Source organism: Melanerpes formicivorus, unplaced genomic scaffold (assembly GCF_026170545.1).
Source record: "Melanerpes formicivorus ecotype bairdi unplaced genomic scaffold, bMelFor1.0.p_v2 SCAF_207, whole genome shotgun sequence".
In the NCBI taxonomy this organism is placed as follows: domain Eukaryota; kingdom Metazoa; phylum Chordata; class Aves; order Piciformes; family Picidae; genus Melanerpes; species Melanerpes formicivorus.
In genome coordinates, this window is record NW_027142559.1 from 185,329 (window position 1) to 286,801 (window position 101,473).

At 44.1% G+C, this 101,473-nt stretch overlaps 1 protein-coding gene across 1 annotated transcript; it reads right to left on the reverse strand.

Annotated features, from left to right (window-relative positions):
- Positions 1–36,078: 36,078 nt before the first annotated feature.
- Positions 36,079–82,517, reverse strand: SNX10 (sorting nexin 10). The gene is made up of 7 exons (XM_068169647.1): positions 82,462–82,517; positions 63,141–63,197; positions 54,083–54,169; positions 50,051–50,151; positions 49,191–49,289; positions 39,191–39,406; positions 36,079–38,704 (listed from the first exon to the last, which is right to left on the reverse strand). Exons 2-7 carry the CDS (start codon positions 63,162–63,164, stop codon positions 38,626–38,628), a joined length of 606 nt encoding a protein of 201 aa, XP_068025748.1. The 5' UTR covers positions 63,165–63,197; positions 82,462–82,517; the 3' UTR covers positions 36,079–38,625.
- Positions 82,518–101,473: the final 18,956 nt, after the last annotated feature.

Sequence of the window (101,473 nt, forward strand, 5' to 3'; positions counted from 1 at the left end):
GAGAGAAGCCATCCCAGCACCAGCATGGCTCAGTGGACATCTTATACCAGGGTTGAGTGGCAGCCCCAAACACATAACTGGGAAGGATATAATTCTACTGGAGCTTGGGAGCAGGGGCACCTGCTCAAATTAAGCTGACTGAAGTGCTGCCAATTTAGCTGAGAGGGACTGAAGCTGGCACTTAGCACTGTATGGCATTCATACATTCACAAGACAGAGGTCAAGCATGCTGGATGCTGAGGAGGAGGCAGCAATGTGTAACCTCATGCCCATGCCAGAAGTGGCCACAGGTTGCATCAGGCTAGTGGGCAGTGAGTTCCTGTGTTCACCTTCAGAGCATGCATTGTGTGTGGATTCACAATAATATCAAGTGGAATCACATCATTGATAGAAAGGTATTGCTTCCGGATTTCTTCATATACAAACAGGCCAGCTTTCCATTCACTGGGCTCAAAATGCTGAAGAGACAATCTTCAGGTAGCCTATTTTGTTAGAAAAACATCTTAGCCTGGATTTAACATGCCAGTCATAGAGAAATGGCCCCAAATCCTGGTAAATCACTTTAATGTTCAGTTACTCTCTATGTAAACACTTCAGTGTTTACTTGATGAAAGGGAGCTTTTGTCATCGACTTTAACTTGTACCCATTTCCTCCTACTTCCTACTTCACTTCTTTGTGTTTTCTGCTTCCTCATCTCATTTTGCTGTGAGCTATTGTTTGCCTTCTTTCCCCTCAGCCTTGCTTTTTACAAATCTTCTATTGTTTCTGTCTTCTCAGTCTTTTTCCCTGTTCCACTCCTTCTCCCTCACCATTTCCTCTTGCAACATCCGCTGCCTTCTGAATTTATCTGCTCTGCAGAATTTCACCGAGTCCAAATGCAGCCGCTGCACAAAGACAGCTGTGATTCAGTCACCAACAATCTGTCGCTTAGCCATAATGAAACTCTGTCACAACCCCCCAAAAAAATATTCCCTCATAGGAGAAGAATTTCTGGTATGGAAATCATACTTCTGGACAAGAAGGGCATTTCTCCTGCAGCAACTCCCCCATCCCCAACACTCCAATCTACGGAGAGCCCAAAATGGCACTTACTTCAGTAGAAGAGAATGCCAAACGGGGGCTTCTGGGGAGGGAAGAAGGAGTGCAAACTACTGATAATCAAGATAAATCAAGCCATGACGTAGAACATAAGCACTATGCTCCATTCAATTCAGCCAGGGAGCTCAACTTGTTCAGCACTGTGGGTTATTTTCCATCTGTAATTAGAGCAACAAAGAAACAGCCTTTCCCTGTTCTGCTCCATCAGCACAGTCCCAGCAAACATCCTCATTTTCAATAACTCTTCCCCTTTATCTCACTCTGCCTGATGCCTAATAAGCTGATTGCTATTTACTTTGGACCAACAGCTAATCTGTTAATGATTGATTTTAAATTTTTACAGCCATTTGTCTTTGGCAGGACTTGAGAATGTGAGCAGCAGTCTCTCCTACCTGATGAATTGGCTTTTCTTTAAAGAGAAAAAAAAAGAAAGATTTAAGTCAAAAGTCTTCACTGTTATGTTTTGCTGACAAACAGCTGACACACGGCGAGTAGAGCTTGGACAAAAGGGTAAATCCTCACCCAAAAATTCATCAGCCTTCAAAACCACCAGCAAATAATAGGTGGACATTATGCTAATAGTTGTAGAGGGGTAAAGACCTACTTATGGAGTAAAACGTAATTGTGTCATAAATTCACGGGGTTTAAAATTCTTAATTAACAAAATTGATGCTTGGAACGACGGCTAGGTAAGAGAATAAGCCCTAATACAGCTACTGTGCTCCAAAATGATATAAATTGTATACCATATGATATATGTATTGCCGTGATATATGCCTCAAAGTGGGTTTCATTTCCCATTAAAGGGCTGCCAAATAGACAGTAGTTATTTTAATTGGTACAACACAGCAGTGCGGTGCAATTTAATCGCGGGTTCTAAAAATGGAGTAAGTGAATAATAACAGCTTAGCCTGGGTGTTCTGAGAAGAATAGGAAAAATTCGGTACCAAGAAGCCATGCATATTTATAAATGTTGTTTCTTCAATGAGCCACTTAGGGATAGGCCCTGCAAGGAAATAAATCATGCTTAGAATGCCTACACTGTGTCACGACTACAGATCTCCAAGCACTTTACAAAGCCAGGAAAGTTGTGTGATTGTTCTTTTACGAAGGCAAGAGGCCAAATATCAAAAAGCCAATTTCCCTAACATTCAGAAGGATTCAGATCCAGAGTTTGATTCAGAACTCATGCTGGAAAATCATCCCAGACCAAGAAACCAGTGAAGTCACAGTATCAGAGTATCACAGTATAACTTAGGTTGGAAAGTACCTCGAGGATCATCGAGTCCAACCTATGAACACAGACCCCATGACTAGACCATGGCACCATGTGCCACGTCCAATCTCCTCTTGAACGCCTCCAGGGATGGTGACTCCACCACCTCCCTGGGCAGCACATTCCAATGACGAATGACTCGCTCGGTGAAGAACTTCCTCCTCACCTCGAGTCTAAACCTCCCCTGGCGCAGCTTGAGACTGTGTCCCCTTGTTCTGGTGCTGGTTGCCTGGGAGAAGAGACCAACCCCTTCCTGGCCACAACCACCCCTCAGGTAGTTGTAGAGGGCAATGAGGTCACCACTATGTTCTAAGCTAAACCAGCAGGAGGTTCTAACAATAAATGCCTTTTAATCAGTCAATGGCTGATCTCTATATATATATTTCAATATTTAAAGCCATATATGTGTGCATCCAGGAACACAATAAAGCCTTATCTGATGGAAACAGGCAGGTAACCTAAATGCTCTGTCCCCATCGCTTGCAATGAAGCAGCAGGGTAGGAGGAAGATGTTTGATCTTCTTCAGTCTTACATCACAGCTGTGGTACCACAGAATACAGAATAAATCAGGTTGGAAAAGACCTTTGAGATCATCAAGTCCAACCTATCACCCAACACCATCTAGTCAACTAAACCATGGCACTAAGTGCCTCATCCAATCTCTTTTTAAACATTTTAAACACCCACTTTAAACACTTTAAACACTGTTGGTGACTCCACTACCTCCCTGGGCAGCCCATTCCAATGGCATATCACTCCTGTGAAGAATTTCTTCCTAACATCCAGCCTAAACCTCCCCTGGTGCAGCTTGAGACTGTGTCCTCTTGTTCTGTTACAGGTTGCCTGGGAGAAGAGAGCAACCTCCAACTGGCTACAGCCACCCTTCAGGTAGTTGTAGATGGCAATAAAGTCTCCCCTGAGCCTCCTCTTCTCCAGACTAAACACCCCCAGCTCCCTCAGCTGCTCCTCACAGGGCTTGTGCTCCAAACCCCTCACCAGCCTTGTTGCCCTTCTCTGGACATATTCCAGCAACTCAACATCTTTCTTAAACTGAGGGGTCCAGAACTGGACACAGTACTCAAGGTGTGGCCTTCTGATAGGCTTGAGTTAAGAAAGACTGAGAACTATTCCCAAGTAGCCCCAAAAGCAGGGTAGTGTATACAGAAGCTGCGAGCCACCATTCCTCTATACAGATTTTGCATAATTTGGCCAAGACTGATGAGCTGCAACCAGACTGAGTTATCCAAAGCTTTGTGTCTTCCTGGGCCATGAGGTTGAGCAGAGCACTGGAGCACCACTCCAATGAGGACAGACTGAGTGAGCTGGGACTGTTCAGTCTGAAGAAGAGAAGGCTCCAAGGAGACCTTATTGTGGCCTTCCAGTGTCTGAAGGGGGCCTACAAGAAAGCTGGGGAGGGACTTTTTAGGGTGTCAGGTAATGATAGGATGAGGGGAAATGGATGAAAAACTAGAAATGGGTAGATTCAGATTGGATGTTAGGAAGAAGTTCTTCACCATGAGGGTGGTGAGACACTGCAACAGGTTGTCCAGGGAGGTGGTAGAAGCCTCATCCCTGGAGGTTTTTAAGGCCAGGCTGGATGTGGCTTTGAGCAAGCTGATGTAGTGTGAGGTGTCCCTGCCCATGGCAGGGGGGTTGGAACTAGATGCTCCTTGAGATCCCTTCCAACCCTGACACTTCTATGGTTCTAAGTGGCCTTTTGAACATTTTATACAGAAATGTTTCCTCACACAGAGTAAGACTCTCATACCAAAATATTGTCACCGAGAGGGTGAGTCTCAAACTGAGGACAAGTCATCCTTGAGATCCCTTCCAACCCTAACAATTCTATGATTCCTCAAAAATGTTGAGCATGTTACTATCTTAAAATGCAAAGAGGAACTTTCTTGAATTCCATGAGCACCAGTGTAATTAATGCAACCTTTTGGCAATACCAGCACAGGGCAACAACCATTGCTGCAGAGGTTTCGCGTTCTGCTGGCTAGCTGCATAATTACAAAGCACCAAAAAGGAAGCCCTGAGCTGTTTGAAGGATGGAAGCTCTAATCTCATTAATATTTTAGATGCCACAAGACGAGGAAGCGCCATCTGCCATCAGCAATATTGTGGAGAGAATCCAGGCGAGTTGGGAACAGGACTCATGGGCCTCCACAATGGTCTATTGACCTTCTGGTGAAGCAGATACCGTGTGACAGAGATTGCCTATCTCAGCAGACAGGATGGAAGCAGGAGAAAGTGTTAAATATAACCAGGTAGACAGTGATGAATTGACACGCTGAAAAATCGAACGCTTCAGTAATCAGCCTAAGGATCTGATATCAACAACATTTTTCAGTTTTGTCCGAATTCATTGAAAGGTGTAGTTTAGCAAGCTCACTTCTTGTTGCTAAGACCTTTCATCTTTATGCAGGTTTTCTGATTGGATTCCCAGACGTCATCACTGGGCTCTCTGTCATTGCTGCTCTGTACACAGAAAACAGACAAAAAACATTTGCATGAGAGCAAAGTGGCCTGAGCGAATCCAGAGCTGGAGGAATGGCTTGACTCAGAGCATGCTTTAAAAAGTATTACCTTTCCCTGCTTCCAGGGAGAGGTTAGGGCCAAATTCAGTCCCAACATCTACAGACATGGCTTTGCAAGGCCTTCAGGTTGTTTCCAAAGTGTTTCTGCAGTCCTGATCTGACATCTGAGAAACATCAGACTGGGATATAAGGGATCTGTCTTCAGTCTTCATCACAAGCTGGAGATGACGTTTATTTGAGGTGCCCAAAGAAAAGATCTTGGCAGGCTGCAGGTGGCCTGGTCTCCATAAACACAATTTCATTGGTTATTTGCCCAGATTGAGAGGAGGTGACACTCAGGACCCTCTTGCCAGGCTGGAGGTGAATTCCACCCTTACAGCTCTGAGTTCTTCCCCTGGATGAAAGCTGTTTACTGAAAACTCGAAACCGTTAAATATTGCAGGTGTATTAAGCACTCTGAAGCTTTTGTAACTATAATTCTAATTACAGAAGTCTAATGACTGCCTTTATGGCTTCATTAAATCTTTGGGATATTTATATTATCCCAAGAAATAATCTCCATCCATTAAGTGTGCATAAATCCTGAAGCAGAACTTTAAAAATCGCTATGGTTGTGCTTATTTCATTGCAAAACACATATAAAGAATTTAAAGAAATCCATTAATAGGATTATATGCCTGCCTTCTAAAATATATTTGTAACATAATACTTTATTGCAGAGGTCTGACTGCTAGCAAAAGAAATGCAGGAGAAGACATTCTAAAGTAATTACTCAGACAGTTCAAGTGGACAAAAATTATTCAATGAATGTTTGAAAGATCTTTCATAAGGGAAAAGTTTAGTGTAGTTTTCATCTGTGCAAAGAAATCAAGTTCCTTTCATCTGAAAAATTAAATGCTGGAGGTACAGATGTCAAAATCTGGAAGCTTAAAAAGGAAAAGAAGGATATTTTTTCCCAGGGTGTATTTATCTCAGGCATGTGCATAGGAATTAAAGGTTCTTGGAACAGTCATAAATTGCACATGCAGAGCTCGAGTTTTGCAACAAGATGTGCATTTTTTATGGGATTGATTCTGTTACCCAAGTAAGGGAGCTGATGCCATCTGACATGCCCTTGGGAAGCTGTGCAAGCCTCAACTGCCACTCCAGATGGGCACAGGTCTCCCACAGGTCCTCTGCCACCCCAAACAGCTGGAACAGATCCCTCAAGTGGCCAAGGACACTTCCAATGGAAAAAGACAAGATAACTGAGTTTCATCTCATACAAATCTCATGCAACTTTAGCCCAGAAGGTATCATGTACCTTGGTCCCAGGGAAGTTGTCTTCTCCAGACACCCATAGAAAGATGGATCTAACCACCTGAGGGAAAAAAAATACACTTCTAAAGTACAGATTTATTTCCTGCATTCTTTCCTTGGCCCCCAACCACATCCCTTTCTCCTTCCTCACTTCTGAAGGACTGAGCCTCAGATCCTTCTCCAACCCAAGCCTCTCAGATCAATTTAGGTCCTGACTGCCAAACTGAAATCAACAGAGAACTTTTCCTTTCCCTTTTCTCTTCATTTCTCCGTCTAGTTCCTACTTGGATTTTCCATTCCTTTGTCTTATACCAGGACTGTGGCCATATTCTGTAACAGATTCCTGGCTCTAATTTGCAGCATGATTTTGCGCACAGTAATAACAGGCATTGGCTAGGTTTCTCAAGAAGCTGAAAGAATATGATTCTTCCTCTTTCTGCCTTTCAATTCCTGCATGGGCTGCATCAGATCTGTGTTAGGTTTTGCACAATTACATAAGTTCTCATTTATATTGCAAAAAATAAGAAGCATTCTCCTCAAATTGACTAAAATGTGCAGTACAGTTAGGAGCATTCTCAGCAGAAAACAGAGTGGCTGATCCTGATGTGTCCCTCAGTTACTGATGAGGACAGATTCAGGCCAGTTCAGACAATAAGAGGTGCTACTGAAAGCATCCCAGCCTCCCTGCAGGGACCTGCTTCAGAAAATGTGTGTGTGTGTGTATTCATAGATTTCTTACTGAGAATAAACTCTGGATTATGGCAGATGGCTAAAGCCATGGCAGATTGATGTGGGCAGCAAGTAGATGCTAGGAGTGCCATAATCCAGAGGGGTTTGCTTGTGTGCCATGCACTCAGAGATGCAGAGCAACTGATTTGTGGGGATTGGTTTTCTTTCTTTCTGGGCAGTAACAGCTTTGAGCTGTGATAAGCAATACAGACTACACACACTAGTCTAAGCTAGGATCATGGAGCTTGTGCTGAGACTCAGCTGAAATAGAGCTGTGTGATGCAGAAATAATTTATGTCAGTGTTTGAGGTTGTAGCAAGGCCCCACTTAGGAATCAGTACAAAACCAAAAGCAAAACTCTCTTGGCTGTGCCCATATACTTCATATTGGTTCATGTTGCAGAACAGTCTTGAAGTAAAACAGAATATAAGCTCCAGGAGTGCACTTGATACACTCCAGCTGCTAATAGGTGTTTAGTCCTGGAGGTCAGGCTAGAGTTCATCTTAAGTAAAGCCCCAAAGAGCATAAAGCATGTGTGTCAGGTCCTCAGCACTGACTTATTTCATCCTGCACATCTACTCCTCTTGGGCAGCACCACTTGCTCAGGTAGACATAGCACAGATAACCATCCACAGCTAAGAAAAAAAACCTTTAAAATTCAGATGCCTGGAGAGAAAATAGAAATTGAGAACTGTTTCTTCCTGCTACCTACACTTTTCATCTTTCTTAACAGAAACAAGCACCATTTGTTGTGTTTTATCCCAGCCTCAAATAACTTAACAACAGTGACTCTATGAATTTCAGTCAGCTTGGATGAGATCTTTAGTACATTTCTATAGGCACTAGGGACTAGCAAAAATGCCACAGAGCAAGACATGTAAGAAGCTGATTCTGGTTACCTTATCAAAACAGTCATACAATTACTTTCTAAGTAGTAAATAGGGTGGGCAGTGTAGAAGTTCTTGTCTCTTTATTTCTTCAAAACAAGCCTCGGTGTCTTTCTGGAGGATGTGTTTTAACCAACTGTGACTTACACTTTAGGATATTTCCCTTCCTTTTACCACTGGTGAAAGACAGAGAAGCTTTGTGGTGGTTTTTTGTTTGTTTGTTTCCTTGTATGTGTTTGGGTTTCTCTTTTTGCTGTTTCATTTTCATGATGAATTTTTATGAGGGAAGAAACAGGCTGGCTAAAAATTAAAATCAGCTAAAAATGGAACTCAGGTTCATGGAAGGAAAGTTCCTGAGCAGAAAAAGCCTTTAAAATTGTCAAGATGGTGGAATTCACAGTATATTCACAGCATAGAGAGTGTGCTAGGAATGTTTGCATTAGTAATAAAGGAACACGGGCTTTATTCCATTTGGAAACAGATTCAGTGATTTGTCCCTAAATACAACATCACTCCATTACTTGGGAACTCTGAAAGGCAGCCTAATCATCAACAGTCAGCTGAGATGGATGCTTATGCAACTGCATGGAAGTATATAGTGAAGTTCAAGAGAGACAGAGAACTGCTGGAGAAAATCCAACAGAAAGCCATGCAGATGACTAGGGGACTTGAGCATCTCCCCTATGAATAGAGACTGAAATCCCTGAGGCTGTTTAGTCTTGAGAAGACTGACAGGGGTGGAGAGGGCCAAGCTCTTTTTGGTGGTGCACAGCAATAAGACAAGGAACAACATGTTCAAGCTTGAACATAGAAGATTTCACCTCAACATGAGGAGAAACTTCTTTACAGTGAGGGTGACAGAGCACTGGAACAGGCTGCCCAGAGAGGTTGTGGAGTCTCCTTCTCTGGAAACTTTTAAAACCCATCTGGACGCATTCCTGTGCAGACTACCCAAAGTGATCCTACCCTGTTCTTCTGTATTCTTCTGTATTCCCAGTACTTTAGGAAGTGTCTCCTTTACTGCTGCCTTCTGCAAACTGTGTTGAGTGCCAGCCTGCAGCCCAAAAAATGAATCATAGAATAGAATCATAGAATCAACAAGGTTGGAAAAGACCTCAGAGATCATCAAGTCCAACCTGTCACCCAACACCTCATGACTACTAGACCATGGCACCAAGTGCCACATCCAATCCTTTCTTGAACACCTCCAGGGATGGTGACTCCACCACCTCCCTGGGCAGCACATTCCAATGGCTAACAACTCTCTCAGTGAAGAACTTTCTCCTCACCTCAAGCCTAAACCTTCCCTGGTGCAGCTTGATGCTGTGTCCTCTTGTTCTGGTGCTGGTTGCCTGGGAGAAGAGACAACCCCTTCCTGGCTACAACCACCCTTCATGTAGTTGTAGACAACACACAATAGCCCAGTTTCCTACTGTGACTGCGCTTTATTGTCCAAGCAGAAGCTAATGGGGTTGTGACTACCTTAGCACTAAAAACCTACCATCAATTACATTACTCTCTGTGGCAGAGGGAGTTGGTTGAATAACTGCTAACAATTTTTTTTTTGTTTCATGTTTCTTGGAACGAATCAATAACATCCTGAATATTTACCATCATTTCTGTTTGTCAAAATCTCCACGCTTGTCAGCAAAAATTGTCAGCCCTTCGTGAAAAGACCTTCATCTTCTAGTAACAGAGAAAATGGGAGTCACTCACTCCTGAAAACCACCTAGCAAAATCCTGGGAAGGGAGAATTTACCTCACACATTAAGAAATATGGCAGCTGATCATTTTGACTGTTATCAAAGTAGAGGCATGTGTGCTATAAATAAAGTGGTACCTCCCAATAAAATGGCAAATGTCATTGATTTTGTCATTCCAGGAATATAAACAGAAAATGCTCCTTTGGATTTAAGTTACACAGTATCACGGTATCACAGTATAACTTAGGTTGGAAAGGACCTCGAGGATCATCGAGTCCAACCTATCAACACAGACCCCATGACTAGACCATGGCACCAAGTGCCACGTCCAATCTCCCCTTGAACGCCTCCAGGGTCGATGACTCAACCACCTCCCTGGGCAACCTGTTCCAATGACGAATGACTCGCTTGGTGAAGAACTTCCTCCTCACGTCGAGTCTAAACCTCCCCTGGCGCAGCTTGAGACTGTGCCCTCTTGTTCTGGTGCTGGTTGCCTGGGAGAAGAGGCCAACCCCTTCCTGGCTACAACCACCCTTCAGGTAGTTGTAGAGGGCAATGAGGTCACCCCTGAGCCTCCTCTTCTCCAGGCTAAACAATCCCAGCTCCCTCAGCCTCTCCTCATAGGGCTTGTGTTCAAGGCCTCTCACCAGCCTTGTTGCCCTTCTCTGGACACGCTCAAGTTGTCAGATTATCAGTGATGATCTCTGGACCTTTCTCAGGTTTGTTTTTGTTTGGGTCCCAGTAGTATGTATTTTACTTCTGGAGATAAAATGAGGTCAGACTTCTCTTTCTGTGAAGGTAAAATTGTGCAGAAGATGAAAATACTCTTAATATTCTTATGCACCTTTCCTCTTGACTGTCAAGAATGAAGGAATTTAAACATCTCAGAAAATGGTATATAATAATAGAACTTTTTATAATGAATGCCAGTGGACCTGAGAAACCAATGTCACATTATCACAGTATCACAGTATCACTAAGGTTGGAAGAGACCTCAAGGATCATCGAGTCCAACCTGTCACCACAGACCTCATGACTAGACCATGGCACCAAGTGCCACTTCCAAATATATTGCAACTTGAAGCAGCCTGTCAGTAAAAGGTTCAGTTGTCCATGTATAATGTATTCATTTAAATTGTAATCACAGTCAAAGACTTTCTCTCCTTTTCAATTAAATTCATTCAGGGTATTATGAGTTTCTTCTGAGTGAGCTCTGCGGAGGTTGATGAGGCTCCAATTTTTAATTGTATCTTTCAAGTGTTGTATTTTCTTTTTCAAACATTTCCTGGAACCTTCAATATCATCTTTATTTCATCAAAAAAAATCAAGCTCTCCAACTTATTTTCCAACTCTAAAGACAAAAGATTTGTCTTATTTTACAACTCTAAAGGCAAATCTACCCACAAATGATTAAAACAAAAAAATAATACCTGGCCCACTCTAAGTGCATTAATTGCTCTGCACTTGGCAATTGGTCTTCCAGTGAAAGTTTCCACAGGCCTTTCTCTTGACACAGGGAAAGAAGTGTGAATGACTAGAGTCTGAAAAAAGAGATGAATTTGCACACATGCAGATAATGTCCTTTGGCAGCAGTTGTCTTAGGCTCAGCTGCAGAAATGTGCTGTAGAGCCTGTAGCATCTTCTAGAGACTTGAGGTGGAGCTACGGTCAGACTCACTGAAACATAAATTAGCTTCATCCAAAAGTTGTGGGTTTAGAGGTAGAGGACACAGTCTTAAGCTGCACCAGGGGAAGATTAGGCTCAAGGTGAGGAGAAAATTCTTCACAGAGAGAGTTGTTAGCCATTGGAATGTGCTGCCCAGGGAAGTGGTGGAGTCACCACTTCCCTGGAGGTATTCAAGAGGGGATTGGATGTGGCACTTAGTGCCATGGTTTAGTAGTCATGAGGTGTTGGGTGACAGGTTGGACTTGATGATCTTTGAGGTCTCTTCCAACCTTATTGATTCCATGAACACAAATTTCTATGATTCTATGACATGCAGTGAATGGTAGTTTGAAGATCCCTCAAGTCTTATTACTCCAGACAAACACAAGTTGTGCTTAGCTTTCCTTCCATAAAACACCCCCATGACATTCTGTGTAAACAGCACACTGGTGTGGTCACTCTAACCCTAGATGAATTTTTTATGTTTATAATCCTGTCCCATGCCAACTTCATCCCATTTAAGAAGGATTATACAAACCAGAAATAATGTCCCACTGTGACATAAACAGTGTCTGTGTCTCAGCTTGCTAAAGCTGCTTCTGCGTGCTGAAATCGTGCCCAAGTTTCTTTCTACAAAACCAGCAGTCACTGCCTCAGTGGCAGCTGCCCTTTTCTGGACTTGCTCCTTTTCCTTCTTCTCCTCACTCTCCCATCACATGCACAGTGTTAGTCCTCACCTGTGTCATTCCTTTGTCTGGAGACGAAACAACTCCAAGATTTAAAATGCAAAGTCAGCTTAGAAATCTCCCTTGAAATCTTTGCTTTATCAAATTCAGAAGGGAAATTCCCGACACAAAGTGTACCTTAGGCATCACACTCATTTCACCTGCATGGCCAGGGGTTCTGCTGTTTAGATGAGATCGGGTGGAATCAGCCATGTGGAGTAGATAGATAATCATGGCCCTGAGACAACCTTTTTCTATCTTCAGTCTATTGCATTTTTACTTTGCCTCTCCTGGAATTGCGTCTGCAACCGGAGTTTTTTGTCATGATAACTTTTCCTCTGTTCTAGTAATTTGAAAGCTCAGGTGGTTGCAGGTGACCCAGGATGCTGCAAATGACAGACAATTCCTAGAGGATAAACACTCTCTAACACTCTCTTTTTACTTTGAAGGCATTACAATCTTCTTCTCTTGTAGAGTCTTCATGGATATAGCAGAGGACTGCCTAGTTTCTCAAACCCATTGCTGCTGGGTTTGAGACATACTAGAAAAGACTCTGTTGTGGTCTACCAAATCACTTAAACTCACCACAACTCAGTTTTGCCACCTGTTCAAGGAGAGGTTTACAGCTGTTGGAGAGGGTTTGTTTTGGTTTGGTTTTTTTGCTAGACAAGTCACAGAATAGATGGGCATTATTATAGTTTGGATCTTCATTTCTCCTTCCCATCCTGCTCAGTACTAGAGAGCTTTTCTCTTTCACATAGGAAGTAAGTCTGTATCTAGAATGACTTGTCCTCAGTTTGAGCCTTACTCCCTCAGTGACAATACTTTGGTATGAGAGTCTTGCTCTGTGTGAGGAAACATTTATGTATAAAATGTACAAAAGGCCACTTAGAGTCATAGAATTGTCAGGGCTGGAAGGCACCTCAAGGAGCATCTAGTTCCAACGCCCCCGCCATGGGCAGGTACACCTCACACTAGATCAGGTTGCTCAGAGCCACATCCAGCCTGGCCTTAAAAACCTCCAGGGATGAGGTTTCCACCACCTCCCTGGGCAACCTGTTGCAGTGTCTCACCACCCTCATGGTGAAGAACTTCCTAACATCCAGTCTGAATCTACCCACTTCACTTGTCCACAGTTTTTTTTTATATAAACTTGTATATGGATGCACACACACAAACAAAAGCCACCCAGACTACAGAACTGCGCTCCTGAAGACATTCCTCAGTTGATAGGAAGGATGAGAATATTGTCCATGTTCCTACAGCACCCAAAAAAAAGTCAATATGAATTATGTGGCTCTTCTACTAGGAACCACAAAACTGGTCTCAGTGGATCTACACAAGACACTATCATTATCCCTGGATCATTGACACAATAGACCAAAACAGCTCCAGTCTATCGTGTCAATGGGCACTTAGGGAGTCCTTAATCCATGGATCATTGGCATGCAATGCTGTAAAATCTCTGTAGGAGATGTTATGGTGTAGCGAGTCAATGCACACTTAGGGACTCCTGCATTAGAGAAGCATTTACAGTGCATTGTGCCAATTTATACTTGGGGAGCCTTTAATCTGCAGGTTGGTGCATTTAGAGTAGCCCTGCACACTGGAAATACTCAAAGACTAACTGTGGTGAACACAAAGATCACTTTCTCAAATGAATTCCAGTTTGCTCAAGAAGGAGCTCCTGAAGGCATACAGAATCATAGAATTGTTAGGGTTGGAAGGGACATCAAAGATCATTTACTTCTAACCCCTCTGCCATGGGTAGGGACACCTCACAGTAGAATCATAGAATCAATAAGGTTGGAAGAGACCTCAAAAATCATCAAGTCCAACCTGTCACCTAACACCTCATGACCACTAAACCATGGCACCAAGTGGCACGTCCAATCCCCTCTTGAACACCTCCAGGGATGGTGACTCCACCACTAGATCAGGTTGCTCAGTGTGACCGTTTGAGGCTGTCCCCTTAAGAAAGGGAATATTGTAGTCTGATGTTTGTAAACGAAAAGACGGATCTAAACTAATTTCATTGGTAGATTGGGAGGAAGCACCTTCTGAACTGGGAGTGCAGCAGAGTATCCTGGGCATTCCTGCACTTTTCTGGTCAGTCTTACTTTTCCCCCTTTGCAGCCTGCAGCTCCTGGGCTTTCGACCAAGCCTGACCTTGAAACTGATAAACTGCAAGGCCTGTATTAACCTCTAGCCACATCCAGCTTGGCCTTAAAACCTCCAGGGATGAGGCTTCTACCACCTCCCTGGGCAAACTCTTTCAGTGTTTCACCATGGAGACAAACTTCTTCCTAACAACCAATCTGAATCTACCCATTTCTGTTTTGTTTTTTTCCATTTCCCCTAGTCCTATCATTACCTGACACCCTAAAAAAAATCTCTCCCTAGCTTTCTTGTAGGCCCCCTGATGAAATTACATGAAATTCCATTGCCATGAAAATTCATTGCCATGAAAATTCATAGCTTGCTGGCATTCTAGGGAATCTTTCAAAATCCCATCGTAAGAACAAAGGCCAAAAAAAAACCCACCCCAACCCAAACCAAACTAAACCCCCCCCAGCAGCTGCTGGAACCTGTGTGGGTTTGACCCTCCTGGAAGTTTTTTGGTGTTTTTTTTTTTTAAAAAATGCTTGAACTGGTCTTTTAAACATGCTGCTTACAAAATAAATTAATCCCACGGGCCTCCTGTGCTAAAGGATCGTTGATCATTTTCTTAAGAACACAGAGAGTATTCTTTTCTGCAAATAACAAATGAGTTGCTGATCCAAACCCGAGACTACTCAGGCAGCTAAATATTTACCAGAGTGAAGATTTCTTCTCTTTCCTTTTTTTTTTAAATTTTTTTTTTTTTTTTCAAGTGACCTCCAGTTCCTTGATGCATATTTGACAACCTGCAGATGCCTATCTACCTCGTGACGGCTGCTTGTCGAGCCCGAAAGCTATCGTTCGTTCCTGCAGGGTGGTAACCACAAGTGAGTCCAGTTACCGAGAGCAGAGGAAAGACAGCCCTCCTTTTAAGCATCCATTCCCCTAGTCTTCATCCCAGTATAAATCACTGTCACTCCGCTGACTTCAGTGGGTTTATGCCAATTAACACCAGCTGACAGCCTAGCCCCATATTTAGTAAAAGCTAGTTTCCAAGGCTAATGGGGTTGATTCAGACCTTTTGCTTACCAGGCAGCTTTGCCACAGGGAATTTTAGCTGTTGGGTTTTTTTTTTCTCCCCAAAATGCACTTTAAAATTACCAAAGGCCAGTTCTGACTGCCTTGTTATTTATGACCCCGTGGTTTCTTTTGTGAGGACAAGGTAAGTCTGCAATGCCCTTTGCCACCACCCCCTTGACACTGGTAAACAGGAGGGCTGAGGACGACGTGGCTGCTGCCTCTCTTCCAGCTGCTCACATGGTTTGCACTGTGCCCTGCCATTCCTCAGCAAGAGGGCATGGTAGGCATGCATGTGGTAGTTTCAGGCTGTGCCCAGAAAAATATGCCCACAGATTTTGAAAAGAAAGTGGCAGAATGTAAATAAATCACCACTGGGTGTAAAAAGAAAAATAATGATAAGTTCTAAGCAATCCCATTGGATAGACTATCAACAAAGTTGGTCTGTATAGACTAACATTCTCTCTTGTCAGCTTCCTCGCTCTGGCTGGTGCTCCTGCTGGCTCTTTGCTGACCTTGGCTGCATTGCTTTGTCTTGGCTAAGTACTGACAAACAACTCTCTGCTCTTTCTCTTGTCCTGTGTACAGGAGTTACGGAGGGAAGCAGGGAAGGGGAAGCTCTTAGCAGCTCCCCTGCTTGTCCAGGGGGGGTTCTTGTGCTGTTTATAAATTGTAAATAGCTATAAATGTTGTATATTTTGTATATATTCATTGCATTTCATTTTAGATTGTAGTTTTGCTCGTAAATACAGCTTCATTTGCTTCCAACTGAGCTGGTCTGGCAATTTAATGTAGGGGGGAATTTTCAACCCAGACAATGCAAAACACAAACCATGCAATTTTCACCTCCACCTTGATTACAACATCTACCTAGATTTGAAGCCTTCCTCTTCCACTTGCTTACAAACAAAAATTCCAATGGCATCCTGGCCAGTGTTAGGATTAGTGCGGCCAGCAGGAGCAGGGAAGTCATTCTGCCATGTACTCAGCACTGGTTAGGCCACACCTTGAGTACTGTGTCCAGTTCTAGGCCTCTCCGTTTAAAAAAGATGTTGAGTTGCTGGAATGTGTCCAGGGAAGGGCAACAAAGCTGGTGAGGGGCCTGGAGCACAAGCCCTATGAGGAGAGTCTGAGGGAGCTGGGGGTGTTTAGTCTGGAGAAGATGAGGCTCAAGGGAGACCTTATTGCCATCTACAACTACCTGAAGGGTGGCTGTAGCCAGTTGGGGGTTGGTCTCTTCTCCCAGGCAGCCTGTGACAGAAGAGGACACAGTCTCCAGCTGCACCAGGGGAGGTTTAGGCTGGATGTTAGGAAGAAATTCTTCCCAGAAAGAGTGATTGGCCCTTGGAATGGGCTGCCCAGGGAGGTGGTGGAGTCACCATCACTGGACGTGTTTAAGAGACTGGATGAGGCACTTGGTGCCATGGTTTAGCTGATTAGATGGTGTTGGGTGAGAGGTTGGACTTGATGATCTCGAAGGTCTTTTCCAGCCTCGTTAATTCTGTATTCTGTATTGCACTGGGGATTAACATGGTGCCTTGGCAACGCTCTCTCTGCAAATTCTGGAAGGGCCAGTGTTGCAGCCCGGCTGCAGGCAAGGCCACGGCTTGACCATTCAGGGCACTCACCACTCAACAGCAGGCAGCCAGCCCACGGCACCTTGTGTGTGCAGGCGGCACAGCCGCACGTGGGGCAGTGCAGGAGCACAGGCAGCAGCAGGAGCGCAGGAAGCCGCAGCTGCCTGTTCCCTGACTTGGAAACAAAAGCGCTTGACGGGGGCAAGAGTGCAAGAGCAGCCAGAGCCGGGGAGCCAGCGAAGCAGTAATCCAGGGAGTCAGTAGATCAGCTGTGGGGATGGGGAGGGGGCGCAGGGAGCGGGAGGCGCAGGGCTGCAGAGAGGAGGCGGGGGGGTGGGGGAGAGAGCTGGCAGGTCTATTTGAATATCAGGCTCTGCCACACTCGGGGCTCCGCTGACAACTTCATTACCTCCACATATAAAAATGACTGCCGGGTAATGCAAATGGCTTTTGCGTCGTACACTCGCCCGCGTTCTGCCTGCCGACCGCAGGCCGAGGAGCCCCGGCGAGGCAGCCTGGAGGCAGACGAGCTTTTGTCGAATTTAATAGGATATCTCTTCAAGGCACAATCCTCCCTTTCTACTCCCCATGCATTATGGAGTCCGGTGACCTGGCTCTTCAGTCACGGGGAAGGAGGGGGATCTGTCTCCAGCTTGACCTCATCTGTCAATCACAAGAGAAAGAAAGCAGAGGGGAGAAGGAGGGAGGGGTTGCCTATCTATCTGTAAGAAATTTCTAATGAATGTTAAGCAAATTTCCTACAGCCTGACACGGCGATCTAATTAATATTATAGAAATGTCGACGGAATATCATTCTGCAGATAGGATTTATCACCTTGAACTGCCGCATAACTGATGGTGAAGGAATGGACACCCCCACTCCCCCTGATGCTGATTAAATTAGACATAAGCATCAATATGTTACTTATTGGAGACTAGAATTTCATGCTATTACTCTTCAGTTAATCAGAGAACTGTATCTTTTTTTTAAAAGATATCAGACTCCCAGTTCTGCCTGTCTGATGAAACAGATGAAGGGTTTGACTATACGACACTCACTGTGTGGGACAGAAATTCAAGATGGAATCCTACCTAAGGCAGGCTGAAAGGTCCCGCAGTGACCTTGGGAAAGCTGATCCTGAACGTACACGAAGGAAAATTCAGGGCGGTGTTGATTCAGATGAAAGGAGCAGCAACAGAATATTATTTCCCCTTTACTGGGCATAAAAAGACAGCTGGGGAGAAGGTCTGCCATTCATTTGTACAAGATGCTGGGAGGCAAGTCTCTTCCTGCTATACAAGCCTTATTCCATAGAGCATGAGCACCTGAGAGTACTTGGGCTGCAGCACAAGGCTGCTGCCTCTTGCCTGAACCAGCCGTAACTCACTGGGCTGTGTCATGCTAAAACCTAGAAGTAAGCCTTAGGCTTTTCTTGTGAGGAATTTCACACTAATTCCTCATTATTAGGGATGTTTCTGTGTGAGAAGCAAATTCCTTTTACCACAGTTGTACATAACAGCTCAAGTTGTTGTTTGGTTGGTTGGCTGGTTGTTTGTTTTTTTTTCCCTTAGACCTCCCTTTTATCAGCCTTCTTTCATCCTTAAAGGATGTGCAAAGAAATTAGTTCCTCCTGGAGAAGCTTTGTTGGATGCTGAATGATCAGGGCACATCAGCACCAGAACACCACCACTAATGATACCAGTGGTTGAAATAACTGGCTTTTCATTTGTGTGTTCACTGCCTAGCAGGAATCATTGCATAGATAGATAGATAGATAGATAGATAGATAGATAGATAGATAGATAGATAGATAGATAGATAGGTGCATATATATATCTAGAGAGAGAGAGAGAGAGAGTGCTAGCTTTTATTATATTTTGCAACAACAACGTGGCTATGAAAGAAGGTTGAGCTTTTCAAGAACATGTAACTAGGTAAAATGGGATGAGTCTAAGCATAGGAAAATTGTGACAGAATATCAGGAAACATTTCCTCACAGAGAGGCCTTCAATTGTGTAATGGTCACCCCAGGGAAGTGATAGAAGTCTTGGCACTTGAGTAATTTAAAATTAGAGTGGGTAAAGCACAGGGGAATATCCTGTTGGGAGCAATCCTGTATTGATAGTTGAATAGGCAGAGTCACCTAATTGGTCTTTTCAGGCAGAAGTGGGAGTCTGTGATGACTGATCTGTCCCTTAGGCATTAGGCTGCAGAATGACCATTTTGCATCACTAAATGCCTGTTCCTGATTTTCTGGTTGGGCAGTTCAATGCATTTCTAAGCTTGACTAGCAGAGATGAATATTGTTGCATCCTATATGGGGCATAAAAACGTTAAGCTTGAAAGAAGCTCTCACTGCAGATAAGAGGATTTGTGATTCTGATCCAAAACGTTGTGATTAAAATCTAACAGCGTGATGCACAATTTAATGAATGGCTGTCAGCCTCCTTTTGCTCAGAGTTTGATTTCACAATCCGTTTAATTTCGCACTGCTAGCAGCAGCAGCAGCCCTCCCATCTCACAACACTGGCAACCTCTGCCTTCCCAGCTTCTCCTTTGTGCCAGCACCAGTGACCGTGGGGCTGCGTGGTCAGCTAGATCTCTAAAAATGAAAAGTTACCCTGTGACACCCCCCAAAGACTACTGCTCAGCCAAATCAGCTCTCAAAGCAGCTTCCTGCTGTGCTGTGTGGATGCTGAGGCCAGCAGAAGTGAGGAATACAGATATGCAGCTTCAGGTTGGGGGCTTTCAGTGACAGCCCAGACTTAGGTCAGCTTCTGCTGATCAGCACATCCAGTCCTCCTTATTTTAATGCTTTGAAAAAATAAGGCACAGCCGGCATAAGCACTTTGCCGTGGCTGTGTGGTTAATCTCTGATGGCTTTAGCTACAGTAGGGTCGTTGCGTGATGGCCTCCCAACTAAACACGCCAGTGGAAGTCATAGTCAGAGCAGATGCATAGGGTGGGATTCAGCTTATTCCATTTAGCAGCCTAAAAGTTAGGCTTCCAGACTGAGCTTTCTGCAGCCCAGGAAGAGAGAGTGTCCTGAGAGAGTGATTCACCTTCTGCATCTTGGGCTTAGACTCAGCCTCAGCCTCAAAAAGCCAGTTTCAGGCTGGGATGAATCTCAATGACTGTGGAGGGAGCCCAGATGACTAATTCAGACTAGAATTTTAATTTTCCCAGCAAAAGTGAGCTGGGGTGAATGCCTATGCTTTGAGAGGGGGAATTAGCCCATGAAGTGCTCGTGCTAATGATGAGCTTCAAAATTATACTGAAATATTGTTTTAAATATAGATTTAGCAATCAAATCTTCTTTCGGGGAGGGAACTCTGAAGAATACCTCTTGGGATGGTGAAATGTTCTTTGCAGTCCCACAGTAACAGTTCTTTGTCTCAAACAGGTGTTTCATCTCTCGTACACATTTTTGTCAGACCCCAAGAGGCATAAACTCACAGATTAATTTTGTTGTGTTTTCTTATTAGCTAGAAACACTTTTTCCTTCACATGCAAAAACCGGAAACAACTTGATGACACCCTGAGGTGAAGGAGTACTGAGAGTGACATGGGCCATAGCTTTGCTGTTAAAGTCAATTAGTTTTGCTCGTACACTCCTGGGTGCAGACACAGCCATGCATCTCCTTGCTCAGGTCACCCACCCATGGCAGGACATTAAGGTCTGTGATTGTATGGACTCTTCAGTTCATGCATGACCCAAGAAATACCCTGATGCACCACTCAAAATAGATGTTATCATGATTGCTACACTTGGCTACTAACTTGGACCTCTAAATAATGAGCTTTTATGCTACATGGATGTTACAGGAAGACAAACATGTGAAGACTGTGGATGTATGATCTACTCTAGCACAGGAGATGGCACCCAACACAAGAGAACACACACCCTGACACCCACCATTGTGTATTGGCTATGTCCTATCCTCTTGACAAATGTCCAGGCACACTTTCTCTTGTGTACAAGCATTCATCCATCACCTTCAGCTCTAAACTACCAGGAGATAAACACAGTGCACTTCTTCCCTTTTAGATCTGCAGCAGGTCTGGAGGAGGGCCGCAAAGATGATCAGAGGGCTGGAGCACCTCCTCTGTGGGGATAGACTGAGAGAGTTGGGGCTGTTCAGCCTGGAGAAAAGAAGGCTCCAGGGAGACTTCATAGCAGCCTTCCAGTAACTGAAAGTTGGGAAGGAACTTTTTACAAGGACTTGCAGTGATAGGATGAGAGGAAATGGATTTAAGCCGGGGGACGGTAGATTTCAACTAGATATATGAGGAAGAAATTCTTTGCAGTGAGAGTGGTGAGACACTGGAACAGGTTGTCCAGGGAGGTCATGAATGCCCCCCTCCCTGGAGATGTTCAGGGCCAGGTTGGATGAGGTCTGGAGCAACCTGGTCTAGTGGACGGTATCCCTGCCTATGGCAGGGGTGTTGGAACTAGATGATCTTTAAGGTCTCTTCCAACCTAAACCACTCTGTGAATCTATGAATCCATAGGAACTCCTGCATCCTATGGAAAACAAGACAGAGGTATAACACTGGCATCAAACTACTCGAAGCTGAAGAAAACCTCTACTTTGATAGCAGTCTAAGCACACCTTAGCACAACCTAAAGCCTGCTCTTACTACAGATTTAAAGCAGAGATGAGGGAAATGTATGGAGATTTACTAACGTTCTTAAATGATGAAGTACAGTAAGGGGGAAGGATAACTCTCCTTTTCAGCAACTGCTCTAACCTACACTAATGAGTAGACTGCTAGGGATTTTCTTCACTTAGCATTTCTCATTATTAATAAATTTTGCACTGACGACCATAAAGTGAACACTTTGGATTTATGCACCTAACCTAATTACATATGCTGCATGTACGCATTTCATTATTTACTTGACAGATTCATTCCTTGATACCATAAATAATTAAAGAAGGATCAAATATTAACTATCAGCTACATGTTAATTCCCCCCAAATCTGGGGAAACAAACACATTTTATTTTCTGTTCAATAAAACCAGAATAAAATGCAGTTCTTTACGAGGGTTTAAAAAAAAAAACCCAACCCCAAACCCCACCAGGTAAAGTTCTTTGAGTGTCATTTTTGTTTTGCATAGAGGGGAAATGAAAATGTCCCTCTGCTCTCCAGCCCCTTTACAGGAAAGCATACCACGATTTTAATAAGTACAAAAGGTTAGTCATTCCTTTTTGACAGTTTCTAAATGAAACATTTGGGTTTCGTGTTTGTCAGGCAATCTCAGAGGGAGGTGACTTCAAATAGAAAGTCTGATCCTGTCCCCATGAATGCCAAGAACAAATTCCTACTGACTTCAGGTAGGGCAGCAGCCATCCCATTATTTCCTATACATTATTGATTCCTGTTTTTTTCCAGCCTAAAGTCCCACACTTGCTCTCTTCCAGCGAGCACTGTCAGCTGAGCAAGGGGCTGATCCTGCCTGCTGGTGAGTGCTGGCACTGCATGCACTGCATACACGGCACCTCCAGGGTTGAACTCTGCTGTGAGTAAGAGGTGAATTCTGCTCGGGCCCCTTTCTGCCGCTGTGTTACATCCTCTCTGCGAGCATCCTCCTCTGGCTTTAGTAGGGTTTTCTGTAGAGAGCGTTGCACGTCAGGAACCAGGCAAGGCAACCCCCTCTAGCCTAGGTGGCTGCCAGGTCTGTGTGGCCCCTCCTGTGCCGGCGGTGGCTGAGGCCAAGAGCTGCCTACCAGCCCAACGGGCCACTCAGAGCCTCTAGAGCTGTGTCTCTTCTCAGAAGAGCTACTCCTGAAGCTTTGAGTTGTAATTAAATCTTCAGGCGAATTATTTGTGACGGAAAGCTGCTCCCAGTCACAAACCTGCCCAAACTGTCTCGCCTGCTGTGCAAGTCAAATTGATGTTTAAATATTCTTGTACACGTTATTCAATCTCTCCATTTGAGCAAAAATATTCTCCAATTGGAACAAATTTACTTTTGGATATCACATCTCACAATTTTATCATTTTAAAGGTGTTAAAAATTCATAGATGGCCACATTATTCATCATGCAAGATTAATGTCAGCCTGACAGGTTTTGCAAAGATCTGTGATTTTGTTACACATTTTTTTCCCCCCTCCAAGTGCATATACCATATCTGTATGAGATGCACCTTAGTTGTTGAATATTGATTATTCACACCTCCCTTCTTAATTCCTGATGCTAAAGAGAGAATATTAGGGTGTGATTGTCAGGGGTAGTGTCTCTCTGACCTACACGTGTAATATTAATAATTTATGAGTTGATTTGAAATAGATCTCTGTGAAATGAGCTGGCAATAAGCAGGGCTGTCTAAGATGACAAAGATTCAGAGTAGGTCAATTCATGCACATCAGCTTCCTTGTTTCAATCTCAAACCAAAATGAAACAAAAGTTCACTATGCCTTACATGGGAGGTAGAGGTTTAGTATTTGAATACACCATGCATTATCACGGCTCCACCTTAAAAGTTATGTCTAGAAGATACAATTCATATGACAGGTTGGACTTGATGATCTTTGAGGTCTTTTCCAACTTTATTGGTTCTATGATTCATACACTGGTCAAACTTTCTGAAGTATTACACTTATTCAACTACACAAATTTATACATGATGCTTGAATGAGCAATAAAAGGTAGGGCAATCTGTTGGTCAACCCTGCAGTGGCTTGATGAGCATGCACTTGCAAATACAGCACCCACTCACAGACTCTGAATTGAATTTAAGATTTGTCTCCTCAAACCCAAAGAAGATAAATATAACTAAGGTCAAGATTTGCAAAGGCAGCTGCTGGGTTGGCTGGAAGTTGCCTAACATCTAAAGGGAGCTCTTTGACAATTAGCGTTATGGGTTCTTCTGCTTTAAAAGCCTTCTTCCCATGCACTTAACCTTTTCATTTAGAAAGCAGCCCTGTTTGTGTCCACAGACCTACTGAGGATGCCCAGATCACATTTAAGGTGCATCCTCAGGAGCAGACCTAGAAAAGACAGTCTGTCTCCCAACCACTGGTGCCAGACACATCCCAGACAAGGTGCTTCTGGCAGATTCATGCCCCACTGGACCCACTTACAGAGAGGAAGGGTCTGGTCTAGGCAAAGGACAGTGGGAGCACAGACTGCCCTGCTGGAAGAGAGCAGGGGTGGCCAGGGCTTAGTTTCAATGGCAGTGATGGCTAAGAAACCACAGGAGGGGTGCTCACTGCTTTTTAAAGGGCACTCATAGTAATTTTGTAGTACCACCAACTCTCTGCCAGGTCACCCAGGAGAAACATACCGAGCGAACTGCAAGCCTCGTCACTAAACTTAGGGATTCTCTACACCAAATCATAGAATTGCCAGGGTTGGAAGGGACTTCAATGGTCATTCAGTTCCAACCCCCCTGCCATGGGCAGGGACACCTCACACTACATCAGCTTGCTCAGAGCCACATCCAGCCTGGCCTAAAAACCTCCGGGGATGAGGCATGTCCCTGGGCAACCTCTTCCAGTGTCTCACCACCCTCATGGGGAAGAACTTCTTAGCATCCAATCTGAATTTACCCATTTCTATTTTTGTTCCATTCCCCCTAGTCCTATCATTACCTGGCACCCTAAAAAGTCCCTCCCCAGCTTTCTTGTAGCCCCCCATTCCGATACTGGAAGGCCACAATAAGATCTCCTCAGGGCCTTCTCCTCTCCAGATTGTAAAGCCCGAACTCTCTCAGTCTGTCCTCATAGGAGAGGTCTACCTTCTTTTCTTGGCTGCTGGGCTAAATGTGTTAGTTACTCACTGACAAGTGGATTTCTGGTTTCCTTGTCGCATGCAGGAGCCCTAAATCTGGATAGCAATACAACACATAGGATGGCCTTTTTAAAATGTGAGGAGATGCAAAAACAAATGGGAAAATCAAAAGTACAGCTGGCCTTAGAGGAAGTAGACTGTTCCTTAAACTGCAAACAGCTAACAGCTAGGCATAGGGAAACTGGTTAATACCTTGTTACAAATCTGGAATAAAGATGTTCAACCAAGGAAATTACATTGAGCAGCACAAGCTAGAGCAGCACAGAGCAGTGTGTCAGAGTCACAGGGGTGTTGTGGTGACACAGAGACAATGAAACAGGACAACACCAGCTCTTCTCTGTGGCAGGATTTTCTCTGTCTGCCTCCTGGGAGTTTTGCTGTGCATCCTTTGTAGGAAACCTTTCCACCAAAAGTGGCAGAAAGCCCTTTGGAAATCTTATTAATATTCTTCCTCAGTGCTGTAAAGTATGTTGTAGACAGGAGATGACAGTTGCCTTATCGTGAGCCAGGGAAGAGCAGGGGGCTAACACCAGAGTTGACATACTCCAGCAAAACTGCACTGCTGGCATCTCAGAAGAAGAAATGAATCAGGAGGGAGAATCGAGTTGCAATCCTAAGCCCAGCCAGCAGCCCGAGCCATTATTTATTATTTGCAGTTCAGAGCACCAAACTTGTGCTTCCCAGACAAATCAGAGGGCAAGGTCCTTGCCCTGAAGAACATACAATTTATGCAGCTGACCCTGTGCGATGCTGCAGGCCCTCCCGGGAAGAGCAGAGCAATTTTATCTCAGGATCATTTTGGTGCACCTCAGGAGGTCTCGCCTCTCTAACTAACACAAATGGTTCTTCTGACCCTGGGGGATGACTCTGTAAGTGAGGATGGTTTGGCTGTTAATCTGTGACTCACAAAAAGTAAAAGCCTTTATCTGTCTGCAGAATTTCTGGATGTGCACAGCATTAATACTTGCCTAAGTGAGGTGAGAGCTTGAGCTCCTCAGACCTATCAGGGGAGCTACAAAGCATCACGTAGTCAAGTGGCAGAATTTGACAGGTGTTTCAGAAGGCTCAAAAGCACCATTTCATAGAATCATACAATTGTTAGGGATGGAAGGGACCTCAAGGATCATCTAGTTCCACCCCCCCAGCCATGGGCAGCGACACCTCACACTACATCAGGTTGCTCACAGACACATCCAGCATGGCCTTAAAAACCTCCAGAGATGGGGCTTCCACCACCTCCCTGGGCAACCTGTTCTAGTGTTTCACCACCCTCATGGTGAAGAACTTCTTCCTAACATCCAATCTGAATCTACCCATTTCTATTTCTATTTCCCAAGGGGAAAGCTGGGCAGGGCAAAACCACATCAGAATTCCACAAACAGGGAATGATCAAGAGGAGAACCTCCTGCTGGTGACATCCTTGGCACCACCCACAGCTAATGCATCCTCCTTTAGTTGTATCAGGAGAGCTTGAGTCAGGGGCTCCTCCTTGCCCTCCCTGCTGGTGCAGGCAGAGAAACTAAGAACTGCCAGAGTATCCTTCCCTAGGAACTGCATTTCACTTTATAATGCCAAATCTTTGAAGTCTCCTTCCTGAACTATTCCTACATGGGAATTAGGGTGTGCCTTCAAAGACATTTCAGGAGGTTTGCCATCTTCTGAAGGAAACATAAGCCTCTTCCTTTTACGATGGTTCCAACATCATCCAGGAACAAAGAGGGACAAACTAAACCAAGGAATTTCCTAACGGCTCTCTTCTGTGGGAAAGCGGAAAGATAACATTGTATGCCTGGCCTTTGGAAAGAACAAGAGCTCTCTTATTTACAGGCAGTGGCCTGGGCTGATAAATGTGTTGTAGGAAGCCCTTGTGATTAGCAAGAAACAAGGTGGGAGGGAAGGAGCAGTAAAGCTCCGGACACATCATGATGCTCTGTCCTTGGCACAGTGTACCTCTAGCTCACAAGTCATCATCACTTTGTACAAACAACACAGAATCCAGCACAAACTCACAGACCCTTCTGGTGGAATGTCTTAGTCACCACTCCCAGAAAAGGACATCATCAGACAGCAAAATATTAACCTTAAAGATTCTGCTTGGCTTTAATTAACTGGGTTGTTGCAATCTAGAAAATTCTATTTACCTATACCGGCTGTATTTGAAGTCAGTTTTTGAGACTAGTTTTTATGGTAGTATGGAAGACCAGGTCACACACCCCACTGGCAAAATACATTCACATGGTGTGAGGAGGGCTGCTGGAATCATAGAATCATAGAATTGTTAGGGTTGGAAGGGACCTCAAGGATCATCCAGTTCCAACCCCCCTGCCACGGGCAGGCATACTTCACACTAGTTCAGGTTGCTCAGAGCCACATCCAGCCTGGCCTTAAAAACCTCCGGGGATGAGGCTTGTACCACCTCCCTGGGCAACCTGTTGCAGGACCTCACCACCCTCACGGGGAAGAATTTCTTCTTAACATCCAATCTGAATCTACCCCTTTCTACTTTTGGTCCATTCCCCCTCGTCCTGACACCCTAAAAAGTCCCTCACCAGCTTTCTTGTAGGACCCCTTAAGATACTGGGAGGAAACACAACTTTGGTACAAGGAAGTTGACAGCCCAGAGTGGCAGTGCTCATTCACACAAACAGCCTTCACTCATGCTGGCCATCCCAAATTATTTGAATAAGTAGTCATGGATGGATGAGTGAAGACTGAAAGATCCAGCCAAAATCAAGCTTTCCTACAGTAATTAGTCAACATCAGCCCTGCTTCCTTCAGTCCATTTCCAATGATAACACCATATGATAGCAGCAAGACTGCAGCACTTCTGCAAGTGTCCCTCAGAGAAATCTTAGTGCTGCTTATTTAACCAATCTAAACAAGGTACCTTAACTGCCTCTCTCTTCTTCTCACCTCCTGTTTTTAATTAGCCAGGGGGGTGAGAAGCCATCTTTCTCCAAAACAGACATAAATCTCTGTTCTGAATGCTGCAACCCCAAGGATCAGTAGCCCAAAATTTTCAGAGGCAACAGATGCCAGGAGGAGTTTGGTTTCCAAATGACAGAGGGCGCGGTGCTTGGGGGAAAAAAAAAGCAAATCCCTTTCAGGTGTTTCAACTCAAACATCAAAATCTGGGGTCCTTTTGCTACATCTTAGGAACACTTTGTGCTGATAGCTGGGAAATTATTTTTGTAAGGAGCATGGCACTCTGTCCTTCTCAGCAGGTAAAACAGTGGAGCCCAGGAGCAAGTTGGGGGATCCTTGTTCCTCCCTTTATCTGCAAAAGAAGTTGCATATATCCCTGTGCATCGCTTCACTGTTCCTCAGTTTCCTCAGCTGTAAAACACTAGATCCTGTTTATTTTAAGGCTGAATTAACTCCTCAGCACAAAACACTTTGAGGATCCAGACAGGAAAGCTCTATCAAAAACATAGGCAAATTATTAACTTCCTATATCCAGCCAGTGATATGCTGACTCTGGTGCCAAGGGCCAGCTTTGACTTCCCAGCAAAAGTCAAACCATTCAGGAGCCAACCTTGCTTTAAGGATTACTTCTTCTTGTGAGGAAGTGGCAGCATTTTGATGGATAGACAATGATATCCTGCTTCCTCTCCGTGTCTTAGATCATCAGAGGTAGCAAGAGCTGTGGGTCTTTTACGGGATGGGTACTAGTAACAAAAGAGAAGGTTCATACAAACAGCACCTTTTGCCAGCCTATTGCAGGTTAGTCTTCCAAAAAAGTTATGTACTGGGGCCAAGTTCTACTGTCCCAAGGTGGACATTCACAGGGTTACTGTGCTGTCTTAGGATTGGGTCTCTCAAAGCTCTCACATGTCAGGGGAAGGATGGGCTCCTTCAGTGGGTGAGTCAAAACAACTAAAATTTAGTTAGGCACCAGCCTTACTTGGCTAACATTAGTCCTTGAGAATAACTCTCCCCATACCTTAGGTACCTCAGCCTCTTAATGCAATGCACAGAGTCCTCAGACAAACAGATGAAGGAAAAAATGGTGTGCAGATGCAAGTGGGAACACAGGTACCCTGGACTTGGCTACAACCTCCCTTCAGGTAGTTGTAGACAGCAATAAGGTCTCCCCTGAGCCTCCTCCTCTCCAGGCTAAGCAACCCCAGCTCCCTCAGCCTCTCCTCATAGGGCTTGTGCTCCAAACCTTTCACCAGCTTTGTTGCCCTTCTCTGGACATGCATGGGGTGCAACTCAACATCTTTCAGGGAGTCCCAGCCCAAGTGAGGGATGTTCTGAACAACTTAGGGCTCTGTTTTTAAGTGTTCAACATATTTGTCTGACCCAAGCTTTTACGAGAGCTCAGCTGCCTATGGCTGCTGGCTGTCTTCTCCTTGCAGAAACCGCTCCAAGAATGTGTTGATTATCGAGGGAATAAAAGAGAATCAAGATCCCTGCTACTCGGCTCAGAGGTGTGACTTCTGACAAATGACATGTGCTCCTTTTCTGAAGCACAAGGAAACACTGTTCTTTTAAAACTTAATTGCCTGTGTAAATAACATGAAATGAGAACCTAAGAGAGGTCTTAGAAACTGGAAACACATGGCATTTGGCGAGCACAAACATGAAGAAGACTTTGTTGCCCATCTTATTGATATTGCTGTTGATTGTTACAATTACAAATGGAAGTCTCAAGACTTAACATCAACATACATCCATTGAAAAACTCCTAGAATGCTAGGAAATAGATCCAGAAATCCATCTACTACCACTTGCCTTTCAGAAACAAAAGTACATTTTGACTGTGTTTGAAAATTACTGTTTGAAAATGTTCTCTACTTCAAAGCAGACTTTTTTTTTCTGTTGGCAGGGGGAAAATTAACTACAGCACATTCCAAAAGGCCACCTATGGGCTCGATTAAGAATGCAGTATTTTTAATCTAAGTGCCATTCATAAGAGAGACTTTTTTTTTCCACCTTCATGTGAGCAGCACAAAGTTGTTTTTTCCATCTACTTTCATTGAGTCAGGGTTTCATATTTCTTAACCATTTCTAGTCTGAAATTTGCATCTAGTATTTTAACATAGCCCCTATTACAAGAGGGATATGGAGGTGCTGGAACATGTCATGAGAAGGGCCATGAGGATGATCAGAGGGCTGGAGCACCTCTCCTATGAGGACAGACTGAAGGAGTTGGGGCTGTTCAGTCTGGAGAAAAGAAGGCTCTGAGGTGACCTTATTGTGGCCTTCCAATATCTGAAGGGGGCCTACAGGAAGTCTGGGGAGGGACTTCTCAGGATCTCAGGTAGTGATAGGACTAGGGGGAATGGAATGAAGCTGGAGGTGGGGAGATTCAGGCTGGATATGAGAAGGAAGTTCTTCATCATGAGAGTGGTGAAGCCCTGGAATGTGTTGTCCAGGGAGGTGGTTGAGGCTCCATCCCTGGGGGTGTTTAAGCCCAGGCTGGATGAGGCTCTGGCCAGCCTGATGTAGTGTGAGGTGTCCCTGCCCATGGCAGGGGGGTTGGAACTAGATGATCCTTGTGGTCCCTTCCAACCCTGACTGATACTATGATATTATGATACATAAATCAACAGAGGTCTTCAGCATTGTTATGTTACAAAATACCTGCAGACAAGACAATTTTTGCTTAGAAGGTTTAACTCTGAGGCTTTCCTGTGTTTTGTTTTCTGTATCATGTTTGTGGTTTGGTTTATGATTTGGTTTGTGATTAACCATCAAAGAATAGTGTAAGGATCTGGTAAAATGCCCATCAGCAAAGACATTTTTGCTTAGAAGGTTTAACTCTGAGGTTTTCCTGTGTTTTGTTTTCTGTATGGTGTTTGTGCTTTGATTTGTGATTAACCATCAAAGAATAAAAATAGTGTTAAGAATCTGGTAAAATGCCCATCTCAGCTGACGACTCTTTCCTTACCTATAGGCAAAACCCAAGCCCAACTAGTAAATCCTTGTGCTAAATGCTAACTTCAAATTTGTGAGCACCGAAACCATTGGTGTCACAGAACATTTCGACCACTCAGGTGTATTTCAAATGTATCCATGGGAACAAATCAGAGAAACTGCAAATGCCTGTAATTACAATACCCATTTACACTGAAAAATGTTTCATTTTGTTGGTTACGGTAATTCTAATCTTAGGCACATGCTGGCACATTGAACACGGACGTTAGCTGTGCTTGATCAAGATTGTAACAAGAGGAACATCTGAGCAAAACCTATGGCTCCAGTAGTACCTAAGAGGTTTGCCACTCCTGATCATTAAAAAAGAGCCCCAAAGACAGACTCAAGTGACACAGTGGTTGAGTTGGGTCTGTGTGCCACCATAAAAGATAAATTATTCCCTACCTTTGGGGGAAATCTGAGTTAGCTGACATATGCAAAGACTTCTTAATTTGCCAGGAGACAGTAAGACAAAAGGCATTCTCTGAAGGAGAAACATAAAATTACAACCTATTGGTCTGGGTTGGGATTTTGTTTTGTTTTGTGTTAAATCAAGGAGATGAAAACTATGATCCAGATTATTAGCTGGCAACCACAAGAGTAGTGTAAAAGCTAACACAGAGCTAGATCTAGCCCCGCCCCTAGGAAGACATGGTAGCCCTTCTCCAAGAAGTTTGCAATTTGGTAAGGGCAGGTCTCCAGCACAGAGTCACAGAACTACAGAATGCTAGGGGCTGGAAGGGACCTCCAGAGATCATGGAGTCCAACCCCCCTACCAAAAGCAGGATCACCTAGGACCGAGGGTTCACGCTTATGGAGATTCCCAAAATTAGGACCGAATGCTCATGTTTTGGTGATCACCCTGGCACAATGATGAGAGAAAAGGCCAATATGCATACAGACAAAGTTGTCCACAGAATTTGAGCCACACAGGCCTTATTTACTGCAGTTTACTTTTAATTGGCACTGACCATTACATTCTTCACAAACAATTGTGGTTTTACTATCAGTGCTGCTGGTTTATGTATTTTCCTTCTCCCGGTTGTTGTATAGATAAGACCTGCAGAAGCAAACAGTGGATTAAGCCATTATGGAAGAGAAATGTTCAGCTAAAAAGCATAAAGCAAAGAAATAATGGGAAATGGAAAAAAAATCCCTCCATCTTTGCATGGTATTTGTCACACAGGTAGGTAAACACTTTGCAGGGAGAAATATGATGATGCCTCATGGAAACCTTTTAAAGCAATTTCTAACTGCATTCACTACCAGGGCAGTTATTAACAGGTTGCCAGGAGAGAAAATAAAGGTTCCTAGACTGTTTCCATACAGTCTGCACTCAATGTTATTACTATTACATCAATGCCTAAAAATGATAATTGGATGAGGGTCCTCCCCAGCCAGATGCAGTGAAAAACCACCCCGAAAGGTTGTCGTGAATGAGCAGACAAAAGTTTATTAACTCTTGTCTTGTAAGTTGAGGCATTTTGTGCACAGAGCTGTCCTTGCCATGGCTGCATGGAGGCTTGTCCTTGTCCCCAGACCTGGTCCTTACCTACTCTGAGCATCCTTTTCCCCAGAAGAGAGGGCATCACATTCCAAGATGGAAGACAGGTACCTCCCACTTACCCAAGATCACGACCCAAACTTCTCAATTCCTAAATCACTCCTGCCCTTGGCAGCTGAAAGCCCACTCCCAGAACATCCAGTGCCACAGCCCCACATGCTCAGTGTCTGTCAAGAAGCATGACCTGAAGGTCTGGTTGAGAGGCAACAAGCCTCACACTGATGCTGCAGACCTGTCCTTTGGACACCTTCCTTTTCTACCATGCCATAGCTGCCTCTGCAGTGCTTTCATTGCCACAGGGCTGGGGCTGGCAAAGCCCCACTCTGGTGCTTCTGCTCTCCCACTCTGGTGCTTCTGCTCTCTCAGTTACATCTTTCCTCTCTCTTCCCTGCTCTGCTCCATACATGAATGGATCTCTCTTATTTCTATCTTTTTCCCTTTCTTTTTGGTCTTCCCCCCCCTTTCCCATTACCCCTTTAATGCAGAGCAGGGATGCTGATTACAAAAGAGGCAGTTTGACTCAGGCAATAGGTCTTCTTCACTAATCCTCACTGTCATGGAAATTCCAGCTGCTACAAGAATAAGAGGCTCAATCCATATTTGCCAGCTCTAATATGAAATCTGTCAGGGACCAAATTAATGAGTTCCAAATTCCTTACATCACGATAACAGGTTAAGACTGGTCAATTAATTACATAAATCCTTCCCGATTCATTGTGCGTTTTGAGGCGAGATTGTGTCTTACATAACTGGGTGACACAAGGCCTTTTGGCTCCTGTTGTTCCGCAGAAAGGCCTCCGTTTAAGCGCAGCCTGTCTGCCGTGGGGGCTGGCGAGTGTCATGCCTTGGCTTTGCGCGGGGGCCCGAACTGCTTTTGCATGAAACGCATTACAAAAAGATTTTAAATAAGATGGGTGTTTCGAAGCCGGGGAGCCCGGCAGTGCCGTGCCCTAGGGCCCGGTGCGGAGGGGCTCCCTGCCGGGAGCAAGGCGCAGCCTCCCCGGGTCTCGGCAGAGCACCATCGCCAGGGCAAAGGACGCCGCCCCGTTTGGCCTGGTCGCGGAGCTGCGCAGCAGCGGGAGGGGCTCCGGGCGCGGAGCAGTAAACCCGAGACAGACGACATCCGTTCCCCATCCCTGCGGAAAGCCGCGGACGGCCGCGGACACGCTGCGAGCTGTCAGAGCGACGGGCACCGCACCCCCCTGCGCCGCGCCCCGCCCGGCAGCGCGCCTCTCGCTGCCACACAGCACCCCCTGGCGGCACGGAGAGAGGAGCGCGGCCGGCGGGGAGGAGCTGGGCGCGGGGCGGGGGCGCCGCCTGCGCGGGAGACACGGTAGGAGGGAGCCCGGGTCAGCGGTGGGCACAAGGCGGAGAAGGCGGGGGGCGAGGAGCTGGTCTTTTCACCGCCCCCGCGGGGCGCCGGGATAGGGAGGGGGCGCTGCAGGAGCGTGGGCGGTTGGGCTCCCCCCCCACGCCTCCCGCCGCACGCTCTCCCTCCCTCCTCCCCTCGGCCCCCCGCCGTTGCCATGGGCTGCGGTTGCCAGGAGTTACCGGATCAAGGCCGGGTGGCTTCGCTCCCTGACAGCCACCCCCCCAACCCCGCGCCTCCTCCCGTGCGGGAACGCGCTCGCGCGCACCGCCGCTGTCCCGGCCGCGCGCCGCGGGGGCGAGAGGGGCGGAGCGGAGCGGAGAGGACGGCGGCCCCAGGTAAGGCTCCGGCCCCCTCCGCTCCGCGGCCGGCGGCCTCCAAGCAGGGCCGAGAGCGGACGGGGCGAAAAGAAGGGTTGGGCCGGGGCGCGGCGGCGGAGGGGATCGGCGCTCCGGCCTCCCGGGGAGCGCGACCTGGGATGCTGCTTCCCCCCCCCCCCCCGACTCTTTTCTGTGTTTGAAATCCCCTCTTTAGAAGTCCTTCCCCGAGCCAGCCTCTGGCCCCGGCAGCAGAGCAGAGCAGTGCCGCTCCCTCGCCCGGCCGTGACAGCTTCGCCAGCCCCGCGCACACGCGTGGGCCGTGGGTGCCTCGCAAATTAAACCTCGAGGGTTTAAGCCCAAAGGAGGAATTTTGCTGTGTGGCAAAAAGTGACTTATTTCCCAAGTAGGGTTTATTTCAGAAGGGCGGAGAAGCAATTCCACATGCTGCAGAGTGGTTTTTAACAAGGAAGAAGGGAATAACTGTGGTTTTCCTAAAGCATTTAGGCGTTCGGTGAAAAGAATCAACCCGCTACTGGAAATAATAATTTACATGGTTTTTTTTGCAGCAGTGTAAAAGCCAGGGAGGAAATGTAAATGCCCTGGTCATTAGCAGGGCTCTTCATCCTGCAATTACAGGGAGACAGGGCCAGTTTCAGTCTCCTCACGGTTGAACACACTGACTTTCATCTCTGCCTTGTATTTTATAACAGAGCAAGTCTGTGTACCTATATAATTTAAATATTGCTCGGGGGGGGGGGGGGGAATCAGCCTATCACGTGTGGAAAAGACACAGAATTTTGCAGTGTTAGAGTGAGGTGTTTAAAAGTGTAAATTTTCTCAGTGCTTATAAAATTACCTCGCTACTTCAATGAAAATTTTCATTCTAAAAGAGTCTTTTGTGTTTTTTTTTTCCTTGAGAGTGTATTTCAGTGGCAGTGTAACAGGTTGCTTAAACGGGAGTTCACAATATTCCTTAAGTTACACATCATAGAATTTGATAGCACACAGGACTGGAGTTCTTTCGCTTCATGTTTTCTGCAAAACCAGTTAAGAACAAACTCCAAACCAAGCAGCTGGGTGTGTGAATATGTAGATACACACGCATTACAAAAAGAGTTGAAGAGTATTTACACATGGTAAGTCACAAAGTGATCAGGGTATCAGTACTGAAATAAAGGAAACCTGACTGGCAGATTTAAACAGAAGACAGAAAGTAGTTACTTGTTTTATTTAAATGCTTAAAAGCTTTTAAGAAATCACCATTAAAGATATATATATAGAGAGAGAGAGATAGATAGATATAGATAGATATAGATATATATATAAAGTTCTAAGCAAAAGATAAATCATTTTGAGTGCAGAATCACTGCAACTAGATATAAATTAGCAACAGTGTTATAAAGTAGATATTAACCTGTTTAAAAAAAAACTAGCATTATTCAAAACTGAAAAATTGAAATAAAAATACCAGTGATCAAAATAAATGAGATAATGTTGAGGGGGGGAAAAAAATCACCAAATCATTAGTCAGCCATTAAAAATATTTTATTTTACATTGACATTTCTAACAGTTATGTTTAATGTTCCAAATGACCCAGAAGTGTCTTAAAGCATTTATATGCAGTTACATACAGCTGATATTGGACATGCTAGAGAGTACAGAATACTTTTCCTTCACCTTTAATAAGAGAGATTCCGGTAATGCTAGCTACACCAACAGCATTTAAAAGATAAATATTTATAAACAAGTTGCTGTCAGAGCTGGAAAGAAAGTTCTGTTATCATAGACTTGAAATTTTCCAACATGGTGATCAAAAAAAAACCCAACCCCAAAAATAACAACAATAGAGCTAGTAGAAAACAAATATTTATTGGAGAACCGTCTTTATTTGTAAATCATTCCCTGGCATACAGGTAAGTTTGTAGCCTTAAGGAAGAGGGAAAAAAAAAAAAAAAAAAAAGAAGAAGAGAAAAAGGAAAAAGAAAATAAAAAAGAAGAAAATAAAAAAGAAGAAAATAAAAAAGAAGAAAATAAAAAAGGAAGAAAATAAAAAAGAAGAAAATAAAAGAAAATAAAAAATAAGACAATAAAAAGAAGAAAATAAAAAAGAAGAAAATTAAAAAAAAGTAAAAAAGAAGAAAATAAAAAGAGGAAAATAAAAAAAGAAGAAAAAAAGAAAAGAAAGAAAATAAAGTAAAAAAGAAAAAAGTAAAAAAGAAAATAAAGAAGAAAGTAAAAAAGAAGAAAGTAAAAAGGAAGTAAAAAAGAAGAAAGTAAAAAAGAAGTAAAAAAGAAGAAAATAAAGAAGAAGAAAGTAAAAAAGAAGAAAGTAAAAAGGAAGAAAATAAAAAAGAAAATAAAGAAGAAAATAAAAAAGAAGAAAATAAAAATAAAATAAAAAAGAAGAAAATAAAAAATAAAAAAGGAAAAAAAAATAAAAAGAAGACAAAAAAAGAAAGTAAAAAAGACGAAAATAAAAAAGAAGAAAGTAAAAAGAAAATAAAAAAGAAGAAAATAAAAAAGATAAAAGAGGAAGGAAAAAAAAGATAAAAGGAAAAGGAAAAAAAAAAGACAGAAAAAAAAAAAGAAAAGAAAGGGGAGAAAAAAGAGAAAAATAAAAGGAAAAAGAAAATAAGATAAAAGAAAAAAGAAAAGAAGCCACAAATTATTTCCAAACCATGTATTTCTGTCATTTTCATCAGATACTGGGGATGGGTTAGTAGGCCAGAACTGTAAAGTGCTTCAAGAGTCCAACTCAATCTTTTAAGACAACGAAAAAAAACCCCAAACCTGCTGCCCTGCCCTTGTGTTAAATAATAAAATACATCTTTCTCTGACACTGTATTCCAGTTTTTGGGTTTACATTTCCTCTGCCTTTCAAATAAATCTGCTACCTTTTTTTTCCTTCTTGTAATGTGCCATCTTACCAAAATAAAGGGGAAAAATAAAAACAAACAAGAAAAAAAAGGACACTAATTTTTTTGTTTTAAAGTCAAATAATCAAAATCTTTGCCTGGCAACAACAGCCATTTATTTTTTTTAAGCTACTTGAAGTGGTAACTTGTTGCTTTAATTAAATGTTACCACTTTTACACGAAAACAGCCTCACTGCTAACCCCACACACAAGCTGAGAAGGTGAAGCTGGTGCAATTCAGTAAGACCAAGCAAAAAGAAACTGTGGGTATTTATCTTACAAAGGTGCTACCCTCCTCAAAATAACAGTGGCTTAAAGTAGTTACACCTAAGAGATGTTATCCTCAGGCTATTAAAACACCTTTCTAAAGTTACAGAGATTCCCAGCTGGATGCTTGGTAGAAGCATGCCCACACATGCCTGTGCTACCTTGTATTAGCTGACCATTTAATAACCTATTGTTTCTGGGATTCACAGGTTTAAAATGCTCCTTCTTTGAAACGATCCAGAGGTTTGTTAAAAATAGTCCTCATTTCTTTAAATGTTTATATCTATATCTATATCTATATCTATATACAAAATGAAGAATTATATAAGCAAAATGAAGATATATATATATATATAAAAACAAAATGAAGATATATATATATAAACAAAATGAAGATAGATATATATAAACAAAATGAAGATAGATATAGATATAGATATATAAACTATCTATCTATCGCTCTCTATATATTCATTTCTAGGCCTGTAACTACAGCACTGAATTTAATGGGAGCTTTCCTACGGTGCTCAGACCCCCTAGCTCTTTTTAATAGCAGTTAAATGTCAAATATAAATACAACAACACAGTGAACCATACTCCTTTGACAGGGTCTGGGACAAGACACTACGCAGCTGCTGCTACCAATAAAGAGCAAAACTGATGTTTAATTAAAATAAGTGGTGGTGGTGGTGGTGGTGGTTACGGAGTTGTGTTTAAGCTTGCCTTTCCTTTGTGAAAGAGTCAATATTCCAACGTGTTAACTACAGCCACAGTGGAATCAGCAGTTCCTGTTTACTCCCCAAAGCATGGAGAGGTCCACGTCCGTACAGCGTGTTACAGCGATGCGATTACCATCATCTCGGAGAGGGAGATACCTCTCCATTTACCCGGCTAAACTTGACACATCCCTCCCCGTGCCTTCAAATAGAAGTGCCTCAAGTCAAACGTGTTGGGTGAAATCCTGGCCCTTGCAAGGTCAAAAATTAAGGAAAGAAATTAAATCAGCCAGTAGTTTGAAGGGACCTCATCCAGAATTTTCACTGGGAACAGCTCTCTGTAATTCCCTGCGTCTCCAGCAAGCCTGGAAGTGATGTCATTTTTATTAATATTTCTAACTTCCAAGCAGCCACGCTGAAGAATTTTGGCCTCCAGTTCTTGAGGCATGATAAAACCAAGGTTTCCATAAACACTACAGGAAGACCAGAGGAAGATATATTTATATCTCAAATTGTCAGCAGCATATAGTTCGTACAAATGTTTTGCTGATGTTGCTGAGCTACTTTAAAAAGTTAATACCTTGGCGGGGGGGGGGTGTGGGGGGGTTGTAATTTCATCACCAATGTCAAATGACTTCTGAAGAGGAAACTTCTCCAATGCAAATTACAAAAAGATGTTTTGGATATGCTTGATATGATACACCAGCTTTTTAGATGAGGAATTAAGTTATCTTTACTTTCCAGATTCGAGGCCTGCACTCCCTAAAGGAAATATTTTCAGGGCCGTATGTCAGCAGAGCGCAACTTGCCCAATGCTGGGATTTTAATAGTCACAAAACCCCTTAACGTGCTGCTGGGTAGCATGTAGACCTGAATCAACACATAGAACAAAGCGACACAGAAACAGTATCAAGGTTTGTTTGGAAAACATTCTTGAAGGGCACGTAAGTTGTATCCATAATGTATCTTTTAGGTAGACGTTGCCAGCCAGCTGCGTTGGTGTGGTAAGCAGCAAAACGGAGCAGAATCTGCTTTGCATCGCCCTTAAGAGAGCAATACAGGAATGATTTTTCATGATTCTTCAGAAGCTGGGTTTTCTTTACATCTGCATGAAATGCTGTCATCACTAGGTCCTAGCCCGGAGGATGAACTGCAGAATAGGGAAAAGGGAGGGGAAGGGAGAAAGGGGGGGAAAAAAAAAAGAAAAGGAAAAAAAAAAAAGGGAGGAAATTGGTTTTCACAACACACTCAAAGCCTGAGTAACAGAGGAGAACTTTAATTATCTCCAGTCACAAAGAGAGACAGGAAATTTGGACTTTTAATTAGCCATTTGGAGTGCAGTTGGATATTTTTTTAGCAAGATAATTTAAACGCGAATAATTCAAGTCTGACTAAATGAAATTCACATAATCAGAATGCAGATAATTGAATTTCTACTGCATTCATTAATTCAGTGTGGAGGTGTGTGTGAAGACTTCTATGATGAGCTGTCACAGCTCAATAAAATCTCAGTCAATTAATTTTTTCATTATCTTAGTATTACATCAACGGGGGTGGGGGGGAAAGAGAAGTGAAGCATGCGCGTGTGTACGTATGTATATATAACGGCAGAAAAGTAAGGAAACACAGAAATCACCTCTCTGAGTCGGAGTCTGCATTGTTTTCCCCTTTTTTCCTCTCCTCATCCTCCACAGGGAAGCGTCTGTTCAAAGAGGCAAACTTATGAATCGCATCAGCAACAGAGTATTTGGTCTGCCCAGACACACAAGCCTCCATATCTTCTGGGCTTAGCTGAGTCTGTAGGAAGAGATGAAGCCTACTGTCCGAGAGCAGCAATGCATCTTGTAGGATCCTGGAAAAGTGGGGGGGGGGGAGGGGGGGAAACACCAAAGTCAAATGGTTTTATACAGATGCACATACACAGTGTTTTAGCAGAATGGATTCTAAATGATGCCCTGCTCTTAAGTTCTCAGATGAATCCTAAATCAGGAACAGAAGGCAGCGGGCACATTAAAATGATGAGGTGCGTGTTACTTTCTTATTACGGTATTTGGAACTTTAGGTGAGTCAAAACACAAAGCTAATAGTTAGGCACATCTGCTATTTAGAATAACTTCAAGGCCATTTCTTCCATCTAACCATCTGTTATTACCACATGGACAAATTAATGATTTTTAGGTAGCTGAAGGAATATACTCTTTGGAAAATTTGGTCTCTATTTGACAACTATTTTTCCCTTTTTTTTCCCCCCATAGCTAAGGTTTGCTAAAAAATTACGAATCAGCAGTTTCTTTGGTGGGGGAAAGAAGTGTGTACAGGGACAGAGGACTTCATACACAAGCAGTGCCAGGGCTTTGAAATACCTGTAAAGAACAGAGCCAACACCAGCCAAAACAATTTACACTTCTCCAAATGCACCTCTGTTTGAGCTAGAAAAAAAACCTGACTGACTGAACACTGATTTAATGTTACTTGCAAACAAATTTTAAGGAATCCTAGCAACTCTTTCATTCCAGCCATTCTTTTCAAAAGTTCACTTTTCATCTTTGGCTTCTATATGCATTTTCAATTAAGCCTCCAAACAAATTTAGCAGAGAGCCATTATTTCTAGCAGGTGTGAGTAAACAAAATGCGAGACGTCCCAGGTAACACTGGAAGGTGTAAAGCTACTTTTGTAAGGTCTGGGAATTGAGGATCATCATATTTAAAGTTAAAAGAACAAAAAGAAAAACAAAACCAGGGCAACTTAGCTGCAGCATCTCTCTAAAGAAGGAATTATTTTATACACAAATCCTAGAATGATTCACAGGAGAATTTTCAGTATTTCTTTCAGTATCACTAAGGTTGGAAGAGACCTCAAAGATTCCTTTACATGTACATGTAATTGTACTCATGCAGCAAAGTCAGAGCCTATGACCATGCCAAACAGTGGTCCACAGAAAATTACTGAGTATCTTATGGGATGGGGCCCCAACCACCTCCCCATATAAAGTACATCTCTAACAAGGTATCAGATGAATCCTAAATATGAGATGAATCCTAAATAAAGCACATCTTTAACAAATCAAAACTCCCATGAGTCAATATTTACCTGTTTCTACCCATTTAAGTTACAGTCATTACCCAAACCAGTCATTGCTATGCAGTAGGAAACAAAAGGTAACATTAATGTAAGATCTAGTAAAAGCAAGCAAGAAAGATTGCATTCTGTAGCTACTCTGACTAAAATGAAAAGTATAACTGATTAGTTCCTTCTCTCAAATAAGATTAATGGTGTGTCTGGACTCTAATGTTTTAAAACACAACTACACTCTGAAAACTGTTCTCTGAAGTGGTCAGCATTACAATAACATTTAATAAATACACAAGAGGATTTCTGGCTTCATCTAAGCCTATAAAATCTGTCAAATCAAAATAAGTAATAAGCAATATCTAACTGAAAATGTGGGATCTTTGTATTCAGTCATATTTCATTTGCCTAGGTAAACACATACAAGGTCTCAACCAAATAACTCAAACTTTGACACCTTCCAATGAGAAAAACGTCTGCAGTGGCCCTAATGATCTACCAGGTGCAGCTGAAATTCGGTCTCAGAAGAACCTGGTTTTGCTGAAGTTCAAAATGAGCACTTTCATACCTGGAGAAAGCCCTTTGAATTCAATCTGAACTTCCCACAATTTTACTTTAAAACTAAAGATAGCAAACACACATCTGTTAAAAAGAAAAATAAATCAAGGCACACAGTGTAGTAATACAGCATAGAACATTTCTTCATAGTCTAAAAAGAAGCCAGCAAAAGCTTTGTAAAAAAAAAATGATTCAAACCACAGAATTTGCAGGTCTACACACCTTGGCAGCAACAGCTTCATGAATGCAGTTTGAAAAGCCATCATTCAGAGGCCCCCTAAGAGACGATTTCAGCCTTGACTCTTGATAAACACACATTCCCAAAGGCAAACATTGCAACAAAAAGTAAAAGCAAAAACTATCACTCCACACACAATAAATCCACGCTGTAATACTTTATGCAATTGTGGGAGTAAATACTCTCCCCTTCCTCTTCCTTGAAACAAAAAAGAAATAAGACAGGAAAAAAAAAGAAGAAAGAAAAGAGAGGGGAAAAAAAAACCAACCCTCAACATGCTGGAGTTTACTGTAGAGTCACTAGAGTGAACTGTTTTTCCCAGGCTCACAAGCACAATGAGGGGATGCATGTTTCTGCAATGCTTACATTTGCGTGTCTAATACCAAGTAACCCAGCAAAGAGGGAAAAAAAAAAGCCAAGACATCAAATTCTGTGGCTGGCATTTAGTTTCACAGATTTCCACCACCACCACCACCACCCCTCCTCCCCCTTGCTGTACCTTCAAAAGTTTCCTGCCAACCAGGGGGGAACACAAGTAACTAACTGTTCATGAGATTACACTACACTTACAGCTCTGGTGCTGTTTGAAATGTATTTTATTTTCTTTATAAAATAATGGGTAATCTTTAAAATTGATTTTAGATGGTTTGAGGCATTACACCAGAGAAGTAATGAGCACTAATGTCAATGATATTGGACACAAATTCATTTTAGCTTTATTTCATGTCCAGTACAATTCTGCTAAGCCTTGAACTGCTAAAGCACTGTTATTAACTCGGCAGTAACCTAACACATGGAACAGCAAACAAAAGTGATAAGAGTACAGACTGATCAGGACCTCAAGGCTACTGTCCTTTTTCTGCAGCTATAATTCAATTTCCAATTTTACTTTACATTGGACTCATTATTTCACAGCAATTTTCTTTTCTGCTTCACAGTGCCATCTGGAGGTGAAAGGAGTGAAGGGAAACCAAGGCAAAGAAATGGAGGGATGTTCATAAAGCTAATCACACACACACACATATATATACATATTATGTGTGTGTGTGTGTGTGTGTATATATGGAGAGAGAGAGCTACACATATATGTTCACCAGGATGGAAGGGACCACAGCCTAAATGCATTTTGCAAACTATTTAAAACCTGAAAGCGAATATATGAACACCTTTTCAGCCACTCATACCCTTAAAGCACTTTCTTCTTTCTTTCCATTAAGAAAATAACTTCTCCTCTCCTACACCCCCCACACTCACCCCACCCCATCCCTTCCCATCTGAACCAACAGGTTAGATTGTTTTTATAACTGCATCCTTCAAGCAATCAAAAGGAAAACTGAAACCTGGGCTATCTGTGTTACGCTTTCCTGTTCAAAGACCTCCTTCTTCTACAGAATAACCACACATTTGTCACCAGATGTTACTGGGAGTATTAAGTGCTAGTATAGCAGTTGCTCTCTAGGGCTTCTGCCATCCTGGGGACTCACTGTGTGAAGGGCTGGCTGCACATCTCAAAAATTAGATTTGGCTCTGATGACTTTGAAAAAAAAAATCAAAATTACAAACCACCTAACAAATTAAAAAAGCAGGAAGAAGAAAGGCAGAGCCTCACAACGTTGCTACTCGGGCGTCTGAGCGGAGGCTGAAGGCATGCGCAGTGCGAACACGACCGGTAGCACTCCCAGTGCTCCTCCAATAGTTTTATTGCAGCCAGAGTCAATGCAAAGCTGCAGCTACAGCGATGTAAATCAGCCCTCGCTGCCGTCACGCTAATGGAAGAGTCAGGGCTCACAGTGATAACTCCTACAAACTGACTGAGCAGATTTCAGTGGACAACAGACTTTCCGTGCACACCTGGAATGAGAATGAAAGGCTAAACCCTGCCAGCCTTGAGCCCATCAGCAGTCATTCCTTGTCAGAGACCTCACTCCTCTCGGCCAGATTGCTCATGTGCATAATGACTATTTTATGTGATTAAGGGGGCTGCAGGGTAAGGCTCTACATTTGAATTAGAAATAATAAAATCATTTTTTATTCACAGCCGTGTGAGCCTTTGTTTGCAAGCTTTCAGGGAATGTTTGCGATCGCCAGGCAGGCCTGAAAAACATCACTTCACAACCAGAAGGCATAATGTCGTTCCTGAAGCAATGCTGGATACTGTATGAGAAGTATTTCTCCTTCCTCATGTTATGGCAAGAACGTTTACAAAAGACAAAACATGTGTTTTGTCTTATTTGGACAAGGTCCAAAATCTGGTTTTCTTCAACATGATTTTATTAGGTATATTATACACTGTTCTGCTGGAGGACAACAACATATGGCCGAACAGTACAACTTAATCCTAACTAAAGATTTCCTGTATCTACTGTAACCTAATCCAATGACAGATGCACACTTGCATGTGTGTGGAAGGTTAACACTCTGATTTTGTTTTCAACAAATTTATTCTGCCCGTTTACATCATATCATGAGAGCAAGGGGAAGAAAAAAACCAGGAGAGGCAGGGGATGACAGCCTGTGCTGTGGTGCCCTCTATTGAGCATCCAGCCCCTCAACCCCTCGCCTCAGCCTGAAGCAAACAAAGCACCAGTTTCCTCCTAAAAAAACAAAAAGGGGGGGTGGGGGGTCGAAAGGCAACTGTGTTTCCTCCTTCATTTTTTATAAGGGAGGAAATGTTACTGATAGCAAACAACTGTGAAGCAACTGTTAGGCATCTGATTGTGCATACGTGAGGAAAGGATTAAGTGACTCACGCCTGCTGGGCATTACTCACTTCACTCACCAGATAGGAAATACAATCAAGGCTCCATTGCAGAGAGGCAGGCAGCACTTGTCCAAGGACATCCCACCTGTCCCAAGGCCACCGATGCTCCTGCCTGAGCCCTAGCAAGATGGTAATCCATCCCTTTTGGAGCCAGTATCCAGCTTTCCACATCTCTGAGACAGTGCCAGTGGAGACACCTCCTGGAGAGTCCTCCGACCCTACACCAGCTCCTGTTTATGGGACAGCCACAGGGAAGGGATGGAGGTGCGAGGAGGAAGAGGGTAAAACCTCCAGAGAATGACTCTGCCTTAGATAGATGAGTTTTGAGTGGCTCCCTCCAGCACCAAGTGAGCCCCATGTAAAGCCATACAGAGCAGCAACACTGTGGCTGTACTTTCTCTCCTGTGGATCCAAACACTACGCTTCGCAAGGCTCCTGTGATGTTCTCCACCTCACCATAAACTGCACGTTTGAAGCCTGATCTAATGTGGGGTGTCCCTGCCCATGGCAGGGGGGTTGGAACTAGATGATCCTTGTGGTCCCTTCCAACCCTGAATGAAACTATGAAACTGAAACCATGAAACTATGAAAGTGAATCCTTCTTCCTAAACTACATACATTCTGGGGATCCAACAGGAAAAAAAAAGTCAGTGACTGAAACCCAACTTCATCTAAAAAAGTTTTGGTAGGTAGCTCTCCAATAAGCAAACCCAAAAGATCTCCTGTGATCTAAATCCCAAAGTTAAACCTGTGCAGCTGCAAAGGGATAAAAGCAAAGAGGATCTTACAGGAGCCAATACTATAAGATAGTGGTTTAATTCTGACCTCTAATTTAAGAATAAGCTTTTCCTATGAATTTAAAGACATCCCTCAGAGGGTGAGGATACTTACCAGGAAAAACCACATCATTTTCCTTATTCATACAAAGTCATTCATAACTGGAAAGGGGCTAGCTGACTTCCGTGAATGCAAATGGCCTCTTGAAATATTAAATTATGCCCAGGCAAGAAGTGAGCTTCACAGCTCATCACTCAGAGATAATAACCTGTAAGACAAGGTCTTATCCCGCATTTGTTCAGCAAAGCCAGATGAAAATGGGACACCTGTTTCCAGATTTCACCAAATTTGAGTGCTTTGCTTTAGTTTCCAGCTGTTGGCCTAATTTTCACACTGTGCTCAGCAAAGAAAGATTTCAAAAGGGCTCTAAGTACACACCTCGCCCCATGCTAGCTTGTTCTGGAGTGACACATGAAAGAGGACAAGAAAACTCTAGAGCCATCCACATACAGGCAACATGGAGGTGCTCCCAGGGCCAGAAGTTGATTACCAGAGAGCCTTCCTCTGCTCGATCCTTATTCCCTGGGCATGTGACTCCTGTCTGGGCAGACCCTACAGTGACCTGCTCGCACAGCAACAGGCATGGGGCACACACTGAGATTGTGAGAGACCTAAACTCTGTTTTAGAGATGGCTTGGAGGTGATAATCTCACAAGGCACAGAATGCAGAGAGAAGCTCAGGTTCTTGCATCACAGGCAGGCATTTGAAAAATGTTACCTGTGAACTTCTCCCTTGACAGGTCCACAAAGGCTCAAATCCCATTTCTTCCCACTGCCATACAGCAGCACCAGCAGGGCTGTGAGCTTGTGGTAGTGACTGCCATCACTGCTAGAGCAAACTCAGCACTCAGCTTTGCAGCTCTGGATTACACTGCCTCCACACAACTACTTTCTGTCTCCTTTCCCACCCCTTCCAATATACCAGGGAGGTACTGCTTTCCCCTGGCACTGCCACGCTACAGAATGTGCAGCATTCAGACCTAGAGCTATAGTACAGTTAAGTATGTATATACATATATAAATATATGTGGAAAGTGTCCCTGCCCATGGCAAGGGGTTGAAACTAGATGATCCTTGAGGTCCCTTCCAACCCTGACAATTCCATGATTCTATTACATATATACATTTATATCACAGGATCACAGGATGTTAGGGGTTGGAAAGGACCTCCAGAGATCGTCTAGTCCAAACCCCCTGCCAGAGCAGCACCATAGAACCTAGCACAGGTCACACAGGAACAAATCCAGATGAGTCTTCAAAGTCTCCAGAGAATGAGACTCCACAACCTGTTCCAGTACTCTGTGACCCTCACAATGAAAAAGTTGCTCCTCATGTTCAGGTGGAACCTCTTGTGCTGTAGTTTATATCCATTGCCCCCTGTCCTATCACAGGGTGCAACTGAGCAGAGCCTGTCCCCTCCCTCTTGACAACCAGACCTCAGATATTTATAAACCTTTATTAAATCCCCTCTCAGTACTCTCTTCTCCAGACTAAAAAGTCCCAGGGCTCTCAGCCTCTCCTCATAGGAAAGTGCTCCCAACCCTTCATCGTCCTTGTAGCCCTCTGTTGGACTCACACATACACGCAGGCACTTGTTAATGAGTCCCACAAATTCTGTTTCAAAGGAAGAACCTTTGCTTCAGACTCTTCTGTTAAAAGATGGGGAAACCCTCATCACAGCAGCCTAGCTGAGCCAGTAGAAAGACGCCTCCTGTGAGCAGCAGCACAGAAAAGCCAGCCAGCAGAGGGCAACGGCACAGCACATAAGGTGCCAAACCAATTCATCACAACACAACACTTATCTGAAAATTCCTCCCAACTGTTCCCCAGGGCTGAGAGAAATCTGACACCTTTCTAAACATAATCCGAGTTCAAACATTGAAATCATTACCTTACAAGAGGGATGCCTCTTTTCCCACTCCTGGACTAGGGCAAAATGCTCCACATGCTGTCATTTTCTGCTGTCAGTACCCATTCAAGCCACATACATCCACAAAACTAGAGAGTGAGTGTATGTTTTAAGAGAATCTTCCTCTCTCTTTTGGCTTTCTGAAGCACACAGTGGTTGTAAATATTTTTAACACTGACATACTGTATCTTGTTACCAGGTTGGCCTCTGCCATTTTAAAATGAGAGTGATTTTGGAAATGCACAACTTTGTGAAGCAGCACAGCTAAGCTAGAACTACTCAGGCCCGGTGACCTGAATTCCCATGCCACTCATATGACCATTAATATCACTTTCAGAAGCACAGGAACTCTATTTCACCCTCTTCCTTTCCTGAGCTGCAGGTAAACAGCCCCTCTGATCCTTTTCTGCTTTCCCTTCCCCCTGTCACATACCTTCATCCAGTATTTATCAGCAATCCTTTTGGCCACAGATCCTATCTAACTGTGTACAGAGTACTCCTGCAGCAGTCAGCTCTCCCTGCCTTCAGCTAACAAACATACCTCAGGACCAATGATTTGCTGTCTGTTGGACAAGCCTATAGTTATAATACACTGACTGAGAAAGTAATGAGTCCAATATTCCTCCACCCACTGACCACAAGGTCTACTTAATGCCCACTTAAAACCTGCTTAAGTGATTTTCTTGTTTCCTTCGCTTATTCAGCCATGAATAGTCTTTACTGAGGTTTTGGGGTTTTTTTTCACCATGCCCTTACCTTCAACAATGGCTAAAGACATCCTGAAAATACGTGCACAATTCTGGCCCCAGAATCTACTCTCACAGCAGCAGTGACAGCAGAAAATTACACTAACAGCACCTCTCCCACTGCAGAAGGTGAGCTTTTTACAGCAGCAGGATTGGGGTACAGCAGTAGGACTGAAACTCACACAGTACTCCCTTGTAACACAGCTCAGACTCCAGCTAAGTCTGATGAATGATTTTACACAGATTGCAGCTGTACTGAAAATGGTCACAACTGTTTATTTTTGTGGGCCTGGTAAACAAAGTAATTGGCTTTATAGGAAATATCTGTGGTAGGAAATCTCACTACAGAATTTTGGGAGGCTCCCAAGGGTTTAGCTCACAAAGACACTGATTTTCCACGAATGCAAAGAAGGAGAAAAGTTTTTTGTACAGGAACATCTAGGTCATTCTTCCAAGTTAGAAACAGACATCATAGAATCATAGAATTGTCAGGGTTGGAAGGGACCTCAAGGATCACCTAGTTCCAACCCCCCTGCCATGGGCAGGGACACCTCACACTACATCAGCTTGCTCACGGCCACACCCAGCCTGGCCTTAAAACTCTCCAGGGATGGAGTTTCTACCACCTTCCTGGGCAACCTGTTCCAGTGTTTCACCAGCCTCATGGTGAAGAACTTCTTAACATCCAATCTGAATCTACCCATTTCTATTTTTGCTCCATTCCCCCTAGTCCTGTCGGTACCTGACACCCTAAAAAGTCTATCACCAGCTTTCTTGTAGGCCCCCTTAAGATAAAGCATCTCCCAGATTTAGTACACAAGTGAGAAGAGACAGAAATCCGAACTGATCTATAACCAATGCACTGAAACCCAACGGGAAAGCCCCAGTTGAAGTTTCCTTACAATGAACAGCGCTGAAGTCACGTGGATGAAAGATGACTGCGCCAAGAAACCCGAATGTGTAATGCGCACATATGACCACACGGTGGCGCCGAAGTACCAGGGATGGGCTATTTTAAAGCGGCAAGCATCACCTCATAAAAAATGCCAACATCCCCAGCGTATCACAGTATCACAGTACATTAGAGGTTAGAAGAGACCTCCGAAGATCGAGTCCAACTCCCCCTGCCAAAGCAGGATCACCCAGGGTAGTCCACACAGGAATCCATCCAGGTGGGTTTGGAATGCATCCAGAGAAGGAGACCCCACAACCTCTCTGGGCAGCCTGTTCCAGGGTTCTGTCGCCCTCCCTGTATAGAAGTTTCTCCTCATGTTGAGGTGAAATCTTCTGTGTTCAAGCTTGTACCTGTTGTTCCTTGTCTTATTATTGCACACCACCAAAAAGAAATTGGCCCCCTCCACTTGACACCTACCCCTCAGGTATTGATAACCATTGATCAGATCCCCTCTCAGTCTTCTCAAGACTAAAGAGCCCCAGGTTTCTCAGTCTCTCTTCATAGCAGAGATGCTCAAGTCCCCTAATCATCCTCGTGGCTCTCTGTGGTAGACTCTACTTACTTTTCCAGGAACTCTTGCAGACCCTGCCGGCGATGGTCCACATGATGAGGATTGTTCATGTTGAAAAAGGGAGTTTTAGATGGCAGTTCAGGTAGCTGTCTTTATAAACAAGAAGCAAATGCACAGTTAAAACCAAATCAAAAACACAGGATAAAAATACAAGAAGCAAACGTCGACCCTGAGCGTGTGACAATCAGGGGTAGTGCTCCAGAAGCTCATGAAATGGAATTTGGGAACACAAGGATGAGAAACCAGAGGGCTTCTCACACACCTCAGAGGGAAAAATAATTTAATCTGATTTTTCTGGCCCAGTTATTAAGCCTGTGCACACGTCTGGGTAGACCTCTTATCGCTCTTACAGAACAGAAGCACATCTTAAAAGTGCAGAGAGGAAGTATGTACACTTCCACTAGCTAGCTGCTTCTGCTACCTGCATGTAGCTAAAGGAAACCCAGCTCAAACCTGTGACAAATTAGGGGTTGGGAACCTCACCAAACAAAGGCTGTCAGTACAAACCACATCCTTCTGGGTTTGGAGCTGAGAAAATGTCTTACATAGAATAATAGAATTGTTAGGGTTGGAAGGGACCTCAAGCAGCATCTAGTTCCAACCTCCCTGGATGGGCAGGGACACCTCACTCAGAGGTTGCTCAGAGCCACATCCAGCCTGGCCTTCAAAACCTCCACGGATGAGGCTTCTACCGCCTTCCCAGGCAACCTGTTCCAGGGTCTGGAACAAACTTGTGCTGGTGAGAAACACAGGATACTTTCCAGCTTTGGAGCTGTGTATTTCTCAGAATTAAGATCCTCCCCTTCCCATGCCTGACAGATTGTTCAGTAGCCGCACGTAAAGCTGCTCACATCAGCACCGCGTTGCTCTGAAGCCTCTGCCGAAGCCAAACAAATTCTCGGAAGCGTCGCCTGACACAGGATGTTTTCCTTGTGAAGCACATACTGTTTGTCTGTTGGGAAATAACAATTAAATACATAAATAAATAAATAAATAAATATATGTATAGATTTCACTTTGTAAATCAGCTTAAGCTAAAGTACAGGCACGGTATTAAGAGCACGGCAAGATGCTAATCCCTGAGACACCAACGGAAAAGCTTGACGTGAATTCGGTTTAGGTTAAGGATTGAGCTTTAATCTCAGACAGGACTGGTGACACCTTTTACTGCTTCTGAGGGAAATATTTTTCATCACTTTTTTTCTTTTTTGCTTTTTAAAAGCAAGATATCAATTCTGGCACAGCTTGCAGTAACAGGAAAAAAGGCCTCAGAGTAAAAAGCTTTCTGCAGACAACGCCAGTCTTTGCAGGAGGCAGAAAGCAACCAACCAACATTCAGCTGTTCTAGTTATAATCCTCCAAACACTTAGCTACATAGAGAATCATAGAATCAGTCAGGGTTGGAAGGGACCACAAGGATCATCTAGTTCCAACCCCCTGCCATGGGCAGGGACACCCCACACTAGATCAGCCTGGCCAGAGCCTCATCCAGCCTGGGCTTAAACACCTCCAGGGATGGGGCCTCAACCACCTCCCTGAACAACCCATTCCAGGGCTTAACCACTCTCATGGTAAAGAACTTCCTCCTCACGTCCAGTCTGAATCTTCCCACCTCCAGCTTCATTCCATTCCCCCCAGTCCTGGGCTGCCTGGGGAGGTGGTGGAGTCACCATCATCAGAGGTGTTCAGGAGGAGACTTGATAGGGTGCTTGGTTGCACAGTTTGGTTGATTTGGTGGGTTGGATGGTAGGTTGGATGCAATGATCTTGAAGGTCTCTTCCAAACTGGTCTGGTCTGGTCTGGTCTGGTCTGGTCTGGTCTATTCTATTCTATTCTATTCTATTCTATTCTATTCTACCTGACATCCTAAAAGTCCCTCACCAGCCTTCCTGTAGGCCCCCTTCAGATACTGGAAAACCACAATGAGGTCACCTGGGAGCCTTCTCTTCTCCAGACTGAACAGCCCCAACTCCTCCAGTCTGTCCTCATAGGAGAGGTGCTCCAGCCCTCTGATCATCCTCGTGGCCCTTCTCTGGACACATTCCAGTATGTCCAGATCCCTCTTGTAATAGAGGCTCCAGAACTGGAGGCAGTACTCCAGGTGGGGTCTCACCAGAGCTGAGTAGAGGGGGAGACCTGCTGGCCACATTTCTCTTGATGCAGCCCAGGATCTGATTGGCTTTGCGGGCTGCAAGTGCACACTCATGTTGAGCTCATGTTGAGCTTTTTGTCCACCAGCACCCCCAAATCCCTCTCCTCAGGGCTGCTTTCCAGCCAGTCACTGCCCAGCCTGCATTTGTGCCTGGGATTGCCTCGACCCAGATGCAGGACCCTGCACTTTGGTTCCTCCAAAATGCAATCCTGTTCAAATCAAATCAATGAAACAAATGTGACTGCTCTCCACATTTGGAAATGTTCCCACAGAACACTATTAGTTGGCTAGAGGGGAAAAAAAAAAAAAAGTCAATTCATCAAAAGACTTTAATTTCATCAGGGAAATTAAATGCTTTTGACAAATCTTCCTGCAGAGCATACATTTAGATGAAATGACACCTACCAAAGAGAACTCCATTATAAATCTGCCTGCAGTCCAACCCCACCCTTAGTCATTTGCCAGGAGCCACAGCTCCTAGACAGCCACATGACAGGCCTAGAGGGCCTAAAAGTGACAGCTTTTGGGAACAGATGAGTATCTGGGGTACAGGATCACAGGATGTAAGGGACTGGAAGGGATCTCTGGAGATCATTGAGTCCAACCCTGCTGCCAGAGCAGGACCATAGAATCTAGTGCAGGTCGCATAGGAATGCATGCAGATGGGTCTTGAAAGTCTCCAGAGAAGGAGACTCCACAGCCTCTCTGGGGAGCCTGTTTCAGTGCTCTCTGACTCTGACAGTGAAGAAGTTCCTCCTCATGTTGAGGTGGAATGTCCTGTGCTGTAATTTATATCCACTGCCCCTTGTCCTATCAGAAGGTGCAGAGCCTGTCCCCTCCCTCTTGACACCCAGCCCTCGGATACTTATAAACATTAAATCCCCTCTCAGTCTTCTCTCCAGACTAACCAGCCCCAGGTCCCTCAGTCTCTCCTTGTAGGGCAGTGCTCCAGTCCCTTCATCATCCTCGTAGCCCTACCTCACAATTTAAGAAGCCAAATGCTCTGGGTGCTGGGCAGAAGGGGAACACAGCTTGTCTAAAAGCCTGGCAGACCCAAGATTTTGAATCCATTGAAAAGCATGGATAGAACTGACCTAGAGACTTGGTCTCTGAAAGCCCTGTCCCTGTGCTGGCAGGAAGCTGAGCTCATACCAGCTTCAGAGCTGCCCAGTGCTGAATCATGTTAAGACTGGGTCCAAATGACACCACCCCAATGTAGCAGTCCCTGAGAATGCCAGTAATGTACTTCTGTTCAGAAGCACCTAAACAACAACAGAGCACCCACCCCAACAAATCTACAGAATTTCTATTTACCAGAAGTAAAAAAATCTAATTGCTTTGGAACCAGTACTTAAACTACATTGCAAAATCTAAGTTTCACATCTCTGGTTGCCACACAGGAGAGAAGTACTCGTCAGGATGGATACTTAATAAGCCATCATCTGACTGCTTGCTCTCATTATGCTGAATGCTTGACTCTCCCACACAGGAAGGAAATGCTTTCAGTCTTGTGCCAACCATTAACCATGCAACTCTGTGCTCTCCAATTCTTCATTTGATAGCAGATACACTTCACAAAATATGTTTACATTGCAATTAAAATCTAGAAATTAGGGTAACTCCTTCCATATGTCATCCACCAAAGAAGAATAACTGACAAAACAAAATTATGTATAGTAGAGATTTAAGACACAGGAGAGCCATAATTCTAAGTGCAGTCCCATTAACATATGGTAGGTTACAATTACAAACCCAAATGTAGTGACTTGACATATCCAAGCATCACTAAATTAGCATAATATTAATGTCAAGGTACACTGACAACAACTACCTTGCAGGAACCAAATAGCATGGGGGGGATAAAAGGAGAACTTAAAGTACAAACAACCAGATAATTACTTGAGAAGAAAGTTGTTTTCCCATTAATAACTGAACACCAAAATACTTCTATAAGGTCTTCCCTAAAGACATCATTGGCTATGATAGTTCTTCTATTTGACAAGTGAAGCTAAGAACAGTCTCTGTTGCAAGACACTGTGGAGTGCCTACGTGAACACAAGACAGGGTTCAGCTCCCAGATATGCCAGACCTACTACATAGCCTTTGGCCAACCCACTTTACTTGTGCTGCTGCTGCTCAGTTGTTACAAGGAGAACAATATCCTCCAGCCTCCCAGAAGCAGCGTAAAGAAATTCCATTAATACAGAATCACAGAAACATTCAGGCTGGAAAAGACCCTCAGGGTCACCAAGTCCAGCTGAGAACCCTACTCTGCAAGGTTCACCCCTAAACCATATCCCCAAGCACCATGTCCAAACTGCCTTTAAACACATCCAGGGCAGCCTCCAACCACCTCCCTGGGCAGCACATTCCAATGCCTGGCCACTCTTATCCTGAAAAAATGTTTCCTCATGTCCAGTCTAAACCTACCCAGTCACAGCTTGAGGCCATTCCCTCTTGTTCTGTCACTAATTACCTGTGAGAAGAGACCAGCACCAGCCTCTCTACAACGTCCTTTCAGGTAGCTGTAGAGAGCAAAGAGGTCTCCCCTCAGCCTCCTCTTTTCCAAACTGAACAGCCCCAGCTCCTTCAGTCGCTCTTCATCAGATGTATTCTCCAGGCCCTTCCCCAGCTTTGTTGCCCTCCTCTGCACTCTCCCCAAAGAGAACCACGGCTTGGAGAGAAACAGTAGTAAGACCCAAAGAACCTGTGCTGATGCTTTTATACTTACATGAATAAATATCTCATAGTCTATGTAAGAATGCCAGGAGTCTTCTTTCTGCATTCTGGGATCTCGCACCAGGACAGTTACAAATTCCTGCAAGCGCATAATACAAACAAGTAAGTAATTTCAGAAGACAAAGGCAGCCTGAAAGCCTCTTGATTGCTTCTGCTCTTCTACAAACTGATGTGCTCAGATTAAAAGCTGAACTGCTGTTGTATTGAATTTTGCAACCCTATAAAAGGAGAAGCAAAAAGCAATGAATCATCTGAGCTACAGCACATGCCTGGGAATTTCCTCTCCAAACTGCTAGCTGAAAAGGAATATTTCAGATTAAGTAATGCTGTGAAAAGCCATACATGTTTCATGCATGGGAGATTTGGTGAGCCCTGTAGCTACAAACTGAAAATGTAACACTCAAAGTCATGTGTAAAAGAGAAGTAGGTTTTTTTTTCCCCACCCTTGTAGAAAACATTCACAAAGAAGGTGTTGCAAACCTGTTTCACGTACCAAATACATACATACAGCATTCTAGTTGCTTCTAAATTTGTCATTGCACCTATATATTTTTTAATGAAGTATTCACACCCATTGATTTTAGGGGTCTGAGGTAAGTGGTCCATGAGGAGCTGAAGCACTGCCTTTTTTTGTCTGTGCCCTAAATGACTCACTCCAGCCTAGTGGAAAAAGGATCATAGAATCATTAAGGTTGGAAAAGATCTCTAAGATCATCAAGCCTGGAAGAATAGGATAGGATAGGATAGGATAGGATAGGATAGGATAGGATAGGATAGGATAGGATAGGATAGGATAGGATAGGATAGGATAGGATAGGATAGGATAGGATAGGATAGGATAGGATAGGATAGACCAGGTTGGAAGAGACCTTCAAGATCATCATGTCCAACCCAGCAACCAATCCAACCCACCTAAACAACTAAACCATGGCACCAAGCACCCCATCAAGTCTCCTCCTGAAGACCTCCAATGATGGTGACTCCACCACCTCCCCAGGCAGCCCATTCCAATGGGCAATCACTCTCTCTGTATAGAACTTCTTCCTAACCTCCAGCCTAAACCTCCCCTGGTGCAGCCTGAGACTGTGTCCTCTTGTTCTGGTGCTGGCTGCCTGGGAGAAGAGACCAACATCCACCTGTCTACAACTTCCCTTCAGGTAGTTGTAGAGAGCAATAAGGTCACCCCTGAGTCTCCTCCTCTCCAGGCTAAGCAACCCCAGCTCCCTCAGTCTCTCCTCATAGGGCTTGTGTTCCAAACCCCTCACCAACTTCGTTGCCCTTCTCTGGACACGCTCCAGCAAATCAATATCCTTCAACATATTCAATGCAGGGAATTTGAGGTCTCAAGCCTAGTGTCCCAGATGCTCTGTGGAAGGAAATTAATCCTTCTCTGCTGTGTATGTTTCCTGATACAGAAGGAATTTAAGCCACAGGATGCAGGACCTGGATGCTGCTGTATCCCAGTTTGCCCATCAACCTGACCAAGGAAGCAACACTGCCACACTGCAGAGCATAATTCTCCATTTAGGAGGGACAATGATGTAAGAGTATTTGTCACAGATTTTGTCATATATGGTCTATTTCCTTTTAATTCCCACATTTCTGTCATGATTTATAGGGATCACAAGGAGTACTGAGAGGCCTATGGGCATTACTGTCTTGTAACAGAGCATCATTAATAGGAACTGGAAAAGGCTGAAGAATTATATGTGCCTAACCATATTAGCAAGCAACAAATGGGCTGCTCTACCTCAGCTGCTTGGATAAGCTATTCACCCAAAGAGCTAAACCAACTACTTAATGACTCCAAGAAAACCATAGCATTTTAAGCTGTAGATATGGCCTCCCTAAGAGGAAGACATTGCACAAGATCTCCAGGTACACAGGAATCAGTTGTGGGAGGAATGCAAGTGTCTCTGGTACTTAAGTAGTATGCTTTTGCATAAATTAAGACATTTTAAGCTAGAAAGCTCTCCAAATATAGCTCTTCCTGCCCCAACCACAGATGTCAGAAAAGAAACCTTTATTCTTCAGCCAAGTCTTCTCCCCCCACCACACACAGTTCAGTGTGCCACCAGCTGCAGCCTTCAATGGGCTGCCAGAACAATGACAACCTTGAACGGAAAAGATTTGGGTTTTTTGCCCTGAATAGTCATTCCACCATGTGCATGGCAGGGAGGTGTTCATGGCCTGGAATAAATCATTTTCCACGCTGATTTCCAGGCAGTACTGCTAGAAGGTTGGGAAGCCTGAGCTTAGTGGCTGGATATAACTCATGGTTTTATCTCACTTGGCCCAGCTCCTGCTCACAGCTCCTGCTCTGCTTTATTGCTGGATACTCTTTGGGTGCATGTCACAAGCACCTTGGCAAAGAAAGGTGATTCCATTTGAAAGGCTTCCACCATCTCTGATGCTTCATTCCTCATTGAAAAGCAACAGAGGCCAAATTCTCCTCTGCAGCTTTTTAACCCCTCACCAATGTGGCACTACAGGAATAAATGAGCAGAGCTGTAATCCCTCCCTTCTACCAGCTGAGGGTCATAACTTTACTCTCACAAAAATATTAATGGGAGACATGAGGTAGTTATTCCCCATCCTGAGCAGATCCTGAGCAATGAATAAAGGAAAGGAAATAAATTTGTGGCTATTTTTTATTCTGCCTGCCTCACTGGCTATCATATTCATCACACACATATAGGCACAGCATACTTTTGGGCCCACTTCTGTAGCATCTGTTTGTACCCATAGTCTTATGTTCTCCCAAGCTTTGGTCTTCCCTGTCTCCTGTTTCCCTGTGTCCTACTCTTTCCCAGAGCTGCAACTACTTCTCCTCAACTGACTTTTCTATCCTGAGCATTAAATGCATCAGTCCTGCAAATGAAGAAGAGGAAGCTTCAAATGGGAGACTGCTCTCCTCTTCCCTTTAACTGCTGCAGCCCAAGAGTCCCAACTGCAGGTAGCCTGCTCATAATCTAATCTTAGTCCTCCTCTCATCCACCATGGAATCAGTCTCTCATTTCCCTTCCTTTTGTCCAGGTTCCTCAAATCACTTCCAAGTAACCTCCCATAACCCTCTCCTTTGTACAGAATCAAAATAATCTTTGGAGTAAGAATGTTTCTTTCAACCTCTATTACACCAAAGGATCATGATGTGGTTAGTAGGTCGAAAGAGGTTCTCCTCCTCTCTACTCTGCCCTGGGGAGACCGCATATGGAATATTGTGTCCAGTTCTGGGCCCCTCAGCTCAAGAAGGACCTCAGGGAACTGCTTGAAAGAGATCAGTGCAGAGCCACAAAAACGATTAAGGGAGTGGAGCAACTTCCTTACGAGAAGAGACTGAGGGAGCTAGGGCTCTTTAGCTTGGAGGAGACTAAGGGGTGACCTCATCAATGTTTACAAATGTCTAAAGGGTGAATGCCAAGAACATGGAGTCAAGCTGGTTCTGGTGATGCTCAATGACAGGACAAGGGGCAGTGGGTGGAGGTTGAGGCACAGCAAGTTCCATGGAAACATGAGGAAAAAAATTTTCACCGTAAGGCTGACAGGACACTGGAACAGGCTGCCCAGGGTGGGTTGTGGAGTCTCTCTGGAGGTATTCCAAACCCACCTGGATGTGTTCCTGTGTGATCTGCTCTAGGTGATCCTGTTCTGGCAGTAGGATTGGACTGGAGGATTTTTTGAGGTCCCTTCCAACTCCTAATATTCTGTGACTCTGTGTGACTGAAACATACTATTGGATATGCTCTGGGTTAGCCTTGGTTTCCCTTGCAAATCATTCCAGACCACATGATTTACATTAAAAAAACCACCAAAGCCAAAAACACACAAAAACAAACTAACAAAAAACTCTGTACACTTCTAATTTCCAATTAAATAGTCACAAGAGTTTCAATACTGAGGAACACAGGCACCCTTCAGACTCTGCCCACAGAAGAAAGCAGAGCAGCTGCACATGCTGCAGCAGGCAGGTCACCAGGCAGTGTATCACTGAGCCAAGAGCAAAAGTGATCTGCAGTACAGCAAAGCACCTCAGCAAACTGCAGCCCTCGCACACAGTCCCTACCAGCTCGGATTTGAAGCACCACAATTTCAGCAGCAGACTGTTTCATTTCTGTTTGTTTTTTTTTTTAACCTCCTCTGATTACCAAAGAATGCTGAGTTCAGAATGAAGCAAGATAAACATTAAGCAACTTGAAAACAAAACCAGAAATGTACAGCCTTTCTCAAAATCTCTGGTTACTTCCCCTACAAAACCCAACTTGAATCCAGGAAGTGTTTTTCCCAATTCTTGTTATAGTTTCTGCTGCTCTGAAACAGTGGCATTGCACACCCAGACTATCTTTGACCTTTAAACTTCCTCCAGGATAAAAGACACCACTGGGGCAACACTGATTTAATCAAAGCAGCCGTAACTGCCTGGTATAGATGCAGACAAATCACAGAATCACCAAGGTAGGAAGAGATCATCAAGTCCAAACCATCACCACAGACCTCATGACTAAACCATGGCACCAAGTGCCACATCCATTCCCCTCTTGAACACCTCCAAGGATGGTGACTCCACCACCTCCCTGGGCAGCCCATTCCAATGCCTAACGATTCTCTCAGAAGACTGAAGACAGAAGACTTCTGACAGAAGTGGTGCTTATGCCTACAAATGTAGGCTTATAAAGGAGATAGATAGATAGATAGATAGATAGATAGATAGATAGATAGATAGATAGATAGATAGATAGATAGATAGAGATATTCATATACAGACTATGTTAGGGTTCAAGAAGAGTTAGGTGGCAGGATATTCCTCCGGGAGACTGCTGTTGTATGCTCAGTCCATCTTGAACTCACCAGTCACAGTCACCACATTACAACAGTTTAGGGTAACAGTTGCCTTTCTCCTCTGTATATACTCCTTTCCCTCTTCACCTTGCTATAAAAATTAGGATAGAGTCCATAGTCATGTCTACCTTTAAAAACTGCACTGTTCACCTGGGGCAAGTGTGGCTGACTTCTTCCTCCCACAACTCACGTGAAAACTAACTTCATCTTTTGTCACAAGACTGCATCGCAGCCCAGCCATACAACCCATGAAGCAGAGCCCAATAGGAGCCAAGGTTTCAGGAACTTTTCACTTCCATCAGCTGCAATCCTTTTCAAGAAGTCTTCTTCCCCTCCCAGCCAGTTCTGCTTTTTTCCAGAACTGCAGATCTAGCTATTATGTCACATTCTATATACTTTCTCTTTAGTTTAGGTTGGTTCATGGGTGTGGTTTTTTTTCAACCGAGGAGCACAATACATGCATTCAAAAACTATGGATGTCCTGTAATGCTTAAGTGCAACAATTATCTCAAAACCAGAACTTATGTGCAGACAGTTCAAAGTGTCCAAGATTGCGCAAGGAGCAATATAGGATCACAGGATCACAGGATGTGAAGAGTTGGAAGGGACGTCTGGAGATCATCAAGTCCAACCCCCCTGCCAGAGCAGGGCCATAGAATCTAGCACAGTTCACACAAGAATGCATCCAGATGAGTCTTCAAAGTCTCCAGAGAAGGAGACTCCACAGCCTCTCTGGGGAGCCTGTTCCAGTGTTCTGTGACCCTCACAATGAAAAAGTTCCTCCTCATGTTGAGGTGGAACCTCCTGTGCTGTAGTTTATACCCATTGCCCCTTGTCCTATCACAGGGTGCAACTGAGCAGAGCCTGTCCCCTCCCTCTTGCCACCCAACCTCAAATATTTATAAACATTTATTAAATCCCCTCTCAGTCTTCTCTTCTCCAGACTAAACAGCCCCAGGTCTCTCAGCCTCTCCTCACAGGGCAGTGCTCCAATCCCTTACTCGCCCTCATAGCCCTCCATCAGACTCTCTCAAGTAGATTCCTGTCCCCCCTGAATTGGGGAGACTGAAACTGGACACAGAATAGGGCAGGGTAGAGGGGGAGGAGAACCTCCCTCGATCTGCTGAACACACTCCTCTTAATGCACCCCAGGATCCCACTGGTCCTCTTGGCCACCAGGGCACATTGCTGTCCCATGCAGAACTTGCTATCCACCAGGACTCCCAGGTCCTTCTTCACAGAGATGCTCTCCAGCAGATTGCCTCCTCACCTGTACTGGTCCAGTGTATATATACTCAACAAAAAGCAACTGGGGATAAAAAAGAAAAACAAAAAGCAGTATCTCCATTTATTCCTCCTCCCTGGCAACTGCTAAATTCATAAGCAAAAACATTTCCTATCCAGAGCGCTAGTGCTACAGCTTTGATATGGATCCCAGCAGCCATGCTGGCACAAATATCCTCACTGTGGGAAAAGCACCCACCCTGCAGTGGGACAGAAAGGCAAGCTGATTGAGCATGTTTTGGGATCCAGGCCATTTACAATCAGCAGGTGATTCTGTTAAATGAAGACCTGCAAAGCTGGCCTGCCAAAGAGCTGAAGGAGGAAGTCTTATGAAGATAAGATGGCCTGGTTTTGGCTAAAACTGATGAAACGGGGTTCAAATAACAAAAGCACCTAAATTCAAAGCAGATTCTGAGGGCTGGGGTGCCTGAGCAAAGACCTTTGCTTAATTAACTGTAATTTTTATATAAAAAGTTCACACCTCTTAATATCTAATGAGGAAAATTAAGTACATGCTTAACATGTATGATTATGTTACTCAACTTCCCTCCCAAATCATGCTAAACTTCACCTAGAAGGCAGGGACAACCTGGGCTGAGGGATCAAACCCACAAGAGGGACATCTCACCAGGGCTAGTGAGGATGATGCAGCATGGCCAGTAGCGACACCCCCACCAGCTGCAGCAGCTGACCCGAGATCATCTTGCAGATAGTGCCTTTATCACTGCCAGTCACAAACCTGTTGTTATCTGTTGCTTTGAACATATAAACCATTTAATGGCTCAGTTGGTAGCGCATCAGATCCTTAATGTGAAGGTCATGAGTTCAAGCCTGCAGCGGGCAGTAGTGTCCTATCTACTCTAGTCATGAGGTCTGTGGTGACAGGTTGGACTCGATGATCTTTGAGGTCTCTTCCAACCTTAGGAACACTGAAATACTGATTTAACTTTCTGAACTTGGGTCCTTACTGGGAGTACCTCAAAGAGAAGCAAATGCTAATTTTACCAAATAGTCCCAGCAAGAGTCCTGGACCCTTGAGACAGGCAAACTCTTGAGATCTTACCCTTAATGCAACATTCATGCAAAACTTCCTATCTCCCACAAAAATAATCACAACTGCTTTAACAAGCAGGAATTAGCAGAGCAGCTTTTCTGGCTGGATGTGTCTTTTATTCCTGGCTTTAAAAAGCCAGTTCAGCCATGACACTGGTGGCGTTTTCCTACTCTGTCCTCCAGGCCTGGAGCAGTGCCAAGTGGTTAGGGTCAAACATAAATGACAAAATGGCCAAAGTCACCCCCAAGCCTGGCTTACACCTACTCCCTCATGGTTACGATCCTATGTGAAGAACATGAATGCTGACAGCAGAGGAAAAGGGGAGCACTGGAGGTCGTGTACACACAAGCACTGAAAACTGAAACATTCCCATTTGGATTTGCCTCAAAACCAAAAGTACACCATAAAAGCAGCTGAAGTAAATGGAAGAGTTGCTCTCATTCTTCTGGTCCCTTTTTGTTTTTTGAGGTTTTTTTCCTTCCTTTGGCCCATCCTCACAGAATCAACAAGGTTGGAAGAGACCTCAAAGATCATCAAGTCCAACCTGTCATCACAGACCTCATGACTAAACCATGGCACCAAGTGCCACGTCCAATCTCCTCTTGAACACCTCCAGGGATGGTGACTCCACCACCTCCCTGGGCAGCACATTCCAATGGCTAACAACTCTCTCAGTGAAGAACTTTCTCCTCACCTCCAGCCTAAACTTCCCCTGATGCAGCTTGAGACTGTGTCCTCTTGTTCTGGTGCTGGTAGCCTTGGAGAAAAGACCAAACCCCTCCTGGCTACAACAACCCTTCAGGTAGTTGTAGAGAGCCATAAGGTCTCCCCTGAGCCTCCTCTTCTCCAGGCTAAACAACCCCAGCTCCCTCAGCCTCTCCTCGTAGGGCTTGTGCTCGAGGCCTCTGACCAGCCTCATTGCCCTTCTCTGGACACATTTCTGCACAATGCAATGGATTGCTCAGAGACTAGGACGAGCCAGAAGCTCTACTATAGACAATTTGATCACAAAAACTGTTTCTGAGAAGTATCTTTTTAATATTTTCCTATTAGGAAAACAGAAAATCTGACATGGAACCATCTATTTTTAGTGTGGGGGAAAAAAGAGATCTATCACAGGGAGGAGGAATAAAAATAATCTCACATTGGATGATCATTTGCATTAATCATTCCAGCTCCATTTTAATTCAAATCTCTGTGCTCAGCACCATATCAGGTGATAACCTCATGCTCCACGGTGCCACTTTTACACATCTGATTAGTCAATAGCCCCTTAAAGACTCATTTTCCACAGATTCTGAGAAGAACAGTTTCCCATCAAGTTGCCTATTAGCAAAATGCTCAACCACAAGGGCCATGGGGCTTTTCACACTCGAAGTGTGGCATCTTCTCATGTGCTGAGTAGTGAGGTTGATAAGAGGTTAATTAACATCTGAGATACAAGAATCTGTTGAAACTTTCAGTCTTCCCTGGGACAGAGAAAAGTAGGCATGGGAAGTGTGGCATGGGCCAGAAGAATCAGAGTAATCAGCATTCAGACCCAGCTCCAACTCTTACAGCCTACAAAATACCTTAAGACTGATGGAAAGAACACTGAAATCCAAGTCCTTCTCTCTTGCCCTTGTGCCCTTCTCTCTGAGCCCCTTATGCACAGTCACTCATTCTCCATCTCTCTGATACAATGAATATTTGATTCTTCCATCAAACTTTAACAGGGCAATCTGGCACAGCAACACTCCAGAATATGCTGTAGCCTGGCAATTAAAAGCACGAAGAATAAAGCCAAATCTTTCCTGGTCCAGGTGAACCATAATGAAATTCAACCTACAACCCCCAAACTAGAATCCTTCTTTATAAAAGCATAGAGGTTACTTACTTGTTTTTCATGTTTTGGTGTCATCTTCCCTGGTTTGTATTAAAATAAAATATCAACCTGGGGAAAAAAATAAAAGAGAATACATCAGATTGACATTTAGTTATTTGAAGGTCACTGTCACTTCTTCTAGACATTAGCAGATGACAGAAAGAGCAAGACTTGGTGCCATATATAACAGAAAACACATCTGCATTAACTACATCTAGGAATTAAATGTTTTTTAAAAGCACTGAATTAGCCTCCTTCTGTGGATATCTGTTGTACATGACAGTCCAGTGATGCTTGTCTGTCTCTGAGAGTCAGTGCTGTTCTTCCTTGCTCCCCCAGCAGTCCCAGGGCTCGTCCTCGCACCCACCTCTCAAGAGCTCTGCACAGTCAGCATCCCCAGTGCACAAACACACCCATGGCAACGCCACCTGTGCCTTGCTTCTAGGCACCCAAGCTGTGTGACTGCAGCTGAGGTCTAGGGTCACTAAAACATCTGAGCCAGCAGAATCAAAAGCTGTTTCTCTGAGGTATGTGGAGAAACAAACTGTTCGGATCGCGCAGCCTAGCTAAAACTCAGGCTAAATTTCATGGCATCTGTGATTTTAAAACCTCCAGGTAAGGGAGCATATAATTAGACCAAATAATTTTAAAAGACATTAACATGTTTTAAATCTGCTCTTTCACTGGAAGTCTCAATACATTTTTAACTACCCCTGCAGTCTGATAAACCAGCTGGTTTGCTCAGAACAGGTACCCACACAGAAAGAGCAGGACAGCTTTACTCACTTCTTGTCTTACAGACACACTGCCTGCCTAAAAACAATTGCCTTGGAAAAGGATTTGCAATTTGCTTTTCCTCTTTTACCTCTCCCACATGGCCTCCAGCCACCACCAGCTACCACATGGACCTCCAGCTACAAAAAAATCCTACTGTCCCCTCAGCTGCTAAAAGCCAGCTAGCCTCCTCTCTCCAAACTGAGAGGACCCAAGCAGGATGACTCCTTCACTCCAGGAGGACAACTCCCTACACTACTGTCATGGTCAGGATGGATGCCACTTGAGCCACTTGAGCAGGGCAAAATCCTCCATGCATCCCTCTGGGTACCTTGCACTGGGAAAGGTGAATTTGCAGCACCAGCAACCATTCTCAGCCAGCTGCAAATGCACTCATATGAGTAGGGAAGACAAACAGCTATGTTCTTGGAGGTGGTCTGCTAAGGTTTAGCAACACAGAGCTTGGAGCCACACTTGTTGTCATAAAGTTATATATTTAGCTCAAGCCCAGGTAAGGATTCATGGCATTTCACCTCTGCCCATTGCCTCTTACAAACACACCTAACTTTCTAATTACAGCTCCACATACTTTAATAACATAGAGCACAAAGATAAGCACAGGGATCTCTTTGGCCAGGAGATTATTTTGGAACAAACACCTCTCTGTAAAATTCCTGTGGAATCAGTTACATCAAAACAGGATACTCTGTCTCCAAACAGAAATGTCCACACAGGAGGCTTCAGGCATCCTAAACGGTGTCTTCGGTAAGGTTCCTGCCTCCACAGAGACAAGGCCAACATTTTTCCTCTGTGGCTGGGATAGAGCTGATAAAAGCACAGAGGAATATTGAAAACCTACTCCCAGTAAACCTTCTCTTTTTACTCCACATTGTTATGTCTAACTGGCACCTATCCTGCAGGCTCAAGGTGGAGAAAAGCACTCAGATACTCCATAGGCTCAGGAGCCCAAGCAGCTCCTGCGAGGTGGCGAGGGGCAAGAACTGGGCTTATCAGTTGTAACTGCTGTTAATGCAGATGATTGTTAGGAGCTTTCATTCTGGCAAAGATAAATGGCTTTTACCTCTCAGGAGGACACAAACCCACACCACAGAAAACACTGTGCAGAAGAGGATTCTGTCTGCTATCTTTCTCCACTGGGTGCAGCTGTAGCCTAAATAGTTTTGGGGGATTTTTTCCCCTTTCTGATCTGGTTGGATGTGTTGTGGGGTTTTTAAACAAATGGCAATTCAGCATCTATATATATATTATGATTTTGTTCAGTTACATATCTTCATTCTATCAGATCCTGCAGCCTCTTTCTCTCCTGCCTCTTAACTGATCTAAGTAAGAAATTATGCAAACCCAAAATATCTCGTTCCTGACACTGTTAGTGAATGACATGGCTGAAATAACACGTTTCATTTTATCATCTGTGTTTTTTAATGCCTGTGTTATGTGCTGGTGCAGGTTAGAAAGCAGTTTAAACTCCAAACAGCCCTCAAAACTCTAAATATTTCATCACTAAAATGAATATTTCAGCGCCAAAAGCCTTCATAAAATATTTAAAACACATCACTTTTTCATCAAGTAATGAGAGAAGGAAAAAAAAAAGTAAATATGGGAACACAAGCCTACCCAAGATGCCTTTTCCACTGACTTCTGCAAGCTCAAGATTGCCCCAGCCACACTGCATCCACTGGCAGACACACTGAATGCAGTATTCTGTGGGCTAGCACAACATCTGCTTGGGGCCTTCTTGAACACAAGTAAAATCCAGTGGAGCAGAACAGTTCAAGTGTCTGCTTGAGAAGATGCCTTTTTTTATCTTCAGAAAGGCCCTACCAAAAATACTTGTGGTGGAGAGAAGCAGCCTTCAGATGATAAATCTACGGTTGCTGGTGTTTTCACTCTCTCTCTCTCACACACACACACAAAAAATTCCACTGACAGAGAAATTAACCAGTGCTGGGGGGAAGAAATAATCAAAAAAGGCAGTAGCAGATCTGCAGTCCTGATAAAAATGCTTTCTGCTGTGACTGGGGGGGCGAGGGGGAAACCAACATTGCTTTGAGTAAGGGTTTTTTCTGCTTCTGATCTAGTTTCTGATTCGTATCACATACTCAGTATAACACCTGCTCCTTGCGGTATGTATTTTTGACAGTTCTTAACTCCACAACCAATGAGGCCACCCAGAAACAACTCCACAACTGCCAACGACCACCACTCAAAAGCAAAGAATTACAGTGGACAACTTGCCATACTTTCTGTAGCCTCAAAAGCACAAAAACCACAAAGAAAAATCAAGGGGGAAAAAATGCCAAAGCCAAGTACTGCAGTGCCCTTCTTAGGGATAATAGTTAAACTGCAGTGCTCTTCTTAAGAGATAAACGCTACTGAGTATTCTATTTCCTATTTTAGAATCGATTTGATCTTTTTATACCTAAATTAAAACAGATTATTTAATATTACTAAGGGAATACCCTTTTAGCATGTAAATGGATTGCTCTCAAAGGAGGAATTAACTTCTCTCCTACACTGACTGAATTGAAAGATGAAAACTCAAGCAGTACCACACAAAAACCATGACCCCTTGCTATGAGAATCACAGAATCATAGAATTGTTAGGGTTGGAAGGGACCTCAAGGAGCATCTAGTTCCAACCCCCCTGCCATGGGCAGGGGCACCTCACACGAGATCTGGTTGCTCAGAGCCACATCCAGCCTGGCCTTCAAAACCTCCAGGGATGAGGCTCCTACAACCTCCCTGGGCAACCTGTTCCAGCGTGTCACCACCCTCATGGTGAAGAACTTCTTCCTAATATCCAATCTGAATCTACTCATTTCTATTTTTTTTCCATTCCCCCTAGTCCTATCACTACCTGACACCCTCAAAAGTTCCTCCCCAGTTTTCTTGTAGGTCCCCTTCAGATACTGGAAGGCCACAATTAGGTCTCCTTGGAGTCTTCTCTTCTCCAGACTGAACAGCCCCAACTCCCTCAGTCTGTCCTCATAGGAGAGGAGCTCCAGCCCTCTGCTCATCCTCGTGGCCCTTCTCTGGACACGCTCCAGCACATTCAGATCCTTCTTGTGTAATAGGGGCTCCAGAACAGCACAAAGGCTCTCCTCTCCACCTCACTAGCAGCAGTGTTTGCAGTGGCTTTTGCAATGTTCTAGGCTGTTCTGGGAGTGCTCACACATTCCACATGGCCAGTATTTCCCTGCAAACAATAAACGTTGATATTTGGCTCAAGAATTATTCATCTACCTACCTTTGATTATTTCTAAACGTCTAACTACATGACCACCTTTACGCTTTTATAGGGGGGAGCAATTTATTTTTAGACCTTGGCAATGATTGAAAGTCTTATCCAATCACAAGCAAAGTCCACAGCTGCACTTTCAAGGTTGTTCTCCTCATCAGTATCAAATGAACTTCCGTTCAGGGCCTCAATGTCACAGACAGAGAGAGAGAGAGTGAAAGAGATCACAACTAAATCTCTAAGTACTTGAGGGTACTTCCTTCATTTTACATTTTGCTTACCACCTTACCAGTCAGTAAAAAAAGTAGTCATAAAAATGTTAAATCTACAGCCTGGAGAAAGTTCAGCTGCACATCCATACCTGGAATTCACTATCACACAACATGGCTGCGTGCACTCAGCCACATTGCATTCCTGAAAGACAAGTGTTCCAGAATCATAGAATCAGTCAGAGTTGGAAGGGACCACAAGCATCATCTAGTTCCAATCCCCCTGCCATGGGCAGGGACACCTCACACTACATCAGGCTGGCCAGAGCCTCATCCAGCCTGCTCTTAAACACCTCCAGGGATGGGGCCCCAACCACCTCCCTGGATAACCCATTCCAGGGCTTCACCACTCTCACAGTGAAGAATTTCCTCCTCACATCCAGCCTGAATCTCCCCACCTCCAGCTTCATTCCATTCCCCCTAGTCCTATCACTACCTGATATCCTAATCACAGAATCACAGAAACATTTGTGATAGGATAATGCAGCTTTTTGGCGGTAGCCTTTATTGTATTTGCAGAAGGCTCAGATTCTGGACTAATTCTGAAAGGTCAGTCACTGGCAGGAAGAGTCACTGCTGGGGAAAGTATATCTACTTACAATACCTGCACAGAGCAGAGGACCTGAGATGTCTGTGCCACTGCTGTTGTAAAGGAGGAGAAGGAAATGGAGGAGCTAAATCCTCACTTAATGCTAACTCACAGCTTGTCAGAAGCATGGAATAAAATATTACCTTAGGTTTCAAATGAAAGGATAAGAAATGGGAGAAAGCAATGCCAACTTAAGTTTATGGAACAAAACTGCCTGAAATCACAAGACCAGCCATACTGTATATGTGAATGGAAAGGTCCATCGTGTCCTGTAGTGACTTACACAGTGACTCATACTGGAAACTCTAAATTGTGCAGGTCACAGAGCATCCTCTCCCCTGCTGACTATTCACCTCACCTTCCCTCAGCAAACCACATAAGTGTCTGCCTGCCAGAAGTGAAAATTGTATGAAATATATCAGCATTTCCATCTAAACTCTGCACAGCACTCAGGTGTCTGCAGACCACTTAGCAAAGTCAACAAGATGAAGTATCCCTTGAGTGAATCCATCTCTTTCCAGGCTGAAGGTACTTGTTTCATCAGAGTCATATGACAGTAGCAGCAGAATCGCTTTGTTGCTGAGCAGGAAACAAGCAGACTGCCTAAACTGCTTTTAAAAGCACAGGAGCTTTCCAAATCACCAACAGGATTCACAGGCCTGCCCTCCAACCACAACTCTGACAAAAATCACTTACTGCCATCTGCACTTCTAAACTCCAATTTCCAGTTGCTGCTGGCAAGATGCTTAGTTAACTCCTGTTTTCCTACAGGATTTATCGTGGCCTTCCAGTATCTTAAGGGGGGCTACAAGAAAGCTGGGAAGGGATTTTTTTAGGGTGTCAGGTTGTGACAGGACTAGGGGGAATAGAGCAAAACTAGAAGTGGGTAGATTCAGATTGGATGTTCGGAAGAAGTACTTCACCATGAGAGTGGTGAGACACTGGAACACGTTGCCCAGGGAGGTGGTAGAAGCCCCATCCCTGGAGGCTGGATGTGGCTCTGAGCAACCAGATCTAGCGTGAGGTGTCCCTGTTCATGGCTGAGAGTTAGAACTAGATGCTCCTTGAGGTCCTTTCCTACCCTAACAATTCTATGATTTCACTCCATTGGTTGCTAAATGCTTCTTTATGGCCACTAAGTACAAGACAGTTCCTCTTTAAACACGGTGTTGTAGCTTTTCCCCAACCAGCCATATCTTTGTGATACAAAATCCTCCTGGCTATGGAGACCTGTCGTATCAAGACAACTCATTTAGTCAATTTGACAATAAAGCAAGCCCTTTTCATTCCCTCCAGAGGAACGTGACCATCAAAGGGCTAATCAAAGATACAAATTTCCTTCTCCCTTCCCAAACAAAAACACGACAGGGATTGTTATGTCAGGTGCAGGTCACAGATTTCCAGTTCCACTGGTATTGTACCATGCTTTGAATTGCAGCAACCTCGTACCACGCTGCTGGACAGCAGCATGACTCACACTCCGTGGAACCTCTGAACACCTACAGATAAACAAGGAAGAAGCACTGAGAAATCTGTTCACAGTAGGAGAGAACACTGGATGTTTCTTCACTCTCCTTGGGTTTACTTTGGGTTTGTTTTTGTAGATTTGGTTTTTTTTTCCAGTCTCAAATTGCAGGCATATGGTCAACCAAAGGACTTCATTTACATTCCCCACTTTGAAAAGCACAAGAGCTTTCCAAATTGCCAACAGGATTCACAGGCCTGCCCTCCAACCACAGCTCTATGTAAAACACACTGACAACAACCATATCTTGCCATCTGCACTTGAAAACTCCAATTTCCAATTGCTGCTGTCAAGATGCTTAATTAACTCCTGTTTTCCTACAGGATTTCCTGCAGGGGATTGGACGTGGCACTTGGTGCCATGGTCTAGTAGTCATGAGGTCTTGGGTGACAGGTTGGACTTGATGATCTTTGAGGTCTTTTCCAACCTTGTTGATTCTATGATTTATTGTGGCCTTCCAGTACCTTAAGGGGGCCTACAAGAAAGCTGGGGAGGGACTTTTTAGGGTGCCAGGTAGTGATGGGACTAGGGGGAATGAAGCAATACTAGAAATGGGTAAATTCAGATTGGATGTCTGATGGTAGATTCAGATTGACTGAAAGTCAGCGGGTTGCTTATCCCAGAGCAACTGTTACTGTGTGGTTTTCCCCACTACAAAAATATCCTTAAGGCTAACACTGGCAGAATGGGGTTTTAGGCAATGGCTAGAGAATGGTAACTGTGGGTCAAGACACTGGGAGAACAGGATATGTGCCAGCCTTCATCATGATCATTAGTCATTACTCAGGGCTGATGTGTGCCACAGCTTCTGCAGACAACCTGGAAACCACTCTGAATTATCCTGCAGCTCCTGCTCCTGTGTTCTGCCAAGCTGGTCTGCCATGTGAGCCTGCCTTTGCTGCCTTCCAAATATTACAGTACGTAATAAGTAGCTTAAACTATGCTAAATAATTCTGTGGCGTAAACAACTGAAGGTTTTGTTGCTAGGGCATTTTCAGAAGGCAAACAAAGAGATGAGGGCAGTCTTTGAAGGGAAGTACTGGTAACCTCCAAGGCAAAGTCCCAGTAAGTGTGTTTGCTCCAGAGATCTTTTGAGATCCCTTGAGCTAGAAGAGATCAATTTCAGAAGCAGCAGCAAGCTTGGCAATATGGGAAAGCTCAGTTTTCTTTCAACTACAGCCATACTCAACATGGAAAACCCTGGACAGGCACCAGATTTCTTACTGGTAGTGGTACAAATAGGGGATGCCCAGGGCAATAAAACTGCGCTTGAAAACAAAGGGGAAGCAGCACCTAATTTCCCAGTTAGAGCCACTTGGTCACACAGTACCCAAGTACGTTCCACGTCCAACTTCTGTTTGGTTACAAAAGTGGTGAGTGAAGACCTAGGTGTTGTGCACACACAAACCATCAGCATTATGCACACACAAACCATCACAGTATCACAGTCTCACAGTACATTAGAGGTTGGAATGGACCTCCAGAGATCATCGAGTCCAACCCCCCTGCCAAAGAAGGATCACCCAGGGTAGTCCACACAGGAATGAATCCAGGTGGGTTTTGAAAGTCTCCAGAGATGGAGATTCCACAACCTCTCTGGGCAGCCTGTTCCAGTACTCTGTCACCCTCACTGTAAAGACGTTTCTCCTCATGTTGAGGTGAAATCTTCTATGTTCAAGCTTGTACCTGTTGTTCCTTGTCTTATTGCACACCACTGAAAAGAGCTTGCCCCCCTCCACTTGACACCCACCCCTCAGATATTAATAGACATTGATGAGATTCCCTCTCAGTCTTCTCTTCTCAAGACTAAAGAGCCCCAGGTTTCTTAGTCTCTCTTCATAGGGGAGGTGCTCAAGTCCCCTAATCATCCTCATAGCTCTCTGCTGGAGTCACTCCAGCAGGTCTCTGTCCCTCTTGAACTGGGGAGCCCAAAACTGGACAGAGTATTCCAGGTGTGGTCTCACCAGGGCAGAGTAGAAGGGGAGAAGACCCTCCCTAGACCTGCTGGCCACACTTTTCTTGATACACACATTTTATTAGATACACCAACAAGAACCAGCAATACAAAATCACCCACTGGCAGACAAGCCACCTCTGGATATTTTTATACAATGCCAGTTACAAACTAGGCAACAGACAGCTGCTACTTTTACAAGCCAAAACAAAGGGATTTTTAGAGACTGAAGTATCAGCATCTCAAAACACTGATTAAAATCCCAACAAAAATCTTAAACACTGCTTCTGAAGAAGACTTTGGGTTCAGAGAACGCATATTTTTCTTTCAACATCCCGTTTCCTCCAGGAATATTTCATGGCATTAAAACAAATTAAGTTGCCCTGAAAAAAATATTATCTTCCTCAAAGTATGTCTCTGTCATAACTAAGTTTTTACTTATCACAGGGAGAGAAGGGGCTGATGGCAGCTATGTCTTTCCTGCCGAGTAAGCAGATGAAAAACATCAGCAAATGGTTGTGCAGGCTTCTTGCAACACTCTTTTCTCAGCCTCTCAAATGCAAATGCTGACATCACCTGACCTTTTCTTCCTGACTCACCCCCTGGAAGATTCTGAATCTCATGTGCCAGAAATTTCTCGGGGGTTTGGCACATTTTAAACACTTCTAATGTATGGTAATTTTTTTTTCTCTGCCAGGTGAATTGCTGTTACACAGCACTGCATCTTCTCAGCTTGGCTTCCTTTCCACTGCAGATTTCCTTATCCTACCAAAACAGTTAGTTTTGTGACACATCACCTGGTCCCATCTAGGAAGTGCCAGTGCTTAGTCTTGTCATGAGAGAAGAAAGTGAAGCAGAAGCAATAGTCTTGCCCATAACTAAAGAATCAGAATTCCCCATGTCATGATGTGCATCTGGAGAGCTGGCTGGGAAAGACAGCACAGATACAATCAAAACCAAATTGGCAATTTAGTAATAATATCCTAAAGATTGATACTGTGCTTTCTCTGCAACTGCAGCTCAAAACAATTGGAAATAGTCAATACAGCATGCTTACCAAGCATTTTGATTAAGTCCATTCAAACTGTTGAGTTTCTTGGCTCTTCTGAGTTCATAGAACCATAGAATTGTTAGGGTTGGAAGGGACCTCAAGGAGCATCTAGTTCCAACCCCCTGCCATGGGCAGGGATGCCTCACATTAGATCTGGTTGCTCAGAGCCACATCCAGCCTGGCCTTAAAAACCTCCAGTGATGAGGCTTCTACCACCTCCCTGGGCAACCTGTTCCAGTGTCTCACCACCCTCATGGTGAAGAGCTTCTTCCTGACATCCAATCTGAATCTACCCATTTCTAGTTTTTTTTTCCATTCCCCCTAGTCCTATCATTACCTGACACCATAAAAGTCCCTCATCTGTCCCATTTCCCCCCTTTTTCCCCTCAAATCCCAGAGCACCTGGGCTCTGTTGCAGTCTCCTCCCACCCCAGGTGTGGCCACTTGGCCCTCCCCACCCACTCCCCTTTTTAATCTCCCCCAAGAAAGGCAGAAGCTCTAAGCTGAGCCCATCTGGGCTGAGGGATCCTCCTCTCATCACTGGTGAGTCCAGTCCCTGTGGTGTACACTGGGTGATGGTGGTGGTGACAACAAAGGCCGGGGGGCCTGGTGGCCCCCCGGTTAGGTAGGAAGAGAGTTGATGACCAATCCAGTATCATCCACGGGTGCTGTCTGTGCCTCCTTACTGGGGCTGAGCTCTTCTGTGTGGTTATCTTGGCTGGTGAGGGTCTTGCCCCTGGCTCTGGGATGGGTGTAAAAATGGTGGTGGTGGAGGTCAAGCAACAAGAGAAGCAAAGGTAGACAACTCTATGCTTGCAGGGCAAATACAACCCACAGCTTGCTTTGTGTGGTACCTAAACCCATGTGATATTTTTTCCAACAGTAAATTCAAGAGGTCTGAAGGACTTTTTCTGCCTTCATCAGGAGAAAGACCTCTCAATCATGAAGCAGGTGTTGCCTAAATGAGCAGAATGCACAAAGTTAAATTGATTTTAAACTTGGTCAGTTCAGGCTCTTACTACAGGCTTATGGAAAAACAATGGACTGAGATGAAACTGGTTTAAGTTTGGGGTGTTTAAGTAAGGCTTTTTTTCAGGTTCACTTAAATATATTTCTTCCAGGCAAAAAAAAAAAAAAGCACAATCCAGTCTTAAACCAGATCAAGCATCAATTTATGTAATCCTACCTTCAGATAAACCAGTTGAAACCTAGGTATTATATCATAGTATCATTCAGGGTTGGAAAGGACCACAAGGATCATCTAGTTCCAACCCCCCTGCCATGGGCAGGGACACCCCACAGTAGATCAGGCTGCCCAGAGCCTCGTCCAGCCTGGGCTTAAACATCTCCAGGGACGGGGCCTCGACCACCTCCCCGGACAACCCATATAGGAACATAATTAAAACCCTACTTTGTGGCCCTACAGGCAAATATGTAATTAATGTCTGTCATATGGCTGCTTGGACCTGCCAACCATCAAGATACCCTCCCCAGCTCTGCCATTTTGCAGACACAGTGATGCTGCAGGGACAAGAGCTTTTCAGTCCAGGGATACACAGGCATCTTGGAACAAAACTGTAGTCAAGGCAACTTGGCAAAATGAGCCACCCAGATAAGGTGGGAACAGAAAGTACCAGTTACATACATGCCCTGCAATTGGGAGCCCATATGAAAAGCCTTACTGCAAGCATCCAGCCTGCTTGGTCACTGCCAGTAACTTTTCTGCAAAACTGATGGAATTGGACTGCTATGGACAACAGAAAGAGAAATAACCATTGCTGGCAACAGATACTGCTTTATGGGTGAGAACTTCAAATCCTGCAGCACATATACAGGCAAATGCTTTACATATTTGGAATGGTGCTGTCCTTCACAGCATATTTTAGTGATCTACCAGTAGAACAGAAAGGAGAATGTCTGTCATCTAGCCTAAAAGCAACACAACTTCTGCAACTCTAAGAGCTAGCTATTTAACTGACTGCTAAAGATCACAGCATTATTAAAGAGAGGATAAGCCTATTCAAGTTCTGAAAGTTCTCTAGTTTAGCTGAGCTTAAGGGGAAAAGACAGCGCTCCTTGGAAGTAAGCTTTACTGGAAATCCCATGAAGGGGTAATCACATCCATCAAACTCAAATATCATTTTCCACACTGCTAACAGACTTATATTTCATATGCCTAGGACAAGTCAATTACCAGCCAAGGTTAGAATGATAGAAGCTCTAGTGATCCTCATTTGGTCAAAGTCATTCTGCAGGGCTCAGAAACATACTAATGCTTGTTGCTGTCATGATACAAGAGGATAGACAAGACAGTAATGTAAGAAGAGATGATACTTGGTACAGGAGATTAGAAGCCTACTTGAAGCATATTTCAGAGGCTGCACATCCCAAAGCCATATTTTTTCCAAACAGACTTGTTACCCTAATAGAACATATTTAATCTTGCCTTGGACAAAGAGATCTGTAGCTCTGGAGAATATGGAAGAATCACTACTGGAAGAAAACAAGTGCTGAGGCACATATGCTATACTATAGCATATTAATTTTTTTTAGATCTTCTATTTAAATATGTAGTGGCAAAAAAAAGGCAAAACCTGAAGGTACACTAAAGCTGGAAAGCTGCCTTTATCTTTTTCTTAAAGACAGCCCACACAACTCCAAATGCTCTACACAGTTATCTGGCATTAGTTACAAGGTTTAGGGCATGCATTGAAGGGTATTCGTGAGAAAGACAAGATGCTTTCTTTGCAAGGTGACCTGAACTATGAACTTAGCAAGGTTTGCATTAAATCCCTGCTGTGAAAAGCTCACCAAAAAGACCTCAGTTGAAAGAGGATCTTGCATCCCTACCTTAAGATTTAGCCTTGGGCTACACAGCTAGTGTAAACTTCTTTGTTTTTCTGGCCAGCTGATTAAACAGATCTCCACATCTACCTGTGACCAGTGAAATCGCAGTCATAAAACTTCCCTGCAGGTGAGTAGACTAGTAAAGCTTCCTTTCTGCACAAGCATTTGTTTCAAACAGCTCTTCATAAAAGATAAGGGACATTTTAGCTCTAAATCCTCTCCAAGTTTTGGCTCTCAGTGCACAGACACAGTTTACAGTCTGAGAGGTTGAGGGGCTGCTGAAGCCATCTTGCTGCCTTCCCCATCATCTTCACAGCAAAACCCATCTTCATCTGCCTGGAAGGGGTGAGATGAGGGATTTTATCTCATCTGGAATGAGTGCTTTGCCTTCCTATCTCCCCAACAGCCTTGATGATTCAATGCCAAACAGCAATACTACAATCAGTGCTCACTGTAAACAGCCCTAACGAATGCTACAGAGTCATAGATTTTTTTTTAGGGAGCAGACCAAGTGGCATCCCAGGCAGTTAAACGCTGGTCTCATCATCTCATATGTCTGAAGAGACGTGAGGCTATTTTTAGGATGTGTTCCTCCACAACATGAGAGGCAAGGCTATTATTTTTAGCTGTTCTCAAAGCAAGTATGATTGCAATGACACTGATAGGACTGTTTACACATGTGAACGTCCAGCGCGTCATGGGCTCTGGCATTAGCAAAATGTCCTCCGGTGCCCAAGACTAGCAGCGATTTCACTTCTCCCTGTAAACACTCCCCAGTACTTCACTTATCACCTGGCCTTTTCATGCCTCATTAACAGAAGTTCATTTCTTCTGGGAAAAGGCACACCACTCTTGGGAAATCAATGCCTTCCCCTCTGGGAAGACCGCTGAAGATCACATTACAATGGGTATCGAAGTTATGACTAATTTAACACCACACCTCACCACTATGCAATTAAAACAACGAGACTATTAGACAGGCACAAAGTTATAGCCCGGTGACTGTTGCTCACCCACCTTACTCCGTGTGTGTAACAGTTAGGGCTTCCCTGAGGGAAAGGAGGGGCAGGAACTTGAACTTTAAGGGTGTGTTGGCAGCACCCATGCACACACAGGGGTCAGGGTATATGACTCACTGACAACTCCATAGTAAAATAGATGCTTTGCAGCTGCAACAAAACATCTGTTTTGCTTTGAGGCGTGGAGTACCTGTAAGTGAGCTTACCTTCCTGGACAGCTCTGGCACAGAAGGGAGTAGTGGTAATTTTCTTAAGTCACAAATCCTTTAAATACCCAGAAACACTAATTTCTTGCATGGCAAGCAGATTGTACTCCCTTTTCATGCACAAGAGTTACCAGAGAGAATATCTGTAAAATCATCATTCATTCATTTATGTGTTCTTAAACAAATGAAGCCCATCACTCTGCATCCTGCATACTCTGTGGCAACCATAAAGTCAGGAACATGAAGATGCTGGAGCAAAGGGAAACTCTTTCCAAACTCATCAAGTCCTTCTTTTGGGGCCAGGCCCACAGGTTGCTGGTGAGATGTAAGGGTTTTTGCAGTGCTCAGGTTTATGGATGAATTTCTCTGTGGTACCAGGAGACACTCTGAAATGACTCTTGCTGTAGCACCAGTGAGGCAGCATGTATATAACATGTCCAATGAAGTCAAAAGAAAAACTGGTTTCTGGGACCAGAAGCCCTGAGAGCATTTAAGGAATCTGTAAGACATCACAAATCAGACCTCAAGAAGATAAATACTACTTTGAGGTTCTCCAACTCTAAAGGGGATCACTGAAGGAATATGGTGGAAAATGCAGGACTGTTTGTAGTCACACTATTAGATTACATTTCATTCAATCTCCCTACCCTGCAGGAATGTGAACAGATACCTGAACAGAAACACTCTGTGTTTGTGGATGCTCACAAGCTGTCCTGATGCACTGAATTTAGGGAGCAGAACCTCAAGCAATGCTCAGCTGATAGAAGGAAATGTTTTAGCTCTTGTGGGCCACAGACCTTGGGAAAAACTGCAATTATGTAGAGAGAAAAAAGCATTTAGCTGATTACCAACGACCGTTGTGACTCAGGGAAGCCACACAACGACCGGAGAATAAGAGCTGGTAAACATTGCAAGAGAGTCTTTTGTCTTCTCTCTGAACTTAGATAAAAGATGTGTGATCGTTTCTCTTTTGTCTAACACCTCTCTGTGCCTTGACAAGGGATGTGTGTTCCCTGGCATTTTCTCGGCAGCCAATCATGAGTCTGTAACTGTCGAACGGACACATCTAATTACCAATCACTAGTTGCTTTTGATTATGTTAGCCTATATAAAGAAAAGACTTTGTACAATAAAGTAGACACTTTGCTTGCATCAAGCTTTGTCTCCATCTCTCAATCGCAGTACTGTCCTCCTTACTCTTCAGCTGGTGCTCACAGGGAAGGTGCATCAATTGCAGGTGATACGTCATGATGCCAACCTCATCATAGTGATGTCCAGCCCTCTTGAAAGGCACTGGTCATCCACATGCAGGCAACCAACCCATGCCCAAGCTGTACTGAGTTTTAGGAAGGAATACTACAATCACAGAGGTCTAGAGCCAAAACACTATGCACCAGACTTGTGCATGTAGTTCCCTGTAATCAAAGAGCAACTCTAGGATGATTTGCTTCTCTTTCCAAAGAGTTATCTTGCCAGGAAATTTCTGAAGGCCATGTGGATGTTTTTTTCCTCTTAGAATTGTTAGTATCAGAAGAAGAAAATGTTGGTGACTTCTTTTTTTTTTTTTTTTTGAGAAAATAAAAATGTGCAAAACACTTAACCAGAAGAAAGAGAAAATCACAATATCCTAATTTAATTAGCTCTTTTAGTTTTCTGCTTGCAAAAGCCAAAAGCTTAATCATACTACGTAACACATGCATGGAAATAAGATACACGTGACACACTGCAGAGATATACACTGAACTTGTCACCTGTGCTATCCTACCTACTCCCAGGAGGCAAGAAACAACTCCAGCAGTCCATGCTGTGGAGCAAGTGCTCACAGGCTTTGGGATTTACTATGGTGTAGGTTTTGATGTTAATTTGTTAGTTGTTTGGGGTTTTTTTTTTGGGGGGGGGTGTTGTTTGTTTTCTTGGTTGTGTTTTGTTTTGTTTTCAATCAGCCTGCCAGAGGTGATTAGGAAAAGTACAGAACAAAAATTGGTTAAAATGGGGCTGCAAGACTCATTAATCCTTTTACAGTCAGAAGAGCCCAACTTCTCTACTGATACCCTTGACAGCATCTTTCACTCCATAGGGTCAGAGGACCAGCGGAAGGGCAGGCAGAGGCAACACCATGCTGAAGCACGTGCACTTCATACCAGCAGGCACTTGGGCCAAAGGCAATGCTGCTGTACAGGAGGGATGCATCAAAGAGAGGTGCTCTAGGGTTGCTTAACTAGGAACTGTTGGATGTGAGAAACTTCAAGATTATGACTGCCATGACCTTTTCTGGGTGAGAAAGGCCATTTTGTAAGAGTCATGTGCAGCAGCAGTGTGAGCTCTGTAAAAATGTCTAGCTATGTAGCTTTCACCCTTGCTATATTCTGGTCCTCATCTAGTAAAAGCACCACTACCTGACATCAGCCCTATCACCACTCCTAGCTAGATGGTAGCAGTTCACCCAAAGAGCCACATCACAGGATGTTTACCAGCTCCTGGCTAGAATTAATGCTCCACCTCCTCTTATGCCTGAGAATTACTCAGTTTGACCCAAATTCCCAGTGGTTTTTGCTTTGTGCAGCACTGTGCTTGGGAAAGGGAATCCCAGGACGCTCAGTCTCTGCAGCACAGCAGGGCACCACTCACACCTGACCAGTGTGCTGTATCTACTCTAAAAGCATCACAGCACTGTGGACGTGCACTGACCACAGAGGTAGCTTAAGCAGGTACAGCCGGGCTGGTGAAAGGTTCTCCTTTCAGAACAGCTGTTCCTTAGGAGTTTCATAGTTTCATAATTTCATTCAGGGTTGGAAGGGACCACAAGGATCATCTAGTTCCAACCCCCCTGCCATGGGCAGGGACACCCTACACTAGATCAGGCTGCCCAGAGCCTCATCCAGCCTGCTCTTAAACACCTCCAGGGACGGGACCTCAACCACCTCCCTGGACAACCCATTCCAGGGTTTCACCACTCTCATGGTGAAGAACCTCCTCCTCACATCTAGCCTGAATCTCCCCACCTCCAGCTTCATTCCATTCCCCCTAGTCCTATCACTAGCTGAGATCCTGAGAAGTCCCTCCCCAGCCTTCCTGTAGGCTCCCTTCAGATACTGGAAGGCCACAATTAGGTCACCTCGGAGCCTTCTCTTCTGCAGACTGAACAGCCCCAACTCCTTCAGTCTGTCCTCATAGGAGAGGTGCTCCAGCCCTCTGATCATCCTTGTGGCCCTTCTCTGGACACGTTCCAGCACCTCCATATCCCTCTTGTAATAGGGGCTCCAGAACTGGACACAGTACTCCAGGTGGGGTCTCACCAGGGCTGAGTAGAGGGGGAGGATCACCTCCCTTGACCTGCTAGCCACACTTCTCCTGATGCAGCCCAGGATCTGATTGGCTTTGCGGGCTGCAAGTGCACATTGAGAGCTCATGTTGAGTTAAGGCAGAAAAGCATAGCTGAAAACAATTCTCAAGTGTTATTAAAAGATGAAAGGGAGAGGCATCTAAGAGTAAAGGCAATGTTTACCCAGTTCTGCTGGCATGGCAGGGAACAAAGGAAAAACAAAACTGCAAGTTTGTTGAGCTAGGATCTAGGCAATATTCAGCGAAACGCAGTGTTCTGATGCTACTCCCACTTTCCACTGGGCTATCCCTGATTGATTGTACAATAAACATTTCTTGAAAGGGAAAAAAAGAAATAAACCAAACTAAAGCAAACCAAACCCCCCATCCATTATTCAAATAAATTGTATTCAAATATAAAAACTACTGCAGCAGATTCTATCAAAAAATGACTAATTTTACAGAAGAACATCTGCAAGCTGACAACAGCTGGTTTGTAATGGTACAGAAGCACAAATCCTGAATTCCACTAGCTCAGCTGACAACCTCAAACCGCAGTTAAACTATAGAGACCAGAATGAAAGAGGAACCATAATTATCAATGCATCTATAACGGATTTGCCACTGGTATGAACATTTGGAGCTACCTGAATTAAAATGCTGGGTTTGCCTATGTTCACAAATAGTGTCCTGCTTTCTACTTCATAGGTCCTCTGGGACCAAAGACTGCTTTTTTTTTTTTTTGCCTCTGTTTGCACAGCTCCTCTCATGGAACACAATTAACTGGATGAGGATTCTAGGTGCTACTGTCTGCTAATTACACTGTAGCATTAGTACTACACAAGGTAGCTAGTGGCTTAGTTAATATTTTCAGAACGCTTTACTCCTGAAAACCAACAAACAAACCCCTAAAATATTTTGCAAATAACATTTTAAACCAAAGCTATCTAAAATAACGATAACACTTCAAAGGGTGTATATGAATACAAGCATGGAGTACCAAAGCAGGGTCTTTAAACTGAAATTCACTAAAAGGTTAAAAACTCCTTAGTTTCAATATAAAGTAACAGATTTCTGGATTTCAAGTAATAGCCCAGGCTGAGGTAGGCATTATCTGAGGTAGGTATTATCTTCCACAGAAAGAAAACATGGGTATTTTCATCTTTCTAAGGGAAGTCCATTTTTGCATCACACAGGAATGCCCTGCCCTGAATTACTTTTAGTTTCAGTTTTCCTCAGCAGGAATAGGAAGACTGTCCTCGTTACTCGAGCTATTTCCTGTCACAGTGAGAAGCAGAGCGGGCAATGAAGTCTGAAGCCACTCGTTTTCTCGGGCAATGGGTGATGTGGGCACATGCCAGGTGTGAGCTTCAAACACACCGAAGCCGGCCAGACCCTGATCCGCAGTGGCCTGGCTCCTCACCTCCGTCTGCCTTTACCTTTTCATCACTGCTTAGCAGGATTAGGCAATATTGACCTAAAATTGCCACATCCTTGAAGGGGCTAGAACCCTCTGTCTGTCACGCTGATGTGACGGCGACTGTGTGTCTCTGACAAAGCCAGAGGGTGCAAACCAACCAGCTAACAACTGGCACCTCAAGGAAGAACAGAGGCAGTGGCCCATGTGCCTCTGTGCCAAACTCCAGTATTCAGCCCAAGGCAAACCCAGCAACTCAAGTCACTGGGGACTTCCTTTGGTGTATAAACTGTCTGAGTTTAACTGCATAGTGTGCTGCCAGAGGCTTTCTTCACACAGATCTACAAATGTTCAGGCTGCTTAAATTAAGTATCACACAGAATTTTAGGCAGTCTCTTGAACTACAAAAATGTGATGTGTTCAACACAAAATCACGTCATTATGCACATTGTATGATATACATTATATACTTATCTATTAGTATACACAACAATATGTATGCTTATATAACATCTATACATAATAATGTAATGCCCATACATCTAGGGCTTTTGTACATCCATATGAAGCTGCCAAAGGTGATGGCCTCGCTTCAGCAAAACAAAGCGTGGTGCCTCAAAGCAAGATTAATAATTATTGAACCCGGAGTTTCTCACTGCCTGGCCTTAATAGCTGCTAAGAGCATTCACTCGGCGCTGTAAATCACGGCGGAGCCCCATTTCAAAGGCCAGGGACACAAACACCCTTTAGAAGGGAGGGAGGAACCGAGCACTGCCGCGGTCGGCAACTCGGCGACCCAGGTTGGCTGCCGGTTCCGGGGCTCTCCAAGCCGTTGCCTAAGCCCTAGGTTATCCTGACGATCTAAAGCAACACCCCACCATCACCTGGGGACCGCAGAACAGGGCTCTATACCCACCCCACCCCGCCGCGCCGGCGGCTGCAATACACACAGCTCCAGCAGTGCCACCCGGGGGGCTCCGCCGCGGCATCTGTAGCCCCGCCGCGGCCGCTGATGCGACCGCTTCTGCGGCAGGGCCAGCACCCACAGGAGGGGCTGACACTGACACCGACACCGACACCGACCCACCACCGCCCCGCTCACCGCTCGCCGCCGCCGCGCACAGCCCCAGCGCCGCCGCGGCCGCCGCTCCGGTAGGCCGGCAGAGAGCGGTGCGTCAGCAGCAGCGGGCGGCGCCGCGCTCCCCCGCCCTGCCCACCGCCTAGCTGGAGGAGCCGATAGCGGCCCGGGGAGAAAGAGCGGCTGCTGCCGGGAGAGAAGGGAGCGGGCCCGGCAGGGAGCCGAGTGGGTTGAGCAAGGCACCTCGAGCTCAGTCTGAGGGCCCAGAGGGTTTCCTGGAGGCTGTTTAATTTTCGAGCCCTGTGTTCTCTGTCCTCTGGACGCCCGGAGATGAAGAGAATGGTTTTCATCAAAAAGAGCTATTTTGGGAGTCTTTTAGCTAAGGATGAAACAAAACAACAACAGCAAAAAAAAAAGGGGGGGGGAGGAATATTGAGATCGATAAATCCAATTAATTAATTAATTAGTATTATTCCTGAAAGTTTATATTCAGCTTTACTTGATTTATCAGGAAATCAACATGTCAGTAATCTTGTTTTCTTACTTCCCTCTCCCCAATTTGTTTTACCTACATCACATCTTTGATTGTAGATGTTAAAGATCCAGGAGGAAGATTTGGAATACAGAATGAACATTGTGTGCTAATGCTTAGAGAGTCTTGGAAATAGTAAGGCAATGTTATGCCACATCTCTGGAATGTTAGGTTCCTAGATTTTGGAATCTAGCTTCTGAAAAGGAGCTTAGCAAGCAATCATTTATCTGTGAGGATGCTTGTTTTCTGCAGATGAAGCTGCTGAGGCTGTTCTTGTACGCTAAAACGGTTTTAAGAGGAACGAAAAGTGCCTTGGTAGATATCCACTAATGAGCATGGAAGGATTAGAGTTCATTAAAACAATTAAAACAGGGAACAAATGTTTCTTTTGGACAAGGTCTGTTCAAACTGCCAAACTTCTTATTTGTAGGATTTCAATTCTTCATTCCTTTTCCAGACCTTTTTGTTATTGCTGTTCTGTCCCACTTCAGTGTTCTACTGAATTACCACAGATATGGTGTGCAGTTATATTTCAGGAAACTGGAGACTGAAAGACATCAGACTGATTGTGGTATGCAGCAGAAGGAACATGTGAATAACTCTCCTCCATGAATAGGAAGAAAAGTTCTATAGGAAAGCTTGCATCAATAGGGCTGGATACCAATCATTGCAACATCCACACTTCAGGGTTCCAAAGTGGAAGACCTGTCCAAGACCTCCTTGGTGAATTTCCTCAGAAGGGTTGGGGTTTGGATTGTTTTTGGTTTTCCCATGACCCAGTTCAGTCAATACACTCAGCTTTTGTTAGCATACACAAAAATTTCCTAACCTCAGTTATCTTTATTGATGTTTCCTATCTTACATTCTGCTCTCCATTTATTCATGGATGATGAGAGCTGTATGCTTCAACTCCTTTTCCTTCTTCCTTTTGCCAGCAAAACAGGCTCCCAGTTTGCCTTGAGCAATATAACACTGGTGAGAGATCCAGAGGGTTTCTGGTTACTGCCTAGAGCACCTACCACCAGACCTGCAGGGGAAGCAGCTCGCTGTTCAACAGCATGACTTAGGATTATTGCAATTGCTTAAAAAACAGAACAAGGAAAGACTGAGAAAACAGAAGAGTAACAGGTAGGGGGAAAGACCAAAGGAATAGGAAAAAAAGAGGAGGATTAATATGTTGGGTAAAGGGACAGAAATAAGATGTAAGAGGGAGTTTTAGAAAACTGGTGTAGCCGATTTAGTTCTGGTGACAGTTGAGAATTTGCATAAAGGAAATTCCTGTGCATTTTCTGTGAAGTTCTTATGCTATTTTTGTCCTCCTTTTTTTCACACCAGCAGCGTTGTGTCCTGTCATGATATCCAAGAATGCATTTGCATCCAGTCTTTTTGTGAGCCTTTCTCAAGATGCAGCTGTAGAACTGGTGTGAATGATGGGGCCCGCTGCTGGCATTGGCTGACCTGCTGCTCTGAGGGGCACTTTCCAAGAGCTTGCCTCTTAACACTATGATCAACTAATTGCACTTCAGGGAGTTACTGAATCTACATAAAATGTTTCCTCCATAGAATAGAATCACAGAATCATAGAATCATAGAATCAATAAGGTTGGAAAAGACCTCAAAGATCATCAAGTCCAACCTGTCACCCAACACCTCATGACTACTAGACCATGGCACCAAGTGCCATGTCCAAACCCCTCTTGAATACCTCCAGGGACGGTGACTCCACCACCTCCCTGGGCAGCCCCTTCCAATGGCTAACAACTCTCTCAGTGAAGAACTTTCTCCTCACCTCGAGTCTAAACTTTCCCTGGCACAGCTTGAGACTGTGTCCTCTTGTTCTGGTGCTGGTTGCCTGGGAGAAGAGACCAACCCCCTCCTGGCTACAACCACCCTTCAGGTAGTTGTAGACAGCAAAATGTTTCAGCTAAAAAAATAAAGGGGGGGAGGAGAATTTGTTCCACAACATCTCTCTTTCAAAATTTCCACTGAAATAAATTATTCTTTTGCTATCTTAACCTAAGTTTGACTTATTTCAGATTATGTCTGCCACCACTATGGCCATCCATTTACTCAGAAGGGCAAACTTAGGTGTGCATCCATCTGTGCTAGCATTTTGTTTCATATGAGGTCTGTATTTTTTGGAAGCAAATCTGTGGTTGCTCTCCCTTCCTGCTTTTCAGTTCACTTTGCAGAGCAGCCACAGAAGACAGAGGAGAAACATGTCCCTTGAAACGTAACTGAAAGGTGCACTCCAACCACTGAAGGAGCCAGCCTGGAATAAACCTGTGGTAGTTTTAGGCTATGTCTTTACATTTTTTCACTGATCTTGAACAGAAAGTAGTAAAATGTGGCCCTCCAGTATCTGAAGGGGGCCTACCAGAAGGCTGGGGAGGGACTTCTCAGGATCTCAGGTAGTGATAGGACTAGGGGGAATGGAATGAAGCTGGAGGTGGGGAGATTCAGGCTGGATGTGAGAAGGAAGGTCTTCACCATGAGAGCGGTGAAGCCCTGGAATGGGTTGTCCAGGGAGGTGGTTGGGGCACTGTCCCTGGAGGTGTTTAAGCCCAGGCTGGATGAGGCTCTGGCCAGCCTGATCTAGTGTGGGGTGTCCCTGCCCATGGCAGGGGGGTTTGAACTAGATGATCCTTGTGGTCCCTTCCAACCCTGGCTGATACTATGATACTATAAAATGAAAATAAATCACTATTGGGTGTAAAAAGGAAAATAAAGATAATTCTAAACCATCCCATTGGAAGAGATAAGAGACTAAAACTGGTTGTCCCCAAATAATCTCTCTTCTCTTCTTGCTGCTTCACTCTGGGAGAGATATTAACTTGCTTCTGATTGAGCTTGGCTGCATTGTTTTGTGAAGTCTGACTTCTCTCTGTTCCTTTCTCTTCTTCTTTTTGTACAGGGAGGTAAGGGGGAGGCAGAGAGGGAGAAGCTAGTAGCTTCCCCTTGTCTTTGACCAGGGATGTTCTTGTGCTGTTTATTAATTGTAAATATCTGCAAATATTGTATATTTGTACATATTCATTGCATTCCATTGCAGATTATAGTTTGCTTGAAAACACAGCTTTCATTTGCTTCCAACTGAGCTGGTCTGGCAGATTTAATGTTGGGGTAGGGGCAATTTTTAACCTACAACAAAACCCTTCAGAGCACAAAGAGAATTCTCCCAATCAGGTCCAGCACCGCAGAGCTTTTCTCATTGCATCCAGCTGCTTGCTAACATAGATGTAGCTTACATGACAGAGTGATTAGAATGATGTTTTCTGTTATTGCATGTTTATAATCCCTCAACTCTTTCACTAGACTGGAGTAAAGCTTTGCATCCAGGAAATACTACAGGACTATCTGTACCCTGACTGTTTGATCACATGATGAAACATTTCAGACACAAAGAAAGGTTTTTAAATTTGCAAGGTATGCTTCTTCAAACTAGAGTGCTGCAGCCAGTGAACAAATACATGTGGCATATTATGAAAACAAAATTGAATCATAGAATTGTTAGGGTTGGAAGGGACCTCAAGGAGCATCTAGTTCCAACCCCCCTGCCATGGGCAGGGACACCTCACACTAGATCAGGTTGCTCAGAGCCACATCTCAGCCTGGCCTTAAAAACCTCCAGGGATGAGGCTTCCACCACCTCCCTGGGCAGCCTTTTCCAGTGTCTCACCACCCTCATGGTGAAGAACTTCTTCCTAACATCCAGTCTGAATCTACCCATTTCTAGTTATTTTCCTTTCCCCCTCGTCCCATCATTACCTGACACCCTAAAAAGTCCCTCTCCAGCTTTCTTGTAGGCCCCCTTCAGATACTGGAAGGCCACAACAAGGACTCCTTGGAGCTTTCTTTTCTCCAGACTGAACAGCCCCAATCACAATTGGGTCAGACTGTGGGAGGATTATTTGGATTTGCATGCAACATAGAAAGGGACTGTTTGTTTTGTTTCAGATGTTTACTTTTTCTGTTTCCCCCCCTGTAATTAATTCTACTTTTGGTTGTTGTTGTTGTTGGTTGGTTGGGTGGTTTTTTTTTGGTGTGTTGGGGGGTTTTTTTGGTATTATATCTAATCTGAAGATAAGCTAAAATAGAAGGCCTTGGGGCTTCTATCACAAAGAAGAAAAATATCAACAGAAACAGGGCTGTCCTGTCTTCACAAGACTCACTCCTTCAGCTGCTTGGTGAGGCAGCTTCATGGGTCTTCATTTCCAGACATAACAGAAATCTCTTGGTTGTAAGCATCTTGACCTTGCTCCTGAAGCACGCTAAATTAACTTACATCTTTGACACGCAGGAGGCTGGGCAGTTATGCCTCACTGACATTTCATACGATCTCATTTAGCAGGAAACAAAAAAAGATTTAAGCTAAATACTGCCATGCTGTGATAGTGCTCTGAGATCACATCTGGGGGTGGCTCCCACCAGACCAACAAACTTCTCATGCTATTGCTTTCCTTAGCCTGGTTACATGCAGGGTTTGTACTAGTGTAAGTGCCATTTAGGGGAGTAATCTTTCACTTAAATAGACTTGTACATTTCCTCCTACTAATGTATTCTACTGATTAAAGCTTTCATACATTAATATAACTTACCTTCTTCTTTAGCACAGGCATAAGCTTATCTATATACCCTCCTAATGCCAATTTAATGAACTTCTTGACAAGGCTTCATTAGACACACCTGTGTAGTTAAAAATGGTACTGCTCTCTCCCATACATAGACAACCTTTAGTACATGTCAGTGGCTGTCAGTTACAATCATATCCACACCTCATTGTCATGGATATATTTCAATAATACACAGGGATGAAATCTACTGAACCAGCAGGTTTGTTAAACAGCCATTTGGGTTAAACACCTGTGATTCAGACTCCCATCTTAATGCTGTGTTTCATAGAATCATAGGAACAAGCAGGTTGCAAAAGGACTCAGAGATCATCAAGTCACAGTATCACAGTATAATTAAGGTTGGAAGAGACCTCAAGGATCATTGAGTCCAACCTATCAACACAGACCCCATGACTAGACCATGGCACCAAGTGCCACGTCCAATCTCCTCTTCAACACCTCCAGGGACGGTGACTCCACCACCTCCCCAGGCAGCCCATTCCAATGACGAACAACTCGCTCGGTGAAGAACTTTCTCCTCACCTCGAGTCTAAACCTCCCCTGGCACAGCTTGAGACTGTGTGAGTCCATCCCATTACCTAATACCTAACACATCCTGACAACTAAACCATGGCTCCAAGTGCCACATCCAGTCCTTTTTTGAACACCTCCAGGGACAGGGACTCCACCACCTCCCTGGGCACCACATTCCAATGGCAAATTACTCTTTCTGTGAAGAACTTTCTCCTCACCTCCAGCTTAAACTTCTCCTGGTGCAGTCTGAGACTGTGTCCTCATGTCCTGTTGCTGGTTACCTGGGAGAAGAGGCTACAGCCTCCTTTCAGGTAGTTGTAGAGAGCAATAAGGTCACCCCTGAGCTTCCTCTTCCACAGGCTAAACACCCCCAGGTCCCTCAGCCTCTCCTAATAGGGCTTGTGCTCGAGACCTCTCACCAGTCTTGTTGCCCTTCTCTGGACATGTTCAAGTGTCTCAGTGTCCTTCTTAAATTGAGGAACCCAGAACAGTACTCATTTTAAGGGCTCTTTCCTAGTTCTTTCAGCAACTCAGGTGGATCAGATACCTCCTACTGCCTGGCACAGCTACATTAGACAGGTTTTGCCCTCTGTGTTGCCCATGTATTCTGTCCCTTTTAGAAGAGTGTGCCTGTTGCCTTACAGGCATCACAGTGAAGACATGGTGCTGCTCTTTTCTTGTTTTCTTTTTTTTCCTAAAGTCTTCATGGCATAAACAGTCATGTCCATGTAATATTTGAATTCATAGCATGAATTACATTGTTTGAATTAGTATTTTCAAAACAGCTTCTTGATTGTCTCCTAAACATCTGCAAGGTTATTTATAGCCACAGAAACTTGTAGGGTATGAGTGGCGCTGGACTATTCTTACTTCTTTGCAGTTGGCAGCCTGGACTTTGTGAGCCCACATGTGTTCATTGCAAGCAATAGCTCAGCATCACAGGCTGCTTCTGGCTACATATTACCTCATCATGAAGCCACGCAGCCTATTGTTCCATTTGTTTCATTCTGTACATTCACAATTGATCTGTATAAGGTGATTGCTGTGAAACAATCTGAGGTGTGAAATTCAGAGCTCAGCAGCTACAGGCATACCAGTTCCTCAAGTAGATGGTCTTAATTTCCATGGTAGATGCCTTTGTTTGCTTTTAATGGGGTTCACTTCTCATGTGTATTAAGCTAGACCACAAAAATGCATACTTATTGGGGGGGAAAAAAAAAGGGAGCTGCTGCAGAACAGATACTCTGCAGCTCTTTCCTGTATAGACAAGTCCTATGGTGCAGATCATTGCTTTGTCTGCCCTTAATGACTTCATGCCATGTTTTTGCATTCTATTACATGGCCAAAAAAGCTAAAGCCAAGGACTATTTGATGTGTGTTACTTAATTAGGCATGCTTGCAGACATCTGACTCTCTAGTTCCTGCCTGTGGCTTGCTCCTACAACATTTGGGCTTAGTTATACATTGTTTTTAATTACCTCGTAGCCGCCAGTGTTGGATACTAGTATAACCTTCTGTGGTGGGAAGAGTGGTGAAAATGTCTCAGTTACCTTGTTACAAAACTCATTGCTATAACCTCAAAATTTGTGTTATAACAATGCTCCTGGGGAGGTTTGCAATGCCGTCTGTCTTAGCTCAGCTTGTGACATCTCTCTACCACGTGCGTGCCGTGATTTCAAATAGGTATTTCCATGCTGTGCTGTGCTGCACTGCCTCACTTCCTTTGCACAGAAAAGGAAGAAAACAGGAGTATGTTTGCAATAATTTATTTGTGGGCTTTGTTTTTCAGAGAGTTTTTGCATTACTTAAATAAAATAGAATAATTCTGTAAAGCATTTTGCCCCTGTGCATTGAGAGAATGGTAGCTGGGCTTGCTGGTGCAGTTATACTGATTATACTCTGATGGCAGATATGTTGTACAATATCTGAGGAACAATTACAACTGACATTTCAAGGGAGTACACAAGGAGCTCTTCCTTACCTGTAGCTCTCCCCTGCCTTTTCAGACTATGTTATCTTTTTTATCTGTGAGAGTCAGGGCCTTGATTCCCTGGCATCCACCCAGACCACTCTCAGCAACTGCAGAATTCTCACCAAACACAGGAAAGAGACATGCAAATTTTAAGTGAGAGCCTGCTGAGGTCAAATACAAAAGATGATGTTGGTTCCGTTTTTGCACTTATTCAAAATAGACAGGCAGAGAGCAGCTGTGGTAATTGAACAGCTTCAGGCAGCAAGTAATACAGAGAATGATAAGGAGGAACAGGACACCTTCAACTGTTTGAACTTCAGTTCTCTGCTAACAGACAATATCTCTTAAGTCTGTAACTCTCTTTGAATCATAGGTATGTCAGAGTTGGAAGGGACCTCAGGGATCATCTAGTTCCAATTCCCCTGCCATGGGCAGGGACACCTCACACTGAATCAGGTTGCTCAGAGCCCCACTCAGCCTGATGGTTTTATATATGTACATAGTCCTCTACTAATTCAAGCTCTTGTATTGTCTTAAACTTCAGTTTTTCTTTTACAAAGAACTGCCTGTCAAATCAAGTTGCCTATTGTCCTGGTTTGAGTGAGAACAGAACTACTTCTGGTCAGTGATTTTAATTTCCAGCTGAGTCTCTCTTAAGTAACTGCACTTTCTGAAATGAATGGTATATTTTCATAGACAGGGTCTGCTTCTAGCAGAAATAATGCCCAATGTTTCTAGGTAGTAACAAGAACTGGTATGGAGACCAAGGTCACTGCTTTGTCTTGTGTACCCTGTTGGGGTGCAATAAGTAAGAGGTTGCATCTATGGGGAGGAGCAGACAGGACAGGTGGCTCTAAATTGGTCAGGTAGGTATTCATTTCCATATGCATCATAGTAAGTATAAAGCTGAGGTATCACAAGGGTGAAGCTCTTCTTCAATGGCTGTTGTCTGAGGCAGACTTTGTTCTGCCTTCAATCCCGATCTGAGTGCTGGTGCTGGTGGACAAGAAGCTCAACATGAGCTCTCAGTGTGCACTTGCAGCCCGCAAAGCCAATCAGATCCTGGGCTGCATCAGGAGAAGTGTGGCCAGCAGGTCAAGGGAGGTGATCCTCCCCCTCTACTCAGCCCTGGGGAGACCCCACCTGGAGTACTGTGTCTAGTTCTGGAGCCCCTATTACAAGAGGGATGTGGAGGTGCTGGAGCGTGTCCAGAGAAGGGCCACGAGGATGACCAGAGGGCTGGAGCACCTCTCCTATGAGGACAGACTGAAGGAGTTGGGGCTGTTCAGTCTGCAGAAGAGAAGGCTCCGAGGTGACCTAATTGTGGCCTTCCAGTATCTGAAGGGGGCTACAGGAAGGCTGGGGAAGGACTTCTCAGGATCTCAGGTAGTGATAGGACTAGGGGGAATGGGATGAAGCTGGAGGTGGGGAGATTCAGGCTAGATGTGAGGAGGAAGTTCTTCACCATGAGAGTGGTGAAGCCCTGGAATGGGTTGTCCAGGGAGGTGGTCGAGGCCCTGTCCCTGGAGGTGTTTAAGCCCAGGCTGGATGAGGCTCTGTCCAGCCTGATCTAGTGTAGGGTGTCCCTGCCCATGGCAGGGGGGTTGGAACTAGATGATCCTTGTGGTCCCTTCCAACCCTGAATGATACTATGATACTATGATACTATGATCTATGCATTACTGAATCCTGTCCCAAACTGCCTCTGGAGTACAATCCTGCACTTCCCCAGTGCTTGCCCACGACATCAGTGGTGAGTGATGAAATTGCTATCAGGGGTACTGGGTTCAGTATTGGGGGTTTTATATATTGGTATGCATTTTGGTTTATTTTTATTATTTCCATTAAAGCTGGTTTATTTTTCCAACCCATAAATCTCTCTCCCTTATTTCTTTTCTGTCCTCTTTTGGAAGGAAGAGAGGTTAATAGAGAGTGCCTGCCACTTGTCTTGACATCTGTTTTTCAAAATACAGAATCTCTTATTTTGAGAACAGTTAATATTCATCATGGGAAATAGTGAGGATCTGAGGATCAAGCCTGTGCTGGCATTGGTGTTGTATGCTTCTTGCAACTCTGTGAAGAAAAAGCTAAATGCTCCATGTCTGTCCTTTCACATAATATCCCCAGGATACCCTGTAATTGCTCTAGCCATGTGAGTAAAGAGCTCTCATTAATGTGCAATATTTATCTTCAGCCACTCTGCTGCACCCTCAGCCTTGCATCAGCAGGTCAGCTCTGTGAGTGCAGCTTAGCCTTTGCTGTTGTTATTGCAAGAGGAACGGGAAGGTTTCAGTGGATGCTGCCTCAAGGGCTGGTTTAGTACATCATCTTTCTTGGAAAGACAATGGTTTATCTATGTGCAGCCTTTTAACCAGTTTGAAATACCTGCATTTTGCAGAGACAACTTTTCCAACTGGTGAGAAAATTCCCCAAACCTCTGTTTACCAGCACTTGCTGTGTTTTTGCTATTGCTCTTGCACACATGCACAAGGAACTGTTTGCATCAATACATACAGCAAATCTGTAGCCACCCACCTCTGCTACTCCACAGCTCTCCTGGATGGAGTTAAACATCTTCTTCCTTCTGTCCAATTGTTCATTAAAACCATTTGGAAGCAAATGGTAAGTTGGATCTTTAGGAGGCCACACCACTGTCAATAATGTAACTAGCAGCCATGAAATCACAAGCAGGAGGGCAACCATGGCTGTCCCAAAATCAGCTTGAGAAGCTGTTCTTTTTCATCAGAACTATTAGCACATTGAGAGAGTCCTTTACAGTATATTTGCTGAGGAATCTTTATATTCTAATTATTGTTATCTTACATACCCATTCCATTTAAGTTTAAACCTTTAAAACTTTGTAATTTAGTTGCTGTTCATCCTAAAAGTACATTTTCAAACTTCAGCATGGATCATGTGATTCTGCTGTAGGAAAAAGAAGACCAAAGTCTCTTCATTCAAACCTTGAGTCATAATCAAGAAGTTAGTATTGTCTTTATTGCCCAGACTCACTCACTTCCCTCTGAATTGATACAATATGATCTTAATGGAGGCTCTAATCATCATGACAGCAGCTCCAGCTGCTGATCTACTGGCAGCAAATAGTCACTAGAAAGCAGTGAGCACAGTTAGATTCCTAAAGCAGCTGTCAATGCTTGGAACCATCTCCAGGAGTGCCACCACTCACCTTTGAAATTCTTTGACCACTGCTTGCCCTTCTATTCTTCATCCCAAGCTCATCCCAAGAGGAGCATCACAAGGCAATAGCCCTACAGAAACAGCTGCTTTCATGTTCCCTCTTCTCCAATGCTGTCCACATTATGTCCAAGTTGCTAGGCTGTTGACATAGAATCATAGAACCAATAAGATTGGAAAAGACCTCAAAGATCATCAAGTGCAACCTGTCACCCAAGACCTCATGACTACTAAACCATGGCTTCAAGTGCCATGTCCGATCCCTTTTTGAACACCTCCAGGGATGGTGACTCCACCACCTCCCTGGGCAGCACATTCCAATGGCTAACAACTCAACAACACTCTCTGTGAAGAACTTTCTCCTCACCTTGAGCCTAATATTCCCCTGGTGCACTTTGAGACTGTGTCCTCTTGTTCTGGTGCTGGTTGCCTGGGAGAAGAGACCAACCCCCTCCTGGCTACAATCTCCCTTCCAGCTCTTCAAATTCATCCACCTAGATGACAGCCAATAGACAGGAAGAGCTATTCAGTAGTAGTGGTCTTCAGAAAGATGGTGCACGGTGCTTTGAAAATGGCACCTAGAGGGTTAGCAGCAAACTCGCAGTGGACAACTGAACATAGGGAGCTCAGGATTCTGATAGGTTGGAAACTTTGCTCAGGGGTGACCTTATTACTCTCTACAACTACCTGAAGGGAGGTTGTAGACAGGCGGATGTTGGTCTCTTCTCTCAGGCAGCCAGTACCAGAACAAGAGGACACAGTCTCAGGCTGTGCCAGGGGAGGTTTAGGCTGGATGTTAGGAAGAAGTTCTATACAGAGAGAGTGATTGCCCATTGGAATGGGCTGCCTGGGGAGGTGGTGGAGTCACTGTCATTGGAGGTGTTCAGGAGGAAACTGGATGGGGTTCTTGGTGCCATAGGTTAGTTGTTTAGGTGGGTTGGATTGGTTGATGGGTTGGATGCGATGATCTTGAAGGTCTCTTCCAACTTGGTCTGGTCTATTCTATTCTATTCTATTCTATTCTATTCTATTCTATTCTATTCTATTCTATTCTATTCTATTCTATTCTATTCTACTGCAGCCTGTGGGGCACTCAAAAGATACCGGATTGCAGCACAGCACCTGCCTGTGAATTCTTTGCAGTTATGCAGGAAACCCCAAATGTCACCTTCCCAGACATCAGTGACTTTCTGAAAGGGGAAGAACAGACATCAGCAACCTGCTGTTAGAACACTGCAGGTCCCATTATGCAGGAAACTCTTTAAAAGACCCAATGGGAGGAAGGCACTGAGGGTCTTCCTGCAAGACTAAGATACTATTCACACTATGTACAACTGGATGTGCTCAGAGATCTGGTGATCCCCCACAATTTTCTCCTCGTAGCTCCCTGCTCTGTCAGGGCAGATACAGCCACTCCACATGCTGGGGACTGGCAAGTACAAGACTCCCAGGCTAGAGTGCCATCTACTGAATCACCACCACCTTTGACTATGGCAATTTGATTAGGGTTTGTAGGTTTACCCACAGCATTTGAAGTAAAAGCAGCTATACCTGAGATATATCACTGATGAGTTATATCTAATAACACATTTAAATGTTTAAATCTGGCAACTGGTGTTTGAGTTACTCCTGGAGGAGTAACATCAGCTGGTAAGTCTGTAACTCTCATTCAATAAAGATAGATCTATGTTTGTTGGGGCTTTTTGTTCATTTGTTTGGGGGGTGTGTGTGGGGGTTGTTTGGTTTGGGGTTTTGTTTGGTTCGATTTGTTTGGCTGTTTTGTGACTTGAGGTGATGGCATTCTTTTTCTAAGCAGTGATGTGCAAAATACTGGCGCCTGCAGGTCTGTGACAATTAAAAGAAACAACAGAGTTTCAAAGGGAAGCCCATGAATGCTGCCTTTCATCTAAGGACTACCACGTATTTCATCTAAAGCAAAAGCCACCCAGATCATCAATACCACGATTATTAACACTGGAATGAGACAAGCATGCCTCAGGTGACTGTAAGCTTGCAGCTCGAAATGTTTCATCTTGCCCAGGCTACTTGTGATGCTCAGTGACAAAGGAGCAAATGGGGCTGAAGAAGTTCAGGCAGCCTTTGAATTTCAGGCAGTGGAATTAAAAAATGCATTCAGCAGTCTCATGCTGTCCAAATGTATTTGTTCGTATGTAATAACCTCTGTAACTGTGTTTGTCTTGATTGGCCTAATTATCCTGGCATCTTTTGAAATGAATTGTCCACAAGAATGAGACATATTTTCAGCCTGCTGACCATAGCATGTGCACACTAAAGAAAAATTTTTATTGCCCCTGGGACAGAAAAAGACAATACAAATCAATGCTGCAGTAGAAAGTGTTAGTGTTGTCTAGAGTTAAGAGCTACATTTCTGCATGTCTCACTGTTTTCCACTGGTTGATTTGGGTTTAAATGGAGTTATCTAGCTTAAACTAGCTTTTGGGTGGCATTAAAACACTAACTTTCTAGCATCACTTGCAGTATACTTGGAAGACTGCAATTTGGTTTATTAGGACAAGCATCACAGAATCACTGAATTGCAGAATGTTAGGGGTTGGAAGGAACCTCCAGAAATCACTGAGTCCACCCCCCTGCCAAAGCAGCATCACTTAAGGCAGGCCCCACAGCAATGCATCCAACCAGGTTTTGATTCTCCAGAGAAGGACACTCCACAACCTCTCTGGGCAGCCTGTTCCTGTGCTCCTTCACCCTTATTTTAGAGAAGTTTCTCCTCATGTTGAGCTGGAACCTTCTGTGTTCTAGCTTCTACCTGTTGTTCCTTGTCCTATCACTGGGCACCACCAAAAAGAGACTATCATCTTCATCTTGATACCCACCCCTCAAACATCTATAGATGTTGATAAGATTCCCTGTCAGCCTTCTCAAGACTAAACAGCCCCAGGTCTCTCAGTCTCTCTTCATAGAAGAGATGTTCAGAGTCCCACAATCATCCTTACAGCTCTCCATTGGACTCTCTTCAGCAGATCCCCGTCCCTCTTGAACTGGGGAGCCCAAAACGGGAGACACTATTCCAACCTGGCCCACACACTAGTCATATTCCTATGCATATGTGACTGCCAGATGTGCTAGCTCAGTGGGCAGGGCTGGGTGGGTCACTCAGGATGATCAGATCTTTGTTGAGATACTTCTCACATCCTTAGTGTGTGCCACCTGGGCACACTGTTTACTCATATTCAGATGCTTGTCAATTAGAACCCCCAGATCCTTTTCTGCCACAGCTCTCCAGCCATACGTCCCCAAGCCTGTAGTGTTGCTACCAGAGGGATCTGGATCAATGGCTTGAGACCAGTGGTATGAGGTTCAACAAGGCCAAGTGCCACGTCCTGCACTTGAGTCACAACAACCCTATGCAACACTACAGGCTTGGGGAAAGCTGCCCAGCAGAGAAAGACTTAGGTCTGAATATGAAACAGGAGCGTGACCAGATGGCCAAGAAGGCCAACAGCATTCTAGCTTGTCAGAAATAGTGTGATCAGCAGGACTAAGGAAGTGATTGTCCCTCTGCACTTGACACTGCTGAGGCCACACCTGAATACTGGGTTCAGTTTTGGTCCCCTCACTACAAGGATGTTGAGATGCTGCAACAAGTCCAAGCAGAACAACAAAACTGGTGAAGGGCATAAAGCCTGAGGCACAGGAGGAGTGGCTGAGTGAACTGGGGTCGTTTAGCCTGGAGAAAGGGAGGTTCAGGCGACACCTTATTGCTCACTACAAATCCCTGAAAGGACGTTGTAGCAACGTGGGTGTCAGACTCTTCACGGGTAATCAAGTGCTAAGATGAGGGGAATCAGTCTCAAGTTGCACCAGCGGAGGTTTAGGGTAGATACTGGGAAAAATTTCTTCACTGAAAGGGTTGTAAAGCATTGGAACAGGCTGTCCAGGGAAGCAGTTGAGTCATCATCCCTGGAAATATATGAAAGGCATACAGATGGGGAACTCGGGGACATGGTTTTGTGTTAGACTTGGCAGTTCTTAGGTTAATGATTTGACTATTAAGAGTCTTTTCCAGCCTAAATGATTTTATGGTTCTAAGTGTTTTTTATCATTCCTTCTCTTAATACAGGCATAACTTCCTGATTGTTGACCCTGATTATAAAGTCAGGCAACAAGGCTCAGTGTTTCTGACACAGATTTCAAACTGGAACTCTGTCCAGAGCAGTGTACCTGAATAAGAAAACCATTTTGGGTAGGGTAAATCAGACAGAGGCCAACGATGCCTCCACTGGTTTATCAAATCAAAGGATTTGCATATTTGACCAAGGAAACAACCCAAAATCTGCCCTCCAATGCTACATCCAGAAGGGCTACCTTTACACCACCTTAAATTATTTTCTCAGACACTGCAATGAGTGCAAGTACTTGACCACTTACTAAAACCATTACTTGGCAAGAAAGTCCACCACAAAAGGTTACCGCATGCTCAAACACCATGCCATCAACACCAGCATCTTTAGACACAAGAATATCAGCTCCCATCTGCCAGGTGCCATCTGGAGCCCTGGGAATCGTATCCAGTTCTCTAACCACATTAATAATTCCCACTGCACTTTACAAGGAAGGAAAGCACCGTTTCTGCTAGCATGGGGGTGGACCAATTGCAGGCTTTTTTTTTTCCCCCTCTGGGCCAGGTGCTTCAATTTTCCTGTGTAATTTTTTTCTCCCCCCTTAAACCATCTATCATTTATTTGAAATTAGAGCTCAAAGTGCGTTGATAGGGAACCCTGAAAGGGAATTTGGGAGACGGGAGTGTTTCATTTGAACTTCAAAAGGATCTGATGTTACACAAGCTGACAGCTTTCCAACAGGAAGGAGGAGCAGGAGCAAAACCCAAAGCTCTTGCAGGTCTTTCCAGGTCTTGTTGAGAGCACCTCAGCCACTCTGCACCCTCTCAAGTTTTGTCACAGCTGAAGGCTGGGAGACCAGTGAAATGCTGTCGGGCAGAAACTACCCAAAAATCAGTACATGAGACAGATAGACTGACGAGCTGTTCGTGCTGTTTTGCTCTGCAAAACAACTCCGTGAGCAAATGGAAGCACAGCTTCCTAAGCCTGTAGGGAAAAACATTGTTTGACCCTGCAATGTTTCGGTCCAGGAACCAGCCAACCATACTGCCATGGTGCTGCACTTCAGCTTGGAAGGTGCAGTAAGAAATTTTGTTTTGGGGAAGGCACTTCAGAAACAAATTCGGGGACATGTGGCTTGGCTAATGGCCCAAGTTTAGCAGCCTTGGTCAGTAGACGTAAGCAACTAAATTCAATAGTTGAATACAAAGTATCAGTTTGAGAAGCAAATTCAAACAGAGAAGCAACACTAATGGTAAGGAAAACACTGAGGATGTTTGAGAAAGCTCACAGGACAGGAAAAACCTTTTATAGTTCAAGAGCTCAAAACAAGGTGAATAATGACTTGCAGTTAAGGGACAAAATAGTAAAATAATTACTTCTAGTTGTATTCGAAGTCCTGGCAGCATAGCTTGAGTCAAAAACATGCTACAATCTATTGTTAAGGAACTGCCAAGCAGTTTTTAAGGAGAACTGGACCATAAATCTAGAGTTACCATGAGGCATGCAGAAACACTTTGTGCTGAACGGGTAACATTCACTTGCAGTGCTGATAGCTTTGTTTTCCTTTCCTCTCTTCTCTCTCCAGGTACTAGGAACACTTGTCATATTCCTTTTAACAGCAATTACTTCAACACAAATTAGGAATTTTATTCTTTCTCAGCAAAGAAGAACCAGGCTGTGAGAGGATGATGTGTGATGGGTTAACACCCATCCTGGAAGCAGGGTGGAGAGGGCTTGCAAGTGCTTTGCACTCCCTGCAGGGCGTTTTCCCCCTGGGAAACTGAGTCTGTTCCACTCCCCCTCCCTGACCAGCTAGGGCCTAAAAGGGAGGACACTGCAGCCATTAGCTCTCTTTTTGGCTCCGGCTTTCTTGGATAAGAGCTACTGCAGCTGCCTTCCTGCTTCTCTGCCACGTGGTCAGGCCTGATCCTTCTCCCAGCTATGTCCACAAGGACTTCAAAGGACTGGTTTTGCATTTCATTTTTTGTCCCCCCATCCATCCTTATGCCTTACCCTTGTGAACCCTACCTCTTATTGTTACATATATATATATGTATGTGTGTGTGTATATATATATATATAAAGAAAATTCTTTACCTCTACTTCCAAGCCAACTCCAAATTATTTCTTGGTGGATTTGCTACTTCCCTTTCTTTTTCCTTTCTGTTAGGAAGGAAGAGGGGGGAAGAAAGGGAGGGATTCTCAGCCTTGCCCCCCTCTGAGCTCTTACGTCCCAGTTAAGGCTCAACCACCACATGATGTCCTAAATGATCTTGATTTGAATTTTGCATAAATCTAGCACTCCCAGGTTATGTTTAACTCAAATGTATTTCCTTCAGCTGGGATGAGTAGTGGTGGAGCAAGCACAGGTGGGGGGAAAATAGCATAGTTGTGGGTTGTTTTTTTCAGGGCATAAGCATCAACACAAAAACAATCATGAAATGACAGCCTGAAACCTATTTGTCTTGGTATAAGAATGGACAATGACCAGAAATCTCTGCACAACTCACTAGCTACAGAAGATATCTCATTTATTTAATCAGTTAATTTTAAATTAATAACATTTGTTATTTTCTTTTTGCATATGTATGCAGCACATTCAGCATAACCTTACATGACTCAGAACTTTGAAGTGTTGCATTTTCATTGCTATCAAAACCAGAGTTTGACACAAAGTAGGGGGGGGGGGGGGGGAAGGGCAAACAAACACCAATCAGCATTTCCACTGTCCTTAACATAAAAAGAATCACAAATCTAAATGCCTCACAAGCTGTAAAGTTGTTTAAAAGTGAATACAATGCATTTTTATGCATAGTCAGAAGGAAGAACCAAATATAAGGTAAAAGCTGTAGCTAGTCTTAAATCTGTTTTTTCAGGGTTACAAATTGAGAATCAATCAAAAACCCCAACACATCTGCATCTACCACTTAACCATTTAAATCAACTGCTTAAAAAAACATAACCCAGCAGCAACTTCATGTCAGCATTTGCAACAAAGTACAGAAACTGCAGTTTCAGACAGGAAAACCCAAACTGGTGAAATAATGTTTTTAAGACTCTTTTAAAAAGCACTCCATGCTGAAAAAATGCAGGCAGGAGAACACAATCTGCTTTGGGATTCTTGTTTAGCCTGTTCTCCAAGCTAGTAGGTGAAACAAAAAGCGAGGATTTCAGGATCCATACCTGTAAAAATATTCCTGTTGTAGGCCCCAATGAATTAAGCCATGAACTCTGTTGACTTAACAAAGCTGGGGTAATTTGTCTAAGGAATAGGCAAGAGAAGCTAGATAAACTGAAATTATCATTACCTGGTGCAAGGGCTACCCTGCACTAACTGGGTTATCAAATTTGTCCTCAAGTCACAGACAGTGACTGAATTCTGCCCATATCCAGAAATAAGAAGTCTTGACAAAACAGTTACACACAAAAAGGTGATTCAGCCTCAGTTGCCACTGCAGCGTGGAACTATAAAGTGTTCTATGACAAATTTTGATTTTGAAACTATGAGAGGACAAATAATTATAGTAAAAATCTGTGAAACAGTGTCAGAGAACATCAAGCATAGACTAAATTTCTTCAGCACTCCATATGAAGGTTTCCAGCAACACTCATCTTTTTTTAACCTTCTAAGAAAAACATAACTGGGCAATCTTAATTCTCTCATTTGAGACACTAATGTATTGCAGGATTTGTTTTTAGCTACAACTCTAAATTAAGGGAATTCTGAAACAAGCTTGACCATTGACACATGGACAAGCACAGCTCAAGTCAAACATCACCACTGTACTTAAAACACAAATAAAAGGTAGGTTAGATGAAAGCAAGTAAAAAGAAGAGGGGCAACTGGAGGAAGAATGGAAAAGGGCAACTTCCCTCCTCCTGAGTTCTCCACCCCTTACTTCTGCCTATCTGAAGGCATTCTCCAGGCAGCTGATGACAAAATCTTTTGTTTAAAGTATATGACTTAAGGATACGCATTAACCTGCTTCACTTCAAAGACAGACCAACAACAGTACTCTTTGGGCAACAGCCTGAAGAATAATTCCATCCTAATCACTTCTAGTTACACTATAGCCTTGTACTAATA

Coding starts and splice junctions, on each gene's coding strand:
- SNX10 (XM_068169647.1), bottom strand. CDS start 63,164: ATGACACCAAAACATGAAAAACAA. Junction 39,407..49,190: donor CTGCAAGAGTTCCTGGAAAA/GTAAGTAGAGTC, acceptor CCACTTTTCCAG/GATCCTACAAGATGCATTGC. Junction 38,705..39,190: donor GCAGACTCCGACTCAGAGAG/GTGATTTCTGTG, acceptor CCTATTCTGCAG/TTCATCCTCCGGGCTAGGAC.